At 37.5% G+C, this 144,179-nt stretch overlaps 4 protein-coding genes and 1 long non-coding RNA gene across 5 annotated transcripts; 1 reads left to right on the top strand and 4 right to left on the bottom strand.

Moving 5' to 3' along the window:
- Window positions 1–16,094: 16,094 nt before the first annotated feature.
- Window positions 16,095–17,738, bottom strand: LOC128866701 (uncharacterized). The gene is made up of 2 exons (XM_054107609.1): window positions 16,539–17,738; window positions 16,095–16,443 (listed from the first exon to the last, which is right to left on the bottom strand). Exon 1 carries the CDS (start codon window positions 17,544–17,546, stop codon window positions 16,860–16,862), a length of 687 nt encoding a protein of 228 aa, XP_053963584.1. The 5' UTR covers window positions 17,547–17,738; the 3' UTR covers window positions 16,095–16,443; window positions 16,539–16,859.
- A 39,539-nt stretch (window positions 17,739–57,277) lies between these two features.
- LOC128867267 (gem-associated protein 2-like) lies at window positions 57,278–76,979 on the bottom strand. Its single transcript, XM_054108377.1, has 2 exons — window positions 76,862–76,979; window positions 57,278–57,534 (listed from the first exon to the last, which is right to left on the bottom strand). Exons 1-2 carry the CDS (start codon window positions 76,977–76,979, stop codon window positions 57,278–57,280), a joined length of 375 nt encoding a protein of 124 aa, XP_053964352.1.
- A 2,963-nt stretch (window positions 76,980–79,942) lies between these two features.
- On the bottom strand, window positions 79,943–84,163 carry LOC128866529 (uncharacterized). Its single transcript, XR_008454942.1, has 3 exons — window positions 83,891–84,163; window positions 80,420–80,607; window positions 79,943–80,336 (listed from the first exon to the last, which is right to left on the bottom strand). It is a non-coding gene; the product is annotated as an uncharacterized LOC128866529 (long non-coding RNA).
- Window positions 84,164–85,628: 1,465 nt separating this feature from the next.
- LOC128866528 (toll-like receptor 7) lies at window positions 85,629–92,293 on the top strand. The gene has a single exon (XM_054107341.1). It carries the CDS (start codon window positions 86,596–86,598, stop codon window positions 90,976–90,978), a length of 4,383 nt encoding a protein of 1,460 aa, XP_053963316.1. The 5' UTR covers window positions 85,629–86,595; the 3' UTR covers window positions 90,979–92,293.
- Window positions 91,163–116,850, bottom strand: LOC128867268 (uncharacterized). Its single transcript, XM_054108379.1, has 3 exons — window positions 116,553–116,850; window positions 116,054–116,494; window positions 91,163–91,266 (listed from the first exon to the last, which is right to left on the bottom strand). The coding sequence occupies exons 1-3, from the start codon at window positions 116,572–116,574 to the stop codon at window positions 91,163–91,165; spliced, it is 567 nt and encodes a 188-aa protein (XP_053964354.1). The 5' UTR covers window positions 116,575–116,850.
- Window positions 116,851–144,179: the final 27,329 nt, after the last annotated feature.

A 144,179-nucleotide genomic window follows, 5' to 3' on the forward strand; every position in this document is an offset into this window, starting at 1 on the left:
AAACTTTTATAAGCCTGTACTAGTAAACGGAATATGGACGTTAAAGAAAAGAAAAAAATTAAAAAAATTATTTGCAAAATTTCATGTTGAGCCCAAGTTTCGCAATTTTCTTATTGATCTATAAAAGCAAAAGAAATACAGATATCGGGGAAAAGTATAGACTTCAAGTGAAAAAAATAATTTTCCAATTTTTGTTTTAGATCCAGATTCGAAAAGCTTGAAAATTAAAGAAAACCCCGAAATGAAAGGAAAGTATAAAAAACATAATTTTCAAAATTTCATCTTGGAACCAAAATTCGCAAAAAATGATTGTCTATACAAGTATAGAGATAGACTGACGTTAAATGAAAGATGATTTTCGAAATTTCATCTTGGGTCCAAAGAAGTTATATACATCTATACTAAAGGGTGATCAATTTAAAGTTATCGGATGTTAAATTGAAGTAAAACAACGAAAATTCGAATTGATTGGGCAATCTTTATTTTTTTGTATAAAACCACTCATGACATTTATTTATTAAAGATAATCTCTTTCAAAAGTTGGTCGCAACTGCGCCGTAATTCGGTCACCCGTAAACAACCATTTTGAAGGACTCGCTGGAGGACTACTGTCGGTACCTCGCGAATAACCTTAGTAATGTTGGCTGCTTCCAATGCCTCAATCGAAGCTGGTTTCTTCACAGAGCATTTAGACTTTACATACTACATCAAATAAAAGTCCAAAGCTGTGATATCACACGATCTTGGTGTTAAGTCCACTATTCCGAGATGAGCGATAAATAGCTCACCTAAATGACGACCCAGTAAATCCATTGTTTCACGGGCTGTATAGCAAGTAGCTCCTGTTGAAACGTTGGAACCAATTGTGGTGGAAATCTCGGGCTTCAATTTCCGGCACCAAAAAGTCGTTTATCATGACCCGAGCGTTTACCATTCACTGTTACATCGGCGCCAGCCTCGTCATTGAAGAAATACGAGCCGATGGTTCCTCCAGCTCGTAGGCCGCACCAAGCCGTTATTTTCAATGGATGTAATGGCTGTTCTTGAATGTTGCTCTGCAGCACAAATATGCTAATTTTGCTTATTCACGCAGCCATTAAGTCAAAAATGGACCTCATCGCTTAACACCATAAGTTGGCAAGAGCACGTGATGAGAGAGCGTCGATTTTCGTCACACATTTACACGATTTGTAAACGTTGTTGGGGCGTTAGTCTTCCCATGATGAAATGTGAATGAATACTGAAAAAAATGAGTTATTTAGTTTCACAGTATTCACGCTTGATCTGTCAAAAAACCCTTTTGTAAAAAGTACGTCGAATCTGATCACCCCTTAGTTTTCGAGAAATTTAGTTATCATTTGAGATTTTATTCATTTTCTATAAAATTATGAAAAAAAACATCAAACCTTAAAAAAAATTAAAAATAATACGCCTTTTCTTATACTCACACAATACCCGAGCATGATGAGGATTTCGTATACTCTGTTTTTGGTTCATTATAAGAGGACTTTACCTCATAATTCCCTACTCATTTAAAAGTAGTCATTTTTGGGTAAGGAGACTTCTCACCGTACTTCAGGACTGTTATCATTATTGGTGCCTCCAAGTAGACAAAATATAATTCCGTTATGCTGCTACAAATAATCGTTATGTAAACATTACTATTAATTAATATACATAAGTGTAGCATACCCCACTGTAGCCTTCCAAGTAAACTAACTGACCGACTAAAAGAATAGGAAGCAGCTGCGTTGACAGCTTCTACAGTTCACATATAAAAACATTCTCAGAATGCGTCAGCCATATCAAATTTAAGTTTAAACCGCAACTACACAGATTTAGATTTACACACGTGCGCCTAGTGGGGTACTGGGCTAAGCAAACTGGTTGCTGTTGCGTGCAACCTCTTTCGGCATTGACTTAACGTGGTTTTTTGTTCTTCATGCGGCCAAGATGGCCTTTTTTATTTCAAAAAATTTTCAATTTCGCCGCTTGCTGACCATTTGACCATCTGAAGGTGAAGCCAACAACTAAAGGACCGGCTGCGCGCTCACTCCGCTCCACTCCACTCCATTCCACTCGTCGGCTGCGTGCGGAGAGATGCTATCAAAAGTGTCAGACCTTGTGCAACACACCGATAATTGAGTGCGTGCACAGATGTAGCTTTTTCGCTGGCAAAAAGTACTTGACTAGAAAAAAGTGTAGAAAAAAAGAAAAACCAAAAAATCAGAAATCTTCATTGCGGTTGCTGGAGATGACGAAGGTACTTACTTCGCTTCATGCGTGTCTTTTCTATTCACTATTTGCTGCATGCGGATAGTACAAATACAAGATTTCCATTGTAGATCAGCTTCAGGTCGCTCGGCGTCCTTTTTGTAAACTTTTCCGCTTCTACTTTTATTTTAGAATTTTTTCCTGCGCCCATTTCTTCCATTTGAATGTGTTGTGCCTTTTTGCGGCACGCCTGCTGATGGCAGCACTTATTACTACACGCACAAAAAGTTCGACAGTTGTTTTGTGTCAAATGTGTCAACTGTTGTAATGGCTTTGGTGTTGTACGTGAATGTATGTACATATGTGTGCGTGCGCTTGTTTCGTATGTAAAGCGGTGCTGCGCGTTTTCAAGGACTATCTTCGCCACCAAAGTTGTTAACTAAGAAATGAATTGCGAACGACTTTTTTCTATTTGATTTATTTTGTCGTAAAAAAATTTTAATTTCATTTTAATGATTTTTTTTATTACTTCAAGTAAAGTATTTTATATTGAAGCAAATTATTTTGAGAAATATTTCATAGAAAAGCTTCGAAAATTAAAAAAAAAAAAATTCCATAACTATTTGGAATATCGCAATTCAACAATTATGCATCTATAGAATGGTGGCATGCGCTCTTTGCTAGAGAAATTTCGGTACAGACCTCAAACCTCTGGAATCCTGATTTTTTATCAAGCTTTTCCCATCTAGGTTTTTCTTATATTTCTGCATCCTGGAAATTTCATAAAAAAGTGTATTAGCAAACCAAAAGTAGTAATAAATAACATCTTTTTTCCGTAGGCCCGTAATATGAACTGCAGTGCGTTTAATAACCGTAGCATAGGTACTTATTGAACAGTTTTGACAATTCATTTGCTGCTAATTTAATTTTAGTAATTCGTATATCAAAACATAGCTAATTCTCCTCCAAAAATCATACAAAAAATGTTCCAAATTATGTAATAATTAAAAAAGAAATTCAATAAACTTTCGTAAACATTTAAAATTTTTCAATACGAGTTTTTAGAAAAATTTCCTTTATACAATTTTATAGCACATTGAATTTTGATGCAACGCAAAGTAAGTTTTCAGTGGCTCAAACCTTGCGCTGGTTTTTGACAACTTTTCTTTGCTGGCAGTCTAGTGCATTTTCTCCACTTAACGAATGTTCGAATTTTTTTTGTATACAAGATCATAGATCAGGAAGACATAGAAGCCAAAATTCAACTAAAATATCATTAATCTTTTAGGGATCCTGAAAACATGAAATGAATCCATTCAAATATCACAGAAGTATTGTAAAGGATATTTCAAAAGGCGTCGCTAGATGTTGTTTTTAAATAAAAAATGTAAAAAATTGCATCATTTAAATATCCACCTCAAGCACGCCCACAGTTAAAATGGTAAGATCCGCCAACCAGTCGATTTATAAATACCGAGAAAGTCGATATATTGATGTTAAAGCTGAGGAGGTTGTTCAGCAAAACTTTGCTCTACAGCAGCAATATTCTCAACAGAACGTACAATTGCCGGCTTGCTTCCTTTTTCTACACTCGACGTACCAGTTTCTTAAAATTTTTTCAACAACCTTTGACTCATTCGGATGATTATTTCAACCAAAAAAAAATCTCGCAAAAATTGTAAATTATGTTGTTCTTAAAGATCGACCATATTTTATAATGTTACAATAATTTTAACGCGTTGTTCTATGGTCTTAAATTATATAATAGGAATATGAATAAGTTCGTGCGGGGTTTTTTCGAAATTTGAAACTTTATTGACGTAAAATGGTTACAAATTTAATATTCAAAATATTGTCCATCGCTTACTACTACTTTTTCCCATCTTTCTGGCAATTCACGGATTCCCTTTGTGAAAAATTCGGTCGGTTTTGCCGCAATCCACGAATCGATCCATTTTTTGACTTCATCGTAATTACGGAAGTGCTGGTCAGCCAGGCCATGTTGCATCGATCGGAAGAGATAGTAATCGGATGGCGCAAGGTCTGGACTATACAGCGGGTGGGGTAGGACATCCCATTTGAGCGTTTCTAAGTATGTTTTGACCACTTGTGCAACATGTGGCCGAGCATTGTCATGTTGCAAAATAACTTTGTCGTGTCTATCGGCGTATTGCGGCCGTTTTTCTCGCAGTGCTCGGCTCAAACGCATCAATTGTCGTCGGTAGACATCCCCCGTAATCGTTTCATTCGGTTTTAGTAGCTCATAATACACAACACCCAGCTGGTCCCACCAGATACACAGCATAACCTTCAGGCCATGAATATTCTGCGCCGACGTCGATGTTGAAGCATGGCCAGGGTATCCATACGTTGCCCGACGTTTTGGATTGTCGTAATGGACCCACTTTTCATCGCCAGTCACAATTCGATGCAAAAAACCCTTTCTTTTGTGCCGTTGAAGCAGTTGTTCGCATGCCATAAAACGGCGTTCAACGTCTCTTGGCTTCAATTCATACGGCACCCAATGGCCTACCTTTCGGATCATTCCCATGGCTTTTAAACGTTTGGAAATGGTTGATTGATCAACTCCCAAAGTTTTTGCAACCTCTTCTTGCGTTTGAGCCGGATCTTGATCGAGCAATTCCTCCAATTCGGTATCCATGAACTTTGGCGGCGCACCCTCGCGTTCTTCGTCTTCCAAGCCAAAATCACCACTTTTAAAGCGTGCAAACCACTTCTGGCACGTTCGCTCAGATAGAGCATGCTCACCATAAACTTCCACCAAGATACGATGACTTTCGGCTGCTTTTTTCTTCATATTAAAATAATGAAGAAGAATTCCCCGCAAAAACACATTATTTGGCACGAAATTCGACATTTTCAAGTGTGGTAAAAATATTGTTGTTTACGCTTCAAATAAAAAACTTATACTGACGTTTGTGCCTTACGACAGTAGCTCTCCAATGAATGTTTGGAAATGTGGATCGATGGAATAATAATCAAGTTACGCCATCTGTTGTAAAACCGCACGAACTTATAAATAGACCTATTAACAGGTGGCGCTAAAGTAATCCTCCTATCAGAAAATGCTATAAATTTTGCGATTGGCCCCTAATGTCAGTTCTGTTTTGACATTTGTGTAGTAAACACATGCGAAATACACGTTAATAAACAACTATTTATTTGACCAATAATCGGTCGGTGACTTTGGCACAACGTGAATTTCGTCGCAGATTTCCTCGCCGTCCAACGCCTACTGGTGAAACACTGCGACGTTTAGCCGCTCGCCTCGAAGAGGCTGGCACAACACGAGATGCTGCCAGGCGTGGCAGACCCCAGAGTAGCCGTTCTGCAGAGAATATTGCTGCTGTAGCCGAGGATGTCATGGAAGCGCCGTCGACATCGACCAGACGACGTGCCACGCAAATGGGTATCAGTCGACGGTCTTTACAGGGAATTTATTTATTTATTTATTTATTGTCTTTGAATGGATACATTCTTACAGACTATATTAAGCTAATGTACAATAGTTTATTAGTTACTAAGAAAAGAACGATTTAAGATGATTGACTAAGATGCCATACGGCCATGTAAAATCAGCACCAGAAGAATTGAAAATTTTGGTACTAGATTTGAAGATGTTTCCGTACAAAGTCCAGACGGTGCATCAGCTGTTAGCTGCTGACCGCCAATCGCGTCTAACATACGCTCAAGCCATCCTTAATCACCACCAAGAGGAAGATGATTTTTCATTAAAAATAATCATGAGTGATGAGGCCCATTTTCATCTTAGCGGGTACGTAAATAAGCAAAAATAACGCTTCTGGGGCACTGAAAATCCGCGTGTAACCCACGGAGAGCCATTACACCCGCTCAAAGTCACTGTATGGTGTACTGTTTTCGCTGGAGGAGTCATCGGACCTTTTTTCTTCGAAGACGTCGCGGGCCAAACGGTTACTGTGAATGGCGAGCGCTACAGAGCAATGATCAACGAGTTCTTTTTGCCGCAACTTGATGAATTGGGATTGGAAAACATGTGGTTCCAACAGGACGGTGCAACGGCACACACTGCACGTGCCACAACCTATATGCTGAAGGATGCATTTCCCGGGCGCCTAATCTCCCGTTTTGGCGATTTGCACTGGTCGCCAAGATCGCCTGATTTGACCGCTCCAGACTTCTTTTTGTGGGGCTTTCTGAAGTCGCGGGCTTATGTCAACAAGCCTCAGACTCTGGCAGCTCTTAGAGACAATATCCGTCAAGAATGTGAGGACCTATCGCCGGAAGTTTTGGCCAAAGTGATGGAAAATGCCATAAAAAAGGCTCAAATGGCAATCAACTATGGCGGCGGCCATTTACATGACATCATATTCTCGACTTGATGTAAAAAAAATTAAAAGACCAAATAAAAATAATCCACGAGAAGAATGAAAGTTTTTCTTTTTTTTTTAAATTACAGCCAAAAAACATCGCAAGGTTACTTTTGCGCCACCTTGTAGCTGTCTACTTGGGAAATGTCAAAGATATCATTAAAAAAAGATACCGTCTAGGAATTATTCACCACTGACATCTAGGCGTCACTTTTGAATGGCCTTTTATTTTTAAAAATCCCTACCTATCTTAGTCACCTGTATATTCTGGAATTTACAAAACTTTTCAAACCTTTCTAACACATAAACACCTCTTTCATATTACTAAAGGTTTCCCAATTTTCAAAAAGAAAACCAAGTACATCATGTCGACTTTGATATTTTTCAGACGATTCAAATAAATTTTCTTTCCTTTTCTTCAGAACTTGCACAATATTTACATAAAATCATGTCCTGCACTGAGAGGCTGTAATTCAACTTCCACTGTATTGTTAATAATAACGTAGAAGTTAATTCAATATTTTTCAGTGCCTAATCATACAGGAGTTCCAAAAGTACACAAGGAATCCCTTAAAGACCTGAATATCTAATGAGACAAGGTCTATCGATTTTTATTGACACTGACTTGGCTGGCAACGTAACGCAGTAATTCTTGTGGTATGATAATTATATTATCGAAAGCAGTTTGATAGAAGAAAGCGCCTAGATGTCAGATTGCTAGTGTGGGATCCAGTATCAACTCTTTGAGCCACAAAGAATATTACTTGCGTGCAACTGAATTCTCCAAAGAATTATTCAATGTAAAAATGTATAATACTCTGTGATCATAAACATCATGTGAACACATCTCTCTTTCACAATGCTACTTTTCCTTAATTTTCGAGTGCTATGAGATTGATTTCCATTCATTCATTTTCCTCCAATTTTGAGTTGGTGTTGATTACTTCTTTCATACACCACTTAAATCCAGCAATGAAAAAGTGTTCACTACGCAGAAGAGTGAACTTGAAACCATCAAAGCGTGCGGCAATTTCCACACCAAAAATAGGCAGTTCTTCACAAATGCATGAGAGAGGAAAAATTCTGCATATTTGGAAGGTGATAAATTCTGACAGCTCGGCCATCAAAGGCGGCGCAAAAGACTTTCGAGTAAAGTATTTACGAAATAAAATACAATAAGATAGAAAAAAATAAGATGTAAAAACATAAGGAAATAAAATATAAAAATTAAAAAGCGGCACTAAAATTTATAAAAGTTGTTAAACAAACTATTTGTATATTATACGTGCATGTGCATCTTCAGAACTATATGAAGTCATAGAAAAGTTTGTATGCCAAATATTGTGGGGCACAAAACACTGATTTTTTTTTTGTTTTGGGAAAAATTGCAAGAAACACCAAAATTTTCACTACAAAGGTGGAGTAAAGAGTTAAGCTGGTTGCATGTATGTATGTATATTAGGGTGCTTCATAAAAAACAGGTTCGTTTATTCTATTGAATTTATAAAACGTATTATATTTTAAGACTCCCGCCAAAATGTTAAGATTCAAGTGAACTGAAGCGATTTTGTTTCAATTTTAAATAACATTTTTTATGAACTATCTTTTTCATTTACTTACTTTTATTTTATAAAAACTTTTACTTTTAAAAATATTTTTTTCAAAAAATTACCTCCGACGATAGACTAGTTTATGCTTACAAGATCGGCATAAGAATTTTTAAAAATTTTACCAGCGGAAGCAAAATCATGAGGTTTTTGGAAGTACTTTCTAATCGGTTCAGCTCACGTAAAACTTGATATTTTCCCGAAATATTTTGATTGTAGCCTTAAAATATAATACATTTTATAATTCCGATGGAAACACAGTACCGCTTTTTGTTTTGTTTTTTTGTGGGCTGCCGAGTGAGGCTCCCTAATGTATATGTAAAGCTGTATGTACTATAGGTATGCAAATGCGTAAGCACTCCCGGTTGAATTCGCAGAGTTCTAAGCGACCTCTATACACACCTGCATGCAGATAGCTACGGACTTTTAATAAAAGAACTTAAGTGACTTAAGCAAATTTTTCTTGGAAGGCAGAAATTGCTATTTTATGCCGAAAAATTTAGTATTTGAACGAACATTTCTTAGCATGGCAGCTTGGAGTAAGGCTAAAAATCCAAATGTTCTTTAAAGACAAAACTGTCGTGGCTCACAGGTAAAAAGCGATAAGTCAACTTAAGCGTTTTTCTCAAAAGTGCTCAAATAGGTACATATGCATGCCTTGTATGTAGTGCAACACATGTTTATCTGCATATGTCTGCGCCCAGTGGATCTGACAGCCAGCCTGTCTGCTGCTGAAGTGACTGCCACACAAAGTGTTGAAATGATGCAAGTATGTACTTGCTACACAAACTCATGAAACTGTAGAAGGGTGTGCGGAGGAAGCGGGTCAGGCGTCGATGGCAGCAATGAAGTGCTAGTGGCGAGTGATGCTATTTGACGTATGTCTATGCGTACTTGAAAGTTCTGTTGCATGCGTTGGCTCGCTTTGTAAGGGGCATGCTGCATGCAACAGCAATTGTCGCGCTGGTATAATTTCGGCAAAAGCTAAAACAACAAATATGCATAGCTTGCCTTGCTTTGGATTACAAAACATAAAAAAAAAAAATTCAGAAAAAAACGGTGCATTTGGCGTTTCATTTGAAATCAAACTAACAAACAACAGCTCGAGTGGTTTGTCAGCAATATTTCAAACAGAGCGACACATCACACCACAGTAAGGCGTCCGACAAAAAAAACAAAAAAAAAAAACACAACATTAGTCTAAAAACGAACGTGAACTTCATTGCTTTCCTAGGAATATGTAAAATCTGGCGTTGTATCGGTCAAAAGACAAAGCGAGTGGAAAATAGGCCGCTTGGAAGGAAAAAACTGAATTACAAAAAAAAAAACGAAAATAAAGTAACCGAAAAGCCACAACAAGCCACCCTGTCCCAGTCCCTATCACTGATATATAACAAGTACCCGGTGCTCACTACATAGGCAAAAGTGTTGCCGCAACTGCATGACAATTGTTGTTATTGTTGTACATTCTGCTCTTACCGCTCTCTAGCACTTTTCGCCTTGGCCTTTGTTTTTCATCTGAAATTGTAAATACTTTTCGTTAACTCATTATTAGACACTCACTTAATCATAAAGCCAACAAAAAGCGACAACAATTGTTGTTCGTGCTATGTATGCGTGTATTGTTGTTGCTGTTGTCGCTGTTGTTAGTTTGTAATGTCAGTTAAACTGACAACAAATTTCGTTTTGTAATAAATTGCGTTGGCCACTCACAACACTCCACTCCACACCACTTCACTGCACTTCCCCTCCTTCATAGCCCACCACCATTTTAACCCTTCACTCCACAACATTCGAAATGCTTGTGTATGTGTGAATCCACGCTGGACACTCAAGTATGTTGTTAAAGTAATTTGTTGCCGCCACCAACATACTTTGCAAAGTTGTTATTCACTTGTTGTTGTTGTTGCTGCTTTCGTTATTGTTATTTCAAATGTTTCAGTCTCAAATTTAGCTCCAAAAAATGATTTTCTTCCCAAAAATAGTCGAATGAATTTATTTGTAAGTAAGTAATTTAACATTGCATGCCCATGTAAGTGCGTGTGTGAGTGAGTGTAAGCGTGTGCGGTTGTCATCTTGAAAACTGTTGAATCTCTCACTTCTCATAACGCTGACGCATTTTGCTGTTATCATATCCTCCTCTTCTTTTTGTCGGCCTGAATTCATTCAACGTGTGGCATCAAGTGTTTCCAAGTGCTCAACTATGGATATGTAGCGATCTTGTACGAAGATACCACATACACGTATGTGTATACATTTTTGTGTGTATTTCACGTGTACAATTCCTGAGTTAACGATACAGTTACCATTTGTGCTAAATTTCATTTTACTCGTAACAGCAGCTCGAATATTCCTCGATCAAATTTCCAGTACTTTTATGGTTCGAAAGAGGTTCAGATCACTGTGGCTGAACCTGCTAGGCGCTCAGTATTTTAACATGAAAGCGGAGTCGATTTCGCATCCCAGCTTAAACGTTTCCTATCCATCACAGAAGAAAACTATTTTTCATATTTTAAGGCCCGTCTGTTGGTAATCAAAAGTCAGCCTGAAATAATTTTTCTATAGACAGACAATTCCAAACAGGTGTGTAGAGAAGAGCTCACTCTAAAACAGGCCGATTTCATTTAAAATCAAAGGCTTCTACCTGGAGTCTCAGGCATCATCTCATTTCTCGTTTGATAGTAACTAAATTGACGAGCGTTTTCCTTCACCTTGCAACCTATGAACGAAATTTCCACACGAAAAAACAATCTCACTAAACAGATCTACATAAGTGCTGGAAGACATCGGGCTCCAATAAGGAATATAACATGACAGCCAAGCGATCACCGTAGATGTGGCCACATACTGATTTCGTAGTATGTACAACCATACAACCAAATATGAAACTCCAAGCCAACAGAAAAAATTGATTCTAGTAGCGGACGCCCCTCGACAGGCAGGGGAAAACTTCCGAGTATATCTCTGCCTCATAAAAAATATCTGCCGTTCGGAGTGGCTTAAAACTGTTGTGGCACAACATCAAGACGCACGCCAAAATTAAGAAGAGGAGCTCGGCCAAATACCCAAAAAGGGTGTAAGTGCCAATTATATAAATTCATACGTATATATATTAATGATACTTTCTTTTTTCCACTAGGTTAGACATCGAGGATTCATGAAGCGTATACTTTTCATACACTGAAAGGGCTTAAGCCACTAATGGCACAGAGCTCTTCGATGTCTCGGGTGTGTGAAGTTTAACGAGATGAGAGGGTCGCAGTGGTGACATAAGATGAAGTAAGAAGAAGCTCAGTTTTCACCAAAGCACGAAATGCTTTATGTACTCTAATTTTAATTCTTATGTTCTGAGCGAACCGAACTCTTAATCTTAGGGTTATGTGATAGGCTAGATGCCCTTCTATTTGGGGTTAAAAATTGAAAAGGGAAATTTATGTACCTGCAGCAGCAGTAGATACAATTTCAGTGCAGATTTTGTGCCGTGCAGTGCATTTGAATGAAATACACACTCATTGGTACCAACTTATAGTCAGAAGAGATCCAAAGCCAAAGCCATTCAATTCGCAAAATCCAAAACGCCACCGAAGAGTGTCAGGGCAAAGATGGGCTAATGAATAAACGCGAGCAAGATCTTCAAATGCTGATGATAAAGTTTTATTTCTTACAGTGCAAGTTATTATTTTATGACTGGCCAGAACAGAGTACAATGCGAAGTTTATTTTAGTTAAGCTAATGAAGGAATTCGTCTAGCAACCTTAGTTTTATATACAGCCTTAATATCAATAGCGATAGTTACTGCTTTGGGAACATAGGAATGAAAAATTTGATGATGCGGCTGTAGCTAAACTGATAGAAATCGTGAGAATGGCATATTCCACACAGGGAGATAGGTTATAAGATTTGGTCACCCTAAGCAAAATTGTGAGAGTGATTTCAACTACATGCCTTCCTATACTTACGCTTTCCACTTAGTCATTGCCCAGACGATAACGCAGTAACATGGCCAATGGCTGCATTGATTTTTTCTAATATTACCAATACAATTTCAGTTTCGTCGTAAGCAAACCGTCGTCACATTACCTGCTTCGTCAGGAAATCAGCTGTATCCTTTAAACTCACTGATCGTTCTGATGCTGGCCACACTTTCTGAACTCTATTCACCGCGCATTAAAATAGATAAAAAATAGAATAAGCGCAAATTTCTCAACTGCCTGTTAATGTAAGAATCATAAAACGGTCAGTTAAATTTGTCGATGTAATGCAAAGAACTGATTGGGAATTAAAAGTCAGATTAAGGAATTTTACTTTTCAAAATTTATAATTTACCATTTCGTACTGATTTGAGTTGCAGCGCTCGTTCCTGCTCAGATTATGTGAGAAAGTGGATTTCACTAATTAAAATCTCTTAATGAACGCCTCGTGTACATATGTAGACTTCAAAACAGTCTACTCGACTCCGAAAAGAAGTCTTTGCTATATGCCGATCTGAGGTTACTTCAAATATGCAGACCTATTTGTAATAAACAATAAACCTATATAAAACAACAGACCACCAACGATAATAATTTGTACCTGTCCATCAGCTGGTTTATGTATATAAAAAAATAAAAGTTGAGAAAATTATCCTAAAGGTTATAGTCTGCTAATGCAACTTCAAACACTTCGAGTTGAGCCAGCGCCGGCGAGTGCAGCTAAGTTTTAAAGTGTAGTAAAGGCAGTAAGCGTAGAACTAGGGTGAACGCGGGTTTTACTACATAGCAGGACGGAAAAGACATTCAGTGACTTGTCTAATTCAGAGAGTATTAGTGATTTACAAGGACTGTATTGAGCAGTGTGCTCGGTGTCAAGCCAAACATAAAAACTTAGCACAGCTGACAGTAATTGGTGCAACGATGGTATCTTCAGGACGAAAAGGACCTGATTGCCAAATGCGACAGAAACTTTAGTAAAAAATTAGTAAAAGTTAGGCTTTTCATATTTTATTCAAAGGACGAATAACGAGGACGTTGAACCGCTATCAAAAGTGTGCAATAAAAACTGCCATGGCAAAAAAAGTACGAAGCAAAAATTCAAGGAGACTGGAAAAAAACAAGCAAGGCAGACAGACGTGGAACAATTGCGAAAAAAGGGATGCAAACTTTAAAAAAAAAAACGAAAATATATGCAGAGATGAATATTCATATGAAAAAGCAATTGGCAACACAATTGAACTGACTTTTCAATGCAAAGGTAAAGGAATAAAATCCAGTAAAAAAATGATATTTCAGTAAATATGCAAAGCTACGACACGACGAATGTTTGCGTTGAAGGACGTGATGCCACAACTACCAACGCCTGCAAAAGCAACAACGCCACCGATGGGGACGTCGACGGCGATGGAAACGACACACTTGGCGCATTTTAAACACGCCAATGACGCACTCTTTTAGCAGCAAACAAACCCAAGGTGCATACATACATACATACGTATGTAAATTTTTATGTATCAACAAATGCTCACATGCATAATTTTGCATACTAAAATTTGTACGAAAATATCTTTAGTGTTCATTTCTTTTTTTTCATTTTTTTTATTTGTTCGCCTCTTTTATCGCTTTTATTACACTCTGCTCAAGTGGCGGCTACGACCACTGAATGACTGCAAAGTATTTCAAAATAGCATTCCGCAGGAGGTACGAGTAAATATGTAGTAGTTGATGTGAAGAAAGCTGAAGCGAAAGTGACAAGGGGCTACGACTTTTGCCATAAAAATTGACATTATTCTTGCAATTAAATATAATGACTTTATTAACCCTTTGCAGAACGGCGCAGTCGAAGGCAAAGCATAACATTCTTGGCGTTAGTAAAAACAAAAAACAAATATATAGCAGTGCAGTGCAGTTCAGCGTTAGTCGACTTGAGTTGAGACAAATCAATACTTGGAATAGCAGTGAAATGCAAGTGCAAGGACGTGGCGAGAATTGGGAATTTTATTCGACTGTAAAAGTCTGCTTCAACAACAGCGTTATTGGCTTATTTTTTTATTTACCTGGCACACTTGCCTGACTTTTTTTAACAGCTTTATGAAATTATGTAGTGAAAGTGCATGAGGTTTTTTTGACTATTCTCATATAAACACACACGTGTTAATTTTGAGAAAGAACTTAATTCGGAAGCGTTTCTTTTAGGTTTTTCATATAAAAAAATATGTTTTAAATGCATTGCTTGGTCGATGAATGAAATCATCTGATTTATAGTTTCCCGCTTCTCCCTTTGATCATGGGCACAACTGCAGTGGAAGCTTATATATAATATTAGACATCTTCAATAGATATAAGTTCTGACAATTTCAAAGCTCTACATCACTCTAGTGGGAAATGAGACATCTTTCAATCGCACGACTCCAATTTACCACACAGCAGCTATAGCGCCCGAAATTTCAGCTTTGAAGTTCTGGTAACCTGAAACAGAAGTATATGAAGAGGTACCAACGCAACCCTCTGAGCTATCAGTATGAAAGATCGAAGCTTGGCGAACTGTGCAGTTTGGAAGAAAGTTATAAGTTAACATTGTATCTGAGTACCAAAAGATGTTCATTGGAGCCCTTTCTTTACTAGAAATAGTAGAAAGGATTTCAGAGGAACCATCGAAGCCTCGCTGGAAACTTCTTACTATTTTGGCTGGATCTCTACCTCTTTGTATGAAAAAAAATTTGGTAAATTACACTGTTATGATCCACCACATCCAAACATTTTCAACTGTACGAGTATATACCATTTGGGATACTAAAGAGGTACATTTAAATGATTCGCTGTACGTATTTGAATATATAACTTGAAAAGTTATGGGAAAATGAAATTTGCAAGGATCGCTGAGCAAAGTAGAAGCAATTATAAAAAAAAAATCGAAAGAAAGAAATCGGAAAGGGCGTATTTTTCAAATATGAGCAACAATTTTTTTCACAACTTTGAACAAAATTATTCAATATAATTTTTTTCTCAGACTTTATGTTTTGAGCTATTTGCTATTTTTCAAAAACTACCAAAGAAAAAAAAACAAAGAAAAAATTTTTAACGAAAATATTAAGTTTTTTCTCGAAACTATATTTATTTGTTTCAATATACATTTCGCCCAAAAACTTAAAACAAAAATTAAAAAAAAAACTGTTTTCTACCGCCAAAAATATACATTTTCACATATTTGGTATTTCTCTAAAAGTAACAAAAAAATTTTTTTCTTACTAAGATTTTAACAACAATATATAGGTAGTGTTTTTCCTAAGTCTTTTTTATATATATTTCATGCCCTAAATGTATATTTCGTCTTAAAAACTTACTAAATAAAATTAAAAATTGTTTAACAAAAATATATAAATTTTTCTTCTCAAATATATATTTTTCGAGATATTTGATGTTTTTTTTAAATTTTCGAAAATAATTTTTTCTTACAAAAATTTAAACAAGGAAATATAGTGTTTTTCTATTTTTTGATATAATTTTCTTGCTTGGAATGTATATTTTATCCAAAAAACTTACAAAAATATAGATTAAAAAAGTAATAATTCTTAAATATTCCCCGAAAAATTTTAACAAATACATTATTTATATAATTTTTTCCTCTCAAAAATATATTGTTCGAGATATGTGGTGTTTTTTTTTAAATTAGCAACAAAAACTTTTTTAACAAAATTTTTAACAAGAATATGTATCTTTTTTTCTCAAAAATATTTTTTTTGAATACATATTTTATTTTTCTGAATGTATATTTTACCTTCAAAATTTAAAGTAATGAAAATTAAAACCCAAAATTTCCCCCAAAGGTTTTAAAAAGTATATAAGTGTATATATATTATAGTTTTTTTTTTAAATATATTTTTTGAATGATTGGTATTTTAAAAAGTAACCAAAATAATTTTTTTTCACAAAAATTTTTAACAAAAATACATACATAGTTTCATAGGAATCTAAGGATTTGGTTTTTGAAATTTTTAAGCCATTTAAAAGTTTTTGTTGATTTGAAAATGAAAAACAGAGTTTCATATTACTACATAAATTCTACAGTTTCTCGTGTTTATGAAATTTTTCCTGTATAACAAAAAAAGTTGATTGTTGATTTTTGTAGCACAATGCAGGCTCTGATCTTGCTAGCCTCTCATGTAGTGAAAATTTTAGCAACCTGATTTATAGATGTATACCCGTAGATTTTAGAGCGCTAGACCTGTATCGAGTTTCGGTACCCGAGCATGCTGATGTCTGGAAATCTATTACTGTACTCTAAGAAGATAAGTAGGCAAACATCACTTCATTGTGGCTTCTTGATATTATCTATGTAATTTAGCATTTCCATTCTTTCGCGTATACATATTTACATAGCTTTTTGTGTTTGGAAATGATTTAGAAACCGGAGAGAATGGTTGAACTTGTTTTTTTGTTTTGTAATTTTAATGCAGTTTTTCATTTGCCTTTTTCGTCAACTCAATAATCTGCTTGAATAATTTCAGCTTTCAATGTCATGATCAGCTTCAAGCAAGTAACTGAAAGATGAAACTTTCAATGGAGTTGGGCAGTCCTCCAGATAAGAACTTTCGGTGCACACCCACATACGTAATATTAGCAATCCTAACAGTCGCTAAACACCAAGCATTCATCATGCAAAAATATGTTTCATATCTTTGATTGTTGCGCTAATTTCATGGACAAATTGGACCCACATATAGACAAGTACACTCGATCGGACGTATTAGTCTCGCCTTGGGTTTTTTGCATTCAGAAAACGATGGGTACGGCGTACAAATCTTGCGGCAGTTGGCTGGTGATCTAGTCACACTACATTTGGGTGGGTCACGTGCTCGTAGACAGCAAGGCAAACGAATTTTTATACAACGCTTATTCCCTTTTGCACAGGTTCTTGGATCCTCCTTGGTTATGTGTGCACAGGCTGTTTTCGGACAGTCAAGCTTCTTACGTTTCTCCATCGGTGGCAATTTAACTTTTTGAAAACAACAAATCTTTTTTGGCGCTATTTTGATATCCGGACATTCGTTCCAGGTCTGCGTATACTTACGCTTTGCTTTATCGGACGGTTTGTAGTAGAGATCATCGAAACGCGGCATTATGTCAGGACAGGGATCGAGACAACATTCTGGGTTTAGCCACATAGATGGACGCTTATTCGTTTCACATTCGCCTTTGTCCTTCTTTCCTTGAAGACTCTTTTCGCTACACCTGGGCTCGTCGGAAGCGCACTTAGAGCGATATCCCGGATGTTGGGACTTCGTGGTCAATGAACGTACCAGAGAACATGTCAGAGAATCTGAAACTGTTGCAGTTCTAATGGTTTGTAAGAGATTATTGCCAATCGTGCGGAAGAGCATCATTTTTAATACTTATTCAAGTAATTTCAAATATGAATGCCGGCTACTTAGTCAGTAGCTGGAGATGCGTTAAAATTTTGAATTTCGTGGTTTCAAAGCAATAATTTCGTTTTTTTATATTGTTTTTTGTTTTTTTTTTGTTTTTTATAAATGTGAAAGAAAACTTTAGATTTTAGAATAAATTTAGGATTTTAAAATTGAAGTTTTTTTGTTTTTGAACTAGCTACTGAGATAGCATTTCATTTTCCTTGATAATTTGAGCCGTCGAGCAAGTACGATCTGAGGGGTTATGAAGTAAAAGTCGAGAACATCCATGATTCAATTCAAGGCGCATTTATTAAAAGTGGTTTGGTACATAGAAATATCGCGACAAAAGGAAGTAGAAAAGAAAAGGACGAACTATGTTGCACAGCCGACATAAAGGAGGAGCTGGAAGCATACGACGAAGGTGCGAATGGAAGCGCTTTTCGTCAATTCACTTTATGCTGTCATCCGGAAGTACACGGCGAAAGAAAACTGACAAATCAGCTGGTCTGCCGATACCACCTTTAATAGATTCACCTTGATCCAATTAGTAATAGTTTATTCATTTATGGCATTTGAGTTTTGGTACCGCCTTACAAAAGGTTGCATTTAAGAAGGATAAAGAAAGTGGAAGAATTAGTTATGCTATGTATGCCAGAGTATATTCCTTACCGTGCTGGGCCTGGAAATACCGAGCAGGTTCTTGCTTATAAGCGAAGCTTTCTTGCTGAAAGCGAAATGTTCTTTTTACAAATTTTACTTTTCCTCCACTTTTACTCAACATTTCTAGAACACAGTGTCTTGCTAAGCGAGCCAATTTGTCAACAGGGAACGTGAAAGTTTCTTACTCAGCAAACCTCTTATTATTGGGTAATGAAAAATATCTACATATAAAAGAAGTATATTAATTTTATTGTAACTATTTTTATAGGTCCACAAAGTTAGCCAATAAATTGAAAAGCTTCGCTTTTTTCTACAAAAAAAATATTTGGCTGTATTTTCTTAGACAACATGGACGACATATGAAGTGGTTCTCAGACGTTACGATTAGTTGGGCAATTTGAGTAGATTGCGGCGCGTGAAGTTAAGTTGTGGTGTAACTTGTTGCATGAAAATTGAAAAAAGTCACGAAATGTGTGTATTTTTTTTTTTAGCGAATTGGCGTTTTGAATGTCAAAATCAGCTGATTACTTACCAGGAACTCCAATAATTCCAAGCACAGTTTAAACAAGCCAGATCATTTTTATAACTTCTCTATCTGAGACTATCTGGCGACTGCCGTATCCAAATAGGTTGGTGCGTGACTACCATTCGAAATTCACAGAGTGAACATAGGTTGGAATCTCGGCGAAACACCAAAATTAAGAAAACGCATTTTTCTAACGGCCGCCCCTCGGCAGACAATGACATGAAAAAGCTCCTCACAAAAATCTCTGCCATTCGTAGTCGGCTTGAAACTGTAGGTCCCTCCATTATCAATTTGATAAAGAAGGAATACGATTTTCTATAGCGACTTGTGTATGAATACTTTTAAATAATCATGCGACACTCCATATGGACTGTCCGCAAATCATTTTAAAGCTCGGCGCAAATAGAAGTCTACCCCGTTCAACAAAAAAAAAGTCGTCTTTTTCATTCATTGTTTTTTCTCATTATCTGTCCATACATTTTTCACTTTGCTTATAACAGATTTTGACTTATTGACATAAACAGTAAATTTGAATACTTTTCAAAAAACAAAATTTTTTTTCGCCTATAAACTTTTGCTGTTTTTATGCCTTCTTAGACGATTATTTCCTTTAAACATCATACCAGTGCTCGAGCGTCTTCAGAGCTCTGGTCTTTCTTTCAAATCTTCTCCACTCTACCACAGCATTTAAACGATTTCTGCTTAGAGATGATGCAGGCGAGTGTGGTCCTTCATTGGAGCAGCAGTTTCCGATCGTGGCAACTTTGCTTGTGATTTTTCGTACACTTCCAAATCTTCCGCACAGGTGCAATTCGGAAAGTCTATGTGGGTTTTGTTGAAGACACGTTTGTTACGGGTCATTTTGTAATAGAGATCGTCGAAGCGCAATACTGCAGCCTGTCGATTGCGCAACGTTTGCGCGTAGCGCTCCTCGCCATTGCGGTAATAGTAACCGTCGTCAAATTCGCTTAAACTTGATTTCTTGCCTGAATTTGTTCCGTAGTGCACCATGCGGCATGAACCCAAAAGCCTCAACATCGATTGATTGTTGCATACCGCCCGATTAATGATATTCAAATGAGACATCGTGCAAGTTAGCGTTTAAAGATTTCAATTTACTATCGCAACTTGGTTCTGGGGTTAACTCGGATTTCACATGTGTTTATCTGCCCAAGTCAATATTTTTTTTTTTACTTTTACAATTTGGCTAACAATAATTTTATTTTCATTAATTTTCTAATAATAAAATATTTGAAGTGAAGTTTGAAACGGCCTGGTGTACTGAGACGAGAAGTACAAGAAAGTTACAGAGTTTAATCGAATGACAGTAACTAAAGGAGGTATATGTTTTTGTTGTAGTATGAGCTTTATTTTTATAAAAGCAAAAAAAAACTGTGCTTACAATTTTGCAACGCTGTGTATATGAGTTCCAATTATAGGGGCACGAACTAGCAGTGGTTAGGGCAAGTCTAAAGGGCATGCGGTAAGGACTGCTAATAATTTCGTAGATTTAGTAGATTTCCGTTTCCGCAGAGGACTATAAATGCAAAAATCTCTTTCAAGCTATTTGACAACAAAAACTGTTAACCTTTGTTTTAATTATATTAGATTTGTAACTATGCCCACAAGCCAAAGTATATGGGGTCCTTCATCAACAGATTTGCAAAAGATATTTGCCGCATAGTTTCCTTTTAATTACATGCAGTTATTTGGTCATTTGGTTAATGTATGAAATATGGCGACACAAATGGCTCATAAATTATAAAGGATATGTGTTGACGACTGTGGAAAAGCGCAACAACATCTGTCACTCACACACATGCATGCGCACACAGCTTAGTCATGCGAAAACAAAAAGTATGAATAACTTTGCTAGGACGACTATGTAGTTGTGAACAGTTAGCCTGTATATTATTTGTTTATGCGAGCGTTAAAAAGTGGCACGAATAATGGACGCCTTTTAGCAGCTTGCTAACTGAAATGCTAATTTCAACGACTGACGCCGGCAACGACAGCGACGCCAAGTAACTCAAAAAAAAGCAAAAAAAAATCTAACTACGGCTAGCAATGACGTTGGCACGCAAGTGACTATTCTCCTTATGCCACGTGCCACAGGGAACTATTTATGCATATAACAACATATGAATATTGTAAATAAAGGGTCCTTTAACGGACGCGCCTAGATGTTGTTTTAAAATAAAAAATGTAAAAGTTTAGATTCTTTAAGGTTTCACAAGTTTGATTCAAAATACGGCTCTTAACAATTATTTATGAAAAACGGCATCATTTAAATGTCCACTATGAAACTCCGTTATAGGTAAACTCCGCCAAACAGTCGATTCGTGAATGCCATGAATTGTTGAGGACGTCGAGATATCAATGATGAAGGTTGATCAGCCCCACTTTGCGCTGTAGCAGGAATATTTTCAACAGCACATTTCGTTATTGGTCTGCCAGTCCATTTCCTCTACTCGACAGAATCAGCTGCTGAAACTTTTTCACCAACCTTTGCTTTGTCAGCTCATTCGGTCGATTATTTCCACCCAAAACGGCACGAATTTCGCGATATGTTGCTATTAAAGGTCGACAATTTTCGTAATAAGTTTCAATAATTTTAACAAGTTGTTCTATTGTGTCAAATTCTACATCTGCTTGGTGGGGAAATGTCAAAGATAGCATAAAAAAGGCTCCGTCTAAGAATTATTCCCTACTGGCAGCTAGGCGACACGCTTGCAAGTCCCTTTAGTAATGGGAAATATCAAGAAAAATATGTGTAGGAAAATGGACGCGCACTGTGATTAGGCGCCAGCCTTTAGTGTAGAGCGGGTGAAATGCTAAAATATGCAAAACAAGCGGAATTTTTCGATTTGCGCCTACTTAGGCTACACGAGAACTGCTTTAGGCGCGCAGCTTTTACTAAGTACAACAGCGCAAAATTTGCATGCGTTCGCGTAATATCAGCGCAAGTGCATTTGAATGTACTTAGGCCACTAAGCTAACTAAAAAATTGAAACAAAAAAATTGAAAAAAATCCATCCTCCTGAAAGTACGCCACGATACCAGAAGGCACTTTAGCGCTTTTAAGTAATTTTCCTTCGAGATAAGCTCAGCAACTTAGCGAGTTAACCCAATTATTTTTTTTTTATTTATTTATTTTTTTTCTTTTCCGTTTGCTATTATTTGCCAGCACGCGTGCAAATGGCCTTTCAGTGATTGGCATTCACTGTATGGAATCATTCTACCTTAATGCCCTCAAAGGCCTCCTGGTAGCGCGCGTCATCACGCCATCACGCCTCGACTTCCTTCCTATGTGTGTTTGTTTGTAATTTTACTGCTCATCATTTCCTTATTGCTTACTTCACTTCTTCAACACGCCGTATGGCTTTTAAAATTCGCTCATAATTTGCCGACTTTGTTGCTGCAATTAACTATGTATGTATGAATGCGCAAGTGGAGCGAAGCAGTAGCGAGTTGCTGCATGTTGCATGAACCGACCCGGTTGTATACTGGCATTTGCATTTGCTACTATTTTTGTGAATTGTGAATGCAATGCAGTTAAAAGCGTCCGAGCAGGTCCGGGAAGCATTAGAAACTCATTTTGAGTAATATTCATAAAAGCGAAGCGCAGAGTTGCCGCTGAGTGCTAGAAATTGTTTCGCACTTTGGCGTTTTTGACGGCTGCTTTTAAACGCTATGAATTATTAAGTATATTGCATTAAGGCTTGAATACTAGAGTTACTAAATGCCTCGCTTCACGGCCGGCGAGTTGAAAGAGCACGAACGCCACTGCCAACCGGCATCATAGCAGTTGTTAGCTTAGTAGAATAGCACATCGAAAGTTTTATAAGAGTATTAGCGCTAAGGTTTAAATACTAAGTTTTATAAAGATTCCATAACGAGATCACAAGAGAAGTTAGTCAGCCCAGAAAGTCGACGGATAGTATTAAGAGAAGTAAAAAGTGCTGAGTACTGAGTACTGAGTGCTTTTCGCAAGATATTTCCAGCGAGGCATATCAGACGATGTACAAATTGTGTCGGGGCATCCCATACGGCGACTTAGAGGTGGTATTACGTTGAAAGTTGTTCTACGGCTTTATATTTACCCAAGCCAGTTGTGCGTAACAACGTTTCGAAATGGAGGGGAAAAAGAAAACATTCAACTCGTTCTTTAGTACCGCTACATACTTCACGGAAAAGTCAAAGCAGCCTGCCAAATTTGTAGTGTTTATTGACCCATTACAGTATCGAATAAAAAAATAAAGCGGTGACTCCAAATATTCCAAGCTGGTAATATGAACATCCAAGAGGCTCTGATAACCTGGTATGTAATTATAATAAAGCAAACGGAAATGATGGAAGAGATTCTGGTATGTAGTTAAAATGATGAAAACTCTAGAGTGGTAAGCACTCGGCATGTTAGCAGGAGAGTCAGAAAACGAAAAGATTTAAAGAATCATTTACAAAATATAACTTCCAAATAACGTCTTACCCAATGTTCCTAAAAGTGAATTTCTCTGCTGAAATAAATAGTATCAGAATCCTTGTAGGTGAAATACTATGGTGCTTTAATAATTCCAGGTACAGTAACTTATACCTCTAATTTGGGCGCTACCGCGGATTAAATGACTATAATGCCTATTGAGTTTCCGACTAGAAAAGAACGATAGGCGGGTTTGCCAACAGAAAGAGGTACACACGGATAGCTTGTTGATGAAAGTAACAACAGAGCCAGTATATACTCGAGCTCTTACTCGAGCTCAGCCAGATAGCAGCAGTGTTTTCCAGATGAGGGTCTTTGATGCTATGAAGAAGGCACCTATCCATTTACAAGTCATATGGTTGTGGGTTTAAAATGTAAATCAAGATGAAAGCTAAACTGTACACAGAGCAATAAGAGTTAATGTAATGAACTCAGGACGAAACGATGGATGCCACTTTTTTTATATCACTGGATTGCTTTAGTGCCATACTCTGCTAGATTCCCGAACCTAGTAAATGAAAGGGTAAATGAGATGGCAACTCATAGTTCTGATAGTAAAATTGGCATGGTCCACTACGTTACTCTAACAGGACTCCCAACATAAACATAAAACATGGTTTCAAACCTCGCAGAGGGTATTTCCTACTATAAATGGTGCTTCGCTCAAATAGTAGAAGCTATCATGAACGTAACCTGAGCTGGTGTTATCGAAAACTCATTGGATGTATCAAAGGATGCAGCGCAAAGTGTTGCTGAGCAACCTTCGACGTCGATATCTCAAAGTTCTCAGCGATTACGAATTCATGAATCAACTGTTGAGTGGATTTTCCCTGTAGACGTGGTCTTATTTGCCATTGAAATGAAGCAATTTTTAATATGTAATTTTTAGGAGCCGTATTTTGAATATTTTTGAGATTTAGTGAATCTTGAAAGAATCTAAATTTTTACATGTTTTATTCTAAAACAGCATCTAAGCGCGTATTTTGAAAGTCCCTTTATTTGACTTTTCGATAGTAAGCTGCTAAACTTACACCAGCAGATTCAAGTTACTCCCAGCATCGATTACAATCATGCATATTTGATCCTGGACTGACAGTAAACTCTATGTTGGAGTGCGCGTACCGGGATAATCGACTCACTTCTCTCAAACCTCAACATTTCTTATGCATTGTTTGTGTGGGGCTACCTCGAGATATCCTTTCCAGTTGCCCTATATTTATGGGGGAAGAATAAGAATGTTCAAAATTTTTTTAAGTCGCTTTTTTTCAAGGCAGAATTACACTCGCAGTTTGCCTATTGAAAGATTATCACTTTTAGAAGAAAATAGTGCCATAATTTTTCTGCTTCATTCAGCATTCGTCCGCCATTTTTATTTGAAGATCAACTAACTTATTTATGTAATTCTGTTTGTTGAAATATTTCATTTAGGCAGAATTAACTATTGTACGCAATCCTGCAATTTCCTATTACAAAGGAAAGTGATCTGACATCTACGCGATTCTCTTACATTTCGTTTCTATTTCAAGCACATAAAGATCCTTGCCGGCAACTTTCAACTTTTAATAATGCTCCAGTAAATTTCCTTTTGAAAAATAATGTCACAAGAAATGTCAAACAAAAAGGAAGGACGTAGTTTAATGATTGGCAGTCGTTTAGAGCAGACGCTTATCGTTTGGGGATCTAAAGTGGCCGGTATAGAATTTCACGACCAGGACTCGAGGATAAAATCTATATTACCAAATGCGGATACAGCTTATTTGGAAGTCGGCTGCATATCAAGTAATGCACTGCATAAACATACACACACTCACTCATATGTATGCATTTACCTGGTGCAAGGCTCATTACATCTGCTCAATTGCCTGCATCAATTGATCGGGCTCCATCTTGCAGAAAAAGTCAATGTGGCGAAAAAAAGGAAAATTCATATCAAATTACCGAGAAGAGGAATGAGCGTAGATACAACGAGAACTAAAGAAGCGAGCGCGCAATCTGAGATGCATACATGCATACAAGCGCACATACATACACACAAATTACACGCGTAGCTGACTAAACTAACAGCAACCAACAACAAAGCGGGCGGAAAGGAAAACATACATATAAGTATGCAGCACAATGCAAACAACAACAAACAGCTGTAACGCTTCATTGCCCATAACTGCCCTTGTACATATGTACATACATATAAACAACAACAACGATTAAAATGAAAATGTATGACAGCTTGAATTGCTTTATTTAGAGCAATTGACACTCGAGCACACATCTATATACTCTTGCATGTGTATGTATGTATGTGTGCGCGCACAAATTTAAATATCTTTGATCTTGCTAGACGCTGTCGGCAGCCAAAGCAAATATAGCGATTTTCTGCATCATTAAAAGGCAGTCAGTCGCTGTATTAAGGTTGTCAAAAAAAAAAAAAAATATACAAACAAACAGTCTCGCAGATGTGCAGATGTTTGTGTGTTTAAGGAACCTGCAACCTGAGCGTGCCGGAAAATCTCAAGTGCAGCGATGATGTTGGTATTTTTATACATACATATTTATACTATTTCGTATTTGAAGCTAAGCAAGAAGAGTCCAGTCTGCTGGCGGCAGGATAACTACATACATTTCAACAGGATATTTGCTTAATATGTGAAATTTGCTGCAAACTAGGCGTAGCTATTAAGTAAATGTTTGCTGTTGTAAAGTGAGTGAGTAAATGGAAACAAATATATGCATATAAGTGAATGTATAACACATACACATGCACATACAGTGAGTCAAATAACTAGAGCACCAGGGCTTATTGACGAGTTTTGACAATTTATATTTTTCTTATTCTTTTTTTATGAAAATATCGTTCGTTCTTCTACAAAACCATATCATCATCATCATTTCCTGGGCTGCCTTGACACATACAATTTGAGGGCCGCCCGAAGTGGGCAGTATCTGTCTTGGAGCGAGCGACTGCAAGAGGCATTTTTTCTTCAGGCTAGTTGCGGCTTCATTCTATTGAGTCTCTGATCGTTTTACCCATGGAGCTCACCAGATCGTCCTTAAGCTTATAACTTATTAAATAAGACCTCATGGTCTTTTGTGCCCCTTACTCATTACAGTACCTCATCCACACATAGTTCCCTTATTAAACTCAAGATAGAGCTGGGTTTCATTGAGTATATGTGCCCCTCTACTGGCCGCAGTTAGCCGAGATATATCAACCTTCTCCGCGCTATAAGCCTGCATTCAAGAAGAAAGTGCATTGAAGTATCTAGGAGTCGCTCACAAAAATGAGAAGTATCAGAAGACCACATCTCGAGCATGTGCCGATGACTACGTTTGGTACCAGCTAACCTCCCTTAGTCTTAGCTCTTCACTCCTAGGCCTCTCCTTGATGGTGTTTTGTCCCTAAGCAAGGCAGGGCTTCGGTCATATTAATGGTGAGATCGCCGCCTCTCTCGCTATTGCGTTCGCTACTTCGTTCCAAGTTATACTTCTGTGTTCTGGTACCCAAATTAGCACGGTGCGATTGAATGTTGCTAGTAGATTCAGTTTCTCAATGCACTTAAAAACCAGTAAGGACTTAATCCCACAAGATGGCAAAGCCTTGAGTGCCACCTCACTGTCAGCCAGAATGGCGTTTCGCTCATTCCGGAAATTTTTGTCTAAGTTTATATCTGCACATAGCCAAATGGCATACTCGTATATCTTCGCTTGGAAGCTGCTTGGAAAACTATCCATCGTCACAGAACGCTTGGTTCTGGAGCCATCTATTCCAGCGCCAATGTCTTCTGGTGCCCTCGAGCCACCTGTATAGCAATGCAGGGTCCACTACAATTTAACTTATGGATGTACTCCATGTTTCTCGAGCTTCTGATATAAAAACTTGAATTTAACAGTGTGTCTCTAGTTTTTTAACGCACTGTATATAGCAATTTTATGTACATGCACTTTAGTCTACCCGGATATGCCACCAACTGCAGCCGAACGACATTTGGAAAAACGGCAACGCCGCCGCCAAACAAGTGCAGCTGCCCGCCACTCAGACGCTTAAGCAGCCGAGAAGTAATACGAAAAAGGCAAATAGGCGTCCATAAACAATAAAAAAGGAAATAAAAACATTTTTTTCTACAGCTAATGCTGACCCATAGCTAAAAGTGGATGCTGTCGATATCTCAAGCAAAGGAAAATATAAACTGAAATTAAGATATCACTAGCACCCTTTCGAAAACCGGCTAGTTTAGGTCCTGCTTTTCAAGTAGTGCACTTCAAGCACTACCACCAGCCACCAAATAATCCAAAAAGGTTGCTGCAGCATGCAGCGTTTGCCACACATTCACAAGAGTTATCTAATCGCGTCGAGAGCGACAATAGCACAGCGGCCGCCACGCAATGTCCGTTTTATGGTATTTTCGGACAGTAGAAAAATTGTCTATTACCACAAATGCAAACTATGCACGCACCTATACAGCAACACCTTTTCCAAGTAATCTAATGCTGCTCCAAATTTAGCCTTTTTATGGCTACATGCATACATAAATATGTATTTCACTCCACTTTTTTTCGCTTGCTTATCAAGGTTTTTGTTATATGGATAAAGTTTTTGTGTCCGCCGCCTTTTCATTCATGGTTTTTGAGCGGAGTATACGTGAAAAAAGAAAAAAATATATAATCACTCTGCAACCTGCAATTTCAGTGTATCCTTTAATGCCGCTATCATTCTTTTTGTGGTAGCAAATGTCCTTTTTATTATCTTTGTGGCTGCCGTTTTGGTCTACCACTTTCCGCTTGACGGTGCATGAAAGCGCAGCGTCGTGCTTCAATTTTCCTGCGCCTTACCAATCATTAGGAGCCTGGCCGTCCTTTAATGTAAGTACTTTGCTAGCCGTTAGCTACTGAATGGCTAGAAAATTTGTATTGGTAGTCAGCTGGGACAGACACACAAAATAGCTGAAAATGTAGAGGAAAAGAAATGAAGTACGAAGTCTACTAAAGTAGGGATAAAAGGATATATTTATGTTATTCATTTATAGTTCGTTTATTTACTTAAGAAACCTAAAAAGCAAAGAAACATTTCATGATTTTAAAATATATTCTTAAAATGTAATATATCCGTGTGTTCCTCTTCTGTTGCCATGTTGAGTGAAGTAAATAGGCAAAGTAAAAAGTTCTGGCCATTACTCGCTAGTTGCCTTTAGTGAACCATATCTCTTGGTGTACACATTCCATTGAGCGTACCTATATTATAATAAGTTTTATAGGTGATATTATGCCTCCAAAACAGGTCTTGGCTAGTTTGGGATACAATGAAGCCACTTCCGTATAACAGCGCTCAAAAATTTAGCTAAGAAATGGCAAAATTCGATATAATCTTCAGTATCTCTATGACCAAGATGAAAAGTTATAGCAGGCTGCCAAAAAAGGTGTGTTATTTTTGTACAAAATGCAGTTCAGAAGGCAATATCATCATATTTTTAGTTCAAACCTTTTATTTTGGGAATATGATCGTTCGCAATAAGGCCACTCAACGAAAATTCCGATAAAAACATGAAAATCGCGGAATCTTACCAGCAGGTGGGCTTTTACTCCAATAACCAAGTACTGAAGATTAGCCAGAAAACCATTTGGAACCATTTGCCTAAGGTTTGTCGCAAGAGGCAGCGCGATTTATGGATGCCGCACGAATTGACGCAAAAGAAAATTCTGGACCAAATTGGAAACTATGATTCTTAGCTGTAACGTAACGAAATCGACTCATTTGTGAGTTACTTGGTAACTGGCGTTTGAAAGTGTTTAACATATGAGAAGAATAGCAGCAAAAGATCTTAGTCAAATTACGGACCGATTAATCGCCTAGTTTAACTTAAGCGCCGAGAAGACTGTCATCAACTCACTAGGTTAAAACAGGCAATTGGCCAGCAGTGATCAGAATTGGCGATTAAAAAAAGGAAAACGTGATCAATTTAGAGGTATAGGATTTTAAATTCAAATAAAATACAAAAATTAGAGATTATCTCATTCAAAAGTTGGCTGCAACTGCGCCGTAATTCGGCCATCCATAACCCCCAATTTTGAATGACTCGCGGGGGGCTTCGACCGGTATCTCGTGAAAAACTTTAGTAAAGCTTAGTGATGCCTCAATCCAAGCAGGTTTCTTCACAGAGCATTTAGACTTTACATGCTACCACAAATAAAACTCCAAAGCTTGGTGGCCAATCTACTGGTCCGAGACGAGAGATAAACTGCTCATCAACGGCGCAGTAAATTATTGTTTCAAGGGCTTTATGGAAAGTATATATACATACATATATAATTGGCGCGTACACCCTTTTGCGTGTTTGGCCGAGTTCCTCCTCCTATTTGTGGTGTGCGTCTTGATGTTGTTCCACAAATGGAGGAACCTATAGTTTTAAGCCAACTCCGAACGGCAGACATTTTTATGAGGAGCTTTTTCAATTCCAATTTATTGGACTAAAGTCGAATGAATAAAATATAAGTTGCTACAAAATATCGTTGATTTTTGAGAATTTTTTTTTTTGCTGACGGTGTCGCGCATTTTCTTCCACACAAAGAACGCTTGAAAATTATTTTATATGAAAGAAAATGGCTGCCGTTTTTTATTTATTATTTAATTTTAATATTTTATTAATAAAAAATATAAGTTGATTATGTTACAAAAACCAAATAAATCCAGGTTTCAAATTTTATGCAAATTAAAAAAAAAATAAAAAAAATTTCATCAAAATTGCAAACTGTCGTATTGTATCTTAGTATAATAAAGCGAAAGTGTGAAGGGGTTCACAAATCGCGTTGATTTCTTGATATTAAAAAAAAATGTTTTTTTAGGCTTCTTATACATTTCCTTCATACAACGAATGCGCAAAGGCCGTTTCAAAGTGAGAAACAACTCATCGTAGCGGTAAGTAAAGCTACCCTATCGGTAAGGTGAGAAAATTGCTCTTAGCCTGCTTTTTTGTATATTTTATAGCAGCAACTAACTACTGGTGCTTTGATACATTTTGTTGATGTTCTTAACTTGACTGCCTTCTACTATACATCTGCCATATATTTATATGTACATATTCACTATTATTCTTTTTTTATACACATTAGGGGTTTTTTCTCCTGATAGTTCTTCATATGAGACCTTTGACCATTCGCTGCATTACACCTATTACCCCGTTCCCATTTTGATTTACCTCTTCTTTGATGCAATAAATTTACGCGCATCCTGTTCTAATTTCATTTGATTTTTTTTATTGTTTTTTGTATTATTGTTGTTTTTTTGAAAATTGTCACATGGTTTTATTCTTTGCTTATCAGTACGAGTTTTTCTTATTGCTGTTTCTTTGATGATTTTTTTCTGTGCGATGCCCAGCATCTTCTTATCTCTCCAACAAGCAGCTTTCTACTACTGTGACTTGTCAAATACTGCCCTGTTTTTAGTGTGAGCATGTTTGTATGCACATTTGTATGTATTTTCAGTGTTAAGAGTTCTTTTTTAGTTGGCTTCCTCATTTTGGTTGTTTGACAATAATTCGTTTTTTTTTATTTCCTTTAAGTTACGATGCCTTTCAAATAACTGAGCCAAATCTTTGACTTCTACGCTGGATTATCTCAAATATTTGTTTTTTACTTCTATTTATTTGATATTTTTTCCTTTTGTGGTCTGCTTTTGTGCTGTAACTACAAGTATTTGCTTTTGAAATGCATTCTATCCTATCACTTTTAATTTAATTACACTGTCGTTTACGATGGTTTTTTTTTGTTTTTGTTTTTGGTGGTGCTGGGTGTCAGCATTTTTAATCAAATTTAATGGGCTCTGGTGGTATTTTAATGTCTGCTATTAGCGCCTTTCATTGAAATCGGTGCCGCTTCAAAGGATTTAGCTCCAGTATCTCATGCATTGCATTTAAGTTTTTATTTAGTTTCTAGCGTGAGAAGTGAATCGCTTTGCTGTTGTTGCTTGAATGGTTTGACACCTGCACCCAAATGGAGTAACTTCAACAGAAATGAGGAAGAGAGCAATTTATTTTAAATTTTCTAGTGATTAATGAAATTTGTTCAACTAGGAATCTGTTGACAGAAATGGTTGGAACTGAGTTCAATTTGCTGGGTGAGCTTTCGACTCGACGTTGCCCAGTACAAGCTCGATATGATGCTTATACGACCTAACACAATTCAATACAATATTTACACGTCAGGTTGAGCTAAGATAAAAGAAAAAATTATAGTAAAAGAAGTTTCACCATTTTCAGCAAATATCAGGTCAGTCCATAAGTTCGAGCACTTTTGTACGATTTTTGCATACAAAAAATTATGCGCGGAATATAACGAAACTATTTATATTTTCTTTGATATATTACGCATTCAACAAGTGCTTTTAATCGCGGATAAAAGCACATGTTGTTAAAAAATAAAATGGAATCTTCGAACGCGTATAAGAGACATATTTTGTATTTTGTTTTTAAGTGGTAAAAATGCAACAACTGTTGCTGTAGAAATAAACACTGTCCACGGAGAGAATACCGTGAGTGTATGGACTTCGCAAAAGTGGTTTTCAAAATTCCGAAGTGGTAACAGCGACGTGGAGGATGCCCCGCGTGCTGGTCGATAGGATAGCTCAGAGGTTAAATTCATCGCATGGAACAGTTCACAGGCACCTGGTTCAGTTGGGAAAGGTTTCAAATCTGGGAGAATGGGTTCCGCATAGACTTTCCGTCGCCAACCTTCAGCAGAGAGTGCATGTGTGTTCTCAGCTGCTGCAACGACTTGAAAATTAAAGTTTTTTGAACCGTATCGTTACTGGTGACGAAAAGTGGGTCCTTTACAGTAATCCTGTTCGCAAACGCCAATGGTTAGATAACGATGACACACCAGAACCGACCCCTAAAGATGGCCTTCACCTCAAGAATATTATCCTGTCTATTTGGTGGGATATGACCGGTATTGTTTATTATGAACTTCTGAACCCAAACCAGACGATAACTGCTGATTAATATTTCCATCAGTTATCAAACCTGAATGAGGCACTTAACAAAAATCGACCGTGTTTAGTGAATAGACGCAAAGTGTTGTTTCACCACGGCAACGCAAGACCTCATACCGCAAGGCAAACATTAGGCAAGCTGAACGAGCTCGGATGGGAGCTAATGCCGCATCCCCCATGCTCTCCGGATATTGCACCTTGCGATTATCACCTTTTCCGTGGTTTCCAATCCCATATGAGTAACCAGAACACTCCCCAAAAGAAGCTATAAAAAGGGATATCGTAGCGTATTTTGGTTCCAAGGACAAAAAATTGTTTGCCTAAACGTTGGGAAGACATAATAAGTAATGAAGGAAAATATATTATTGATTAATAAATACTTTAAACATCTTTTTTAATGATTTTAAAACCAGCTTTAAAAAACGCACGAACTTATGGAGTGACCTGATATTTTTTTATCGCTATAAGCTTAGTCTTCACCTCTGAAGAAAACAGGCAAGAAAAACCTTCCACTATATCGTACCCCTTAAAATCTTTTTATCCAAATAGTAGAGCGTGCATTTATTTCTTTAATGACTTAAACAAGATAGCAGACAAATTTTTGTTTTTTTCTTGAGCCCTGTAAACTATCCAGGGCACATTGAACAAATAGTAGCAGTAGAGCAGCTGATTAATTTGTTACTAGATATTTACTATTTTTGGTCTCTGAAGTATTAAAATTTGTTAAAATTCCACTAAGCAGTCAATGCAGTGTGCTTTCTCCTACCGGATACCTCCCATAAGCGGACACTCTTTTCAACGCATCTCAATACACGCCTTAAGAATTTTTAAAATGTTTATAATCTTTTGCGGGCTACCCTCCCATAACACGTTAACTTTTTCTCAACATATTATTAACTATTTTATACTTCCTTTCCTTTCCTTTTCTTGTCAGAAGAGGATTACCCTTGACTTAATCCAGAGCAGTATGGCTTCTTTTCTCTTTTCGAATGATTGTATCGGTGCTTTTCGACCAAGGTACCAGGTTGACACCGTTTATACCAACTTCTCCAACATTGGTTTAATAAATAAATAATTAAATAAAAGAGTTTTGGACTAAAATTTCCTTATCAATCAAAGCACTGCACTATGGTATACCAAAATAACTTTTTTCTTTCTTTTTTTTTTTTGTCGGTACAACTAGCAAGTGCAGCACTTAGACATTAATTAAGTCCATTGTACTGCACTTGGATTCCCTTTTAATTTTCTTTAAATCTACCCGATCTCCGAAGAAATCTGAGTAGATCTTGTGGTGCCAAAGAGCCAAGGTGGTCGCTCCTTAACGCGTCAGTGCCAAAGACCTCAAACCTGATTCACCTGAAGGCGGGGCAGACGCACAGGAAGTGGCCCGCCGTCTCATCCTCCTCTTCACAAGCTGGGCAGAGTACACTGTCTGAGATGCCCAACCTTTCCATGTACTTCGCCCACCGAAAGTGGCCCGTCATCAGTCCAACCAGCCGTCTACACTCCCCTCTGCCTAATGACAGAAGGGTTTGCGACAGTCGATCGGACATGACAGGTAACATCAGTTTTGTCCATCTGCATCCTCTCTTAGCCTGCCAAGTTCGCTTGTGGATGGTAGTTACCCATTTGCTAACCGTGGCTTTGATGGTCGCAGAAGAGAGTGGCAAAACGTGCTCTGGGCCAAAGAAGTTGGCCTCAGAACTCATCTTAGCTAAGGAGTCAGAGGTCTCGTTACCCGCGATACCCACGTGTCCCGGGACCCATGCTAGCATCAGGCTATCATGTCTACCGACATAGTTTAGCCTCGATTTACAGGACTCGACTACCCCTGATGCAGTTGGGGGCTGTCTAAGGTCATAAGCGCAGCTTGGCTGTCGCTGCAGACACGTATAGATCTGCCTCTCCATCGGTTTTCCACAACAAAGTTCATCGATTCTTCAATTGCATACACCTCCGCTTGAAACACAGATGCATGCATTCCTAGAGCAAAGTGCAGTTTTGTCCCGCTGTATTCCACATAGACCCCAGAGCCGGAGCCATGCTCGGTCCTGGAGCCATCCGTAAAAATGCGAAAACAGTGTTTGCCGAACTCATTTTCTGAGTTTGACCCCAACTGAGCCTCTGGCAGCACTACACTGTATCTCTTTTCAAGTACGACTCTTGATGGCAAGGAGTCAAAGGGTATGGAGAGAATCGTTGGATCGACGTCCATACCTTCTCTTTTTTTCCAATGGCGGACAGGGGCCGTACCATTGTGTTTCAGCCTGCAGATGGCCTTCAAGGCCTCTCCTTGGATGAAAGCATCAAGTGGCAACAGATGGCCACAGTGCATTGTAAGGTCGAGAAGGTCCTCCTGACTTCCACGAGAGAGAGTCTACTCATCCAGACCACTGATGCATAGGTGATAATAGGTCTTATCAGAGCCGTGTAGATCCATAGGACCTTGCTAGGAAAAAGACCCCACGTTTTCCCAAAAACACCCTTGCACTGCCAGAAAGCTGTCAGTGCTTTGAATGTCTTTGTTTCAACGTGTGATTTCCAAAGGAGCTTACCATCGACGATTACTCCAAGATATTTAGTTTCCTGGGATAGCTGGATTGTGACTCCTTTTAGCTTCGGAGTAACGAGTCCATCAAGCTTCCTCCTTCTGCTGAAGAGGACAATACCAGTCTTGGTGGGATTTGCCTGAGCCCATTCGCACAGCACCTAAATAACTCAATGGAATCATCAGCAGCTACCATCATTCTACATGAGGACACATCAGAAAGGTAAAAAGGAAAGAGATAAGGAATGGAAGTTATTCTCATTTGAGAAGACGTTCCATCCTTTGGTGGTTGGTTGGCCAAGCTCCTCCTCCTATTTATGGTGTGAAAGAAGGAGGGTCCAAGCACATGATTTTTTTAGGGTCATTTTCATGGTAGAAATACAATCGGAGGTTTGCCGTTGCCTGCCGGGGGCGACCGCTATAAGAAAAAAATATTTTCTATAATTTTTTCATTTAGAATTCACGCACTTCCTGACGGTAGTCACGCATCAGCCCATTTGGCTACGGCGGCCGCTAAAACCTATACCCTGGAGATGTAGAACCATATTAAAGCGTGCTTCGATCATTTTGTGGCAAGAAACGAGAAAACAAATAACCATTTTAAGAATTCGCCATATGTCAGGCTTTGAGACAATTTCATGAATCTCTGATTCATCCTAAGAATTTGCTGTTTTCTTACGTTCAAAAAAAAAAAAACAAAAAAAAAAAAGAAATTACAAATACCCGCACTCCGTTGTTCGTTTCCCGTTCGAAATTTGTTTTTACGAGCTGCAGCTCATGACATTTTTGCACCTACAACTTTTGGCCACACAATTGTCGATGCCAGCCGCTTAACGCTACCTTCTCACGCTCTACTCATTCGCGCATTTACCTAAAAGAGTCATCACAAAGTTAATTCATTTTATTGCCACGCAGCAGCTACATTGTCAACGTTTACGCAGTGGGCAGTGTCAATTAACAAATTAGTTTATTGCAATGACATAACAAAAAAGAGAGGGGACGATGAGCAACGAAAAGCTTTGCTCTTGAACTTCCCCATAAGGATTGGCGGCATACGTTGCATTTTAGTTGTAGTTGCTAGTCGACGACAAAATCGGTGATTTCCTCGAAGGCTATAAAAGCTTTAAGCAGACTAAGAGCAACAACAAATAGCCGGCGGTGTATGCATTGCATATCAGCGTACATTTTTGCTGCTGCCGTGTATCGACAGCTCGTCATCGACTGATTTTGTAAGACTTTGCTGCGGTGCTGCAGCGATTTTTTACAACTTAATTAGCGTCGGCACGTTTTCGTCCAATTTTTTGTTGTTGTTGTTGTGGCTTATTTTTGTAGGGAATTTTTCGTTGGCGTTATTTTTGTGTTTTTTTTTGTTTTCGTTTCATTGCCTATCTGCCTTTTATTCGCTTGCGTTTGGGTGTGTGTGTGGGGACTCATAAATTGCAATTAATTTCGCTGACGCTGGCACTTTTTGTAGGTGTTTCATTTAACATTTTCAGCGCTGCATATTTTTAAGCGAATTGTTTTTCACATCTTCTCTGGCGTCGTACAAAATAAAACAAGTGCTTTATAAAAACTTTATTGGCCATCAGTTGGCCGGTGTGGTTCACGCTGTCAGCTGGCTATCCGGCCAGTTGTCCAAGTTTGTTGTTTTACAAAAGTCTTTTGTTTACATTTTTATTGTTTCCTTGAATTTGGCTGTGCTTTTGCGATGGCTACTAATTTTTTCGAGGCATTACCTGTTGCTCATTTTGTTATTTACTTTTTCGCCTCACTTTATCTACTACCTGCTGGACTGACTTTATGTGGATGTTTGTTGATTCGCTTGTAAAATGTTTACTTGCACCTTTTCACACTTTTGATTTCAGTTTCTGGATTTTTTCGTTTTTTCATATATTTGTAGCTTTTGCTTAATTTTTAACTGTTTTTTTTAATTTTTTTTACTGGTATTAATGGCTTCGCCAAAAATCGCTTAACATAGCGTTTCATTAATACCGTTTATCACTGTTTGAAATCTACGTCAAATATTTGACTATGAATAGTTAAAATGCTTCGTCATGACAATGAATTTACCGAGCCTTTTTGTTCAATTTCCATGAAACAATAAATATTATTACATTTTGTGAATTGTAAACAAAATTAATTGATGCTAGTTTCTCAAGCAACCTTTCATACGAATTGCATATTTTATGAAATGCCCCAAAAAGTAGTTAGCTGATTTTTTAAGTTCTCTATTCAAATTTTGAGCAAAAAGGTCAAAGCAAATAGTTGCAGGAAATTAGTTTCACACACAAAATATTACGGTAATAAAATGCAATCTAAGAAATCTTTACATCAAGGTCGTTGGTTGAATTTTTTGTTCATTTAATTAAATTTTTAAATTAAAATTCATATCAAAAAACACTCAGCATGCATGCACGCTTGATCTCAGTTCGCAGTTACCGCATTTGAAAAAGCGTTACCTCATCAATTTCTGAACAAAATTCGTGATCACTGCTCGCTGCACTTCTGCCTTATCAAACTGATGTGAGCAGCAGTTCACGGCGATTTTGCAGTGGCTTGCAAGGCTAATGAACCAACTGGGCAGCACACTGTCGAGGTGATTTCTTTGAACAAGGCGAGTGTCAGATTTCCTTTAACCTTTGATTAAATAATAACAAGTGTGTCATTTCCCCCTAGTCCACCTGCTGTTGGTAGTGGGTCCAAGTTAGTATGAGCCACTACTCAACTTTCAAGAATTCAAAGTGAATTCAACATTTCGACTTGATTCCTACGATAAGTAGCTGAGACATTCCTTTCGTAGCATTCTAGTCTGCTTCTTCATTTTTCAAGGCACAACTGCTTCCTGAGATCCAGTACAGATAGTAGGGATCTTGCACTTAATTCACACAGTTCTGTCTCAGATTCTTTCCTCGCTCACTCGTCTACTACTTCATTTTCCGAAACGCTTTCATCTTCTAAGATTCAATACAGATTACAGGAATCTTCAATAGCCGAAACTTTCATTGCTCGGGAAGTAATTTAAGAAGGATAAAAAACATCTAGAATTGTGAGATAAAATTTGTTCAACAATGCGTAAAAAATGGGAGCAAATACTAACCAATTTTGAATTCGTTTAACCCTACAATATGACATTCGGTACATGGACCCCAAATACATACACCTTTGCTCAAACGAGAAATGTACCCTTACGGGCATACCTGTGTGCTTGTGTGCTTAGAAGTTTCAGAGTGCACGGATTAGAAAAGTCAGAGCCAAACGCATGCATAGAGTAGGGCATCGTGCCCGAAAATGGTAGTACATCAACATTTTGATTTTTTTTCTGCAGATTTTTGAAAGCACAATATTTTTGTTAGCGAGTATAGCTCATTTTACGACAAAACCTATATAAATGAAATTTTTAGATTTTATGCAAAAATCCGAAAAAATCTAGAAAGTGTTCATCCCAATTCACTTGTTTCTAATTAGAATTTCTAAAAGGATTTTTAGTATGCGGTTTTCTATAAATATAATAAAGTGCAAGTTTGAAGTTTCTGAAAAATCTCGTTGAGCTTTTTTATAGTTTTTTTCCGTGATGTTCATCACATGGCAAGTTTAAGGCCATTCACTGAATTGATTCCTCAACCAGCAAATGTTGAAGCATTCAGTGCTTTACTTTTTTAAATTTGTTGCTATGTTTTGTGCACTTTATTAAACAAAAATTTTGAGAATTTTTTTTTTTTAATTTTCCTTACGCATGTTTTGTGACGCATTAAATTTAAATTTTTGTTTTATTTGTTTTCTTTTTTTTTTTGCTTGTTATGACTTTTTTGTGCATTTTGTTTAAAATTTTGTTTGAGATTTTTTATTTTTATTTTTCCGCATGTTTGGGAAATCAATTTTTGAATTTTTTTTGGTTACAATTTTTTGCGCGTTTTTTAACAAAGATTTTGACATATTTTTTGTTATGGAAACATCGTTTTAGATTTTTTTTACGCTTGTTTTGTGACACATTTTTGTGACGATTTGTTTTACGCTTTTTTGTTACGACTTTTTCCACATTTTACTTAAAATTTTTAGATTTTCTTTTTAATTTTTCTTACGTTTGTTTTGTTTTGCATTAAATGAAAAAAATTTATTTGAGAAATGAATTTTTGAATTTTTTTTGTTCCGACTTTGTGCGTAATTAAAAAACAGTTAACAGTTTTGAAATATTTGTTTTCTTGAAAAAAATTGTTTTGAAAAACGTTTTTTGTTACATTGGCATTTTGTTTGAGATAATTTTTTGTTTTTTTTTTTTGTGTCCAAAAAGAAAATATTTTTTTGACCTTTTTACGCTTGTTTTGTGACACATTTAGATTAACATAATTTTTTTTTTTGTTGATAAATTTTTTTTGTAAAAAAACTTTTTACGCCCGTTTTGGCCGCATTTTGCAGTTTAATACAAATTTTGCATATTTTTTTTGTTTTGAAATTTTTTTTCTTTGATATTATAAATTTTTTACGCCTGTTAAAATTAAAAAAAAATTTTTTAGACATTTGTTTTGTTTCGATTTGTCTGTGCAGTTTATTTAAAAAGTATTTTGAGATATTTATTTTCTTGGAACATTTTTTTTTTGAGAAGCCGTTTTTGTTTTGTTACATTTTTTGAGATAATTTCATTTTTCTTATTTTTTTTGAAAAAAAACATTTTTTGTCATTTTTTATGCCTGTTTTGTCACGCCTTTAGATTAAAAATATTTTTTTTGGAAAATTTTTTTTCGTGAAAAAAATTGTTTACGCCCTTTTAGGCCGCAGTTTGTAAACAAACGCTGTTTGAAAAAAAAAATGTTTACGTACAATTGGTTTTCAACACTGTTTAACAACTCTTGTAATTTAGTTAGTAATTTTTGCAGGTTTTTATTACCTCTGCCTACATTTGCTGTTTTTTGCTTTCGTTGTAAGTGTTGTTGTTTACGCAATCAGTGTGCCTATTAAATCTCTAGCAACTTTATTAGTAGCCGCGCGGCGATTTGCTGGCGCATTGTGTTCCGGCTGCGTGTTGTTGTTTTGTGTTTTTGGTTTTCCTTGGCAACTTTAGTTCTCATTCATTCTGCTTTGCTTTTCGCTATAAATTTGTTTTTATTTTCCCATTTCTTATTGCGCTATTCTACCACTCTATAACATCCCTACTTTATAACTATGTTTCTGCGATTTTTTCCAATTCATTCACCTCTGGGTTTGTTTGTTCTCTCGCCGTGGTGTCCACTTGGCGCCTGCGCCGTGTTGCCGTTCTTGTTTTTACAACTGTCAGTCGTTGCGCGCCTGGCTGCACGGTCATTTAGTGCACCAATTCAAGTTGGCCAATCACCTAACCAACTAGTTAACGGCTTAGCCCGTTAGCCACTCACTTAGCAGCTTCAATATCCCAACTTTCCAAAAGCTAAGCCCCTTTTACTCCTGCCATTTCTTGTTACTCGATTCACTCAGCGCCCCTTTCCGATTCGCTTCTTTCTATTTCCCTTTACTTGTTGTTTTTTTCTCGTCCGTTTTATTGTTTGCGGTTAAGGTTTAATTTCTTCGGCTTTTGCTCTCCTTCTGCCTGGCTTGCCTTACTGCGCTAAACTTTTATCGCTGCCAATGAGTGGTTGGATGGTGTGAATTTCTTGCTCGCATTCGCAAACTTTTTTCCTGATTTTTGTTTTTAATTTTTTTTTTTTGCACTTCCTTCTCGCACTCGCTGCTGCCGCTTCTGCTGCTTGTCGCTGGCTGGTGTTAACAATGCTGGTAATTGTGGTGATTGTTGTTGTTGCTGTTGTTGGTTTTGGTTTTCATTGATTAAGACAATATCGTAAAATGTCGTTTATTTTGCTTTCATGTGAAATGTGATCGTGTCGCAGCGAGGCAATCAACTTGCAGCGATCACCGACGTCGATCGATAGTTTCAGGTTGCGCACTCTACTGCTGCAACGCCGCCGCTTTGCACGTTCTGCTTAACTTGTTTTACCGCAAGACTAAGCGCTGGTAAGCGGTTTTATATATCGTTTATTTTTACTTATTTATTATTTGTATTGTTTTTTTGTTGTATGCGGCAATTGCATTTTTGTGTTAAATTAAGCAAAAATGAAGTTAAATGAGGAAAAGTGTTGCACCGTTGGTGGTTAATGTGTGGCATTAGTTGCGCCTGTGTTTGTTGTTGGTTTTGTGGTTGTACTTGCATAGTTTTGTTTTTTATTTTGGTAAACTCACCTGCCTTCGTTGCATTTTTTTAGTTGTGGTATTTGCAATTTGGTTTCAGTAATTTGTTTTTTTTTTTATTGGAGCTTTTTGATTTTTATACACTTCCGTGGTTTATCAATTTGTCAGTGATTAGTTTTTTTACATACCACAAATAAATATTTTTTACACTTTTCGTAGTTAATTATAAAATTTTTCCGGAATTTTTGGTTTTTGCTCCAAATTTCACAAACGAGTGCTTTTAAAAAGTTTAGCAAAACAAATTCATGAGAGTCTAAAGCTTACTCCGCATCACTCAATAAAAGGGGCTGAAATGGTTTGTAAAATATTTAAGGAGGTAAGAGTATGGAACAAAAGAAACAAAAATTCTGCGATAAGAAAATGCAAGTTTAAAGTGCCTCAAAATTCACGCTAATTTTTGATAATTTTTTTTCCTGCGCATTTTCATACAAAAACAATGCCGTCGTTTTACTACAAAATTTGTCGATTTTTTGTAAATTTTGTACAAAATTTGAAACTCCGCTCTACACTTCTGTGGAACCTGAATGTCAATAATTTTCTACAAGAACTTGAAAAAATGGGAGGTAAAATAATCTCATATGCCGAGGATATAGTAATAGCAATCCTAAACACCTTCCAACATTATGTGATCTCCAACAAAGATCTCTCAACAGATTATCACTTTGGTGTAAAAGTCGAAGACTAGAAGTAAATCCAGAAAAAACAGATCTAATACTGTTTAGTAGGAAACACAAAACACCTGCTCTTCAACAAATATTCCTAGAAGGGAAACCACTTAGAGTAATAGAAAGGGCAAAATATCTAGGACTTATACTAGATAGGAAGATAAATTGAGGGCTCACAGTCGCAGACAGAGCACGCAAAGCTATGACCGCAAAGTACTCCTGTGGAAGGCTTATTGGGAAGAAATGGGGATTGGAACCCAGAATGATACATTGGCTCTACACAGCAGTGGTTAAGCCAATTCTCTACTACGGTATTATAATATGGTGGGATGCCCTTCAGAAGGGTGTGAACATCAAAAAGCTTGACAAGGTTCAAAGACTAGCATCTGTTCTGATAACCGGCACCATATCAACCACACCATTATATGCGACACTAAACTTCCTTCCGGTAGATCTGCAGGCAATATATAACGCATGCAGCGCGGCAATAAGGCTCAACACTCTAAATATAAGTGGATTATAGTCACGGTCCTGGCTGGCACTTTGGGGCTTCCCGGACTGGTGGACTATGCACTCCCGCCTATACTTGCCGTTACATCGTTTACGGCCCTCCTATCCTCAAGGGAAGAGTGGGAACGGGACGATGTGAGACAGGGCGAGTCCATCCATGTATACACAGATGGCTCAAAGCTGGAGGTGTATATTCCGAACATCTGGGGATCTCCTTCAGTCTTCGGCTCCCCGACTACTGTAGTGTCTTTCAGGCTGAACTGATGCCAATAATAAAAAACGCGACACTGATACAGTGTGATGCGATATCCGGAAATGATATCTACATTTTCACTGATAGCCAAGCGGCGATAAAATCCCTCACAAAATAGTCGACAACCTCCAAGGTAGCCATGAAATGCCGCACATCTCTTAACGAGATGGTAATATGGGTTCCTGGCCATCGCGACATTCAGGGTACTTGTAGAGCCGATGAACCAGCGAGACTTGGCACTAAATTGACTGAAGAGTACATAGATAACACATGACATAGGGATGCCCTTACAAACATGTAAGTTACTCATCCCTGAAGAAATTGTAAAGAAAGCAAACGAAATATGGCACAATGAAGTCAACTGCAAAATCGCCCGTCAACTGTGGCCGATTCTAAATGCTAAACGCACAGTCTTAGCACATTGATCTCATTCATAACGGGGCACTGCCTAATAGGTAGACACGTCCAAAGGATGGGTGTGCAAACACATGACTTCTGCAGAAGTTGTCTAGATGAGGACGAGGAAGAGACAATCTCGCACCTACTGTGCCACTGTCCTGCTCTATCCAGACGCAGGTTTACTATTCTGGGTGAACAATTTTTTGATGAGTTGGAAGATCTCAGTTTTACATAAATCAGAGATATTTTAAAATTTTTGAAAAGCACACACTGGTTTTAGGACAGATAGGGACAAGCTCCCCACGCGGCATCACAATGGGCTATAATATCTGTTTAATATAACTTTCAGCACACAGCTTTAGACCTGCTTATGCTCAGAAAAATTTGTATGGCTGCTGTATTATAAATAGTCAAGTGCTGGCAGTTTGTGCTTCTTGATCCGCGATAAAATATTACAGATGTGATGAGAATTTCTACCAGATGTTTTCCACTTCGTACTAGGAAGCGCCTACAAAAATTACTGTTTTTTATTTTATTTCAAAGTTGCAAATTAAATAAAGAAAATGTTGTTTAATATTATTTTATTACATATTTGAAAAAATGTATGTTTGCGTATTATGTGCCGTAAAAAGGATTACCGAATGTTAATTATTACAAACAAGCAGTGCATATTGCCATGCGGTTTTCATTCATAAGCAGAGCGTACCTGTTTTTCAAGTCAAGGCCAGCTCATGATTGGGAGGAGTTTCACCCGGTAAAGTATTCAGCCCGTAATTTTGCCACTGTAGATCGCGGCAACTGAAGCACTTCGTTTGCAAATGATGCTGATTGACTTCCGATTACGGCGTTCGTGGTACGAGAGTTGGTAAAAGTGACGATAGTCCCTCTATGAATATCATTTGTGGACTGTCAATATGCCATCAGACTCATAACTGTCAATATGCCATCATACTCATAAGCAATCGGATGGATTTCTAGATTTCGTCAGTGCATTCAAGGAGGCACCTTTTGACTGTCTGATATCTACTGAGGATATTTCTACGATAGAGTCACATCAGCGACTCATTGCGTTTTGCTTCTTAAAACTTACGTGGCTCACTATGTGATACTCTGCTGACCTCAGAAGACATCAGATTGCTACGCTGTGTGAAGTAGTTTGACAACTCAGGGCTTCAACCACTGTGCCCTACTTGTCCTCTACTAGTACCCCACCTACTTAGGTAGTGCTATATACATAGCTTGAGAGAGGTTGGTACGTTGTTGTTGTTGTAACAGCATAAGCTTTTTTTGCATAAAAACTTCTCCATATATTTTTGGAAAAGCACTGAAATAAAAGTGCTTGGACCTGTCTGTAGATATAAATAGGAGTCTTTCATTAACGTTCTTAGAATCGACTGTAACGTGAATGATTCTGTGCTCGGGGTAATGTTCGCATAAAAAGAGAACAAACTACCGATAGTTACATAAAGTAACTTAAGATTATGTTCGGAATGTATTGACCGCCCTGCTTGAATACAAATATTAAGCTCAAAGTTGACCTCTCTTGTCCATGTGGTAATAAAAGTTGGCTCTTAGTTTAATAAGAGAGATCCTAATATTTCTTGCATTGAACTTTGCTTTTGAATACTAGTCTTCAGTGTACATATTTAGCGGATGCCAATATCAAAAAGTGATCAACCCATAAACTCAGTGAAATCGCGCTCAAGTGGAGCTCTGGTGCCGAATAAAGTCTGTTATTGCCAGTTAAGTTGGTTCTTAATGCATTATGAAAATCTAGAGTCAATTTCCTGCAGTAGAAAAGTTTGCACACTCAAACAAATTCAGTCAGCTTTAGTCAATGACCTTCTCTTGTGCAAAAATGGTATTAGTACAAAGGCGGGGGTTGCACAAAGTGGGGCAAAGCTAATCGTCCTATAGGGAGATTTATAATTTTTGCAAATAATCATATTTGACTATTGTGAACTAGATAGCTGCTGTATACAAATAGAGAAACAATGAAGAGCGCCATGGTCAAGATAAAAATTTCCATTACTTAAAATGATTTCAGTAAAAAAGTTATTAAAAAAAAAATTTTATGATTAATTTTGCGCTACATTTTTGAAATCTTGGCTAAGTAGATACGACGATGTAGAGCATGCCTCTCTTGATCTACCGCCGCGGTAAAAGATAGTATGATACATCAATATTTTGACTATTTTCCTTTTTTCATGCACGTCATATTTTTTTTATGTGGCGAAAATGCGCAACACCGCAAAGAAAAAAATTAAAAAAAAAAAATCAGCGAGATTTTTAGCAACTTGAAACTGGCTTTTTCTTGTACTAGAATTTAAAAAGTTCTAAAGCAGCATGTCCAAAAATCCTTCCAGAATTTCTAATTAAAAACTGCGGAATTGTGATGAAATGTTTACGGAATTTTTGTAATTTTTGAAATATGAAAATTGGATTTATATGGCCCTTTTATAAAATGAACTACTCTTAAAAAAAAAAAATTATGGAAATTAAAAACAAAACTTGCCAAAAATAGTCACAATATCATTTTGTCGGGTGTATCTTAGATAGACACTATAGGGTGTTTTTTTTTGCTGCATGAAAACTATCGATATCGATAACTATGGTTTGGCAGCTTTCTGACATCTGACATTTCTGTTCAGTAAGGGTTGACAAGTCATCACGAACGGCTTAACGCCTAGACAACGCTCCCAAATTGTGTAAATTTTCTTTGAAAAAAATAAATAAATAAATCTGTTTGCGAAGCTCATAGAGCGAAGCGTTGAATAAGACGCACACGACAGTCGGTTCTACGTTACAACAACAACAATGCAAAAATATAGATTTCGGTCGCTTTCAATGGTCTATTTACGTGTTACGATCACGATCTTGGCTTAAAATACAGCTCGCTCAAGAATTGACGCCAAATGACCAACGTTTGCGTCGCATTTTTGCTGATTGGACTCATTTAAATTTATTATTTAGATTTATAGCAAAAAGTAGTCAAAAATTGGACTGATCGAATGGTTTATTCATGGTCTATAACTCCAAGCCACGGCGGATATATGCCAGATATGATATTCAAAAAATAAATGCCATGAAATTATCTACTAGATTATAATAAAAGAAATTCATTTCTTTAATATTTCTGTTTTGTAATATCATTTTAGGTTCCCAAGCTCTTAAAAAACACCAGATACTTTACTTTTACCAACTCTTACTCCCATAAGTGAGCGCAGCTTTCCTCAGATAGTCAGTTTTCTGCAAGACACTTGTTCCACAAATTTATTAAAAAAATAATAATTTTCCAAGATCTCATTTACTGTCAAAAAAGCAAAAAAAAATATTTAAGCAAATTCCACTTAAGTAAATTATTTAGTATTATTTGCCTCCATTTTCAACCTTTATCAATAAATTCTGAATTAAATATTCTTCTAACCAACAAAACTTCACGCAAATTCCCGCACGCAAACGCGCCTGCCAGCGCCATCTATTATTCTCCCGTCTGCGCATCATAGCGCAAACCACAAATCGTTGACGCAGCATTTTTTCCTTTTTACCTCGAAATGACAAAAATGCAGTTCAACCGCAACAAATAACAAGAACAAGATAACTTTACGCCATCAGATGCACAATCCAATAGTTATAATACAAGGAGAGACAAATAGCTCGGGCAGCGCAGCGACCGAGGCAGCGGAAATTGTACGCTGTCCAAGTGTGAAATACTTTAATAGAGATCACTAATTTACCGCTGAGAGCTGCAGAGCGCCGCACTTGAAGCGCAAACTTACAAAAGTGTGCGTGCACGAGAGTACAATCAATGAAAAATGAGATGGAAGCACAAGAAAGAATTGATAGGCCGGGTAGTGCGAGCGAGTCAGCGCTAGTTGACGGCAGTGTAGGCGAGCGAAATTTGTCAATGTGTGCGTGCAATTGGAACGCGCTTGTGTTTGTGCGCTGGCTTAGTATGTGTGAGACATTTCCCCTCCAAATAGAGAGCGAGCACAATCGGTAAAGCGAGGGTTTCAGAGAGAAAGAGAAATCAAGGGATAGAGAGAGCTCGTGCGCTCAGCTCGGCGTTCCATCTACCTGCTGCATATTACTAAATCTAATAGCTGCCTAAATGTTGTCGGAGCTCATGATCTTGTCATAACATACAATCAGACAGGCGAACAGCCAACCAGACACAGCACAACACATACAGGCGCAAACAGATTAGGTCGTTTTCAGTAGTAGCAATACAAAAGCAAAACCAGCATTGCGGCCGAAACAATACAAAAGTAGAATGAAGCAAATCTGAATAGCAAAGACTGTGGGTTTGCTGCAGTTGCTGGTGGGCTTAAGACGGGGCTTAACGACGCTATTAAATGTTTATAAAAATAACATTTTCAGTTTTTCTTTTGCCCCTATTTTGATTTCTTTCAAAATATCTACTTACATGCGGGTAAAAGAGCAGCGAAGAAATACTCGTGCGTAGTGCCGGAATTTCAGCTGTCAACTTGTTTTCTTTGCGCTGCTTCGTGTCCTATCGCACTTGTTTTGCGCCGGGATTCCGGAGACAGGATTTCATTTGCAGCAGCATTTTCTTTCGCAGGAATATAAACAAAAATTTGTGCTGAGTGATGTTTTTACAGCAGTGCCGTGTGTAGTGGAATAGAAAGAAAAGATAGAAATTTTAAGTTTGTTATTTTTACAGGCCGTAATTGAAATGTTTGCTAATGCATATGAAAATACATTTTGGAATTACTAGAATACCAAAATTATCGTGAATCTACGACAAAAAGTTCACTTTAAAAAGTTACAGATACCTCCTCAAGGACTTCCTGGAAGGTTTAAAATCTCCAAATTGCTACAGGTTCAGAAATATGCCGCCACCCTTAGCCGATAATCTTTGCTGTCCTTAGCTGGGGATCTTATGAATCTCTAATACTTTAAGTAGGTAGTTGTTGATTAACTCTTACTATCTCGCATAAGTGATCACAGTGATCCTCTAAAGGGCATGCATTTTTCTGCACGACCATCGTGATTGTAGGAAATTCCAATTTAGGTTGCCTAGTTGGCAAATGTCAATTCAGGTTGAGCTACAACAAGATTGAGTAAAGAAACAAAAATTTGTATATTGTCCGTGATGCGGAAAATCACTTAAAGATCAGATAATGTTTTAAACCAATAAATTTTTAACCAGGCTAAAGTACAATAATAATTCATAGAAGTGCCTTATTCGGTATTACAGAGGACCCTCGTTGTAATATCTTTTCATCAAAAGTAATGCTGATCTCCTTTTTCATCTTCAGAAAATATTAGATTCATAGAATTTATTATTTAAAGCAACTATTACAAGATAAACTTAGAAGATCGCATAATTCACAGAATGTGATACGGTAACTGTGTGGAGTTGCCCGTCTCCCATCGATCGCGTCCCCAGATGGTGAATATGCAAGGTTGGTTGGTTAGAGTGGTGATTCATCCAGAATCCAATTAGCGCTTCCGCACCATTTTGTTGCCACATCCTCGTTACCAACTTGTTTAACGGTTATTTACAGCATGACTATATCCAGTCTGTGCGGTTTAAGAACCTTATTAGGTTGTTAACACCTAAGCCAGATAGTTGTTCGAGACCCTCGAGCAACGGTTTACCCAAGGTTAACATTCTGTCCTTCCATAGGGCAGGGCATTCACAGAGGAAGTGGAAGATTGTTTCCTTTTTCTCCGATTGTTTACAACTGTGACAGTATGTGTTGTGAGGGAAGCCCATTTCGGCTGCTTGTTCTACGGCAAACCAAAAGCCAGTTAGCCTATAGGCGTCCCGTCGCTTCATGTTTAACAATATTGATGATTGTTTGAGGTTGTAGGTGGGCCATAACGTTCTGCTAATTTTGCATCTCGTCTGGTCTTTCCATCTACAATTCGCGATTCGGGGGCATTTTTGGAAAATTGTGCTCTTGACTGGACCTAATTGTGTAAATACCGGCCCCCTCTTGCCAGTTCATCTGCTTTTTCCTTCTTACCTTCAATGTTCCGACGTCGCGGGACCCAGATTAATGCCCGAATTCTGTAAGCAGTCTCAAGTCACTATTTGAGACTTTTCGTGGTGAAATTTGATTTTGAGACTAGTTGCAATTCAGTACGCAATCTCACGTTATTAGTCTCAAAAAAGGCACTAATTAGTGATCTACTTCTGAGCAGCTTACAAAACGAAAAATATGGAAGAGGAATTAATTATTTTATATATATTGCAAAAAAAGCGCGAAAATGAAGCGAAGTAATATGTTTTGGGTAAAAATTTCACGAATAATTGTGTATTTATTGACGTTTTAGAAATATGCGTAGACCAAGTTTACGCAGCACGGAAGACCCATTCCTTCTGGAAGAAGATGTTTTCAGGAGGTTTTTTAGATTCCCGAAATCCTTCTGCTGGGAACAATTCAACATTTATCGATTATTAATATTGTTTGTCTCAATTGAATTGTTGATAAACCGATTCAGGTAAAAGGTTTATAAAACAGAAATTTAAAACGTTATTTTGTATGAGCTTAGTAATATTCATATTCTTTATGTTTTTGATGAAGAATTTCGCTTGATAAATTAATTTAAAAAATTCCGTTACATATGGAATCGATAAGTGAATTTTCGCTCAACTTTTTGACTATCTCTAGCCGATTCGTGCCATCAGCTGACTGTCTCTATTTATTTTCACCATGATATTTGGTGAAATTCTTGTGACTTTCCCTTACTGAATAGCAAAATTTATAATCTCAATTTTAGTGACTTGAGATGAGATTCGCTTACAGAATTAGCGCATAAGGTAACATTATGGCTTTCACTCAAGGTGGAAAGGCTATGCAGGGTAGGTGGGAAAGAAAATACCACTCGCGGATTAAAACAGACCACATCTGCTTGGTGGTGTAGGTAGTTTTCATCTATTGTATTAACAAGCTATATTAAGATAGAGGAGCCAGCAATATACTTCTTTGAATTTGCTAACTTATCATTAAATTCACAGCCAAGGATTAATAAAAAAATCTCTACTCCGTTTGCACTTAGGCTTGGGGTTGGCTTTTGAAACGTCGTTTTTTTTGCTTTTATAAATTTCTTACTAAAGCCATTCAGAAGCTGAGTAAAACTCAACTGATAATTTCCTAACTGTATTTGTTTTTCCACCGAATTGCTTGCCTATAAAAAATTATAACAGAACAAGCAATTTTGCTATATGAAATAAAATTAAATCATGAATGCGATAGAGATCTTCCATTATTTTTAAACAATCATCAATCACAGACTTCAGCTATCTAGGCAGATGAAGGCAAGTTCAAAGGCAAATCTTCCTATTCAAATTTAACATGAATTCTGGTTATTAATTATTGAGTCATTTATTATTAAGAGTATAAAATTTAATGTGGCATTTGGATGTAAGATTTTAATAACTGATAAGGCAATTCAAGTGAGGTTCAAGACGATCGCTGCACAGTCAGTGAACACTCAGCTAATACGCTAGCAAATATTATATTGTAGAAATCTATTTTACGTAAATTATTTGCAAACTAAATAACTGATAAGACTTAATGCATGTCGTGCAAGGCGTTTTTCTTTTTATTTTCGCATTGCAAATGCAGCTTTTGTTGATAAGAACCCGGAAATATAAAATACAAATGAAATTTATATAACTCAAATTCCATATTGGCTTAGGGCTCATGATTATGGCAACTCTCGTGGTCAAGTCGGCTTGTGAATGATTAGCATTCGGTTGGTCTTGCATTCGATATTTGCCCACAATGGGAATGAAAGATGAACTAAAAAAACAAACTTTCCTCATAATGATTTGCTGATCGGCAGGCAATGTCAAGTCTTCTCATGAGAAACCAACCACAGGCGACTGTGGGGTCTCCCATTTGTAGGACACCAGAAGTTGGAGAAGTAGCGAAGTGCCAAGCAAAGGATTTATGTATGTATCCGCCTTCGTTGTTTCGCAAGGGAATTTAGATTTTGTTTGCGTTGTATGCAAGGTGTGATGACAGCTCAGTACGATTCTCCTTTGAGGGACTAGAATGCAAAAGGAATAGAAAAGAACGGATTAAAATTGTTAGACTTTTCTTCAATTTGACATTATTATTCCTAACCCGATCACTGCCAAATTCAATCATACTTTTAAAATATATGTATGTATTTTGGTTGTATTATAAAGGCAATTGAATATTCCGATAGAAGATTCATACGTTTCTACAGATTTCCGCAAATTGAACGGAAACTCTCACGTAATATTTTTCAAATATTTTCAAACTTATCATTTTTGGAAATATTCCAAATCTAGCATCACTTTTTTGATCATGACATTTCTATTTCAGATATGTCATGAAATGTTCTGAAAGAAAAGGAAATTAATAGGACAGATGACCTATCAATTCAATGCATTGACTGCCCAAAAACTCTTATGTGTGATCCGATGTGTGATAACTCGCATTGTCTTGGCGAAGGATGATTTCTCTTCGGCGGTTGGTTTTCCTTAAACTTCTGGCAAGTAACTGGTTATGTGCCAGTCGAAATGGACTGTTTGAATTTTCTCTAGTGGTACAGTTGCGACATGACCAGATTTCCCGACCATTTGCTTTGAGGTGCTTTATATGCGCATAACTTTTGTTGCGTTTAGCTCGCCTTGGAACACCCATACAATCGATTATTGTTTCGTTTCTGGTTGATGTGCATAGATCAAAGATTCATTAAGTCATAGATGTGCTTCTAAATACCGCGGCTTAATTTCTTCAACATTTCTTTACATGAATCGGCACGAGTCCTTTTTAGGGCAATTGCCAAATTATACGGTTATCCACCGAGAACATATCTTCTGGACGACCAAATGCTCATGAATTTTTATTTTAATTTTTATGCTGGTCCCGCCAATATCCAAGGATGTCTTGTCTTGTGCCACATGATGATCTTGTGTTATCAATTGACGCACAACATCGATTGTTTCTAGCAAAACAAATGTTTTCAGACGGCCTTCAAGAAAATCAACATGCAAGGATCGACGGCCATGTTGAAACTCGTTGTACCAGCGTTTTACAGTAGCTAATTATAGTGCTTCAACACGTACAGTCGAAGTAAATTGATCTCAATGCACTTCTGCCACGATACTCCACGTTGAAAATCGTAATAAATCATTGCCGAAAATTTTCATGAGGCGAGAAGAATTTTTCGACTCACTGAAAAGAGAATAAAAAGAGAGCTCGTAAGTGAATACGTAATATGTAAAAGTACGCCAAAAATAGCAAACTTTTCAATAAAAATATTGAGTTACAGCTCACCACACTTAGTGTTGCAAAGGTGAAAAATATGAAAGGCAACCAGGGCCGTAGAGAGCATATCTGGGCCCCGGGGGAAAATTGCAAAGGCGGGCGCTTTCCAATTATGTCTAAAAAAAAATAAATAATTGGCGCGTAGACTTCTGTTAGGTGTTTGGCCGAGCTCCTACCCCAATTTGTGGTGTGCGTCTTGATGTCGATCCACAAATGGAGGGACCTACAGTTTCAAGCCGACTCCGAATGGCAGATATTTTTATGAGGAGCTTTTTCATGGCAGAAATACACTCGGAGGTTTGCCATTGCCTGCCGAGGGGCAACCGCTATTAGAAAAATGTTTTTATTAATTTTGCTTTCACCGAGATTCGAACCAACGACCTCTCTGTGAATTCCGAATGGTAATCACGCACCAACCCATTCGGCTACGGCGGCCGCCTTTCCAATTATGTCTAGTTCATATAAATACGTATAATCTCGAGGCCGGGCCCCTCTGAGAACTCCGGGCCCGGGGTAAAGAGTCCTCGATACCGCCCCCTCTCGTCGGGCCTGAAAGAAACCCTCGTACTAAAAAATATTTCTCACAAAATCTATGTAGGCCGGTTACTTCTTTTTGCTACAAACTCGTTTTTTGTTTTTTTTTTGTTTTTTTTTTTTTTGTTTTTTTTTTTGTTTTTGTTTTTTGTGTTTTGGAATGCCTACCATAATCATTTGTAATTTTTTCTTATTCACTGTAACAGTTTTCATTTTTTTATCTTTTCGCTTGAAACTCTTCAACCAATCGATTGTCACATTGTCGCGTTGTCATCCCTACCAAGGCTGCAAATATTTCTACTTACAGCTCTGAAATACAGCTTGAAAATGTTGGTGTTTTCTTTGGCATCAAAAGAAAACAGCAAACCTTAAATGCTCGGCAAAAGCAGCAAAACGAAACGGATTTCTGGCAATTAACGTCGTGCGTGAGTTTATTTTTATTTTTCTATGGGATTAAATATTTGGCTGGCTGTGCTTGCAAGCGAAACCCAGGCGATTGCAATCCAAACAGCAGCCAAGCCAGCCAACCATTAGTGGTAATGCGTCTCTATCATCTCTAAAGATTGTTTTGAAAGCTGTTGGCCATTGTTTTGTCATTGAAGATGGCTTGCAATTAGTTGATAGCTCAGCGGCTCTTTATTTATTTATTTGTTTTATGCATTATTGATGTTTTATTTATTCAGTAGTAACTATATCGAAAAAAGGCCTATTTTTCAATAGAAAAAAATTATTGCAATTACTTCGAAAACACTTGCTGCCGCTCTGCTTCTGCTATGCCGCTGCTACCGATAAGCGGCACTCACAGCCGCGTAATTTGGCAGCTTCTAAAATATTTTTGCTATTTGTCAGCATGATTTTAAACAGTTCGCTCATGCACATACATACATACATTTGCCCCGTATAAATGAAGATTTGCAGCCGCCACTGGAAGCTGTAAAAATAAAATTATAGAGCAATTTATGTGCATGACGCGGCTGAAAGCAATGCCTCATTTCGGCCACTCTTTGTACCGGCTCGCGTAGTTGAATGGGCAGGGCTTAAGGTAGGCTGTGTAAAAATACGTATGTATGTATGTCTGTAAGCGCGATCGGTAGCTATTGGTAATTCAGGGTTTTATACTGATGAGCAAATTTACCAAAATGGTTATTAAGAAAAATACTTTTGATTATTTTTTGTTTTCATTTTTATTTTTATTTTAATTTTTTTGTTGTTGGCAAAATGGCATGTGAATTATTTTACGTTGGAGCAGTAATGATTCAATGACTTGCAAAATAGTATCGGATGCTCGTATAGGTTGGAAATTATTTGAAACCATTAATCTTAATATCGGAGGATAATTTAAAATTGGAGTTTAGTATTAATGAATGTGCTGCGATTTTCCAAATGATTGTGGCTCACATGCATTTGTTTAGATGTGTGTATGTATGTATGTATATCGATACACTATTAACTAATTTTAAAGAAAAAGAGTTAATTAATATTTAAGTCATTTCGGGCATGCCTAGTAGTTCTATTGGGAATTTTCAAATATTTTATGGCTTTAGAAGTAGCAATAACAACAAAAAGAACCTAGAACTTTAAAAGAACGAATTTTAGTTAAAGCTCAAAGTTTTCAAAAGGCTTCTTTCAGAAATACAGTGCGTTAAAAAACTATAGCACTAGGATTTATTGACCATTGTTACAATTTATTAATTTCTTAAGGGTCTCCTTGCCGCGGGGATGAGGCTTAAGTGGTGGTTTGACCCCCATATCATGGGAGCCAACCCAAACTGTCAATCCTAAGCCCCCATCATCCCATCATCTCCTCTCCTCATCGTCACTTCTATTTGCTTTGAAAAGTAGTCGACTTCATTAAATTTCAGCAAAGGATAGGTATCAATTCTGCTCGAATGGTCTTTCGTTTCAATTCATGTGGTAGTCATACTTAGAGCTTCTTCCCGAGACCAGCTTTCCTCATTGACCGGATGGACCCTCAAAGCAAGCTAAATCTGGGCCTAGTACTGAAAAATAAATTCTTCGTGCCTGCTCTGGCCTTACTTATTTTGATTTATGATTTTATATGCCATTTTTTGCAGCTAAATGTTCTCTATTGAATGACACAGAAAACTTTCTCACCGAGTAAATAAATATAAAGTTACGGCTATGTAATGCTTTTACCTACTAACCGTCCGTTGTGTGAAAGTTTTATATTCTTTCGTTGTTTAAAATGGCCTGGTCAGGCCACCTATGAGAATACGTGCTTTATTTATAGGCTGGTACGAAAATTATGTCTGTAATCAACTTAAGTGTAATACCGATTAATAAAAAAACAGATTGATTAGTGTTAAAAGAAATTTATTTATCAAGGTTCATCCTTCTTACTGTTTTTTTTTTTTAATTATTTGAAAACTTCAATTTATAAATAAATAAATAAAAATATAAAATTTTAAAAGTTGCTTATGAAGTTGACGTAGTTACTGCAGCTAGACATATGCTGCAAGTGTAGGTTTTGGTTTCTGAACCGTGAGTTAAGCACATTGCATCTTTGCAAATGTGGCAAGTAAATCGGGTTTTTCTTTTAAACTTATCCAGTTTGGTATATAGCTTGCACAATGGCCGGTACTGTGAGCTTACCGGCTTTGATGCAGTTTTTTGTGCTGGGGCCGTCGAAGTTGATGGTGGATCCTGTGAGAGATACATTATTTAAATTAATTATATATTTCAGTACGAATTCGGATGTTTGTATAAATACCTACATAAAATACATTGAACTTTTGCATTGCTATTTTAATTCCTGGTCTACCATATACCCTGGGATTTGCTGCACGTGTTTCCATAGGGGGGATTGTCACTTGTTCAGCCAATTCTAATATAAAATCCCTTCGTTGGTCTGACTCCTTGCTTGGTCGCAAATGCTTGTATATAATATAAGAAGCCAAGTCAGTAATGTCAAGCATATTAAAAAAAATGGCCAATGGCCACCGGTTTGTTGCGCGTTTGCAACTGTAGCCAGAAAGCATTTTGTCCATTGTATCAACCCCAGACTTATTTTCATTGTAGTCTAAGACAGCTGCAGGTTTATATTTGTTTGAAGTTTCTGTGGCTTGCGTGTAATGTTGTGTCGACAATACTAGCACATACAGGGTGGCTGATGAAAGCCGCTACCAAAAAAAATTGAATAACTTTTTTTCTTTTTAAGTTATCTGTTCCATTTTTGTTTTAATTTGCAGATTGATCTTTAAAATTTATTAAAATGGATAACTGGGACACGCAAATAAGAATTTGGATAGTCCGCCGCGATCACGCACTGGAGTCCGTAGTTTTGGTACAGAGAGAGTACAGGCGGATGTTTGGCGGCGATCCCTCGAGCAGATGGACCATAATGAGACTGGTGAATAATTTTGCTGAGCAAGGAACAGTCGCAAGAAGGCCTTATCATCGAAACCCACCAGTTCGGACGGAGGAAACGATCGCTGCTGTAGCTGCAGCTATACAAAGCAATCCAAGGGTTTCAACAAGTAGCTTATCTGCTCAACTTGGTGTCAGCCGACAGTCTTTGCAAACAATAATGCACAAAGATTTAGACTTATTTCCCTACAAAATTCACATGGTTAACAAACTGAATGCAGCAGACTTGCCGATTCGCTTGGAATTTTGCCAGAAGATCCTGCAAATGGTGGAAGAAGACCAAAACATGTTAAACTGCCTTTTCATGTCTGATGAGGCCCATTTCGATTTAAACGGCAATGTGAACAAACAAAATTGTCGAATATGGAGTACTTCTAACCCACAGATACTCCACGAGACGGAATTTCATCCTCTTCGCGTGACAGTGTGGTGTGCGGTTTCTTCACGCTGTATTGTCGGGCCTTATTTTTTTGAAGAAAATGGTCACACCGTTACGGTTACTGGAGACCGTTAGTTGAAAATGCTGAAAGAATTTTTCTATCCAGAACTACGCCACTACGGGCAACGTCTCACATAGCCCAGACTGTTATGACAGAGTTGCGACGAAAATTTCCCAATAAACTGATTTCAAGAAACTCCGAATTTCGTTGGCCCCCCAGGTCGCCTGACCTTACTGCACCTGACTTTTTCTTGTGGGGTTTATGTAAACAAGAAGTTTATAAAACAAAGCCAACAAATTTGGATGAACTAAAACAATCCATTCGGGCAACAATTGCGGTTATTCCTGTCGCAACTCTCAAAGCAGCAATGAACAACTTTTTACTAAGATGCCGCACTTGTATCAACGAGCACGGGGGACATTTAAATTCAATTATTTTTAAAACTAGTTAAGCTACATTTAATATTATTTAATGACCTTCAACTTGAAAAAAAATAAATGAATTCCATACACTAAAAAAAAAGTTATTTGAGTTTCTTAATGTAGCAAAATTCATCAGCCACCCTGTATTTGTCTACTTGTGTGCAGAATACATACACGAAAAATAGACACTGGATTTGGCAGAAATCGATGAGCAGGTCCCACTGGTCTGGTGCTGGTACTGGTAAATCGGTTCCAATGGCGTGCTCTAGGTGCTGGCGGTTCCTTTTTCCAAAACATACCTATTGTCAGTCTTGCACTCGTAACATTGCTCTTTTTCACCTAGTAATCGATTAACTCCACTAGCAAGATTTGAGATACTAGGCTCTGGTTCGATTACTTCATCCCATTCAACTTCCTAAATTTCTTCGTTTTCAGGCAATTCTTCTTCAACCTCAAGCTCATTCTCAATATCAGACACCTCTCCGTCATCAACAGGAACATAATCCTCATCATTATCGTCGTCGGTGACAAACGAATCATCTTCCTCATCCTTCGCTGCAATAAATTTGCTCAACACTTCCTCGTGATGGCGCATTTGCTCACTGGATAGACGATTACTTCTTCTACCGATAGCTAATAGAGCCCTAACTACTTCGTTTGAAAGTGACTTTTCTGTTCCGGCACAAAACACTTTATGAATAATACAGATCACTATTTCAATTGTTAATAAATACTTACTTTTCTCCACTCAAACAAAAATGATTGCAAAAAGCAAAATCAATCATACACAATAAAATGTGCACATGTAATAAATAGAACCAAATTCAATTCTAACGGCATATATCTGGCGCCTGTTCTCGTGTTTTTTATTTACTAAAACTATATTAGTAAAACTGTCGAAAATGCGGTGAGAGCGACTAAAGTTTCAACTTCTGAGTGAGAGAGAACCGTATTCACTCTTTCTTGTACTCTAATTAGTCAGAAGACCAAGTACGGTGCATGACTATACTAAAATTGCAGTGGTGGCCTGTGCAGGCCATTTACCCTGACATATGAAGTTTTTGTGTAAAATGTATTTTTTTTCATAATCACTTCGCTGGTAATGGTTATAAAATTTTCAGAAGATTCATCTAACAGACCTGTATGGTATATTTTCGTCGTTGTTTGAAAACTTAACGAAACAAAAAGATATACCCCTCTAAAATTCGGAATGGCCTGCGTAGGCCACATCACACAACGGACGGTTAAAAATCTGTTTTTTGAATTCCAGAATCTGTGGATCAATTCAAAATTCAGAGTACTTAGGTTTTTTTTCTACTTGACTAAAGCTGCAGTTTGATGTATGCCCCGAGAAAATTATATTTTCAGTGTCACACAGTTCATTCTACCTGAACGGTGTCAGTTTTCCATTTGTTTCTAAAAAAAATCGCAACTGGAACAGGATCCACCAATTTTAATCTATTAGCTGTTATAATGGCGAGGAGCAGCTTCATGCAAATCTATCTACATATAATTACTATGGAAATACGCTTATCCAACCGTGTCTATGCTACTTTGAATTCAACCACTTCTTGGATGAACTCGCAGAGGACAAACGTGGCAAAAATGAATGCGGTTGTGTGCCACTTATGAAAAGATGCACATACACATATGTAAATACGTAAGTTAAGACTGGCGCCGATGTGAGAAGGGGACTAAGGGCGCCAATTTTAATTTTTCATCACTTTACTTGGATTATCGAAAATGTGTTTTTGAGAAGACTTTAAAATATGCCTTTTTTGACATATCTTAATATACTCGTATTTGAAAATACATTGTGAATAAGTATACTCGTATTAATATGTAGAACGAATTCCTCTCAGAGGAACAATAGAGCTACCCTAGAAGAAGAACTAATTTTTTGAAATTCTTACAATTATGCAACCTTAAAATAAAACAGATTAAGACACTTGCAAAACCTTTTTCTAAAGAATCATTACCCGATGTAATTTTAGATAAAAAAATTTATATTTTTTAAGAATTTTATGACGCTTGCAGCTTTGACCGGTTTATACTGAGTTTCCCTTCCAACATTGAGATTGAGTCTTGATTATTTTCTAACACCAGGAGTCTCTAATTTATACACTGCCAACCCAAATGTTATGCCCAAGTTTGAAAGGTCGCATCAGCGAAATTTCCAAATATGCATGCAGAGGTACTCCGCAAGGTGGGGTACTATCACCGCCATTATGGTTACTTGTAGCAAATGAAATGCTCAAGAAACTTGACGGAGGGGCACCAAAACTAGTGGCATATGCAGATGACATAGCTATAGTAGTTACGGTAAAGTACCTGGGCACCAACAGTAATGTGATGAACAACACGCTTAAAACGGTACACCAATGGACATCTCGCGCAGGGCTAGGTATAAAAGCGGAAAAAACGGACATGGTATTTTTTACCAGGAAGTACAATATCCCGACGTGGAACCTTCCAAAGCTAGGCAACAACGAACTACTTCTCAAAGATCATGCGAGGTACCTCGGAGTAATAGTAGACAGTAAATTGCTGTGGAAGCACAATATTGAGGAAGGGGTGAAAAAGGCCAGTAATGCGTTGTACGCATGCAAAAGAATGGTGGGCATTACTTGGGGTCTATCACCCTCTCTTATGCATTGGTGTTACACGTCAGTAGTTAGACCGATATTGCTGTATGGGGCCTTAGTATGGTGGATTGCGACAAGAAAACTGACATACTTAATGCCACTAGAAAGGATTCAACGACTCGCTGCTCTCTGCGTAACAGGAGCGATGAAAACCACTCCAATGGCGGCGCTGGAAATCATACTCAGTATGCCACCTATTGACCTTATGGCGGAAAACCTGGCAACGAAATCGGCGAGGAGGCTAGTGGCTGCGGGCGTATTTACCTGCAGAACCTTCGGTCAGAGCTCAATAGGAAAGTGGAGCTCAGTTTGCACAGACCACATGACTCCGTACTTTAATTGGGAGAGAAAGTTTCGTACTAAAATTGAAGAGGAGGGATGGCACAAAGGCATGAAGCCTGGCCATAGAACTTTTCATATCTATACTGACGGCTCTAAAACTTTAGATGGAGTGGGAGCGGGTATTTACTATTCAAAACTAGGAACAAGACAGCCTATCAAGCTGCCAGACCGCAGCAGTATTTGCCTAGCGGAAGTTTTTGCTGTGGGGAGAGCCGCGGAGCTAACCTACACTAGAACAAGAAAGAACTCAACAATTAATATATACGTGGACAGTCAAGCAGCAATAAAAGCGATAAGCTCATATTGTGTTAAGTCTAAAAATGTTCGACGGAGCAGGGAGGCCATAAAAAGGCTAGCCGCAAACAGTAGGCTGCATATCTACTGGGTACCTGGTCACAAAGGCATTATGGGGAACGAAATAGTAGATGATATAGCAAAAAGTGCTGTTAGACTACCATTTGAACAAGAGAACGACATACCAAAACCGCTTAACACAATATGCAATGAAATGGACGACCGCATGAAAAGGCGAGTGGAAGCTAGGTGGACTAATCTGACCACATGCAAAACAGCAAAAGTCATGTGTTGAACTAACGACAAAAAACTGACTCAATTCGTACTTACGCTCTCGCGAAAGGACTGCAGAACTATCATTGGTATGCTAACAGGTCATAAGCTATTGGCTGCACATGCGTACAAGATAGGGATTGCTAACACGGACAAATGCAGGAAATGCAGAGAGGATGTTGGGGAAACTTTAGAACACCTTCTGTGCGTCTGCCCGGCATTATTAAAAACGCTTTTCAAATGCCTGGGAGACCCATTGCTTGAGGGTCTGGTATCGCTAGGGACCAAAAGGTCTATGCGTGGCTAACCAGGCTAACCTAACCTAAGCTTTCATAAAAGTGCCTCTAATTAGCCAATAAAATACAAAATACTTACTATTTTTTCGAATTTAATATATCACCTGCAATATAAGTAATAGTAAACTTAGTAGCAATCCAAGCAGCATACATTGCCGAATTCGTCTTCATGCATTCCATATGCCCCTTTTATATTAGAACCTGTCTCTCATATAGTGATACGCCACTGTCTGCGCTTAGTAATATCTACATATGTATGTGTGCACGTATACTTATATGCATGCATACAAATATGTTCCAATATCATTTGAGGAAAATTCAAATTTCAGAGACAATTTTCTATTCAATTGCATTTTAATTTCTAAGCCAAGAGGAGTTAAAAAATATACACTCCTTTTCGTAGCTTGAGCCAGAACGCGAGATGATGGCCATAAAAAAGCTATTAAAAGCTAGCGCGGCACAGCTGATATACATGCATGAGTATGTTAGTGAGTATAGTTCGATAATAATATGAAAAATATGCAAACGTGTCAGTAGTACAAAAATTGCATGCCACATATATACATACTTTTGTGTACAGGGTGGCGCAAGTTGCATGTATTATTTTTAGCATGAAATTAAAACGAAAAATCGATTTTTTTTTTTTGTTTAATATGGCATTATTTGAAAATAGAAATATTTACTTTAGGGTGGTTCACAATTAAGTGCAATTGATGGAATTTAGAAATTACTAGACAGCAGCTGAACATCGACTGTTAAGGTCAACCCTATTTGGCTGAAGCCGAACGGAAACTGAACTCACTAGACACACTCTCAGGATAATTTTTTCCAACTAAAACTGTGGGCTTTGGTGCCAGCAAACAAAAAATATTATACAAAATGAAATTAAAAAAAATTGCTTAACAAAAAAAAAGAATATTCAGTAGCCGAACCGAAATCGAAATGAACTTTTGTGGCCGAACATAGTCGGAGCCGAAATTCGCTTAGGTTAGATTAAGTTAAGTTGGAATGGTTACCCAAGGAATGGGCACACTTGGTCGAAAATAAATGGATTCGTTCTTTGTGATCCGAAATTCGCTTACTGTGAAGCCAATTTTCCAACACTCTTGAGTAGTTCAGTATTGTTTTTGGATTGCTAGCCCATCACTGATCTTTAACTTTACCCTACAAAAAAGTAGCTAAGGGTGTCAAATTGCGGTTCCAAAGCAGTTTATTGAAAACGTGAAGCCAACCGTCGTAGCTGCATAAACCAATCGATTGCTTGACGGAATGACTGACATTGCAAACCAACCTTCCGAAATCAATAATCATTAAAACTCATATAATCAATTTTAGTCTACAAAAGGTCAGTAATCATGGCTCTATAGAGGTCGTCGAGGACTCCAATGGCATTTTTAGCAGCATTTTGGAAAAGAATTAAACAAATGAAGCGAAATGCTAGGAGAGCTCTTATTTTAACACCCATTGGAGGAAAAACAGAGGGCGCCCATGAAAGAGATGGGTAGATGATGTCGAATCAGATCTTAAGAAAATGAACGTACACAACAACTTGAGATGAAGCCATGGATAGAAAAAAGTGGAATGAAACTGTTGATGAAGCAATGGTCCACGACGGAGTGTGAATCTAAGAAGAAGAAGAAGGCGTCAAATTGTTACTGCCTGCGGCGTCGCTTAAGATAAATAGGTGTGAAAATTTTGTTTCTCCACATAACCATCGTGCTGTAAATGCGCCTCGTTCAAAACTTTCTTTCAATCAACGCACATTTTTGAAAATACGTTTTCCTTTTAACCTCAAGATCTTCAGTACGAATTACGCTTGAAATGCCCCTATTAGTGCGATCACTTCGAGAGCTCTAGTAGATTTCGAATTCTAGTTTTCTTGATTTTTTTAGCCTACGAATTTATTTTCTAAATTATTGAATATATTTTCTAGTTGTTATATTTTAGTCTTTTTTGCACTTCTAAGTTATCGTTTAGTCAGTAAGGACCTTTGTAGTTAAATGACTTTTTTGAAATAAATAAATAATATTTTCTGAACATTTCTCAAGCGTTAAGCGTCTAATTTCCTGAATGTCTGCTCCTCGGAACCGAAGGGAACGCAGTTCAGATTTTAAGCAACGAAAAAACTATGAGTTTATACTCACTAATGATTCAAAAAGATACCTACGCTTGGAGCACTCTGTATTTGCACAAATGCTGGCACAAAAATAATCCAACGGCAGCAACAGCTTTGGCGGAGTGTCCAAAATCCTATGAAAATTTCGTCCTAAAAATCGCGATTTATGAAAAAAGAGAAAAGCAGCGCGTGGAGAAAAAACAGCAGCGATCGTTAACTGCTTTTAAAGGCTGAGATTATTAGACAAAGTCAAAGCGATTGGGGCAGTAGCAGCAGCTTGTGGGTAGGCTGGCAATATGAGGCAAGGACAGCCGACGATGCGCTCAGCAAAGGCGACTTTGGCTGTGGCTGCTGTTGCGGCTGTGGCAGCAACATGTGCGCTTGACCCATTGCCATTTTCTAATTCAATTAAGCGCTAGTAGTTGCAACAACAACAACAACTTCAACTCAATGAAGCTGCTACTGTTGTTGGCCGACTCTTTATGTGCCACATTTGAATGCGATTTTTGTCGGTTGCTTGCAACAAGAGTTCATTTTTTATTCCACAACCAATAAAAAGTGGCCAAAGTGGGCTCATAAAAAAATTTTACTTGCTGGTAAATTCAATGAGGCTGAGCGAAGGCTTGGCTAGAGTGCGGCGGGGTTTGTGAAGCTGTGCTGCTTTACAAGCCGCTGTTGAATGGTTGACGAGCCGGACAAAGCGCGGTCAACAATATTAACTAAGCGTGTCGAGTTTGGATGAAACAAAAACATGGACATAAAAAAATGCAACTACACACAAGTAAAGCAATAATTTCACTGAAATCTCTGTGTGAAAAGTTGTGTGCAAGTGTGTATGTGTGTGTGTGTTGCGTGTATATTTGAGCGCCGACCGCTGCTAGTCGAACTTGCCACACAGTTGAGTGCATTTTGTTGAGCTTAATTTGATTGCATATGCTTGACATAGCTATGCAGTAGACATGTTGCACACACACACACACACACACAGATATATATGTAGATGTTTGCACACATGCCACACATAGCTAACTGTCTTTGCTCGCCACAAATATGCTTGTATTTGTTGATTTGTGTTGGCTAAAGTGCCCACAATGGGAAACCCAGCTGAACTGAGCTAAGCTGAGCTGAAAAGCAACTCGGTTTGGTTACAAAAATGTTTATGCAAAAATTTTGCTAACCACTCATTTGGAAATTTATGCAACAAAAAACCGCAAAGTTCCACAGCTGAGAATGAGAAAGAATGCGAAGAGTTGGGAAATAAAAGGCGGCTGAGCAAAAATTTTGATTGATAAAAGTTATGCAAATGTCTCCATTTAGGCGTACGTGGATTAGGGTTTATCGTGCAAAGAAAGTACAGACTATGGCTTAATATAAAGCACTAAAGAAATTTGGATAGCAAAATCAAGAAAATTAAAAGAAATTTAAAATAAAAAGATGTTTTTCCCATTGAGTCTTCTGATGCAGTTTGTACCGCTTCTCACTGCTGTTATTTTCATATCGACTTAATTGGACAGTTCGCAATTAACCCGTATACAGCCACGGTGGCCAAACGAGCCCACTTATCGAAGTACAGTACTATCTCGATAATCCGGACACCCTTAATGTTAGGGGTCGTCCGGATTATGGGGGTGCCCGGATTATAGATGATTTTTGTTTTTCAACTAAACGTTGTTTTTTTGAAATGAACATAACGCAATTCAGATATATGTATGTAATTACATAAATAGTTTTATTAAATTTTTCTCAATATTTTTTAATATCATACTTACATAATAATATGTACATCTGTACATAATCAAACATTTGTTTTATTTAGTATGTACTATTTCATTTCACATTTAGTCGCGAATTTTCTAATGGCATCACGTTTCATTTTTATGTCAAAAACAGTAGATTTGTTGACACCAAATTCTGTTTCAAACCATCTTAATGATTTTCCTTTATCAAGGAGATCTAAAATTTCACATTTTTTCTGAAGAGTAAGGGTTTTATGAGCCCTTTTATTAAATTTTCCACTGCTCATAATAGTAATGTCCACTCAATTCAGTTTGTCACTAAAGAATAAACACAACGCGTGATTTATGCTGTTGCATTTCGTATACATATATTGTTGTTAAAGTACCGCTATTTTACGAAAAACTCACAAAGCAAACTAAAAATTAAAATACATATGTATGTACATATTGCGAAGCAAATTTGAAAAATGTCCGGATTATAGAGTAAAAAATGTTAAACTGTCCGAATTATGCAGTTGTCCGGATTATAGATGTGACCGGACTACCGCGTGTCCGGATTATCGAGATAGTACTGTAATCATAATGTTTTGTCATACTGTATGAAGATCTGGGAACGAGTCCTCAATGCACGTATTAGAAGCATTGTGAAGAACCCATACAATCAGTTCAGCTTTGTGAGTGGCAAATCGACTATAATAGAAAAACACCGGCTTAACCGGCTGGACCGCGAAAAAGCGTGCGACCCAGAGATCTCGCTTGGTAGGCATTAAGAAACCCTTTGATTCCGGAAACCATCACAAAACATGTCATCGAAACCCAGGTAAAATATACGAGCGATCGAACCAAAAGTATCAATGTAAATGTAGGAGTACATCAGGGTTCAGCTTTAAGCCCTCTTCTAACATATTTAATCTGGTGATGGACTTCATTACGCGTGAAATCCAGTGCAATCTCCTCTGGACACAGCTGTACACCGACGCTGTAGCCCTTCTCGTACATGACAAAGCCATTCTGCAAGAAAGGCTTAACCTGTGGGTGTACGCCCTAGAATCTAGCGGGCTACTATTCGTAGCCGCACGAAAACCGAAGCTATAAAGTGAAGTCTTGTAGCAGTGAACTTCGAGTTGGCAGCTCTCACCATCAATAATATCTCTATCAAAATGGTGAATAGCTACATAGCGAAGATTTTACTTTCGAGTGAGAAATTACACAGTGAATACAATGCGGATGGCAAAGCTGGAAAGCAACTTCTGGTTGTTCCCAACAGAGCCGGTTCTACGTTATCGAACTTATACCCGGCCAAAGACTGTCACACCAGCAGGATTACGTTTATGGTACTACAAAGACAACAACAACAGCAGCTTCTGCTCTCCTGTGCGACAAGAAAATACCACAAAAGCTAAAAGGTAAAATTTACAGTCTGATCAGGCTGACCAATAATAGCATACGCTTCCTAGTGCTGGGCTCTACCCCGCAAATCAGAACAGAAAGAAACACTACAAAAATGCGGATGCTGAACAAGATATAAAATAACTTTATTCCTCGTAGCAGCAACGTCGCTCCAATTAGCGCAAAGCCTGAAGAAACTCACCTTCGCACGTACGGCTATGTTTTGGGAAGTCCAGAGGGCCACTCAGTGAGGCAAGTGTTGCAGATGGAGGAGTTGAAAAGAGATCTAGACAGACCTCTAAAAACATGGAAAAATACTATAAAAAAGGCGTGTGAGGCAGAAGCGTGCGTGAGGATAATAAATTAAGGTTATGCAAAAGAAGATATTTATTTCAACCCTGTTACAAAAAATAAAATTTTGGAGTATACAAAGCTCATTGTAAATGATATAAATCCAATTTTTAATTACTTAACATTTTTTTTTTTTTCCAATCAAAATTTTACTTTTTTTCCAGAAAGTTTCGAGTATACAGTTTTATATATACATATATTTATATATATAATTGGCGCGTACACCCTTTCTGGGTGTTTGGCTGAGCTACTCCTCCTATTTGTGGTGTGCGTCTTGATGTTGTTCCACAAATGGAGGGACCTACAGTTTCAAGCCGACTCCGAACGGCAGATATTTTAATGAGGAGCTTTTTTATGGCAGAAATACACTCGGAGGTTTGCAATTGCCTGCCGAGGGGCGACGGTTATTAGAAAAATTTTTGAAAAATGCAGTTTTATAGCCCTTTGAATTTTGGTATAATAAAGTAAAGATTTTAAGTGGCTTAAAAGTTGCATTGATTTTTGACAATTTTTTTGTTGACATTGCCGAGTGTTTTCTTCCATACAAAAAAATTCGAGCATTCGATGCAATGCCATGTTGCGATGTATGCAACGTAAGCTCCGTTTCTCTGAAGGCATCTAGCGGAAAGCAGGTGAAACTTTGTATTTCATCTAATATATTTATGCGTCCGCATGCGAAATAATTTTGCTCGCGGTCACCAACAACATCATAAGGGATTTTGGACCGGAATTATAAAAGCGTATGCAATTTTTTCTTTCCCGAAGAGACTCGCCCCTTTGTGTGAAGCAAAATCAAGACGTATAAAAGAAGAAGTTTGGCCTACAGTTTTTTAAGGTTGTATGCGCCACAAATTTGCTTGTAAGTTATTTGTATTCTGCACTATCTATACATCACAGAAGAATTATAGCTTCCGAAAAGAAAATTTCCCTTTCGAAAAAACAGGGTTTTTTCCAGAACTCCACACATTGCGCTCCGAAAATATTTATGTCGACTATTTTACGGTATCTGTCATCGATAGTGTTTTTGCGCTGCAAGCGACAGCAATTTTCGCTATGTTGCAAGTACCAAACAGTGGCACAAGAAAGTAATGCGTGCCGCCCAACCACACTCACACGCACACATGCACACATACCAATGCAATGCGATTGGCATATTGCATTATATTCGTTGTATACTTAGAAATTGCAATAAATCGTTCAACAACAGTAGCAGCACCAGCAACAGCCAGAACAACAACAACAAGGTGAGTTTATTGTAAATGCAAAATATGCCACTTGACAATGCCAACGACAACGAGAACGACAAAGCTCCACAACAATGCAAAAACAATAAGTACCAACTAAGTAAATAGCTAAGAACCCAAAGGTTGTATATGCAACAACACAACAACAGCACTAAGTGTAACAATGCTGAAACATCCACTGCCAGCAGTCAAGTGTATGCGTGCATATTATTGTATTTAGAAGTGTTTAAGCGTGCATGTGTGTGCGCGTGTGTGTGTGTTTGTGTATGTGACGTGACGATAAAAAGCTGCAGAATCGTAGCAGCTCACCGCAAATGCTGTAGTTGCAGGAAAATTTGCATTCTCCACAGTTTATGCCACTTGCCAATTGCACTGTATTGCATGCGCTGCCCTGGAATGAATGGCTATAAATGCATTTGAGCAGCTGAGCTGAGTTGCGAGCTGTCGAAGAGTGAGGGCGCGCGAAAGCGGGGCGCTCATAGTTACTTGAATATTGGCCACTGAAGTAGCTGAGAGCTTGGGCAAGTACAATAAGTGAGGCGACAAAGCATTTTATGGGCATGTGGCTTTTTATGGTGGCTTTTGAATATTTTTCCATAGCTCCTTTTTGTTGAATGCTTATTTCGTTGTTGTTTTTGTTTATTTTTTTATAATTTATATTTTACAATTTTTTTTTGTTTTTTGTGTGTGCAATATATTTTATTTTTCTTTTCAATTTATTTATTGTGTGCAAGTTGCATGCGGGTTCAGTCACACGACTGCCACTCAAGTACTCACGTACTTAATACGCAACACATAGAGCATTGCTGCAACAACAATACACCCAAAGTAGGCAGCATTACTTATGTATTGAATGGCGACATTTATGGGCAACCCTTTTGCTGTTGTTCAGCCGAAGGCGCAAATAGACCGCTTTGATACTTTAAATATCGAGCTACGGTGGCTGCATAAGATTTAGTGTAACATTCTAGTGCGCTGAGTAACTTGTAGAAGTAGCAAATATACATACATATATGGATATTAGGGATGCCCATATTAGTGGAAAATTTGGTCCCGAATTTTCGAGATTTTTAATACGTAATTTCGGGATCCCTAAATTTGACGAATTTGTAAATTCAATAACTGAAAGCAGATTTTGGAGTAAATGTGGGCCAATCCAACTTATTAATACATACATACATATATGCAAGGTGGCACAAAATTGATCACCCCATTGGAAAAATATATAATTTTCTCAAGTGGCGTCATAAATAAAATAAATAATAATAAACATTGGCGCATACACTTCTGTTAGGCGTTTGGCCGAGCTCCGCCTCCTATTTGTGGCATGCGTCTTGAAATTGTTCCACAAATGGAGGGCAATAGCTTTTATGGGGAGTTTTATAATGGGATGAGGGGTAGTCAGAATTCTCAAAAATATAATTTTTTGCGTTTTCTTAAAATACAATATCCTAAAATTATTGTGTGAAAATTTGAAGTGAATCCGACAAATACTTTTCGGGTTATTCAACAATTAACAAAGGGCGCTGGTGCGTTCGCTAGCAAAATTTCAAGTGCGTTTTTCTCATAACTATGTTTTTTGAACTGCTGATCACTGTAACTTAAAAACCGCTTGGTAGATTTCAATAAAATTTATACTGCTTTTGAAAAGCATAAAAAACTCGTGCTTGATCTAAGAATTTTTTTTCAAAAATTTCGATTTTTTTTTAATTAATTGTCAGTTTTTTTCTCGAACATCAGAAAAATATTTCCTGAGAATGCCATATTCTTAATTTTGAAAAAAAAGCTGCGATCAGGCACAATATTATCTATTAACAAAACTAATTTCTCTTGACCGATTGATTGCAGATGAATCTTGTGATGATCACCACGAGGGACTTCTGGAGAAACAGGCTCCACTCAAACAGCGATAACTTTTACAATTATAATTTTTTTTTTTTTAATTTTACTGAAGTCAAGTCGAAATCTCTTATATTACTGCTATTTTCTTATTTTTGTGAAGTAAAGCAATTGACTAGCAAAAAAACTATTGAAAATCGTAATTTTTTTTAGGGGTAGTAACCCTTTATGGCAAGTTTGACATTGCCTGTCGAGCGGTGATCGATTGAAATGAACTTTTTATGTCATTTTGCTTTTTGATACAAGGAGAAGTGGCGTCATACGATAGAGCAACAAGCAATGGGGTGCGTAAAGTTCAAAATTAAGATTCCTATCACTCCAAATAATGTTTTTTATTTAGTAAAAAAAACATTCAAAAACAAAATTTAATGCTTAATTTTGTGCCACCTTATATTATTATATATGTGCATATATGTGCGATTAAACCTACAGTCCATAGATGTCGCTAGGAGTATTTTTAAACCTTCCCAAATGTCTTGTTTTTTTGTCTGTCATCTGTCAACAATATTCAGTTCATTGTTTGTTACGTTTCATACGACAATGCACTTTTGTCGCTCTTAAAAATGTCGAATTTCGTGCCTTCAAACTACGATTTGCGGACATCGTTGATTTTCTGTTATCAATTGAAGAAAAACGCTTCTCAAGCTCATCAAATGCTTATAGAAGCTTATGGTGGACATGCTCTAAGTAGAGCACAGTGCTTCAGGTGGTTTGAGGACCGTGGCCGGCCACCGAAAAAGTTTGAGGACGCCGAATTGCAAGCATTGTTGGATGAAGATGATGGTCAAACGCAAGAAATGATGACATAGAAGTTGGCAGTGACCCAAAAAACCATTCCCAAACTTTTGAAAGACATGGGCATGATTTTAAAGGTCGGAAGATGGGTGCCGCATGAACTGACAATGTGACAATGCACCGCCACATCGAACAAGAGCGACGGAATTGGTGGAAACGTACGATTGGGAACCGCTGGGGCATGCGGCTAACTCACCAGACTTGGCGCCTTCCGATTATCATTTGTTTGCATCGAAGGGCCACGCACTTTCCGAGCAGCGCTTCAATTCTCACGAAGAAGCCCAAAAATGGCTCGTTGATTGGTTTGCGGCCAAAGACGGGCAATTTTTTTGGCACGGCATCCACAAATTGCCCGAGAGATGGGAAAAATGTGTCGCTAGCGATGGCTTTAATTTTGAAGATTAAATTAGTAACCATTTTTTGTTAATAAACGTTTGAAATTGAAAAAAAGTATCATTTCATAGGTATATATATGGTAAATAGTAAATATGTTTTTAGCTTGATTTTCAAAAATTTGTTAAGAAGAAAAAACTACTCAGTTCGGCTCAAATCGAATTTACTAAAAGTGACCACTGTAGACCAGTTAATTTTTTTCTTTCAATTTGAATATAAGGACATCACAGCACAGAATGAAGTGACGTACTCGTATTTTTGCTACTCATCTGGTCAGCCACCTCAAAGTGAATAAAATGTTTGTGTATCGCACTATAAAACGTTACAATGATACAGGCAGCTTTGCAAAACGCTATGGAGGTGGACCAAAAAAAACCGCAACAACGCCAGAAATAGTTAGTTAGAAAAAACTGAAAATATCGCAAGACAGTATTCGACCATATTGAAAAATGAGCTCAAGGTCAAGGCTTACAAGTTCCAAAACGCATACGACCTGTCACCCCAGCAAAAAAAGTTCGGTGCGAAAGAGCGAAGGAGTTGTTGAGCTTGCACGAACGTGGCGAATTTCATAACGTTGTGTTTTCTGACGAAACCAATTTCCGAACTGAGCAGTTCATAAACACTCAAAACGATCGTGTTTACTTGACCAAACGCTCATACGAGAATTTGAGCCTACGAGTGGTTCCTCGAAGCAATTTCCCATCGCAAGTAAGGGTTTGGGCCGCAGTGACCCTTGATGGACGCTCTCCAATCGTTTTTATCGAGCCTGGTGTCAAAGTGAATGCGACTTATTATCGGGAAAATGTTTTAGAAGCTACTTCAGAGCCGTGGACACGCAAACATTTCGGTTGTAGACCATCGACGTTCCAACAGGACTCGGCACCGTCTCATTAATCGAGTGAACCAAGAATGGTTAGAAAATCATGTTTCACACTTCATTTCGTCCACACAATGGCTTTCGAATGCACCAGACGCAAATCCGATGAACTATTCCATCTGGTCCATTTTGGAAAGTAAGGTGAGGGCTAAAAAATATGCCAGGATGGATGCGCTGAAAAAAGCGATTATACGAGAGTGGGCCCAAATACCTCAAGATCACATTCGTGCAGCACTCAACTCATTTTTTGTCCGTTTGAAGGCTATAGTCAAGGCAAAAGCTAGTCATATCGAGCGAAAGTGAGTATGTGTTAAAATTGTAATCATTTTTGAACAATTTTGTCTTTGAAATCAATAAAAACTAATTTCACACAAAAAAGTTATGGTGTTTTGAAAAGATAACACTTCATATCGTTCACCCTGTACTGACATCGTGGCCTTAGGATAACGCAGTTGTCAAAAAATATGTCAAAAGGCTCGAAAAATATACCAACCTTGAGGCTCGGCGACTTTCCAGCCCAGATAAGCAATGCCGGAGACTTGAACGGAAAATATCTCATGATAGAAATTTTCTACAAATTTTGATTTTCATTAAAATTATTTAAAATGAAGAAGTCAGTATATTTTTTTCAAAATTGGCATACAGTTTATTTATACATTAAAATAATACAATTTTTTTTATTTTAATCATTTAAAATGGCGGATGCACACTCAATTCTTCCAGGAAAGTCGCAGCGAGGCTTCTCAATCGGCGGGCATTGTAGCATCGGCGTCAGTGACCAGAATACAAAAAAGCAAAATTTTTTTGTTTATTAATGTCATAATTTCGATATGAATTAAAAAAAAATAAAAAAAAAATTTGCGTAATAAAATTCTTCAAAAAAAAATGAATTTTGGGGCGAATTTTCCAACTATTTTTGGAGACAAAATTTTTTAGAGACAAAAATTATTTTTTCGAACAATTTTCGAAAACTTGAGAAAAACGCAACTAAAGTTTGAATACGTAACTATGCCTCTCCCAGAGCTGGAAAGCAAAGAATAGAGTCGCCACGGTTGACGATCTATAATATAAGAAATACTTAAATACGTTCTAAAAATTTTTCGACATATTATTATATTAACATTTTATAAAAAAAAATTTTTTTTTCGAAATTTTACTGGTATCTGTCCCCTTAATGCGTGGCCAGGAGATGTAAATTTTTGTCAGCTGTCTTCCAGTATATTTATATAGTTTTTTAAATTTTATATTTGTATTATATATTATTATAACATTGGAACACTAAATTGGCCACTTAATGACAACAAAATCCAACAACACCAACCATAACTGCGCTTATGAAGATCCATAAAGATGATACACGCTTAAGTGCGTCTTTAAGATATTTATTTTATCGCAACTGCACGTAAATTTCACACAACGCAAGTGCGCTTGAATGTATGCAACAATTTTTTTATGCATGCATGCAAATTCCATCTAATGTCTATCCCTTTTACTGCTATGTATTCCCATATGTGCACACTACCACACAACTCTAGCTGACAAATAAAAGCTTCTCCTGCATATTCTAAGTATGATTTGCACAAGCACACACACGCACGCCTGCCTCTTTTCCTAGGCTACTTGCCTATTGTCTTCGGCCGAGCACAAATTCAATTCGAACACTGCCATTAACGGGATATGCAATATGCGAGATTTCTGCTTACACAGACACAGCCTCTCACAAGAATTCTGTTCAAGTATTGTTTTACCAAATTGAGGTTAATTACTTTATAAAGTTTTCACTTGTGTATTTAGGCATTGCTCGGTGATATTGCAGTAAAATTGATAGAAAAGCACTAAATTATTAAAATATGTGCACGTATATGTGCATGCAAGTAAACATATGACCATACGTGAGGATATTAAAGTTTGCCTGATTATAAAGGTGTTTACTTACAGACATGTAAATAAATGTTTCGGAACTGATCTGTAGAAACTGCCGTTGTTATACGATATTTTACACACACGTCGCTCAGTGGGGAAATATTTAAGCTGCTTCCAGCCAAGAATGTGATAAGATTCAAGATATTCGAGCCACAAATCGACCACTGCGAAGTATTTTCAATATTCTGTGCATTCAAAGAAATTGCATATCACCCACAAACGTCTGTGCATTAAGTACAATAACAACAAACAACAGCCAACAGACAAAAACAAAACAATTTTATTAGAGACAACTTTATTAAGTTTTACAATATAAATATTTTCTGACTTATTTAAATAAATGACTGAATTTAATTATAATTCACAAATTGATATATTTCCATCAGATACGTGGATGCATAAGTAACTGTGTGAGTGCGTTTTTAGAGCGCCAGCTTTTTGGAAATAATTTCAATTTTGTGTCGTTTCCTTTCATTTGTTATTTATTGACTTTTATTTTCTTTGTGAAAACTCCAGAAAATGGACACCCCGACTTTATTTACAAACAACTGATTCAGAAATATTGCTTTCCAGTTATTTCTTTAGGTATTTTTTTTTTACAAATAAGTTGTATTCCGTATGATAAACAAATCGATTACCAGCTACACAATGTTTAATGTTTAATGGTAATAAAGGGTTAAGGTATGGGCCTTTCACACTGCGACCATATTGATCTATTGTGCGCGCTATGCTGTCTATTGACTGTTAAGTATGCTTATGAATTGTACCAGCTCCTTCTGAGGGAGTGATTGAAGGTCTTCATCTATAAGTATGAACTTGTTTAAAAACTTTTCCCTTCTATGCGTCAACCCCGGACATTCGATGATGAGATGTTCTATAGACTCCTCATCTTCGCAGCAAAATCTGCAGGTGCTGGTGTTAGTTATGCTTAATTTATGTAAGTGTTTGTTGCAGGTGAAGTGAAACGTGAGGGCGCCTGTGAGAGTGCGAATGCTCTTTTCGTTTAACGTGAGGGCCATGTTAGTTCTTTTAGCATTGAAACTTAAGAACTTTTTGGAGTGTCTAAAACCCTCTACGCTGTTCCATTGCTGATTTATTAGAGTTTTGGCCCAGTATTTTACTTTTTCTTTTAGGCTGTTTTTGTTAAATCCAAACATGGGACTAGGTCCGATGAAATTTACATCTGCCCCTTTTTTGGCTTGAAAGTATACCTTTTCGTTGCCGACATATCCCTTATGTCCTGGTACCCAAATTAGTGAGCCATTGTTTTTGGATGCCAGGTTACATGTAGGTACAGCTTTCTAAAGCTTTCAGAACTGATTGGCTGTCCGAGAGTATTCTAATCTTTACTATCTTGTGATTTCTACGTTGCGTGGTTGCATTATTGCGGATAATTCCGCTTGGAAGATGGTGGTGTCCCTGGTGAGAGTGAATGATTTGTGGGTTCTGGGCCCCACTACTCCTGCTCCTACACCATAAGGTGTTTTTGATCCATCAGCGTACCATTTTTGTGAATCATCATTCATCCATTTTGGGTTCGTTTTCCACAGGAAAGGTAACTGTGTATCCTTTTGTGAAACAGAGGGTTGGGTCAATGTGGTCTGAAACTTGAACCATGCTTATGGCGTGTTTGACTTTGTTTAGGATACTTAGGTGACCGGTGAGGTTGCCTAATTTGAAATTTTGTTTCATGTGTAGCATGAGTGCTTGCGTAGCTGCTTCCTCTCGGATTGCTATATGAAGTGGTGGGAGCTTAAGGAGTGCTTCCATGCCAGCTGTTGGGATGGTTCTCATAGCCCCTGTGATGCATAGGCAAGCAATCCTTTGTACTTTTCCCAGTTTGGTTACCGCTGTTTTTTGAATAGATTTGCTCCACCATACTAGTGCCCCATACAGTATGAATGGTCTCACCATTTGGGTGTAACAGAGGGCCATACTAGGGCAGAGGCCCCAGGATCTCCCTAGTAATTGTTTGGCTGTCCACAAGGATTTCGTGGCTTTTTTTGTTGTATTATTTATATGTGATTCCCAAGTGAGTTTTTTATCTAAGGTTAAACCTAAATACTTGACCTCTTCCTTTAATTCTATCACTGTTTCATTTATTTTCAATATAGGAAATTCCAACTTTCTTTTTCTTGTCACGGGGATAAATGTGGTTTTGTTAGGGTTGATCGACAGCCCCTCCTTTTTACACCATTCCCATGTTGCGTTCAGGGCATTTTGCATTAAGTCTGTTAGTGTCCTTTCATGGTTGCATTTTATTATAACAGACATGTCCACCAATGATTATAAATCCCTTATTGTTTAGGTGCTGCACCAAGTCATCAACTAGTAGGGACCATGGCAGTGGAGAACTCTTTCTTGCGGGCATCCCTCTAGAATATTTTCCTGATAATATTTAGCATTTACTTTGGCGCCAGGCTCGATGAAAATGATTGCAGAGCGCCCATTTGCGGTTACAACGGCCCAATCCATTAGCTGTGGCGCGTGCTGCCTCCTGGTGGCCAATCGATGACTCAAATTCTCGTATGAACGGTCGGTCAAATAAATTCTATCGTTTTGCAGCTGAACCTTACTGCGGACTTTAAAGATCATAATAACATAATTATTATATTTTTTTGTGGTAATAGTACCTCTTTGGAAGACGGTGCAAATATCCCAAAATGTCCGGATGTGTTCACTTGTTGAACGACATCGAAATATTGAAAAGTAAACTCAATCGAAAAATCTCTGGAGAACTCATAATTTTTTTTCTGCGCAAATTAAGCAGCTTTTAAGTGTATCTGAAGAATTGTTTCAGTTTGAAGGCCAAGCGAAGTGATTTGAAAGATTTTTGCATAGCCCAACCAGATAATTTATGCAGATAAACAGGCATACGAATTTTTCGGAATGAGCTCATTATTTTTTCCTATTTTATTTTATAATATTTTCCATTTTATACTATATATCTTAGATTATATAACAAGCGTTACTTTTTATAAATCGTTACAGCAATTCAAAGTACAACTCTTGCACCTCTAAACCCAATTTTATACGTAAAAAATCTTTCTTTTACTCATCGATATTCTCTATTTTGAATACGGATAAAAATTTAAATCTCGCCATCGCTAAAAACGATATAAAATACTCATGCATGTAAACGCCTCTTATCAAGGTAGAGGGGCTCTTGTGGAGAGTGTTGGTAAAACAGCAGAGCAGCCAACACATAGGCGCAATATATGCAAGTATTAGTCTAACGACAGTAACATGTGTGGAATTAACATAAACAATAAGTCTCATATTAACAGCGAAGGGGAACAGGTAGGAGGTGACAGTAAAAATAATAACAGCGACTATAAAAACAAAAAGGCTGAGCTGAAAAAGCATTATTCCAACGCCAATTCTGCTAGCTGTGGGTAATAGTACGTACACAGCTCTACGTATTACTGCTACTACTTAAAATGCTTATCTTGATGTAGTTGTTATTGTCATCGGTTTGGCTGCTGCTGCTACTGATGTTGTTGCTGTTATTGTCGTTGTCTTTATTAAGTTCACGTACTTGCATATTGGTAAAGTTTTCAAGCGCCAATTTAGTTACAACTAACAAACTTAGGCACAAGTACACTCAAAAATAGTATTGTTGTTGTTGCTGCTGCATGTGTAAATACATATGGTAGGTGTAAATGCTGTTGTTGGCCGCTTACTTATGAAGTTAATATACTTTCTCCACTTTGCTCATCAGCAGCCTCAAGTTATTTGCTCATTTTCACTGCTATTATCAGTGTCAGCATTTGTTGCAAGCTCCTGCTGCAGCATCTATTTGTTGTCAGTACTTTCTTCTTGCCGCTTTTATATTTCTTGCTGCCCTGTCTTGCTGTGCACATCTTTCACTCTTCACCGGATGACATTATTATGGCATTTTACCGTTGGTAAAAGGGCATCAACAAGCTGTTGCATGCGTACATGTTGCTGCTGTCAATGTGCGTATTTTTGTTGTTAAAAACTTTCTTGCTTTAGCTGAAAATGAAGAAATTTTGCGTTAATGTGTTTGGTATTGTTGTTGTTACAGCAGCAGCGGCTGGCACCTTTTGCTAAAGAGTCTGGTACATTCCTTGCAGCAACAACTACTTTCTCGCCTACTTCCCCACCAGGCATTTGTTTTACTAAAATTGAATTGCTCTCGGTAATTATTGCCTCTCACTACTCCTTTACTTGCCGTCTAGGTTTTTCTTTTCATAGTTGTTGCTTAATTTGCTGTTGCTCACCAAAGTCATTGTCGTTGCACTAATTTTAGTTGTAGTGCGCCTTTGTAGCGCCACCTCTCCTTTCGTAGTTTCATTAGCTGTGCATATTCTTATGTTATACATATATTTGTATGTATGTATGTAGGTGTGTATATATGTACGGCTTTGTAGTTACTGGCATGTATTTGCGGACACAACAACAACAACCACCATTCATCTGCAGTCTAGTTATCTTGTTAATTTTTTGCTGAGTATGATTTTTGTTGCTGTCGCTGTTAACATTTGTTATTGCTACTGTTTGCTGTGCTGCTGTGGTCGCTTGCCGTTCTGTTGTTTTGCACTTCTGTTGTTATGGTTGTTTTACTACTTTACCATATTCGTCAGCAGCTTTTCCGCTGCGCATAGCTACTTAATTTCTGTGGAAAGCTTTCGCTATTTCTTGCACGGTATTGCGGTTTTTTGTGGAAACGTTGTTTTTAGTTCTGTCTTTTTTATTATTGGTTTTTCACGCTTTAATATATTTTATTAATGTTAATTCGTACAAAAGTGCCAACCCCTTACAGACCTCACAGTGCTTGTACGACAGCCTCCTTCACACTATGGCATTCTATCAAAAGTCCCGAAGTCAATCCCGAAATGTATGAGTTTTGCAATAACGAAGTATCATTATTTTAAATTTTATTTTTTAAAATATTGTGAAAATTTCGGAACTTAAAAATAACAGTCCTTATGTACGAAAAATAAAAATAAATTTTTATTTATAAAGGAAGGAATTTCGGAATTTGAAAATAACGGTACTTACATATCAAAATTATCAGTTTTCTATTCAAAATGTTTAAAAAATTCTGAATTCTAAAATAACAACGAAATTATTCGTATAATTTTTCAGCTTCATTTATACCACCCGCCCATATTCGGCTTTCAGCTACATGCTACTGAAGAAAATTCAAAAATAAGCTCAAAAATATTGTAATTTAGAACCCATTTCCTCTTTGATAAATGAGTGCCTTAGTCCCAATAATATTATATGAACCAGGATTTTGGCCCTGAAGTTTCAATAAAAAAGAGGTTGTCTGTAAAGTCGGTTTACTGACGATAGTTTAACGTGACAACGTCATAAGAAAATATTGATGGAATGGTTGCAATTTTCAAAACAAAATTTTAATTTTATTTGTTTGATAGATATTTTGTATGGATATAGAGGAGGAGGTAAATGGAATTGCAATGGAATTGGTCAAGTTACATTTACACAAACGCGGAAAATGACGAAACATTTATCAAATTCATGAAAGATATCTTCAATTTCGATTGTGCATCAGACGTTAATAAGTCAACAACACTAAGAGGCACCATCATCGATTTGCCTTTCTCGAGACACTTTACACTCGAAACACTCCCCTTCATTTCCTACTTTTTCTATCATCGTCCTATTCTCAACAGAGAAATGGTTCATTACCATGCACACAGCAAGAAGGCATACGCAAATACAAGTATGTGAATTTATATACAAATGCGCATATACATACATATATATGCTCACTCAAGTAGGACAGAGCCAGATGTCGAACGTTGCCGATCGCGGGGGCCGATTGTGCTCTTTGTCGTTCGTTCCGCGCTTTCGCTTGCAGTTCAAGCACATTAGCTTACATTTGCTTGCGTACGGAATAGATTCGTATATTTGTCTGTATGTCCATATGACTTGTATGCATCTTTACATATAGATTTGCTCTTTTTGAAAATTGCGCGAAATTGTATATGTATATGCATGTTTATATACATATATTAGTATACAACATATCTTATAAGGTACATGGTAAATATTACCATACATTTTTTCCTTCATATATAATAAAAAAATTAATAATAATAACATTAAAACAACAGGTATTATTAACAAACTTGGTTTTATTTTAAATTCTTCAAGTAAATCAAATTAATAATAATCAATAAGAAGGCATATGCAAATACAAATACGTGAATTTATATATGCACATATGCGCATATACATATATATATACGCTCACTTAAGTAGGAGAGAGCAAGATGTCGAACGTTGCCGTTCGTTTGCGTTGTTCGTTCCGCGCTTTCGCTTGCAGTTCATTCAAGGTAACGGCAATGAGCAAGGTAACGACAAATGAGCAAGGTAACGACAAATGAGCAAGGTAACACTAATGAGCAAGGTAACGACACATTTTTTCGTGCGTGCAGTCGGCTAAATCGAATTATAAGACGTTATCACGTCAAAAAAAATTTCCAAATGTTAATGCATACTTTTGTGCCGCTACTTTTTAATATAATTATATTTACATATTTTTGTCCTTTTTTTTAAATATTTTTTTTAATACAGTTTTTGTGATCCCAAAGCCTTAGGGTCTATGCTGTAAGCAATAAAGCATTGAATATCATAATTCGGGACTCCTGGTGCCTTTATTATGCGCCATGGCTCTCATTCTTGCGACCGTTTTTTCCAGTTAGTTGCTAACTTCCAAATAATTCTCCCTTCCCGTTACTCAACGAATGTTTGCAAGAAGGGATGAGTTGCTGACGCTCATTTGCTTCCCCTTGTCTTTTCTGTTGTTTCAATACCGCCTCTCTAATTACTGTTGCTGACTAGTTAAAATTGCATTATAAAAGAGGAGTTTTCTTTTCTTGTTTTTTTACCATTGTGTGCATAAGTTCTGTTGGCGAGTTTGACATAGATATTTAATTGCATAACTTTTATTAAGAAAATTTAAGAAAATTTAGTATCAAAATCATATACATTAATAAATAAATTAAATACTGCATCGCGGATTAGATTAGATTTAAGGAGAATAAAGTAGCTCCCCCTTCTAGTATGATACAGACCAAAAATCTCTTCGGCTGATCTGCTTTCTACTTCACTTATGTTACCGTTCACTTATTATCTGTCTCCAATTCTTGGGATTTGTTCTGCATTCCGAGATGATACTGAAACGAAGAAAGAGAAAATGAGTGTTTAGCAACCAGGACTTTAACTAGTTTGGAACTTGGTAATAAATATCTGATTAATAAGAGCGCATGAGATTTTTAGCGAGTGACACTCTTACTCTTATCGTCACTTATTATTCTGTTGCATTCTGAGGAACAGGACAACTCCTTAAAAAATTTCAAATAACTTTAAAATTCGAGGGAGTTGTGTTGTACTAATCTCTTCTACATTTCACAAAAATAGGCCTGATGCTTGCCCAAAACCAGATCGTTAATTTACAGCTTGGATATTTTCAATTCGCTATGCTTTCCTAATTAAATGTAAAAACATTTTTTCGCCATTTAGGGCGTTACTGCTAAGTGATACCGGCATACATTTTTTACACAGCGTAAAAGAAGAGCTTGTGGTCACTTCGGCATACTTTTTACATTTTACTTTTTTTTACTTACAAAAAATGTTTTTCTTTTATTATGAGTGTTACTGAAGTAAATGTACATACATATGTATAAAAACGTTAACAGAAATGAAAAGAAATATAATTTTCCGCCAAACAATTTAACATTAACAGCTTATTTTAATTACATTTCCTGTGACGACAAATAACAGAGCATCACATCACAGTCCAACACAATAGCAGCAGCAGCAACGAACACAGGCATATGCGTTAAAAGCACTAACAGCGCTAAATAGCAACAAAAAGAATCACCTAAATCAAAGAAAATGCACAGCTAGGACATAACATATTCCAGCTCACTTTACATTCCCCATGAAACTCAGTGCACAGCCTACAAAAGCAAAGCCTATTCGTGTACTGCTTTACCTCAACACTTTCTTCCTCCCACATTGGTGGTGCTATGCCACGCACACGTGTTGCTGCTGCTGCTGCTATGTACTACTGCTGTTGTTGGCCCTAAATCTCATTTGGCGAGCATGTGTTTTCGCATTGCTCTCTCTCGCTCTGCACAACACATGTTTAGTACTCTGTAACATACGTGTAATAACAGCAAACTTCTTTTGAATGCACGCATGACTCTCAACTTCCGCTGACTTCGCAACTGTTGCTATTATATGTATTTTATCTAGTGAGGTATTTTGTTACGAACGAATTTGAACGAGTTTGCATTTTGGCGTAACGCACATACACAGATAGGTAGATAATTACATACATACATATGTACCATGTACTTAAGCTGCTGTCGTGGTGAGTGTCTTTCATGACTCGTTGATGGAGTCGCAGGAAATCGCAGCGGAAAAGAGCACGGAAATCGCCTGTTGCCATCAGCACAACGTGCGCCAATGTTGGCACTGTTGGACTAGAGCTGCGTTGCGCTGCTGTTTACAGTCGTTGCCAACTTTAACCATAAAAATGTTTTGCTCTTATTCCTACAGTTATTTGTTATTATTGCATTTGGTGTTATTGTTGTGACTCAATTACAGTAGTTGGCTGCTGCTTACGTTGTTGCTGTGCCCCTGCTGCTACTAGCACTATTTTACGATTTTCTATGCTTGCTAGTGTAACAATTGTTGTCGCATCGACGCTGCCTGTATGTGCAGCACCACGAATAGCAGCAGTAGTAAAAGGCTCATTGCACTTACATCCATTGCGAATTTATTTATTGCGCCCTGTTATTGCTGTTGGCCGCTATTCGTTCGATGTCATGCAGCTGCTGACCGTTTAATTGCAATTGCAGTCGTTTAGTCAAGTTTCATTATTAGATATATTAAAAAAATATTAAAATTAAGAAAGTGGAGGAGCACATGGTTATGTCCATTGGAAAATGGAAATTCGAGGAAATGCTAGTGTACAAAGTCTCCATAAAGTCAAAGCATATCGTAATTGAGTTCAAGAATTTTAATTAGTATGCCATTTAGTGTGCAACAACTTAAGTAAAGACATAAGTATATAAGACTAGCCATAAAAATGGAATTAGAGCTAAAACTCGGTTGACGCAAATTATGTGGCTATAAAGAAAACTTTGTTCCAAATCAGAGAAGAAGTTATAGTTCATGCAGTTCTAGGCAGTTGAGTAAATATTCAAATATCTTTTGAACATTTTTTTACCCCTAATACGAAGGCAAAAGAAAAGGAGGAAAGAAGAGGGGTCCAAAAAGTGTCAAAAATCTATGGCTTTGTAATCAAAACAGTTAAACCAAAATATTTAGAATTTTGGACTTTATGAATTTCCAAAAAATCTCACGAAAACCCACCAAAGGCGCAGTAGAGAAATAAGCTTTTTTACTTCAAGTTCTATAATTCCCTCAGTTGTTCTCTGATTTGCTTCAAACTGTGACACAGAATTAAAAGAGGATTAAGCTTTAAAAAAATGCAAAAAAAAAAAACAAAAATCGGTTTTTGAAAAAAAAAATTCTGTCAAAAGAGCCTAAAGTTTCACCAGTTCCAAATTGTACTTACAAAATTCTTTCAGTAAAACTTTTATATCTCTGCCAGTTTTCCTCTGATTTGCTTGGAATTTTGACACAAAATTAAGGAAGCGTTAAACTTTAGGAAAATGCAAAAAAAAATTGGTTTTTGAAAAAAAAATTCTGTCAAAAGAGCGTAAAGTTTCACCAGTTCCAAATTGCACTTACAAAATTCTTTCAGTAAAACTTTTATATCTCTGCCAGTTTTCCTCTGATTTGCTTGGAATTTTGACACAAAATTAAGGAAGCGTTAAACTTTAGAAAAATGCAAAAAAACCAAAAATCGGTTGTCGAAAAAAATTCTGTCAAATGATCCTAAAGTTTCACTAGTTCCAAGTCACCCTTACTAAATTCTTTCAGTTAACTTCACAAATTTGCTAACCAAAAACTGATTTTACATTTTTACCTAAAAAGTAACCCTAAAATTTCATTAAAAAATCTTGTGTTCGTCAAATCAAAATCAAATAGTGATTTATAATGTCTTTTGAGCAGACTTAAACTTAGATCAGACATATTTATTGAATAAATTGATAACTCCATAAAAAATAAGATTGACAATGAAATTAATTCATAGTGAAAAAATAAATCGATAGTGAAAATTGATAAATATTTTTTTTTTTAATCCATGAAAAATAAGTTAAAAAAGTAGTTTTTGTCACTTCACAAGGGACAAATTGATTTCCGCTGGATTTTTTATTTACTTATTTTTTGATTAATTGATTTTTGATACAAAAAAAATTCTCCCGTGCCTATAATAATACAATTTAAAAAAACTTTGATCTAAAATATTATTATTGTGCCATTGTATTGATGCATGCAAATTTAAACGAAAACGTGAACTTAAATATTTTCAGCACTCACACAAAGTGATTTGCTTGCTTTTATATCCTTTTTTAATTTTTGTTAAATTAATTTATGCCATTAATATTATTTTTCAATTATTGATTTAATTCCTGAAACCACTAACCGCGCATAAATTAAATATTTTCCAAAATTATTTATGCATTTAAAATGAGAGAAATTCGTAAAATCCTTCTTCCATTTTCCACTTGCCCGAAAACGCGTAAATGTTTATGGCCTCACTGTAAAGTATCTTTCGAAGAACGTACGCAATTGGCAAGCAAAGTCAGTGCATTCATGCACTCGTATGTGCGACTGGCTTAGTGCGACAACACAGCCGGCCGGTTTATTTTTTGCTCTGCACAGTCAAGCAATGAGAGCGCACAAGTGAGTGCGAGAGTCGTCGAGAAAATGTTGTTGACAAACGCATGGAATGTGATATGAATTTTTATGACTACAAGCATGCGAGTGCCACAGATGTTGCATATGCATACATATTTCCAAATGCAATTTGACTAGTGCTCTGCATTTCCCCTACTTTGTACGCACGGTTGTGTGCGTGGCTACGTCGTATATGTATATGCGCCATCAACGTATCCATATATGCTTTACCATGTATTGGTGTTGATATACTCGTATGTACATACGAGAGTGAGTACGAATGAGTAAGTGTGCGTGTGAATTTGTTTACATGCATGCAATTCCTGTTGCACTTCAAAAAATTCAGTTTTTGTTGTACGTTTCATAAAATCGAGCTGAGTTCAGTATGTGAGAGCACAGTGGCAGTGCAGTCGACGTGGGCAGCATGATGTCGGAGAAATAGCGGAGGGCAGCATTTTGTTGTTGTTATTATTGATGTGCTTGTTCTAGTCGCTTTTATATGCTTACTATACCCTGCACTTATTGCTGCATTTTCGTAAAACATGTGCTTAGGGATGTGTGTATGTGTGTTACACAGTACTCATATCTATCTGCAGTCATTTTTGTACATGACTTCAACTTTTATCGCCTTAAACCAGTTACTATAGTTACAACTACTCGAACAAGAACAACAACAACAAATACTAGTGAGCATAACATGTCTGCATATTAGCTTTTAAATGCATTGCACTCTGCATTCACTCTCCACACATGCATGTATGCTCTTCGAGGAGCGCCAGCGCAGCTCTCTAACGAAACAGCGCAAACAGCTCAAAGTATTAGCACAATTACATGTTTTTGTTATTATATATTTTACAAAACAATACTTTTTTTTGTTAGTTAGCACAATGGCCTTACTATTATTTTTGGCCTCACTATTCTCCCACACTCAACACACTCGCACTCATACACAGCACTGTGTTACTCTACTCTACTCAGCCATGTCTTGCTTTGTTAGTGCCGCGTTGGAGTGCTTGGTTTCGTTCTCCCCGTAGCTAACATTTCTATATTGCCATTCGCTCCCTCGTGTGCGAGTTGTTGTGTGCATTCAGTAGAGGCTCACGTTGTTGGTGTGTGTGTGCTTGCTTGCCTGCTTGGCTGCTCCTTGTTTGTTCGTCACCATAGACGTCGTCTCCTCAGTCTACTCATCGTGGTCGTTTGCAGACCCCCATACACAAACAAATACACACTCACGAGCACTCCGTGTTGTGTGTTGTGTGTTGTGTGCTGTATAGCAGCATTGGTAGCAGTAATATTGTAGTAGCAGCAGCAAGGCAGCACTAGCGCACGCTGGTAAAATTTTCAACGAGCCAACGGACTCGCAACGAGCAACATTTGTAATCAGTTCTCTTTGAAACGTTAAGCGGTAAACATGGTTTTCTGAAATAGCAGCGCTTCCGTGAAAGTTTCTTGTTTTTAAGTAAAAGTTGTTACTGAATTCCATTCCTCGCCTCGTCGCGCACCAACAAAAAAGTCGACGTACGAACACAACACGTTTTTGTATCGAAGTTGGACTTCTGGCCTGTTGGCGACGAAGTAGTTGACGAGTGTTTCTTTCGGAATATTGCGCGCTGCTGCTGCTTACCACAAATAAGGCCGTTTAAATTATAAGTCTCAAAGTTTCAAAAATAAAAAATATGTAAAACAGAAAATTTCAAAATTGAAGACGTAAAAGAGGTAAAGGAAAGAATGTAGTTGCAAAAACCAAAATAAATATAAAATAACGAATTTAATTCATGTAATCACCAATTATAAAAGCAATATTGAGCACACGGAAAAAGCAAAACAGCAAATCAGTGCATTTCAAGCAAATCTAAATTCTACAAAGTAATAAAAAATAATAAAAAGTGCGCCTCAGTATATTCTGAAAGTGCAAAATAATCGCTTCGCTCGCCTTAGCCACCAAGGATTACGGTTTGCGCGTTTGACTTAAGCGATTACATTAAACAAATAAGAAAAACCAAACAGTTGAATAGTTGAATCTGCCTGTGACTTTAGAGAAAATATTTTTCAAGCATAGAAAAAGTATGTTTTTCAAAAGATAATACATCACACAAAGATAGTCGTGTGCCATGTTGCAAATATGCCATGTGCAGTTACCAAGTGTTTGCCACAAAATGTGTTAAGTGCAAAAAACGCAAATAATTAAAATCAAATATAAATCACAAATCAAACTAATAAAATCACAATCCAGTATTTAACGAAACAGCAGCTGTACGAGTGGCTACTCAGTCCTCAAAGCATCAGCCAGCACAGCTACAAATTGTTCTTCACACTTGCAACAAATCAACTTATACATTACCACAATGCGTTCCTCCAGCACATCCGCATCAGTTGCGGCGGCGACAGGCATACGCCGCTCACTCTGCCGCCAGCTCCTGTTCCTGTTCGTCATCATCAACAGTCTCACCAGCAGCTACACGCACGCCCAGCAATGCTCCTGGGAGTTCGTGCGCACCACGCTCGACATCAAGTGTAATTTGCGCGCTATCGAGCCGCTGGCTCCGCTCGATCTACAAGTCGCCGAAACTGCCAATAGGCTAGAAATCCAATGCTCCGCCGATCTACTTTACGCCAGCGAACTGCCGGCGAATGCCTTTGCGCGTCTGCAAAAGCTTGCCGAATTGCAAGTGGATGCGTGTAAAATGCAACGCATCGCTGCCAATGCTTTTGATGGGCTCATGTCGTTGAAGCGTCTCACGGTACAGACACATAATTCTGTCTGGGGACCAGGCAAATCGCTTGAAATATTGTCTGGCTCGTTTGCCGGTCTGCGCGAGTTGAACGAGCTGAATTTGAGCGACAACAATATACGCCAACTGCCCGAGGGTGTTTGGTGCACCATGCAGAATTTGCAAGTGTTAAATTTGACGGCAAATCGTATACGTTCGGCCGAGAATTTGGGCTTTTCGGAGAAGATGTGCACGCTGAATGGCGCCAGTGGTGGCGCCGAATTGCAAGTCTTGGATGTATCGCACAATGAGTTGCGTGCCCTGCCCGATGTGTGGGGTGCGTCGCGTTTACGCCGCCTGCAGCAATTGAATTTGCAACATAACAACATTAGCACGTTCGCACCGAATGCGTTGGCCGGTCTGAGTTCATTGCGCATACTGAATTTGTCGTACAACCATTTGGAGACTTTGCCCGCCGATGCGTTCGCCGGCAATAAGGAGTTGCGCGAGATACATCTGCAAGGGAATGAATTGTATGATTTGCCCAAGGGCTTGCTGCATCGGCTGGAGCAACTGCTTGTGCTGGACTTGAGTGCCAATCAGTTAACAAGCCATCACATTGACAACAACACATTCGCTGGACTTATACGCTTGGTCGTGCTGAATCTATCCAATAATGCGCTGACACGCGTGGGCGCTAAGACATTCAAGGAGCTGTATTTCTTGCAAATACTTGACATGCGCAATAACTCCATTGGAATCATTGAAGAGGGTGCCTTCCTGCCGCTGTACAACTTGCACACGCTGAATCTCGCTGAAAATCGCTTACATACCTTGGATAATAAAATCTTCAATGGACTGTTTGTGCTGACAAAGCTGACACTTAACAATAATCTGGTTAGCATTGTCGAGACACAAGCATTCCGCAACTGCTCCGATCTGAAAGAACTGGATCTCAGCTCAAATCAGCTGGTCGAAGTGCCAGAGGCTGTGCAAGACTTAACGATGCTAAAAACACTAGATTTGGGCGAAAATCAAATATCTGACTTCAAAAATGGCACATTTAAGAATTTAAGCCAACTGACTGGCCTGCGTTTAATTGATAATCGCATTGGCAACATCACCCAAGGCATGTTCACCGATCTGCCGCGCTTGACCGTACTAAATCTGGCTAAGAATCGCATTCAAACCATCGAGCGCGGATCCTTCGACAAGAACAATGAAATCGAAGCTATTCGTCTCGACAAGAACTTTCTTACCGACATCAACGGCATCTTCGCCACACTTGCCTCTTTGTTGTGGCTGAATCTTTCGGAAAATCATCTGGTGTGGTTCGATTATGCCTTCATACCGTCAAATCTCAAATGGCTCGACATTCACGGCAACTACATTGAAGCGCTAGGCAACTATTATAAACTGCAAGAAGAAATTCGCGTTACTACACTCGATGCCAGCCATAATCGCATCACCGAAATTGGCGCCATGTCAGTGCCGAATTCGATTGAGCTACTCTTCATTAACAACAATATTATCAACCAGATACAAGCCAACACATTCGTGGACAAGACACGCTTAGCACGCGTGGATCTCTATGCTAACGTGCTTTCGAAGATCACACTGAATTCGTTACGCGTCGCTCCAGTGTCCATCGATAAGCCAGTGCCTGAGTTCTACCTGGGCGGCAATCCCTTCGAGTGCGACTGCTCAATGGAATGGCTGCAGCGCATTAACAACCTTACCACCCGCCAGCATCCACGCATTGTCGATCTGGGCAACATTGAATGTTTGATGCCGCACAGTCGGAATGCGCCCATACGTCAACTGTCGGCGTTGAGCAGCAGCGACTTTGTCTGCAAATACGACTCCCACTGTCCGGCGACGTGCCACTGCTGTGATTTCGAACAATGTGACTGCGAAATGGTTTGCCCTGACAATTGTACCTGTTTCCGTGACGCTACCTGGTCGACAAACATTGTGGACTGTGGGAAACAAAATCGCATTAATCTACCCGCGCGCATACCTTTCGACGTCACCGACCTCTACTTGGATGGCAACAACTTGCCAGTGCTGGACGCTCAGGTGTTTGCCGGCAAACGGAATTTACGTGCGCTCTACCTGAATGCCTCAAATGTAATGTCCGTGCAGAATGGCACCTTCGATGAGCTGAACATGGTGCGCACACTACATTTGGAGAATAACAAATTGCAAGCGCTTGAGGGATACGAGTTCCGTCAACTGTCACTGTTGCGCGAGCTGTATTTGCACAACAATCTCTTGACCCACATCTCGAATAGCACATTCGCGCCGCTAGTGTCGCTAAAGGTGTTGCGCCTCGATAATAATCGCATGACGGCCATGCCAATTGCGCAGCTGGCTAATTTGCAATACCGTAACAACTTGCAGGGTCTGACAATTGGACGCAATGCGTGGTCATGTCGTTGCCAATTTTTGCAGGAGTTGGCGCAATTCGTGTCGGACAATGCGATAGTGATACGTGACGTACAGGATATTTACTGTGTGGATGCGGGTGTAAAGCGCGAACTCGATTTGCTCACTTCGGGTGGCGTTGATTGCAGTGAGCTGCTGGAAAGTGCCAGTAATATGGCTTCACAAGACATCTCAGGCGGCTACGTGCCGCTACTCGCTGCTGTGCTGGTGCTGATCTTTCTGATTGTCGTGCTGATCATTGTTTTCGTCTTCCGTGAGTCTGTGCGCGTCTGGCTTTTTGCGCACTATGGCGTACGCGTATGTGAACCACGTTTCGAGGACGCCGGCAAACTGTATGATGCGATTATTTTGCATTCCGCCAAAGATTATGAATTTGTTTGTCGCAACATCGCCGCTGAATTGGAGCACGGACGACCGCCATTCCGGCTTTGCATACAACAACGCGATCTGCCACCAGAAGCAAGCCACCTGCAAATCGTCGAAGCTGCGCGCGCTTCACGCAAAATCATATTGGTGCTCACACGTAATCTGCTATCGACCGAATGGAATCGCCTTGAATTCCGCAATGCATTCCATGAGGCACTGCGTGGACTCGCACAAAAGCTAGTGATCATCGAGGAGACAAATGTGTCTACCGAGGCCGAAGAGGTGCCCGAGTTGGCACCGTACCTCAAATCAGTTCCATCGAATCGGCTGCTCACCTGTGATCGCTACTTCTGGGAGAAACTACGCTATGCCATACCAATTGAGCTTTCACCACGCGGTAACAACTACACATTGGATCATCACGAACGTTTCAAGCAACCCGTTTCGCCAGGTGTAATCTTCCGTCAAGCGCCACCGCCACCCGCCTATTACCAAGAAGATATGGAAGCTAACTATTCATCGGCCACCACGGCCACACCTTCGCCACGCCCCAGCCGCCATGGTGCGCGCATTGTCGATGCGATTCCCATGCGTCCGCCATCCGAACACATCTACCATAGCATTGAGTCCGAGTACAGCGCTTATGATCCGCAGGAAGCGCTCTCCATGATACCAAATGGCGGCAGTGCGGCCACATTCATGCAACACCATCCCCATCAGCCACATCATCCCTTGCAACACGGGCAACAACAACAACTGCTCGCACCCAATAGCTACCGCGTGCACCACCATTCGCAGAACAACCCTCGCGCCAGTGCGGCCAGCCATCATGCGATGGTCATGCAACTACAACAGCAACAACAGTGGCGGCCATCGATGGGTGTGACGCAAGCTCCGCCAGTGAATTTATTGTCCGGCGCGACGACGACCAATCAACAACAAGTCGCAACAGCCCCAGTACATTTGCGCACAGGCAGCAATTTGAGTCAGGCGAGCACGAGCACACAATCAACATCCGCGGCTGCGCAAACGCCCCAACCGCAAGCATCGACTTCCGCTGCGGCTGCGGCGGCGGCAGCTGCAGCTGCCAAGGCGGACAATGGCGGCGGCTCAGGTGCGACAATTGCAACGGAGGGCAATACCAATATGGCAGGGAGCTCAAGCGCGGCGAATAAGAACAATGGACAGGCGTTTTTGGTATAATGAAAGCCACAAAAGCAACAGCAACAGCAAAAGCAAAAGCAGCAACACAACAAACAACAGGAACTGCGTATGTCGCAACAACAGCAATTGCAAAGCTCGAGCAGAAGGGGCAACAAAGTTGATGAGCTAGTTGTTGTTGTTGAACGTTTAACGTGAGTTGAATGCGCTTGCCGCAGTTGAAGTGCTATTGTCGCTGCTGTTGTTGCTGCACGCTTTGTTTGCCTGCCACCACACTGCCACAGTCACAGCCACAGCCACCGTCGTCAACCACCACTTCCATTTGCCACACTACGAAGCACAAGTACGTACTTGTTGTATGTACCTATGTACAGAGTCTTGACTGAGGCAGCTTTGAAAGCCATGCGCGACGACGACGCCATCTTTAGCGGACCAACGCGAAAGCGAACAAGAACTAAGCAACTTTTATTGCAATATACAAAAAGATATGTTTATGCAGTAGAAAACATGTTCATCGACACGCGAACAAGCACACACACACACACACACACACACACATACATACAGATATACAAAGGCTCATGCAGCGTGAAACATGCATGAATTAGCCATGCCATCGCACACTGCCCCATCCACAAACACACTCGAATAGGAAACAGAAAAAGCGCGCACAAAGCGAAGCAGGAGAAGCAGAAGAGGAAAAGGTTTTCGACGTGAGAAGCAAAAGACTTTCCATAGGAGTTAAAAATAAAATTTATATAAAAAGTTATGCTATTATACGTAAATCTATCGACTTGTACGAGCATGTAGATATGCATGCAACAGTGTGTCACAGGCGTCCCGCAACTGCCGATCAGCTGAAGCAGGCGAATTATAAGCGCATATGTATGTATGCATGTAGCTGGGAGCAGTGCAGCGCGCGAAGCGGGCGTTTTGGGTACGCGTTGTTTGTTGAAACACTTTTTCAAATTCAATGTGATATTAAATGAATAATTTAAAAAAAATATATATAATATTAAAAATATTGTACTATACCCTGAAAGTAGTTATAAACAATTGTGTATGTACTAAATTGTAATTTGTATGTATGTATAGCGAGTAATATTTAATTTGTAAACTATTTCTTCGAATAATCACTTAATTTAACTTTATTATTGTTTATATGATATAAGAGGAAGAAGAAGAACTTTTTTTGTTAAATGTGAAGCGAGAAATTTAAGTGCATTTCTGCAACGTAACACACACTACCACTACAAGCATAGAAAAGAAAACAAAACCACTAAAAAATCTACTACAAAGCAGTCTAAACTTAGTTACTTAGCGAATAAACGACGAATTAGTATTTGCAGCCGAAAAGTTATGAAAAAAACAACAATTGTACGAAATACAGATATACATGAACGTAGATATATACATAAGTAAATAAAATAGTAGTATTATTAAAAACAATCCAATGAACGCAAAAGATAGTATATATAGATTATATATAAATATATATTAAACTAATTTTTAGTTGTATTTAAAATTTGTACATAAACGAAAGTAATGCGATAATATAGCCATCAAACGTAACTACAATATAAAAACAAAAGCAATGTGTACTATATTTCCTGGAAGCGATCTGCGATCGGAAGGCGATTTGAGTTGGCTGAAATGGGTAGTATTGGGTGTTCTTTTAAGAGCTTTAGAACTTAAAATGATAGTACAAAACAGAAATAAAAGGTGGTTAAGTTTCAAGGACCGGTGTTGATTTTGCACAAAATATATTTTTTTTAGGAAATTATTGTCATTTCTCCTCATTATGATAATAATGGTATGGCTCAATTACGTACGGGATAAAATATCGGCCAAATGGCCGCCGCGACCTCGGCGGCACACCTCCATCCGATGGTCCAAATTTTCGATGACGCTGAGGCATAATTGAGGTTCTATGCCGTTAATGAGCCGAATTATCTCACTTTTAGCTCTTGATTTGTTGCTGGCTTATTGACGTACACCTTTTCTTTCAAATAACCCCAAAGAAAGAAGTCCAATGGTGTCAAATCACATGATCTTAGCGGCCAATTGACATCGCCGCGACGTGAGGCACCATCCTGTTGAAACTACATATCTTCCACATCCATATCCTCTAATTCGGGCCATAAAAAGTTCGTTATCATCTCACGATAGCGAACACTATTCACAGTATTTGCCTGACCGGCCTCATTTGGGGAAAAATACGGCCCAATGATGCCGCCGGCCCATAAACTGCGCCAAACAGTCACTCTTTGTGGGTGCATTGGTTTTCGGCAATAACTCTTGGTTTATCATTCGCCCAAATGCGACAATTCGCTTATTGACGAATCCACTGAGGTGAAAATGTGCCTCATCAATGAAGAAGATTTTCTTCACGAAGTGCGCGATGTGCATTTTGATTTGAACGCCCGTTTTCATAATAAGCCTGAATAACTTTAACGCGTTGCTCGATTGTGTATCGTTCCACTGTTTAAATTGAATTATTCTGAAATTGAAAAATGTCGAATGAAATGCAGAAAAAAACTTGACGTTTAGGTGTGGTTCACAGTCAATATCGGGCCTGGAAATTGAACCACCCTTTATATTTGGAATGCATTTTTTTATTACATTCTGCCAAAAAAAATATTGGGAATCGTTCATTTAAAAAGCGCGCGTTACATACATGACTAAATTTTTTTCTGCTGGAATATTGATAGTAGTTGATGAGTTTGAGCGTGATCTGGCAAGTAGCTTATTTTTGGCATTCAATTATATCAGTCAAGCGCAGGTGTGCTCTGTGATTTTCACTATGTATAAAAATATCGAACAAAGAATTTGTCTTAAATTTTGTGTTTTTACCGGGACTTCGTGTGCTGAATCATTGAAAATGTTGCAGAAAGCCTATGGCGATTGGCTTTAACAAAACACGGGTGTACGAGTGGTGAAAGGCTTTTGCAGAGGGTCGAGAAGTCGTGGCAGATTTGCCTGGTCTGGTCGCCCATCAACGTCTGCAATTCGCCACATTTTACACGATCGATTGGGCATGGGACGCTTGGCTACTCGACTTGTACCAAGAGAGTTGAATTTCCTTAAAAAAATCAGCGAAAGAAGGTGGCTGCAGACATGCTTTAGCAAATGAATTTGGACCCAATGTTTATCCAGCGGTAGGTAGGCTTGGTTGGTCCAGAGGGAGAGGGATGTTAGATGAGTTGGTTCTAGAGGGCATGTGAAAAGGTGGTTAGTGTCGTGCAGGGTATCTTGACATGCCGGACATATGTTTAGTATGTCGGGGTCAATTCTGGATAATTAGGAGTTTAACCTGCTACAGTATCTAGAACGTAGTTGTGCCACTGTTACGCTTGTCTCACGGAGAAGCTGGAGCTCTTCATCTGCAATAGGTGGTTGTTGGTCTCCGATTACGGCATTCACAGGGCGGGAACTTAAGGAGGTGATGACGGTCTCCCGGTGAATGTCGTTTATTGACTGTCTAAATACTGTCTGGTCCAGTAGATTTCTGTCAGTTTTGTCCTGTATCTCGTCGGCATAGTTTAAAAAGTGTCTCCTGACGTGCAAGGATGAAACCTACGGTAGCACACTAGCAGGAACTGATTTTTTCCTTTTCCCAAAACTACTACAATTAGCTACTCCGCGGACACCGCTTTGAGTCGATAAAGGCCATTAAGGAGAATTCGCTGAAGGAGGTGAAGAAGATCTCTTCAAAAGCGTTTAAAAGGTGCTTTCTTGACTGGCCTAATCCTTGGCATATGTGTATTGCTTCAAATGGAGCCTATTTTGAAGGCGTCAAAATAAATTTTCATGTTTAAATAATTATTTTGTGTTTTATTGAACAATTCCCGGTACTTATTTTACAAAATGTATAATCTGGTACCACATGGGCTGAAAAGCTCCGTGCCTAACACATAAATGTCACTAGTCTTATTTCATTACCTATTTTTCTGCTAGTACTAACCTTAAAAAGACGACTGTTAAAATTTGATGGAATTCCATTCATTAGTTCCTGAGTTATTGTGCTAAGAGCGACGCTACTTTTGTTATTTTCAAAACTGTGGGCCAAGAAGAATTTCGTGCTATAATTTTACACTGCTTCTGAATGGGAAAAGGGGGAAAAATGCCGCTCAAGCGAAGCAATGGCTCGAAAGGTGTTAGGGGGACTCCGCTCCATCGGAAAAAACAATAAAACGATGATTTTCTGACTTCAATCGTGGTCGTAGAGACACCGATGATGCACAACGCAGTGAACGTCCAAATGAGGCAGTGACACCAGAAAACATCAAAGAAATCCACAAGTTCGTTTCGTGATTGCGTTGTTCTTGATGGATATTACGTTGATAAACAAAAAAAGGTGTTTTCTTTGGGACTTTTCAGCCCATAAGATAATTTTATGGCATTTATTTTTTGAATATGATGACTGGCATTTGTCTGCCGCGGCTATGAGTTACATAAACCATTCGATTAGCCCAATATTTGACTAGTTTTTCCAAAAAATCTGGCCGTATGGCCCTAATGGTGGCTTGAATTTTGCAATAAATCGATTGTTAAGCGCGCTGTATGGCAAGTTATTGGATCCAAATGCTGTCGATGTTCAGATGCTTAACGCTCTTGCAGCATTCGACGGAATAATTCGCAATCAACAGCGGAGTAGTGCGAGCGAACAAAAACTCTCTTTTATCACCAAGAGCGGAATAGTCCGCAATAAATTATTTTTTTGTTTGTTAAAGTTTGAGGAAAATAAATATTTTTGATAATCCTGCAATGCTCTTTTTCATTAGAACAAACAGTAAAAGTCTTGCCGGCTCAAGATATTGAGGTCGCAAGGCATTTTGAGTACATCGCGCATTTTGAGCAGAAGGGTTAATTTTTGGAAACAAAAATTCATTCAGCATTGTTCGTTAACGCTCACCATCCACCGTAACGGCAGCTCTTTACTCATTTCCAAAGATATATGATGCCGCCAGTGCTCCATGAACTTCGTGAAGAGATTAATTTTTTCGAAAGTAAATTCCCACAACTTGGTGGCTTTTTTCTAGCGTTAAAAGTTCAGGAAGACTTGACAAATCTTTTTTCCCCCTGATTAGTCTTTTGAGGAACATGGGATTTCTACAAAGCGCAGTTAGATACTACCGTCTTATAATTGTGCCAGCTTGTGTTTATGAAGGAAAAGTCTTGCAGGATGGATGTTGTTGTGGTAGCAGCATAAGCATTCCCCGTAGATATATATGGAAAATGTTACTGAAGTTACAGTCCTTGATCGGATATAAATCCGGATCGTTCCAGAGCGTGGCCAATCCAACTTCATTTTTTGCATGTTAACCGGCGTAAAATGGGCTCCTCTTCCGTTCGCCCATTATATTTCACTTGCCAAGCTTTACTGAACCGTTGCTTGAAATGCATTTTGCAGATCTCTATTGAATTCAAGCTTACTTCGTTAAGTGCTTAGGCCATTGCAGAATTTCTAAAGAATCACTTTTTTTCTTGCTTAAAAGAAAAACACTCATCTTTGAAGGATTACATAAACTGGGCTACCCGAAATGTCGCCTTAGATACTTTAAGTTTTATTATTTAAGAGTCATTAATAGTTTTTAAAATAATTTGCAGAATAGTTTCCACACAAAACTTTTTTAATGGTTAAGTAAGATTGACTTAGTGAAGCACCAATTTTTTGTTTTTTATAAAAATTCAGCTCATACTTCATCAAAAACCATGTAACGCACAGTTTCAAATTTTGTAGAAGGTTTTACGAAACTTCAACTTTTTAACCAGAATTTTTAGAAATTTTCTAGGTATGCAGTTTTGTAGCCTATTGAATTTTAGATCGAGAAAGTGCAAGTTTAAGTAGCTACCAAATACCTTTGACTTTTGGGAGAGAAAAGGCCGATTCATACCGCAAAATTAATGTTCCAATTTTTTTTTTAATAACTTTTTTCTTCTTCTTGCTTGACGCGATAACCGCTAATGCGATTTTGGCCGATAACTTTTTTAATATAGTTCTTCTCTGAGTTTTGGTTGGCTTTATGCGCGCCATTGCTTATCTGTTTGTATACTGTCTGTTCAGAAGCCTCTAATACGATTAATGCACGACGCCATTTTTATATAAATTATTATAAATTTTCCGTTAAGGTGATTAAATTTGCGCCACCTAGTATGAGCTCATTTTTCTCGAAACTACATACTGTGAGTCGAACGTCTTCATAATTCATAGAAATCTCTACTTACTGACTTGAATTTGAATTCTATATTCACATTTACATTTTGTATGGAAGTGAGGACAGATTTTTTTCGAGCAAACGAAACAGGGTGCGTCGAGGAAAAGCTGTGCCACTTTCTTTTATATTACATTGAAAGAAAAATAATAATAATTTACAAGAAAAAGAGTATTTTTCAGTAACTTTTCAGCAAAGCAAAAAAACTGATTCCTGCTTCAGAGTATTTCTGGTACTGCGAGCACGTAGCTTCTAAACCAGAAATGATATAAAAAACAGAAAAAAACACCAAAAACACAACAAATAGTGTTCACAAAATATGCCATAAAAAACATCTATCTAAATCACATAAACGTTTTTGTTATCGCAGCGCTGATATGATTTTTGACATGCACAACAAAAGATAAAATAAAGACATTCGGTTCTCAACTTAGGTCAGGTTAGATTAAAAAGGTTGCCCCAAGAGTAAGCACACTTGGGCGAAGAAATCAAATTCATCCTTTGTGATAAACTTAGCTGAAAATTTTAAATTTATAAATTTAGTTTTTATGTAAATTGATTGAACCAAGCTAGGATATACATTTTTTGCTTTTTTTGTATTAAAATTCTTCGAAGGTTTGATGCAAAAACGATTTTTCGTGCAAATGTTAAACCCATTGCAACGCGTCAGAGTGAGCTGTCGAAAGTAAGGACAAATTTAGACGCGAAAAGTTAATACCACTGGTACAATCATGACAACGTGCTGAGTAGCTATCTCCACGAGACTTTTCTCTAGTTTCCACGACAACTAAGTTAAGTCAAAGCGGTGGCTAATAGCTTTTAAGCCGAGATTAATTTGTGTATATTACATTTGTTTAAGGGTTCTTTTTGTATGGCTTCTTGCAAAGAGAGTTGTAAAAGAATATAATATAATCAGATATTGAGTAGCACAAGAACGGCAGTGACTTAGAATTTCTGTTTACCATTATTTCGGCCCTAACTTCAAATACCGAAACTTCTGCAGACACTTTAAAAATAGGTTAAAAATTACATAGACGCTGCATTACTAACAGTCATGAAATCAGCTTTATATTTTGAAAAGGATATTAATCTAGATTGATGAGGGCTGAGTATTCGTCAAATATGTGTTGCCCTTCTATCTTGGTCGGTTTTTCTTGCCTTAGTAAGCATATCGATTCACGACAGTTGCACCAATGAAGTAAGTTGTGAGGTAGCCTCTGAGGTAACCATTGAAATTACTAGTGAAATGACTAGTGAAATAACCTATCAGTTCACAATTTATGCCTTAGTAGGTAATCTTCTAGGTGAGGTAATCTGTCAGATGCCCTGTGCGGTGCCCAATGAACTAGCCATTGAATTGTTTAGTTAAATTACTACTTAAATTACATTTGAGGCCACCAATGATGTATCCAATGAGATGACAAGTGAGATAACCAATGAGGTGCTACCTGTGAGGAAACTGTGAAGTAACACATATGTGAGGGTTAGGTTTCTATGAGATGACTTGTGAGATTTCCTTTAAGGTCACCAAAGTTATATCCAGTGAGACAACAAGTAAGGTAATCAGTATGATGAGCTGTGTGGTAATCATATAAGTAATCAGTGAGGTAACCAGTGAGGTGAGCAGTAAGATAAGCAGTGACGTAGCCGGATGAGTGCAGTGAGGTATCTATTGAAGTAACCAGTGAGATGAGCGATGAGGTAGCCTATGAGAAACTAGTGAAGAATTTTTTTTGTATACAGTATTTAAAAATGGGCAACTTTTAATTTTCTTAAATTTCTTTATATTCTCGACGCAGGCCTAAATAAGAAATAATAAATTTATTCATAAAAAAACCTATCAAATTATGAATTATTTATTGTAACTATTAGTTAAATGGTAATTTTAATGATGTTTTATATTGCAAAGAAAAAGTAAATACTTTGGAAAAACCATTTACAAATTACTATATTTCTTACGCTGAATTCACAAATTTGATTAACATTTTTGCTAATTTAATTTATACACATTTCAGCATTTATTTGTTTTAAAAATCTATCTATACTCGTACATATGTAGATAAGTAATTAATTTAAAATGCATACAGTGGCGTGGAATAAAAAAAGTTCAAGCAAAGTGATAGTGAAAAAATTACAATAATGACCCGAACAAAGAAAACAATCGCGCATTTTGTCAGATGACATTTTTCATGCATTAATTTATGAAAGAGAAAATCTTGTTTTTATTTTTTAATGACTTGCTTATACAATTTTTCGAATGATGCGCTTAATAATTTAATTATATATTATTTTATAAAAAAAAACTATGTGCAAAGTAAAGCAGTTTACATTCACTTTTAAAAACAGTAGCAATCATTCATTTCATTTGCATTTTTTTTTGTTTTTGATGTATTTATTCATTTTTGCCCTAAACTACATAGTAATTACGTGTGTGAGTACATAGTCAATTATATTACGAAGTTTATCAATGCTTGTCACCCTATTTATACCCATTCACATCAACAGCATTTATAATTTAATTCTGAGCAAAAGGTATCAAAAAACATAAAGTAACTCGTTTGCTGATTTTTTTGACGCACTGTATAAATGCGTTAGTGCAGTCATATAGACAGTCACACATACATAATTGTTATAATTATTGGCATATGCGCGCTGTGTAAGGAAAACCAACATGAATTTATTAAATTTATTTAATGCAAATTAATAACTTCTAGCAAAAAAAAAAAAAAAAAAACAGAAAGCAAATAGAAACGTAGCGGAGCGAAAATGTTATTAAATTAACTAAAATTATACAAAAAAGTAAGTGCTGAAAGCAAAACTAAAAAAAGGCACTACACACGCGAAATTTGTTTATAAAAACACCAGCAAAATAAAGTGATTTTCACAATTCAATACTACAAATTTATATTTCTCGTTTTCATGGAACAAATGGAGCAAATAAATATATGGGCGGGTGGCTCAGTTGGAAAACATAAAGGGTGGTTAAATTTCCAGGCCCGATATTGAATATGAACCACTCCTAAACGTTGAGCTTTTTCTGCATTTCATTTGACATTTTTAAATTCCAGACCAATTTAATTTGAACAATGGAAAGATACACAATCGAGCAACGCGATAAAGTCATTCAGGCTTATTATGAAAACGGGCGTTCAAATCAAAACGCATATCGCGCACTTCGTGATTTTTTCGGTCAATTTAATCGTCCAAATGTGCGTACAATCGGAAAAATTGTGCAAAATTTGGAGCAAACCGGGTCTGTAGCAGATGTGAAAACACCAGTGCATGCTCGTACAGCTCCTACTGCAGAAAATATTGCTGCTGTTCGCGATAGTGTGGTTGAAGAGCCGTCCACCTCAACTCGTCGTCGTGCCCAACAATTGCACCTCTCACGCTTGTCGTTGATGAACATTATGCATAAAGACTTGCATTTACACGCTCTCAAGGTGCAATTGACTCAAGAACTAAAGCCTCTTGACCTTTTCAAGCGTCGTCAATGGTCAGAATGGTGGCAGGAAATGGCCACAGTGAATGACCAATTTTGGAAGAAAATCATCTTCAGTGATGAGGCACATTTTCACCTCAGTGGATTCGTCAATAAGCAGAATTGCCGCATTTGGGGGAACCGAATAATCCAAGACTTATTGCCGAAAAACCAATGCACCCACTAAGAGTGACTGTTTGGTGCGGCGGGCCGTATTTTTTCCAAAATGAGGACGGTCAGGCAGTTACTGTGAATAGTGTTCGCTATCGTGAGATGATAAGGAAGTTTTTATGACCCGAATCGGAAGATATGGATGTTGACGATATGTGGTTTCAACAGACCGGTGCCACTTGTCACACAGCTAACGAAACAATGGCTCTTTTGCGCGACAAATTTGATGGCCGAATAATCTCACGTCGCGGCAATGATCACCGTTGACTTCTTTATTTTGGGTTATTTGAAAGAAAAGGTGTACGTCGATAAGCCAGCTAAAATTCAAGAGCTAAAGGGTGAGATAATTCGGCACATTAACGGCATAAAACCTCAATTATGCCTCATCGAAAATTTGGACCATCGGATGGAAGTCGCGGCGGCCATTTGGCCAATGTTTTGTTCTATATGTAATTGAGCTATACCAGTATTATCATAATAAAGAAAAATGACAATAATTTCCTAAAAAAATTTTATTTTATTCAAAATCAACACCGGCCTTTAAAACTTAACCACACTTTATTTGTAAATATTTACGTATGCGGCAGAAGGGAAAGATGACTGAAGTCGATGCATTTAAAAATAATTCGAATTGACAAAATATGCGGAAAAGCTGGTTAAATGCAGGGTGATCCAGCTAGCGGCTAGCTGGCTATAAAAAATATACGATGCTTTTCAATGAACTATAATTTGTAGAATTTATTTTAAAGAGTAAACCTTGCCCAGTCAAACATGGAATGCAATTTGCTTCAGAGGACTTCCATGGCTGGCCCAGTTGTCCCTACTTTTAACCCATCCAATTTCTCAGTACATTTTCGCGATCTTCGGCACGTAACTCAACAAAGAGAACCTCTGTGCTATACAACAACTCTCGAATAGTCTTCAGTTTATTGAAATTGCTTCCTATTTTGTAAATATCTAATCAAACCCAATTTTGTGACACATCACAGATGTGATTTTAGCTGTTAAAGCCAAAAAATGTCGAATATCAGCTTGAAGGCGGCCAATTTGCAGCACCATTTCGGTGGGTTATTCGATTTTCGATGTTCGATTTTATATTTGCCAACTTTATTCAAGCGAAAAGCGACCAAATTTTTAATCATACCTTATAAATTATGATTGCAGCTGTTGGTGTAATAAAATTGATAATTCAAATTTCAAAAGCCAGATTAACAACCCTGTATTTAACCCGGTTTTCCGCATATTTGGTTCAATTTGAATTATTTTTAAATACATTGAACTCTTCCATCTCTATTTGTATGCCAAAGTTGTATGTACTTGCATTAAAAATTTATTAGAGCAAAGGTTGCGCAATTTTTAAATTCCCATGAGCTGTGTGTGAAATCAGAGCGAAGCCAAATTGTTTAGGGGACCAAAGGGAAGCTTATTTTTAGAAAAAAACAAAAATACTAATAATAAACAAAATTAACATCTCTTTAATCTCAGATGCAAAATCAGTATAATGAGAGGAGCAAGTGCTTAATCGATAAACGAGGGCGGAATCAAAAGTTTCCAGACTGATGCCGTGATATGTTTTTTTCTAAATGAAGCGCAGTGCAAAAGAGTGTAGCCACCAGCGAATCTTTACATATCGAGAATGGAACATTCTACTTACCTATATATATTTACATATACTAGGTTGTTCAATAAGTTTTATGGTTCAACAAAAAAAAACACAATTGTATGGTTTGAAATAGACTTTATTACTTAGCATAGTCTCCCTGAACATCAATACTCTTGTTCCAACGAGATTTCAGTTTAGGAATTCCATCCCTGAAGTCAGAATCTGGAAGCTCTGCAAAATACGCTTCCAAAGCTGTTATGGCCTCATCATTTGATGAAAAACGCTTTCCACGCATGCTTTTTCTTTAGGTCTAAAAACAGATGGACGTCGCTCGGGTCTGGTGAATACGGTGGATGCTCCAACATTTCAAACTTTAATTCATGGACTTTAGCCATTGTCAAAATGCTCTTGTCAGAAGGTGCATTGTTCTGATGAAAAATATTTTTTTTTTGCAAGCTGGATTTTTTTCACGAGTTTTTTCCTTCAGCTGGCTTACAAGAATATTTAGATTTTATTGTTTTACCATATTGCAAGTAATCCACAAACAAAATTCCTTTCGCATACCGAACAACTGATCCTAACAGCTTCTTGACCGATTTCTGGACACGAACTCGTTTCGGACCCGAAGAACCAAGCTCACACATCTCTTTAGCTTCTTATTTTGATGGAGGATCAAGCTGATAGACCAAAATCGCATCCATAGTGATGAATCGACGCACCAAATCCATTTTATCCTTTCGAAAATACTTTAAATGTTGCTGAGCAAGTCGCATTCGAATGAGTTTTTGTTCCATTGTTAGCGAATGCGGCACCCATTGCACACACAGTTGTCTGAAATCTAAAACTTTAGTCAAAATATTGCTTAACTGTCAAATGAGACGCCTAAGGCTTCTACTAATTCTCTTTCAGTCACCCAACGATTTTCCAAAACGATGTCTTATATTTTTCCGACGATTTCTGGTTTTTAGACCAGTTCAAAAGTCTCGAGTATGATTGGCGTACGTCACCATTCGCAAAAATTATACATCTTCCAATGGCTGACTAAATTTGCGCCCCCTTATATTTACAGCAGCGAGAGATACTGCATCGTAAAAAAAACTGCTTCACGCTTAACAGCTGACGGTCGCTGGCTTTTGGCGCATGCGTGCTTTTCCAACACAGCGTCAGTCTCGTCACAAGTACTTTAAAGCCACACCTCGTATGTGTTTTTAGCAACGCGCTTTTATTTACCATTTATTACCCAACTTCTTAGACTCTCCACACCTTTCGCTTCATGAAGTGGTAATGTAAAATGTCACACGTCCCATATGTACGCTGCCCCATCCACTGCCCGGTTTAGGTGCATTTATTTTATACTAATAAGCAACTATTCCACGTAATCCGAAGTTAATAACACATTTCTATTGCGCAGCTTAGGCTTCAGAAAGCAAATTTTACTTTTGTTTAGCGCATACTCTTTTTTGTATTTTCATTCCCAATAATCCATTCTTTGCTTCAACTGTATTCTTTTGCAATTTTTTAATAGCTGTATTTTAAAGCAGCATAAGTGTAATTATTTCAATTTGCATAAATGCATAAATGCCATTTCAATACACTTTACGATTGCGTATTAGCCACCAATGCGCACACAAACCCACACACACACACATGTATACGTATGACACTTGGCTGAGGCTATGCTGCATGCACGAGTGTGTTTGTTTGCATGTTTTAAATATTGCAGCAGAAAAATGGGGTTGAAGGATACTCGTGGGTATTTTTAAATACAGAATTGAAGTATAAATGTTCCTTTGCGCACCTGGGTGCTTGTGTGTGTGTGTATGTGTATGTGAGTGGTGTGTTTATGTGTGGCTGATATGCAAAAAGGTTTTTTAGTGCATTAACTGACACATTTGCTGCATATTTTTTTGTTGTATATTTTTTTTTTTTTGTTGTTGCATTTTTTAGTACCTATTCTATTTTAACGAAAAATGCCACACACAAAAGGCAAAAGGCAAAAAGGTAGATAAAAGGAGATACTAAACCGGTTATGCCAGCTGGCATAAATATTAAAATACTACAAAGCGACGACCATGCAAATGCATGCCACATATTCACATTTACATATGCATACATGCATACATATATATGTTATAAGACATACTTACACGTGCAGTGGTGTGCAAATGTGTTCGTATGAGTGTAAATATGCTACAAAATTTGCTACCCGATTGCTTACATATAAATACTTGCATGCACGAAAAGTTTATGCCAAGTATGTACATACTTGTAAATATGTGTCAAAGCTCGATATGTGTCCAATGCAGCTATTGATCCACATATCTGTGTTTCTGTGTGTGTTTGGCATTGCATATGCCCGGAGTGTTTAGCATTTCTTGCATCAACAACACATAATAACATTCTAGAAGTGCATATGTATGTATGTATGTGGATACGTAAATGTAAGTTCATGTTATTGATTTTCTATTAGTTTGGCTCACTTTTTATTCATGTTCCATTTCTTCGCTTTTTAGTATCTGCTTTTTTCGATTTTTTTTCCCAAGTATCTGTTGCTGAAATGACACGGCTGACGTGAAACACATAGACGCAGACGTATTAATGTGCTTTAGGGTGAGCGGCCACATGAAAACAATTCTTGAATTGCACTGGCGCGAACTCCTTATCGTAGTATTATTTCAAAAAAAGTCTCAGCTTTGACCATATGGAACAATTTTAAAAATTATCGAAATGGCTGTTTCCTTTTCCTACCGACAGAAATGCCAGAGCTCAACATTTCCTATGTGCGCCAATTCGGAAGGATCTCGCAATAACTGTTTTCTTTTCCCATGAAAACACACAGAAACAAAGAGAGAATTAATGTTGTTCTCAGTGTTAGTATTCTCAACAACTGTTTGAAAAATGTATTGGAAAATACATCGATAAAAATTATTAATCGAAAATCGATAACACGAAATTTGAATTTAGAAAAAGTCGATCCAAGGACCACCAAGAGATTTGGTGGCTCCTACAACACTCAGGCTAAAAACCCCATTGTATTTAGAGCTTTGGTAAGATGATAGATAGTCAAGGAGGAAAGGAGAAAGTCTCAGATAAAGAGACAAGTAAGAAAAGAGGTGGTTAGTCCTGTGAGAATCTTCCAGATTCTTTGGCAATTCTGTAAATATCCTCCAGTCTTAGAGAACGAATATTACGCATTCTCACGACATCGGAACCCAAAACTCATAGTCTTGCTCTGGCAACGGCAGGACACTCACAGATAAAGTTTCCTGTGCTATCCGCCTCCTCCAAGCAAGGCGTTGCACATTGGGTCCTCAATGATTCTAATGGTAGTCAAATACTGACCCCATGGGATGTGTCCTGTAATAATACCGACCATAAACCGAACGTCTTTCCTTTCAAGTTTTAGTAGAAAGTTTAACAGTTTTCTGTTTGAGCTTGTCACAAAATACTTTACAGTTCTGCTGGGTTGTAGAACGGACCATCGCTCTTTATGTAAATTACTGTGGAACTGATTCCGATTATTGGCTCTGGCCCTTGTGGGGGAACCGCTGATCTACGGTTGGCCAATTCATCGGCAATTTCCGACTTCGCTTTCCTTGAACACCGGAGTATCCTGGAATCCATATAAGTACAAGCCTGTTCTGTCTTGCGACAGAATTAAGCTTCTTCTTACATTCTTAAACAATCTTTGAGGTTTGCTTCGCGTTCTGAATGGCCTTCAGTGCAGCTTGACTGTGACTGAAAATTCCAATCTGTTCCCGCTCTATCTTCTCTCGATTATCCATTCCGCTACTTTCAGGATGGCAAAAATTTCCGTTTGAAAAACAGTTGTCATTTCCCCCATGGCATAGTGATACTTATTATATACTAACATTTAAGTACCATCCGCCTCCAGACCATATAATCGATTTAAGTATCTTTGTGGAAATGCATTAAGAAAAAGGGTTAATGTATAATCGGTTTAAATATTATTGAGAAAAGCCATTGAGAAACACTGTTAACAGATTAGAAAGTTGCTAAGAAAAATTAACGATACACTAAAAGCGATGTATCGATATCATTGTGATGAAAATCAATAAGACAATGAAAGAATCGACAAGCTTTTTTACTTAATTAGAAATCCATCTAAAGAAATATCGATAAAAAAATCGATAACCATGAATAATCGGCAAAACATCGCTCGAAAACGCAGGGATAAAACGGCTAATCGACAAAAAATAATCGATAGTAAATATTATAAATCGATAAATGTGAGTAAAGTTGGTAAAGTTTCATACATGTTTACACAAACAAGTTTCTATGAAAAAAGAATCGATTCGACGATCGTAATTTAATGCTTCTAAACAGCATTTTCTGCTTAGCTCTAATGAAAAAGGGCCCAAATAAAGCAACTTTCATTGAAAAAATCATACGATACTTTTTAGAAATTTACCATAAAAAAGTAGTACGTATATGTACCATTCGCTAGTTCGAAAAATTTAAAAAAAAAAAGATGGTAAAAATGGTTATTCATAATATTTAATAATAAATTTGAAAATTGTTTCGCAATGCTCTATATTATTTTAAAATACAGAAATACCAAAGAAATTATCTGGAAAAAATTGTAAGTCATGCTTCATAATTTACCGTGCAATACTTCTAAATGGCATTGACTAACGGTAATGATAAAGGGCCCCAAAAAACAACATTTTTTTAATAAAACTTTTCAGATGAAAATACCGCGGGTATTTTTTGATTGTAAAATTTGAATGCTGAGCTAATTTCGCTATGCATTTTATGTAAGCAGATCAAAAGCAAACAGCCAATGTTAAACCCCCTAGAATAAGTCTACGTAGCCGATGTTAAGCGTTGCTGCTACGGATCGACAATTCAGCATTTCAGGAGGCAGGTCGTCAGGCCGCCAGGCGTTTTTCCAGCCGATCACCCTAATGTAGTTGTAAATGTGCATACATATATTTATATTTTAGCACTATATGTTGTTGTTATTGTATCTCATGCAATATTCAATTTTATCAATTCTCACCATGCTGCGATAGAGCACACACCCACACACATACCCGCCTACTAACGCCCATTAAAATGCATTATACATACATAACTACTATGCATGCGAGTATGTGTATGTATGTTTGTATGTACTTTAACTGAATCATATTTTCATTGTGATTGATATGCCGTGAAAAATACTATAAGGATAAAAATTAATGTTGCTTATACTTAAAGCAATGTAAAGGGCTCACATACAAAAGGCAGTGACATAAAAAAACCGGAAAGTGCATTTCGAGAATATTTTTTAGAAGGGCGTTAAAATTTTGAAGATATAATAAATACATAAATATTTAAAAATATATAACAAATTTTGTTATTAAATTTTTAATAACATTTTGTAAGAGAATTATTACTTAAGTTTTCAGATACACAATTAAAAAAAGTATTCAAAATCGAAAGTGGCAATATAGTTTTTCCAAATATTATTCCAGAAGATCAATACATTTTTAAATCAATTTTCGAATCACTTTCTCCACTCCAATTGATGTAGCTCTAAAACCCACGATTTGAGCTCCTCAAAAGTATGTATCTTAAGGCGTCAATGACCTAGTACGTTCTTTTTGTTGTTTTGGAATAAAAAGAAATCTTTGGGTGCCAAATCAGGACAGTACGGCGGATGATTCACCGATTCGATGCTTTATATGCTGAAATTACGCTTGTTTGTGCTAATGTGTGAGAGGTTACTAGGTTGTTCAATAGGTATTGCATACACCCTTCGTATGAACGTAAGAGAAGTTTCATTTCAATCTGTCAATTCATTATTTCTATAGTGACCATCACAAAGAACTTTTATGTAATATCTACTTGCAATAATCACACTGCGTCCTCATGTATTGCAAAATTTTCCATCATTAGCAGCAACTTCTTCAGCTGGGAATTTTTCGTATGCAGGGCTTAAAACTAAATATTGAAAAATAAAACCTACAACAAAAATTTTAAGTCGATAACAAAAAGTATAAATCGATAGCAAAAAGTTATCGATAACAAAAATTATATTTCGATAAATCTGTATAACCGATTGAACAATGATTACATAATTTTACAAGCTTTTTCAAAAAAAAAATTCTGAGAAAAAAATTATCGGTGGATGTAACTTAAAATTTTCCGTGCAGTGTTCCTGAATAACATTGGTTAACTCTCAGGAAAAAATCCAAGAAATAAACGAGAATTTTACTTGAGAAACTATACAAAAATGATGAAAAAGAAAGTGTGCAACAACAATTAGAAATCGATATCGAAAAAGAAACGATAATAAAAAAACGATAAAAATATATAATTTTTATAAAATAATTGTATACACTTTTACAAAGAAAAATCACATTTCTAAGAAAAAACTTATCGGTGCATATATGTAACTTAACATTTTCCGTTTAGTGTTCCTGAATAACATTGGTTAACTCTCAGGAAAAAATGCCAAAAAACTAACAAAAATTTAAAATTGGCAAACCATAAGAAAATAATGAAAAAGAAAGTATGCAACAAAAATTAGAAGCCGATATCGAAAAATAATCGATAATAACAGATCGATACAAATATATTTCGACAATTTTTTTAAATAATTTAATACACTTTTACAAAAAAAGCGCATTCCTAATAAAAAATTATCGGTGCATATAACTTAAAATTTTCCGTGCAGTGTTTCTGAATAACATTGGTTAAAACTAAGGAGAAAGTTCAACAAATATACAAACGTTTGACCCCAAAAATAATGAAGAGAAGAAACTCTATAACAAAATATATAAATCGATAACGAAAAATAATCGATAAAAATATATTTCGATAAACGTATATAACCGAAATCATTTCATAATTTTATACACTCAAACAAAAATTCTGGGAATAAAATTATTGGTATATAACTAAAGGAAAAAAGCCAAAAATATTAGCAAAATTTATTTGAAAACTCTTATGACGCAATTTTTGGTAGGAGCGTGAACCAAATATTATAATATTTCGAAATTATTCGTATGCTCAAATAATAAATCAATAATCGACAAAAATTGACAAAATGTTGAAAGTAGCTACAATAAAAACTTAATTTAATTATTTAAAATATGCTTATACAAAAATTCCAAAAAAAATGTATTCCATGGTCGTAGCTTACTGTACAGTGGAATGCTCCGAAACTGCATTGGTTTTCTGTAAATACAAAAATGCAACAAAAAACACAAGAGCTTTCAATGAAAAATCCCACTATGATTTTATATTTTGTTGTATTTGAAAAAGTAATCGTTTTAAAGCGCTACCAGCAAAGAGATGCCCTTAATTACATAATATTCAAATTCCACTTACATATGCGCACTAAGCCTTGGCGTGGTGAATCACAACCAATCCGCTTAAAATGTTTTGTTGCCCGAATATGTTCCATTTGCTTATGCTATTCTATGCTTTTCATTTCCGATACACATTTTTGTTTTATTTTTCACTTTTATTTAAAAATTTTTAATTTTTGTTTGTTTAATTATTTTTTTGCTTAAATTCGCTATATTGCATTTGTATTTATTTATATGATTTCGCACATCACTTGACCAAACCATCTCTTGATATCAAATAACAGTTCAACGATTGCTATCACACCGAGCACAAACACCAAAAAAAAAATACTTTTCAGCAAATCTCAACAGCTTTTTAAGCGCGAAGCCCCATTGCCAAAAGTTACACTAACGATCAAATTTAATAAATATTTTATGCAAATAACTACACACACACACCCACGCAAAAAACAGGAAGCGTGCAAAAATCACAAATATTTATTGATAAACAGCGCAAAAGGCTTGTAAACATAATCCTCAGCTTGCAATGGCGTTGTTGCTGCCTTTGAAGAGGCAAAAAAAATTACCAACTTCATGTTTAATATCAGGCAAACGGGCAATGTGAAAAACCAAGCAACAACGAATTCGTACCGAACATTTTTCGACTGCACATCCATATGTACATAAATACTTTGGGCAGATGAGTCGATCGATAAATAAATAATGATAATAACAGCATTGAAAATTTCTTAAATTGCACACATATGCACGTATATATGTATATATGTGTGTGTGTGTCGTTGTGCGAACTAAATTATTTTAATAACAAAAGCAAACACTCCAAATAAACTGCACTGCACTAAATAAAGTAAATAGTAATACTCATAACTAAAACCTCTCGTTGGATGTGTGTAGTTGTGTGTGTGCCTTAAATGTAAACGTTTTAATTATTTGCATATTTCAGCACAGCCTTGCAATGCAGCTCGAAATTTTTTGGTTCGTTTAAATTTACTCACACGCATAAATGGATACGCCTATACAAACGTATGTATGCACGTACGATATCCTCGTTTTTTTGCAGGTGTAAGTGAAGGCAGTCAATAGTTTTGTAACAATTTGAACTGCTCATAGTTTAGTTTTGTTTGCTAAGTCAACAAGCAGTTTAACAGAAATTTAATTGCATATTTCCCTGCATACGCAAAGGTTATACATTTTTGAAAGTTCTTGTTTAAAACCAAACCGCCTACGGTATGCAGAAGTTAGGAATTGTGTGCGGTAAAATTTTAATTGTAGCATAAATCTAGGCGCTTAAGGATGAAAACTATAGGAGGAAGGGCGATTGTTGAGACAAGTGACTAGCAATAATATTGCTAATAATATTTCTGTGTTGCAAGCAACTGGAAAAGTATGTACACTAGAGAGCTGAATTCTATAGGAAAATATTGTAATGGCGCTTTATGCTGGGTTTGCTAATACCATCCGCGACAAAAGGCAGCAAATAAATATGGTGACCAGTTTTAAGTACTTTCCTTTATATTTTTTGAATACTAGCTATTTTTTTTTTGAAAATACTAGCTGTACCCGGCGCGCGTTGCTACTCTGCAGCGCCACCTGGTGGCGAGTGACATCAATGAGCATATTCTACAAACCTTCTCCGTGGAAACATACATATATATACCAATTTCTATAATAATCGGTCCAGTAGTATTTGAGTTCATCGATGACATTCAGACAAACATTCATTTTTATATATATGACCTATCATTGCCTAATAAAAATCATGAAAATCCCTCTTTCAAACTCTATCAAAACATGGGAAAAATTCCCCAAACTGTTCATCACAGTTTCGCGCTTTTAATTAATTTTTAATTTTTCACTAAAATATAGCTCATTAAATAACAAAAATCATAACAACCCCAGTTTCCTAAACTTAAAAAAAAATTACAAAAAATTCCTCAAATCGTTCATCACAATTTCACGGCTTTTAATTAGAGTTTGTAGGAAAAATGTTGATATGCAGTTTAATGGCTGATTACATTTGGGCGCAATAACTTTTTTATGGTAGTTCGTATTTTCTCTAAAAAGGGTCTTTAAAATGAATTATTAGTCCCACTACATAATATTCTTTTGCTAGGGATAGGGCCTCCGTTCTTTGGCAATATTCGTGGAAGACAAGACTGCAAGCTCGATGCCTTCTACACAGCGTGTGTTTTAAAGTTTAAACGGCTCTCAATTATATCCTCTAAGTAACTACTTAATAACAGGTTTTGAATTGATAGTTACAATCCCATTGCCTTCATAAGTTCTACTGGCTTCCTCCTACTTATTACAACCATATCAGTTTTGAGCTCAGCTAATTCCAGAGGCATGGACTTCAATTAAGCCTTGATCCTGTCTACTGATTCGCTGGCGAACCTCTCAATAACTTGGATGTGTTTTGCGATTAATAACCCCACGAATCCAATGACTTTGGTTCTAGTAGGCATATTCAGTCTTAGAACCCCAGTCATTCATAAGATTCCATAGTAGTGGGCCAAAAACTGACATTTCGACCAAAAGCAGAGCTTGAGCAGGGGGAAGTGAGGGACAACTACCGCTGTCCTCCGACTAGTCTAGCAATTTGCACAGATAATTTTGAGCTTGCTTTAGGCTTACGGGGTGGTAACTTCTCGTAAATGTCATCCTTGAAACTTTCTTTTATTTTACCCGATTATTTTCAATTTTTTCGGGCTAAATTATCCGCCATCATAGAAGCAAAAGCTTAGAAAGTATTCAATGGGGTGCTAGTTTCTGCATAAGCGGGGTACTAAAGACTACGCCCACGGCAGCGATGTCTGTCATGCTGCACTTATTACTGATTGAGGGCTACGGCAAACAGCTGGCGGCGAAATCGGCACTTAGGTTAAGAGAATCTTCTAACTTAGCCACTAACAGAAGAGGTCACGCAACAATACTAGACGAATACCCCTTCCTACATCAATCGACAGACTTTTGTAGCTCAGTAGAGTTGCATTTAAACACATCCTTTACCGCAACTTTCCCAACGAGAGAAGATTTGGACAATGGGTTAATGGACAGTAGAAGCGGAATCAGCATCTTACTGATGGTTCCAAGCTAAATGATCAAGTAGGCGGAGGCCTTGATTCTGAAGGAATGAATGCCAACATCTCATTTCGGTACCGGATCACTGCAGTGTATTTCAAGCTGAAATTTTAGCTATCAGGGAAGTGTCCTCCCCACAAGAGATATAAACATATATTCAGATAGCCAATCGGCCCTGAAAGGTTCAAAATCGCCTAATATTAACTCGAAGACAGTAAAAGAATGTATCGACGTTTTGAGAGAACTATCACAGTAATAAATCTGCTCTGGGTGCCGGGTCATAGAGACATAGAAGGCAACTGCAAAGCAGATGAACTAGCGAGATTGGGTACCACATTACCGATCCAGCCAGACAAAGCGAACATACCTATACCTTTAGCAACTTGTAAGATGCTTATAGGTAAACACACTATCAGTGGTGCCAACAGGCTATGGTCTCAGTCCCTGACCTGTGCAACTAGTAGAATGACGTGGCCGGAATGGAACATGGGCCGCACAAACCGACTGTTGAAACTAAACAGGAAAAACATAAGAAATCTTCTTGGGCTCCTAACAGAGCATTATCTGATTGGCAGGCATGCCAGTAGACTGGGAGCTCCCTATAATGACTATTGCAGAAGCTGTAACGACATTGAAGAAGAAGAGACTATAGGATACTTTCTCTGCCGCTGCATGGCTCTGGACAGAAGAAGGTTCAGTATTTTAGTTCCTGGCAGAAGCAGCCAATATAAAAGTAACAAGTCTTGTTAGATATATTAAAGCCAAAGGTTGGTTCAATGAGAACAATGTAGAGTGAGGAGAGCGGACAGCCCTGGTGGTATCACAATAGGCCTACAGCAGGTCTAGATGTGTCAATCGACAATCACTATACCTACCTACCTACCTAGAAGCAATGAAGTGAAAGAGCTGTCTGCAGATTTAGTGGCAACCAGCCAGCAATCAGAGCACTGATTTCTTTCACACCAAACACTTAACTTGCGCAAGAGTCTCATCGTTCTCTGCAGGAGATGAGTAAGTAGAAAAACACAATCTCACTTGGGTCCTAGGCCAAATGATTGTAGAAGTAAACTGCATGGCAGATAATCTATTAAAGCAAGATGCCACCCAACAGAATCTTTCTGAAGAAAAACGCTCTGATATGCCGCATGCAATAGAATTCACTTCTAGGCATATTGGTGGAAGATGGTACCAAAACAGAGCTTGCTGAATTTCAGATGAAATTTGACTCGAAAGCAGTACGGAATATGCCCGAAGTGAAGATGGAAACAACTATGGAACCACTATTAACAACTACTCTATTCATTGGAAATATTTCCACACATGATATGCCGACAACTTGCCACAGACCAAATTTGTATTCATCAGCATCTTATTGTTTTATTTGTGTGTATTGTATGTGCGCTGATGTATATATATGTATGTATACATACATATATTGGCATATAATCTTAGCTTGCAAAAATTTCAAATTCATAGAAATTTACATTTCCATGCTTGTGGCAACGAGTTTTGTGTTTTTCATAAAGCATTAAAAATTCATTATTGTAGTTTATTGTTGTTTACTTTTCAAATCATTGGATTGTCACGAACTATTGCAGATGCCCAAAAACAATCATAAGCTCCATGTTCATAGATAGGCCAATTCAACAAAGTAATTTTATTTGGATAGCGTAAATAAAGCCTTGGACAATTAATTAAAAAAAATAAGAAATACCACTCGGCAAAAATATTTTTTTTTTCATATTTTGTTTGCTGCATTCTGCATAAAAGGCAAATTACGGCACCACATTTCAAAGCTTGTAGCAGTTTTTTCTTTTATTTTTTATTAAGACAATTTCTAACTTATACTTGATTACTCCAATCCCAGCTCACTTCATTACTTAATTAGACATGCCGGAAAGTCTCACACATACACTGTTGAGTATTCATGCCTAACGACTCCCTATGTGGGTCTAGAGGTTGTCCCAAAAATGGAGACAAAGGGCAAAATTTTTGAGTCGCCTTCAAATTCATAATGGGAGGCTTTTTCTTGCCAAGAAATGCACTGGAATGCTTGAAATTGTCTACAGAGGGACGAAAGTTAAAGGACGCAACCGAAAGCTGTTGGCGATTAATATCAGTGACGGTAATCCGTAATATCCTGCATTAGGCTACTGCCATTTTTAATGTTGTTGATGCAGCCTTTCTACCTTCTGTCTAGGCCAGTATTCCATTAAGTCTCTCCAACGAAGTAATTCAATGGCAGTCACAACAGAGGCAGGGGCCAAGTCTGGAGAATAGGGGGGATGTGAAACAAGTTGGAACCTTATTTCCATTAACTTTGCGACCACAACTGCTGAGACGTAAGCTGGTGGTCGCGATGATCGCGAAAAATCACTCGACTTCCCCGATTTAAACAAATACCAAAACAAACAATAAACCGATCTGGTTACTAACTAAACACAACCACGATACGCGCCTGTAATGTCATCTATTCGACTTTGAACGGACTTTTCAAACGACCCTTGTCCTTATTGGATATGTAGAAATCTAATATGCTACAAATATAGTATCCAGAAAGTATTTATGACAGTCTGAGGAGTAAAGTCTAACTCTTTGCCTCCAATGGACTTTGTAGAGCTGCGATTCAAGTATCAATGCGGCGAAAGTTGATAAACTTCGTGTTGTACCACTGAGAGGTGGGTTCTGATGTAGAAAGGGGACGGCCCAACAGCCAATAGATGCCCTCGGAGGTGGTCTATGTGATAAAAATTGAATCAAAGCCGTTTTCAGAACATTGTATTGTACATATTATGCATGACATAGAGTAACTGCGGGTATTGTGGTATACCCATTTTATTTTCGTCTATAAAATCGTTAAATTTTATTTGATTTGAATGAAAATTTATCAATAATATGCTACTGTTATTAAGTTCAAATAAACCTAGCTTCAAAAGCCTTAGAGCCGCGAGTTTCAGAAATATTTAAGAAAGTACTGCAAAAGACGGAAACAAGCCCTTGAAGAAATTGGCGGGTAATGTAGTATACCTTATTCTGGTAATGTGGTATAGTATACCACATTACCCGCATATGATGCCTTTAATAATAAGTCAGTTACTTTTGATTGATAACTAAAATTTTATTGCGAACCATTTAAAAAAGGAATATGAACTGAATTAAAACGTATTGAACAAAAATATTTTAAGCTTCAAATGACAAAAAACGCAACAATAAAATTCATAGCACTTGTAAGAGTATCACTTACAAGAATCGCAAAGAAAAATAGCACTTCGATTGGGAATACACTTTTCGTGGGCCCAAATTTGTTCGCATTGCAGACAAGAGGTCCAAGGCTTCATTATTATATCCTGCCCATAAATTTTGCCACAGTAGTTGGTTTTGTTGGCAGCAGATTCTTTTGTTGGTGGAACATCTGGAAACTCCTCTTCACTGTCACTTGAATGCGAGTCAACAAACGATTTGGTAGAAATATTTTTTTTATTAGAGGGTTTTGGGGATGGATTAACCGGAGCATTGCGTTTCCTGTTAATGCTTTCAATGCTCTGTAACAAATTACACTTATAAGGCGAAGTTGTTAAAACAGTTGCCTTTGTTTTCCGGCCTTTCCGATTAGGTGGAGGATCTCGTAGCTTTGGTGGTGGAGATATTTCCCAGGGAGTAACGAGTCCTCGGCTTGTGCTTGCTTCTATAAACAAATTAAATAGCGTTCCTAAAATTTCCATAGATTTTATTGCGAAACTTACGAATTTCAGGCTCAATTTCCATGGCTGATGCGCTTGGGGTTTCTTCTGTCGTTGAATTTATGGTTTCAACTGGATCCTCTGAGAAGACAATATATCTAGCAAGATTTTTTATATTTAAAACTGAATTGTACCTGATGATGATGAGTTCCCAGCTATAAAATCTGAATCTGTGAAAATATGTTTGTCAAACGGATAAATCCCCGTGGCTTTAAAACCATTTATTGCAATTTCTCCAGTTTGAACCCTCAAATAAGCCTTAGTAAATAGTCCAGCGATATCAAAATGTGTAACTTTTCTGCCCTGTTCACTCATAAATCGTCTTATTTCGTCATTATAGTACTTCTTAAAAGGTCTTATAAAAGCCTTATCCAACGGTTGAAGTTTGTGTGTTGAATGGGGTGGCAAAGAAAGTATTGTCACATTGTGTTCGCGGGCTAGATCAATAACTTCTATATTGCGTGTGTGGCTATAATGCCCATCTAATATAAGAAGCAGAGGTTCAGACGGAGATGGTGTCGTTACGCTTAAAAAATTCCTGAACCATTTCGTGAAGATGGGAATCTGAACCCATCCAGACAAATGGCACGCCGAGTTTGAGCCAGAGGGAGCGTCTTTCATTAGAAGAGGGTTATGGTTTTTTCGTGGAAAGATGAAAAATGGTGGTACGAAACCACCTCCTGCGCTCATGCAAGTGATGACTGTAACAAGCGATCCTCGCTCAGCTGAAGTCATTGTTCCAATCTGTTTTTTTCCTTTCCGAGCGATTATTTGTGCCTGCTGCGAAGGAACTACTGATATTCCGGTTTCGTCAACGTTCCAGATTCGAGTAGGCGGAAAATTATGTTTTGCGTTTTCTTCTTCCAGCAATTTGAAAAATATATCAACATTTTCTCGAGAAAAACCACGTGCACGGTCGACGCTTGTTCCAGTTGGCTTTCGAAAACTCAGAACATTTCGGTGTCGGTTACAGAAGCCTTTTAGCCAATCCTTGCCAGCGCACTCTTTAATAACGGAGAACTTATTGGGAATGTTGTTTTTTGTGGCAATTTGATAACACAATGACCGCACGTCTGCGCGTGTTAGTCCCCAGTACCTTGACTCCATTTCTAGTAAATATTTAACTAAGTCATTTTCAATTTCCGCTGTTAAAATCGGAGTCCGCCCAAGTTTAGTTGTCAACAGCTCCTCGATGGATTTCTCGCTTCTTGACATGCGCTGCAGAGTGGTATGGGGGACACTAAATGTCTTGGAAGCCAAGAGAATACCCATTTCACCTTTTCTAACCGCTTGGATAGCTTTTTTCATATCCTCTGCTTTCCATTTTCGTATTTCACCTTTCTTCGGCATTTTTTTGATCGAGAGGGTAATATGGTACACTATACCACTTTAGCCGCCTTTACCTATACCACAATAGCCGCATTAGAGTTTGAACCAATTAATTTTGAATAATTAAATAACGATCAAATATACAAAAATATTGCTTATATGCTTCACTAGTATTAAACTCACTTTTTACTTCCCGATGAATAAATGCAGCTTAAAGCACAAGATTTTAATTTGCCAGAAATTTTCCACTGAGCACAAAAAAATGCCAACCACCCGACCACGCGATTTTTTTACAACTGACTCACTGTATGCCTTTCAAAACACAAATCAAATCACGCGTTCTTAAGATTCTGAGAATGCCGAAATATCTAACTTGGTCCCGTTATTTCCACGACTTTAGTTTTCGAATAAAGCTGCTATACCACATTACCCGCCTATACCACAATACCCGCAGTTACCCTATACCTAACCTTCAATTGTTCATTAGTCTGGTAAAACTGTGAGCAGCGTACGCCTTTGTGCAACAAATGACTTTCTCAACAAATTCCGAAAATGTTGAGGTCTTTTCCGGTAGAATATGCAGAAAAACTAGTGGAAAGCATGCCCCGATGGTGCCAGGCATCATATCAGGCATGTCATTCGCAAACGAACTGACGGCTTTTGCTCAATTAAAATGGCATGTGCATTTAACTTGTTGTAAAAGAGTTAATTGAGTACTACCTTGCCATGACTTCCATATGAACTTTCACGGCAATGCCCTTCGTATGGATTTTGACAATCATTTCACGTGAAATACGAGAGATAGCTTCTTTTAGAATTTTGGCTCTCGAAATTCGCTTTAGACGTGTGCTTTAATGTACCCTTTTTCTTATAATTTTATATGGAATCCGAATTTGCTAGTCACGATGTCGAGAAAAATTGGACTGCCCTAATATACATACATATATTTGCAAGCATATGTAAGTGATTACGTATTCGACGTGATAAAATAAATTTACGAAATCAAGACAGTGGGTTTCGAATAGGTAGGTAGGTAAATGGCAAGAGTGCCACAGGCACACTTCCAGTAGTACTTACATATGTGCCGTTTTGATACCATAATGTGGACCATTACCTGTGCAAAGAAAAATTATTCGGAAGAGAAAACCTCCTACAGTCATCCAGTGCTGCTGATGTAGTGGAGGAGAGAAAAAGGATCTTCTTCTTCTTCTTAATTGGCGCGATAACCGCTTACGCGATTTTGGCCGAGCTTAACAAAGCGCGCCAGTCGTTTCTTTCTCGTGCTAACCGGCGCCAATTGGACACACCAAGTGAAGCCAAGTCCTTCTCCACCTGATCTTTCCAACGCAGAGGAGGCCTTCCTCTTCCTCTGCTACCACCAGCTGGTACAGCATCGAATACTTTCAAAGCCGGAGCGTTTGTATCCATTCGGACGACATGACCCAGCCAACGAAGCCGCTGGATCTTTATTCGCTGCGCTATGTCTATGTCGTCGAAAAGCTCATACAGCTCATCGTTCCATCGTCTGCGATATTCGCCGTTGCCAACGTGCAAAGGTCCAAAAATCTTACGCAGAATCTTTCTCTCAAACACTCCAAGCGTCGCTTCATCGGATGTTGTATCGTCCAAGCTTCTGCGCCATAAGTCAGGACGGGCATGATGAGAGTCTTGTAGAGTGTTAGAGTGTTTGTTCGTCGAGAGAGGACTTTACTGCTCAGTTGCCTACTTAGTCCAAAGTAGCACTTGTTGGCAAGAGAGATTCTACGTTGGATTTCAAGGCTAACATTGTTATCGGTGTTAATGTTGGTTCCTAACTAAACGAAGTCTTTTACAACCTCGAAGTTATAACTGTCTACAGTGACGTGGGTGCCGATACGCGAGTGCGCCGACTGTTTGTTTGAAGACAGGAGGTACTTCGTTTTGTCCTCGTTCACCACCAAACCCATTCGCTTTGCCTCTTTATCCAGTTTGGAGGAGGCAGAACTAACAGCGCGGTTGTTAAGGCCGATGATATCGACATAGCGGCATACAGGTAACTCCTTTCCGTACTGTCGAATGCAGCTTTGAAGTCGACGAAAAGATGGTGTGTGTCGATTCTCCTTTCATGGGTCTTTTCCAAGATTTGGCGTATTGTGAATATTTGGTCGATGGTAGACTTTCCAGGTCTGAAGCCACACTGATAAGGTCCAATCAGTTGGTTGACGGTGGGCTTCAGCCTTTCACACAATACGCTCGCTAGAACCTTATAGGCGATATTTAGAAGACTAATCCCGCGGTAATTGGCACAATTTGCAGGATCGCCCTTCTTATGGATTGGGCAGAGCACACTTAAATTCCAATCGGCAGGCATGCTTTCATCCGACCATATTTTGCATAGGAGCTGATGCATGCATCTTACCAGCTCCTCGCCGCCATGTTTGAATAGCTCAGCCGGCAGTCCGTCGGCGCCCGCGGCTTTGTTGTTCTTTAGCCGTGATATTGCTATTCTCACCTCGTCATGGTCGGGTAACGGAACGACAATTCCGTCGTCAACGATTGGGGTATCGGGATCTTCACATTCTCTATGACATGCGCAGCTGTCACTGTTTACCAGGTTCTAGAAGTGTTCCCTCCATAATTTAAGATTGCTCTGTACGTCAGTCACCAGATCGCCGTCTTTGTTCTTACAGGAAAACGCCCCGGTCTTAAAACCTTCTGTAAGCCGCCGAACTTTCTGATAGAATATTCGGGCGTTGTTCCTATTGGCCAGCATCTCAAGATCCTCGCACTCACGTATTTCGGCCTCTCGTTTCTTCTGTCGGATAATACGTCTCTCTTCCTTTTTCAGCTCTCTTTAGCGATCCCACATGGCTCGCGTTGCGCCCGATCGCAGCGTGGCTCTATAGGCGGCATCCTTTCTTTCTGCGGAAGCATGACATTCCTCGTCGTACCAATTGTTTTTTCGGGCTCGCCGGAATCCGATTTCTTCTTCGACGGCGGTACGTAAGGAACGAGAAATGTTGCTCCATTGCTACGCGTGCCAGTTTATGGGGCAGTGCTCTCCGAGAGCAGGAGTGAGAGTCGAGTGGCGAATCTTTTGGCTGTCTGTTGTGACTGAAGCTTTTCGATGTCGAACATTCTTTGCGTAGGTAGATGTATGTTTTTTGCTGCACAGAGGCGGGTGCGCAGTTTGGCTGCAACAAGGTAATGATCCGAGTCGTTGTTGGGTCCTCGGATCGTACGTACATCAAATACACTAGAAGCGTGTCTTCCATCTAACACAACATGATCGATCTGGTTTCGCCTTTTTGCGATCAGGAGACAGCCAGGTAGCTTGGTGTATCTTTTTATGCTGGAATCTGGTGCTGCAGACTACCATGTTTCGGGCCCCGGCGAAGTCGATCAGCCTCTGTCCGTTACCGGATGTTTCGTTGTGCAGGCTGAATTTTCCGACTGTGGGACCAAAAATTCCTTCCTTGCCCACCCTGGCGTTGAAGTCGCCAAGCACGATTTTAATGTCGTGGTGGGGGCAGCGCTCATAGGAACGTCCCAAGCGCTCGTAGAAGGAATCTTTGGTCGCATCGTCCTTCTCTTCCGTCGGGGCGTGGGCGCAAATTAGCGAGATGTTAAAAAATCGCACTTTGATGCGGATTATTGCGAGACGCTCGTCCACCGGAGTGAACGACAGTACTTGGCGACGAAGTCTCTCTCCCACAACAAATCCGACACCGAATTTGCGTTCCTTTACATGGCAGCTGTAGTAGACGTCGGAAGGTCCTATGTTTTTCTTACCTTGCCCCGTCCATCGCATCTCTTGGATGGCAGTGATGTCAGCCTTTACTTTCACGAGGACATCAACCAGCCAGGCAGAGACACCTTCCCCATTAAGGGACCGGACATTCCAGGTCCATGCCCTCAAATCATAGTCCTTAGTTCGTTGCAGGGTCGTCATCAGTAAAGGCAGTTCTCATCCGAGGCTCTTTTAATCTTTTCATTGGGGGGGATTTTTAAGTGGCGGGTCCCAAGCCCAGCGTACAACCAGCTATCCTGGGATGCTTCGCCTTCTCACGTTAGCTCACTCCCGAACGGGTGTTCGGAAGCTAACCAGAGGATACGTGGGCTAATCCCGGACGTTGTGAGCTGCTTGAACCATATGTAGAAGAATCGTCCTGGCCACTCCCAAGTGAATGGCGATGAGTAACTTTCCCCACTTGCGTGGACTTCTACACATGGAACCATCCAAGGATCTAGGCTGGAGAATTTCTTCAAGTCATTCCCAAAGGGCACGCTAAGGAATCTCAAGTGCCTAGCCGCCAGAGCCGGACATTTTCAGAGAAAGTGTTCCACAGTCTCTTTCTTTGCAGGATCCCCACAGCTTCTGCAATAGGGGTTGTACGGAATTCCAAGCTTTTCCGCATGAGTACCGATCACCCTGTGACCAGTGAACACGGCAATGAGTTTGGAAATTGAATGGCGGGGGATTCCCACCACCCTAAGCGTTCTGTTTCAATCATATTGGGGCCATAGTGTTTTCGACAGACCTCCATCTGTCTTGTGCTTTTCTTAGAAAGAAACTGTGTAGTTTCCTTTAACAACGGACAAAGGGACACCGATGACTTCGAGGGGCACAGCTGAAACAGGTTAAGTCGACCCATTCCTGGCAAGCTCGTCGGCAATTTCATTTTTCTCGATCGAGATGTTTGAGTTCCTCCTTACAGGAGTTCACCAGAAGAGAGCTGCAATACGGCGATGACAGGGCCTTGATCGCAGCTTGACTATCGGAAAAAATAATAATGTCTCCCTCCCAACAGCGATCTTCGATATTGAAGCATTTTGCATGCCTGCAGGAACGCGAAGACCTCTGCTTGAAAAACACTGCTCGTTTCCCGCAGTTTAAAGGAGACCGAACTGCTGGCTGATTTAGAGAAAACCCCCGCTCCCACTCCAGAGTCCATTTTGGATCCGTCAGTGAAAACAGAGGTACCTATATCCGGGCCGACTCTTGGGTTTCAAATAATGCCTTGTGAAAAAATTTCAAAAAAATGCAAAATTAAGTGGCAACACCAGCTAGAAATATTTTTTTTAAGCTTGTTTAAGTACACCACATGTGATTCCTTATCTTAATATTCACGTGAAGTTTGTGATAAGTTACTATAATTGAAATAAAATTGAGGTTGCAACGCTATTAAAAAAAATTTGTTTTCTTGTAAAAGTTTTTTCTTTGAATGCTGAAATATTTATGCTTACTTTTAAATAAATAATTTTTTAATACAAAAAAGTGGTCACACCCTGATAAAATGACACCCAGAAAATGACTACACGATCAACAGCCCACCACAGTGGGTTCCACGTTACCGGAGCGGCACGGATTTATGCAAGAACTGTCACTCCAGCACTATTCCTCAAACGTGTAAGGAAATTTTTATGCTGCTACAGCAACAAAAAGCCTATAGACTTTCCAAAGGTATGATACAAACAATTTTTAAATTGGCATCGTAGTGTTTGAGAGATGGTGTTTCAAAGAAATTTTCTATGTTTGTATTCTATATATGCGCAGTGTATCCTCTCCTAATGGACACTTCTACTAACCGCACAACTCCCTTGAGCGGAATTTTTTTTCTATATGTCTTCTATGTTTCGGAAGAAGTTACCCTCTTTTGAGTGGACACCTCGTTTGGATGAAAGAAAGCTGACTGACGGTGAGTGTCCGTATATCGCTGTACTTATATATATTTAGGTGTATTTGCATCTGTATATGTAGAGATGCATGTTTCACAAACTAATATTTTTAGCCTAGGCATAGTTTCCGTGACTTCAACTGATAATCGAGTTAGCGAGTTTTGCACTTGCCGCACCGCTCGATGCACTACACAACAACTTTCTTACAATTTTTTGCCCTTCTTTCTTTGTACTGAGGCTGTTCTTTATATTATGATATTAATTTCCCAATGGACTCTTGGCCAATAATAACGCCGCCGATGACAAAAGTCAGACAACGAAGCAGGTAATTTAATTGAGATTGAAAAAATATATTAAAATGCAAATGCGCGCTCATAGCAAATACATATAAATATATAAAAGGAAATATAAAATGCACAGAATGGGTTGAAAATGAGAAAATAAAAAAAATGCAATAAAGGCAACAGCAAATAGATGCAAAAGATATGAATGAATTCATAAAATAAGTGAAAAATAGCAAGAACAAATAAATAAATGCTTTTCACATGTAAATATGGTGCATATTGCAGCGTGGGTGATTGTTGCTGTTGTTGCAAGAATTTGCAAAAAACAAAAAAAAACTTATGTAGCTACTGTGCTGTTTAATGAAGCAACAATTGTTGTACGGCTTTTATTTTTGCTCAAATAGCTGGCCATAAGTTAAAGTCGCGCTTTTGCCCTTTTGGTGGTTGTTATTATTGTATTTATCCATTGCGTCGCTCGGTTGCGGGATTTGCAACAGTTGTGTTCCCTATTTAGATATTTGCCTTACTTTCTGCCACTTGCTGGTATTATTACTGTTTTTTCTGCTATGCTGTTGCTCTTGCACTTTATTAATGCTTTTGTTGTTATTGTCTATTTTGTAGTTGTGGCCATGTTTGCACATCGACTTTGTCGAAGCCGACGCCGCCGACGCCGACGCCGCTGCCACCACTACCACCCACTTTTGCATGACAACGCAACGCTGAATGTGCTTCTATTGTCGCGTATGTGTGCGTGTGTGTGTGTATGTGTTTGTTAGCACTGTCATCTGGCTGGTGTAAATGTGGCATTAGCTGTGCATAGCTGCACTATGGCATTTCTAGAGCAACAACAGCCAGCAAAAATAAAAAACAGAAAAAAAGCGCGCATTGTAATTGCCACCATTCTTGGCGCAAACTTGTTGCTGCTGCTGTTTGTTGTCATTGCGCTATTGTTGTTGTTATAGTTTTGTTGATTTCGCATATGTTGAGCAGAAATGCAAATAAGCTGCCATTTTGCGTAATCGAACCGGCGGCGGTGCCCACAGACAACAACTGGCATTTACGCTGTTGTTGTTTTTGTTTAGCCTTATATGCAAGCGCCTGCATATGTGTGTGTGTATGTATGTATGTATGTCGTCATTGCTTTATTTTGTTTATGTTGCCAACGGCAAAGCAAATGTAATCTAGTTTATTTAATTTGAATACGAATGTGCCTTCTACACATATGCATACATATGTACACGTACATACATAGCTGCACACGTACAGGGTGGGCCATATAGCGTTTGCTTTTTGAGCCACCTATTTTTTTGAGAATGGTAACACAAGTGACATGTCAAATGTGTTCATAATTTACTTAAAGATTTGACATTTACGAAATGGGACGCTATACGCTTGAACAAAATTGGAAAATATTGAAAACCTATTTCCAAAGTGGTGAGTATTCATCTTCTTTTCTGATTTTCACATCGGTGGCTACGGCAATAAGCAAAATTGTCGGATTTGGGGCTCAGAAAATCCACACGTTACTGTAGGGAAGCAAATGCATCCACAACGAGTCACTGTTTGGTTCGGTTTTTGGTCTGGCGGCATTTTCTCGGGTCTCGGGCCATTTTCTTTTTCGAAAATGAGCGAGGAGCCGCAGTTACAGTAAATGGCGAGCGTTACCGTGACATGCTCAAGGAGTTGTTTCCAAAAATTGAAGAGGATGACATGGACGACATTTGGTTTCAACAGGACGGTGCAACTTGCCACTGCCAAAGTTACACTCGAACTTTTGGCTACCGTTTTTGACTCCATCAATTGGCTGCCTCGGAGCCTCGGATTTAAGCCCGTTGGACTATTTTTTGTGGGGAGCCGTTAAGGACAAACGCTATGCGAACCATCCAGAGACGATTGATGCTTTAAAACACGAAATCGAAGTTGCCATTCATGAAATTGGAGCCCAAACAATCGAAAATGTGCTTGAAAATTGGGTTGATCGAATGGCCTATTGTAGAGCCAGTCGTGGCAGTCATTTGAACGATATTAGTTTTCATTCATATATGACAATGTTCAATCTTCAAAATAAAAAAAAAATTTGAAAAAATATTGATAAGTTTGTTTTTTATAGCCGATTCAAAAAGCAAATTTTACATGGCTCACCCTATATATAGTATTTTTACACTCAGCTGATAGTTTTTTAGTTGCTATTGTTGCTCTACTTGTTATAGCCATTTATCACATGCCATTTTCACATTCATTTGATGGAAAAAAAGTCGTTGAAACACGCACAATTTCGCGATTTTTTTACTCATGTGCGATAATTTTTTCGAATATGTGTAGTTGAACATTAGGGATGCCCATATTTTACACTTTCGAGTTTCAGGAGCAAATGCCTCGGTTTTTTCTGTAGATCTTAACAGTGTCAATTTCATAACAAATTCACTTTCTGGCTGTAGTAGTAGTAGTAAGTAGTAGTAATTCTTCTTTATTTATTTATAAATATTTCATCTTACATTACAATAATTTTTACAATAATTCGTTTAAATATACATATAAATACATAAAGAAAGAAATAATAAATTTGTGGCAATAACAATGTTGTCTGTCACAACTCAAAAATTAATCAAAAATTGAACTCTGCAATAAGAAAATGTCTATAGCGTAAGGCTGAGTATATAAAGCAAGTTAGTATTTTCCAATTGTGGCCATTAAGTATATCTATTACTTCTGCTTCATTTAGCTTCGCTGCGTTTAGGTATTTTATTCTGATCTCCTTCAATACCGGACATCTTCCTAAGAAGTGCTGCATATTTTCTTCCTCGTTTAAATTGCAGAGGGTGCATTTTTTCTGAGCATTTCCATACGTAGTTGCATTTAGCTTCAGTAAACCACATCTTGCTTTGAAAATTGTCGTAATATCAGCTAGCCGCATATCTTCTTTAATATATGATTCCCCTTTTGAGTAGTCTAAATGTTTATAAATTCGCTTCGCGCTTGACTGTGCTTTTTGCCTTGCCATGTTGATATCTTTTACTTTCATTTCGGTAAGAAGTTGCACACAGCGATCTTGCCAGTCTATAGAGGTGATGTTTTCTTCAAACTTCAGTCCGAACTCCATTCCCATGTCGTTCAGATGCTTAAGCCAAAACACATTTTTATTTAAGATGGCTTGTGTTAGTTTGTGTGGGAGTCTGTTACAATTATATTTATAAATAGTTTTCCAGATATACTTCATGTGTAACTCTAAAGAATACATGTGGCTATTTTCTATATTAGTTTCTAATGTTATTGCATAATTTGGAGTGAACTCGGGTAGTTTGAGGACTCTTTTAATAAAGTAACGCTGAAGTTTATTTACCTCATCGAATAAGGTATATCCCCAAACTTGCGCTGCGTAGGTTTGGATCGCTCTGCATACCGCTTGGAACAGCTTCCATTTTGATTTTAATGAAATGAATGGCTTCGCTAAAAAATCGTTCCATGTGCAATTAATACTAGCTTTTGCTGAAGTATTTCTGGCTTCTAAGTGCTTGCCGAATGCCATTTTGGGTGTGAGAATGACACCAAGATATTTATATTCGGCCACCAATTTAATTTCTTTACCTTGGTACCACCATTTTTCAGCCTGGGAAAGTCGTCCACCTCTTCTAAAGACCATCATCTCCGATTTATTTGGGTTTACTTCCATATTCCATTCAGCGCAGTATTTCTCCATTTTTCATGAAACTTTAGATGTACAATAGACGCAAGATTATAAATGTTATCTACAGTTGAATAGTTTCTTCTAAAGCCGGCTTGGAATTCTGTGAGCACGTTGTTTTTTTCTACCCAATTTGCAAGTCTTGCGTTTATCAATCCCATTAACACCTTTGCGATAGAATTCATAAACGATATTCCCCGAAACGTGACTATAAAACTCAGCCTTCTTCGGTTATTCCGGCAATACCAAAAGCGACCACCAAACGACTGCCAGACATTTCTGAACGAGAAAAACTAAAACCTACCTGTTGTCCCGGCAATTGGCGGCCCGCAAATAAAACAATATTTAAGTCCTGGTAGTTGTGGCTGAAATCTTTATTTAATACAATTATTTCAAGTTTAATTTTCATATGTATAAAACTTACATTATGTTTGCTTGCGGCGCCTGTGCGCTCGAACAATCCAGAAATCAAAAGGGATGAATTTGACAGGAGGAAGGAATGAGGAAATGACAATAGAAGAGTGCGATGGGTTGGCATCGCACTTTTCGCAACAAGCGTGAATGTAAAAAATTATAAATGAATCAATAATCGCAACACTACCCATATTTCATCACATGAACTTCATAGACCCAGTAACAGATCGACTGGCGTTGGCTCCAATTTTGAGATTCTCTTCTCCTGTGCTGACGGTACTCAACTGCACTCCATCGACGGCTCGATGACTCGAGGGAACTAAAGGTTCCATGTGTGAAATATCTACAAAAACGTGAAAAATTTCATGCATATAAGAACATCCCTAATACATATGAATCCATATTTCAATATTCTACATCTCACTTGCGGCTCGCAAATGTACCTTTGCACATTTTTCAACTCAACGCATATTTACCTGAACTTACATGATAATGTTGCATGCTACACGCATGACATAATACGCCAAAATATGCAGCAAAACAATAAAGCCGATAAATGCGACGTTGGTTAAAATGTCAACAGCATAAACAAATAATTTCAAACAGCCCCCGCTGCTTACATAAAGTCGTTGAAAGCAAATTGAATACATAAATGCGCCTTAAAGCAGACTACGGTAGTGAGCAGAACTGATAATTACTACCGGTTTAATGAATTAAAATAAGACTTACTTCCCATAAGGGATTTGAAATTGATGGGCAAAATTCGGTTCATAAAAATAAGGATAGTGGAATAAAGATATCTAACTATTTAAATACATATTTATTTTTCTTTCCTCCATTTTTGTAGTTTCTTATATACTGTTGGCACATTAAAAAATTTCTGAGCACTAGTCTTATACCAAACTCAGAAATAAAGCAACTTGGTTATTAAAAAAGAGAATTTAAAATACTGGCAAATATATACTTATCTAAATAAAAATCAATTAGAACCAAATTCGAGATCTTATTTATTTACTCATTCATTTATTCATTTAGTAAATCCAGAAATACAAAGTTTCTTACAGACTACGTAGAACGAACAGTAACAATTATACGTACATGTTTCGCAACTATTTAAGAACTTCATTGAGTGATAATTTGAACTTATATTTAGATACCGATAAATCAAAAGCCAAGGAAGCAGAAATCTGATTAAACTCATTAAATGTACTAATCAAAGGTGCCCTCGGGGTGTAAACAGTTCTAACCCGCTCTAGGGAAAATAAATCATTACTTCGAAGTTTTTTCGTTCGATGTGATCATAAAGTGTACTTGGAGTTTATTTATTAAAAATTTCGTGCTGCTTAGTAGTTAAAAGAGTGGCTCAGCTATGCCAGCCCAGAATGGTGATAGTTCCCATATGAAACCCTAACAAGCCTCACGGGTTCTTCATATTGCCTCACGTTGTCTAATTTAAGCTATTCTACTTCTCTGAATGCCTTTATAAATCTAAATCTTTTTAAAGAGCTCCGAAGCCCATTAACGTCGAATTGATTAAGTTTAAAAAAAAAAAAATCGCCAGTTCCATTTGACAATTTTAAAATTTAATTTTTTCCTCTAAGGTCGAATTGATAGAGCTTTTAAAAATGCAAAACTATATCTTCGGTTCTTTTTGCCAATTCAAAAATATAATTAATGCTTTATAAAAAAATATTAAAATTTTTTTTTAAATAACATTTTTTTTTAATGTTTGGGGAAAAATTTTTGTTTGCCATTTTTTGAAAAACAATCCACTCAGATTTTTTGTTTTAGTTTCTCTTATCAATAAAAATTAAAATTTTTTTTAAATGTTGGGAAAACCTAATTTTGTTTATAATTTTTGAAAAACCACGGATTTGTTTTTTTTTTTAATGGCAGAAAAATGTGTTCACAAATTTTTTCCAATACATTTTTTTAGTACATATATTTTTTAAGAAAATAAAAAAACACAATGTTTTTTGCTAAAAATTTTTGAGAAACAATTTTTTTGTCAAATTCGAAAAACATTATCCCTTAATTTTATTCCTACTCTTTTTCATATATAATAAATAATATATTTTTTGTTACAAATTTTTTGGGAAAAAAATGTTGTTTTCATATTAAAAAACCAACCTGCCCTAGATTTTTCTTCCACAAATGGCGAAAAAAATTTCTCCCAAAAATTGTTTTCCTATACATTTTTCAAAGTTTTTATTTTACAATAGTTAAAATTTTAAATTTTTTGCTGGAAATTTTTGAGGAAAGAATTTTGTTCGCAATTTCTGAAAAAATATTCCGCTCAAATTTTTTTCTTGTTTTATTGTTTCATCAATAAAAATTATTTTTTTTTTTCAAATGTTGGAGGGAAAAAAAATTAGTTGCCCATTTTAAAAAAACATCGCCCTCAAATTTGTTTCTTATTTTATTTTTTCATAGGCAAAGGCCCTGGCCGCCAGCGATCCTTATTAGGTGTAAAAATATTTTTTTTTAAATAAATACATTTTTTCATCAAAAAATTTTATTTTTTTGTCAAATGTTGGGGAAAAATTTGTTTAGCCATTTTCGAAAAATGTCCGAAAAAATTGTACCAAGTTTTTTCCAATACATTTGTTTTCAGGTGTTTATTTTATTTAATGTTAAAAATTAAAAAAAAAATATTTAAAAACGAATTGCTTAAACCACTCTACCAAAATGTTCGAAACTGACCAAATTTCAAAATTAGTAAAATTTTCTCAAAATGAAAAAAAAAATATTCAAAATAAAAACATGTGTCCCAAATTGTTTTCCCAATACATTTTTTTAAAGGCGTTATTTTATTTAAAAAAAATCAGAAAAGAAAATGTAAAATTTTTGTTAAAAATGTTTGGGAAAATTTTTTTTTTGTAATTTTTGAACGCATTTTGAGAAAAATTTAATAATTTTGAGTGTCATAAATTTTAATAGAAAGCCCCCTCAGATGTTTATATTGCTTTTTTTCACTACTGAAAATTTGATTTTGTTGCTAAAATTTTTGAGGAAAAAAATTTTGTCTGTAATTTTTGAAAAATGCGAAAAAATTGTCCCAAAAGTTTTTTCTAATACGTTTTTTTTAAGTGCTTACTTCATTTAAGAGGGTATTCTAGTCTAGAGGCCCGAACTTCGAGAATTTTTTGACGGTGAATAAAAAAAACGAAAGATATTTTTACTATCCATTTTTTTATCATTTATTTATTTATATATTAAGAGCACACAAAATGAATTAAAAAAAAAAATAAATACATTTTCATGGAATTATGCATCCTTGAAGTGGAAGGGGAAAACAAAAGGCAGTGTCCTCGTTGTCACGATTTCTACCCTTGTGGTCATCTGAAAAAAAAATGATGACAAATTCTTATTTAATATGAATGTCATCATCGTATGACCTACAAATAACCAATTTTCAAAAAAAATTACGACAATATCCTTGGATGATTTGACATGGAATCGCTCGGCGATAGGATTTGTTAGCACGACCTAAGAGAAGCGCAGCATCTACATTTTTCTTTAATTACTCGTGCAAATTTATCTCGTCACTAGTTCCAGGCTGCTTCTTTTCTAATCACCGCTTCTCAAACAAAATTTATCAGCCCTGTTCTTGTTTAAATAATTCCTGTGACACACTTTTGGCATCTCTTCTCGTGGCTAAATGCCCACATTTATCCCAATGGACGGCCTTAACCTTTTGAACTTTCACATACAAACTCGGTTAAATGCATTCATTCATTTTTTTCTCCAAGCGAATTTCAAGCGATTTTTATGCTTCCTCCATGAAAATTAAAAAGCGAAAGTATTGCACTTTGCCAAAATCCAGTGAAAGCAAAAGCACTTGAAGCGTATTATTTCGTACGTGAATAAGTATTTTCATACGAGAGTAAACATAAAATTAAGTAATTGCTGCATGGAATTAAACAGCATGTCGCTTGGCATAGAAAAGATAGCAATCCTCAGAGCGGGAAGGCACACTAGAAAATGAAGTAGAACACTGCCCATATGCATAAATATATCCATGTACGTATGTATATACAAATGTTTGTATGGGACCGCGCACTTTGAAAATTTACAACATGCAAAAAGTGCACTGACAATGGCGCCTAATCTTCGCATTTCATAATTTTTACGCGGCATTCGCGCTACCAGGCTTCGCACCACTCAAGCAGCAAAAATGGAGGAGCACTTGTCAGGCAGCAGGCCGACGAAGGGCAAACAGCGGCAAGACGGGGCAACGGTAAAAGCAAAACCAAAGGCAACAGCGTGCAACGAATGCAACAAATGAATAGAAAAACATTTGTTGCATGCATAAAAAGTGGAATAGCAATGCAGCAACGTTGCGAAAAAATTGCAAGGGAGCAGCACTGGTTGAGGATACAAGCGGCGAGGGAAGAGGGCTAGAGAGGAGAGGGTTTTTAAAATGTGTATAAAAGAAAAATTTTGCGCGCTAAATAAAAATATATTAATTTACATACATACAAATGTAGGCAAGCGCATGCATGTGTGTGTGTGTGTGTGTGCAAGTGAAAAAATTGAATTGCGCTGCAAATGCAATGAAACGAAATGAAACGAAGTAAAATACAAGGCAAACGACGTGCATTCACTAACACACACACGCACGCATAGCACACGCATATAAACACGTTGAATTGGTCGCTCTGAATATAAAATGAAATTAAGAAATGCCGTTGCCAGCTGAGCAAGCGGTTGACTTGTGTGCAGCGGCGTTGGCGGGAATTATGTATATGTAGAAAAGGCCATTCTGTGGCACTTCGTTGCATAAATGTACGAGTATTTAAAGTGGCAACAGTGGCTGGTGAGGGCGGCGAATCGACGCATATCAACCAACTGAATGTTTTTGTATTCGCATGCATGGTGTGTGTGTGTGTGTGTGCGAGTGTGTTTGTTAAGTCAACGCTGCCATTGTAATGGAAATGTTGAAAAGAATTTTGCGAAAAAAGCGCGTAGTACATGAAGTATGTTACTATCCACCAACTGCAACAACAATAAAAACAATAAGCGTAACAAAATTAACAGTGGCAGAAGCTGAAAAAAACAAACACACCAACACCAGCACCAACAACAACTACGGACTTTACATAAATATGATAGTCCAATAACCAAACGCTTAAACCGGCGACGTAGCGCACATAATTCAGCCTGAGTTATGGTTAAGATACTACAGCCGCCGTGACGCGTCGTTGAGGTAGTTGGAGCGGCGGCGGCACAGTGTACAGAATTGGCTCGACTCATATATTTTTAGTTTAGTGGAGGAGGACTCTGGCTTCTTGAGTGTACAAGTTAAACTGATACAGATGTTTTGATCTAAGGCATATTATGCTGATGAGCACCGCTATGCACATCGATAACGTGACATTGAAGTCGTATGGAAGTCCGCCGAGTGCAAGGAGACGCGTGATAGTCCGTTAAAGAATACTTGATCCAGGAAGATACGAGTGTGAAGTGATGTACTGGTATATAAAAGAATCGGTGGGCGGTATATACCCACCAGATGCACTTCGACAACCTAATCAGCCTGAATACAAAATGCGGGTAATTCAGGCTTACGTACAGTTACTTATGGCAAATAGGTGACTTTTGGCCGAACAGGTACCCAGATTTTGCTCCCAGATAGAAGCAATACTATGAAAACCTGCCCAAAAACATATAAATGCGACAACAGAAGCAGAGTTCTATGAAGCTGGCATCAAACTTTTCCTGCCAGTGGGCGAATGGCGCCTCGTATTTTAAGTCGAGTTGCTCGAAATTTTTACTAGCGTCAGTACAGATATGGGTAAAGGTTTGCAGAGCGCATTTACATCTACAGATGCCCAAGTAGTGACAGGTGCCTTTGTAATAAAATTATTACTTCAAAGAGTGCTATAAATATGTCGTTTCGGCCTACATTTTTTTTTCAATATGGAACTGGTTTCCTTTTCTTTTTTTGTAGTTGTTCTTATATGAGAGTGGTTGCCGATGTATATACGACACGGGTATAAAAGCATTCGTCACCCAAAATCACTAAAATTAAAGCCTACGCCCTATACTATAAAAACCATTTACTCCAAAAACAAAACAAAAAAAAAAAAAAGAGATTTCAATAAAATGCAGCTAAACTTTCAGGGCTTACAATAGAAATGCAAATTATTACGATTTGAGTTCATAAAAACTATTACTCGGTGGATTTTGGCATCTGATGACAATTTTTCAAAATTCAAAGTCAGTATGGCGGAATCTAAATCAAAACATTGAGCTGAGGTCTGCAAACTCAACAAGCTGAGATTTTTGGAAAACTCGAAAAAGATTGTATATATTTCTACCCCCAAATTCTTAAAACCTTGACACAATACGCATTTTTTGGAGCCCAGAATCGCCCCAAAAACCGGAAGTCCCCTATGAAAAGGAATTTTGTTGACTTGAATTATAAACAGTAAAAAATCCAGCTATGAGGTATCTTAGCTAGCAAGGAGGCCACCAGAAATGTGGCGAACGGGAGATCAATCAATGCTTTCAGAACCATACCAATTAAATAGATTACAAGCCTCTGCGCTCAGATTGACTACCTTAGCAAGTTTTTCCCTCTGAAAATTTGAGGGAAAGGTTGGCAACTCCCTTATGAGTAAATCATTTCGAGTGCATAAATTTCATATATTTTTATATCTAAAACCGGGCACGCACGCAGGAAATAGTGTCATGCAAAGCAGTCAGGAATAACATAGCTGCCTCATCACCAGAGTTCCTAGAACGTTGCTGCTATCGCAAAAGCTTCGTCAAGTATTTTATTAACCTTTTGTTATAAACACGACTAAATTTTGAGTTAAATGAAAAAATTTAGTTAAGTTTGAAAAAATGTATTTTTGTATTGAAAAAGTAATAATTATTATAAATAAATATTCCACTTATAAGAGAAAAAAAAAGATCCATCACTCGCTGTTGCGGCCTTCGACTAATTTTAACAATTACTTTTCTTTAAATATCAGCTTCAACCAAGCCCACTGTACGCCTCACTGTTGGAGTGTCTCCACTCCACTCCATGTTGTGCTCTCAACTAAGCCGCTGCGAGCTGTACTCGTATCTGCGTCAGTGATTTTGCTCAATGCACTGCAGAAAGCCGTGGGAAATGTGAGCGAATTTGCGCAGCTAGCACCAGTAAATTGTCTCAAATTAATACACACACAAGCACACTCATACACACACACACTAGCTAACTCACAAGCCAACCTACCGCCATGCGCAGGCAAATACTTGGAGGCCAACTGCTGCTGCGAAGAGCAAACGTGTGATGGACTGCGGCTGAATCGTTACAACGCCGGAAGACTGCGCAGCACAGTGGTTATGAATAATTATGAATGCATTGGATGGCATATGAATGCATAAAATAATTATGAAATTGAAGCAATTCACTAACTGCTGACTGGCTGAGAGCTGGCAAAAAATGTAAATATCAATAAAAGTAGTAAGAAAGATATGAAAGGGTGCTGCAGAAGTGGTTGTCGAGGGTTGGGAGGGGGCAAACTGGAGTAAAGGGAGTTTAATTTTAATGACGCATACTTGCAACTGAGTATGTATGTTTATGTGCACATATTCACAACTACTACTCTCAACTAAAGTGAGTGACAAAAAATATTTTATAGGAAACCCGACTTGTAGCAGCAATTCGCCACTTTGGCGCATTAAAAAAAGTTAGAAATGATTTTAACCTCTGCTGAACTTGACAATGGCATAACTCCAGCGAGGGCAATTTATTATTTTAGAACCAAATCAGAAGCCAACAGAAGCTTGCACGAGCCGTAAACTCACTTGACACCCAATTAATTTGAGCTATTCAAATTTCAAAACAAAACAAAAGCAATATTTCATAAATCTCATAAAGCGCCAAACTTAATGCCAAAAATCCAAAATGTACAATTCAAAACATTAAAAAAAAAAGCAAAAGAATTATCAAAAACTTGCTGATTGGTTTCCAATAACAGTCGCCCATATATTTGCAATAAATCATTAAGGTTCAATAAATAACTCGTCAAAAGACTAATTAGTAAATATTTATGTATGTTTATTAATCAAAAAATATGTATGAAAACATTGACAACAATACAAAGCAAAATTTTCGCTGACAGCTGGAAATCGAAGAAGTTATTAAATGTGTAAATATGCAAAGGAACTGATGAGCGTAGCGAAACGGGCAAAAAGAAAAAAGTAAATAAACTCTAAGTGAATATAAGAAAGAGTGAATAAACAAATAAATACTTGAATATAAATTATGCTAATGAAATGGGCAAAAATTGAATAAAACAAAAACGAAAAAAAAGTGAAGATGCTTTCTTGAATTGGTGGCTGTACTGCAAAAAAAAAGAGGAGCCTCAAAACACTTTTTTTGTATTTAATAATAATGAAATTAATTAATAATTTAATAAAAATATAATTATATCAAAATAATTCTGATTCGTTAAAAATGCACAAATGGAATAAAAAAACGACAAAAATGGAAATGCAATGGTCATACCCTCGCAAAGACGAAAAATGGAGTGGAGTACACTTGCGAATGCCGATCGCAAGCCTGCTAGATTAAGGGAACTTGGAGGCGAACAGTCGACAGGGAAGCTAGAAGCATCGGGATGAGCTGGGGAAAATTAAAGTACAGGCGTGGCTGATGCCCTATGCCGGGGGATTAAAAGCTGGAAAAAGAAGAACTTCAAAAACAAATTACTTATAAAACTAAATTTTTTTTCGTCAAAAATTTGCATTTTTTAATATTTAAGGCAAAAGTTTTACTTTCTGTTAAAGCAAAATTAATAAAACTGGAACTTAAAAAAATTATTAATTTTGAATACAATATTTTTACAATATAAACCTCCATTTCTGTAAAAAAAGTTGTTTAACAGTTTTTCGTTCTGTTTTTGTGGGTTTCATATTTAATAAAATATGCAAAACAAAATAATTTTTTATTATTTAAAAAAAAAAATATTATATGATATTTAATTTGTTTGGGATAGTGATAAAAAAATAAATGTAAGTATAAAAGCATGTATGACTATGAAGTCTTATAAGAATTTGAAAAAAAAATATGGAAAAATTAATTAAAAAATAATTATCTTAAAAAATAAAATAAAAAACATTATACCAAAAATATGGACTTGAAACGGAAGAAAATTCTCAACGTCGTATACAAAAAACAAATAAAAATAGTAAAGAATCAGCGCGTTTTTGATTAACTACAAACTCAAATTGAATGGAAGAATCACATTAATTAATTAAAAATTCGGAAGAAAAAGTTTAAAGTTTCTATGACAATCTTTTCTCTTCTATGGAAAGATCAGGCGTGTGGCTAGCCAACAAATCCAATACGACTAGCTAAAAAATATCCAATCATCATTGAATGAAATATATATCCATTTATCCGGGCCAAATAAATTGTAATCAGCTATAAGTTATTTTTTTTTTATCAGTACATCGAATAGATGTAAAATCCCCACAAGGCAAAAATTGCTGCCTCTGACACTGTATGGTATTCTGAGTGCTTTTATTTACATCAGTACATCCTTTCGATGCATGTATTCAAAAATGTGTGTGGACGAATTTTCGATAGTTTCATCGAGTGATTGTAAACCTGCGCCATAAAACTTTGAACACTTTCTAGCTTAGCAACTATATAGTACTCTTTGTTTGTAGTTATGTGTGTAAACATTTTTGCTATACAGGATGTCGCAAAATGAATCACCCAATTGGGTTTTTGAATAAATTTTTTACTAAATAAAAAAATTATTTTGAGTCACGGAAATATTTATTTTGACCTTTATGCTTCTCTGTTTGTATACTGCAGCTAACTAGTCCATAAGTGTCAAATATGATGGACGTACGATGCCATTTGCAAAAATTACAACACATTCCGATAGGGTGATTAATTTTGCGCCACCTTATGTCTAATAAATTACAAATGGTATTTTTTTTATCTGCCGTTTACCAAAAAAGTGCACGATAGGATGAATAAATTTGCGCCACCCTGTATGTAATAAGTAGTAATAGTAATATTTTTAATCTGCTTCTTCACAAAAAAAGTGTACAAAACCAACGTATTTCATAGAATTATTTTTGTAAAACAAAATAATTTGTTAAAAAAATTTAATTATAAAAATTTTTTACTTTTTTCATCATAAATCGATTCGACGAAAAATTAAATTACCACAAAATACAGCCTCTAAATATTTTAAACATATAGCTAAGCAAAGTGTGGTGTTTGAGAGAGTTCAATTCATACATCCCTTCGATGTATGTATCCAAAATTAACTCACACACACGTTAATGCCCAAAGAAAAAATATTTCATACATTTTATAAAGCTAAACAGAGTTTTACTTTTCATAAATTGTTTTTTTTTTTAATAAAATACAATTTTATTTTTTTTTTTTTTTGCCTTAATTTTTTTTTATTGCCTTAAAAATAAAATCACATTCAATTGAGGAAAAATCGTAAAGATACCACCAATTCAATGCGCATATATGTAGCTAAAACGACTTCTTTTTTAGCTAATTAAAAAAAGCTATATACATCAAATTTAATGCGTACATCCAATCGATGAAAAATCAAAAAAAAAACTTCGCACATGATATACACATTCGTAAAAGTTATTTTAAAATAATTAATGAATTTTTCATAAAAATTTAAAAAAAAATGTAATTTATTTCTTTACTTTTTTCTTTGTCTCCCATCCATGAATGCTTATTTTCTATATCAGGAAACTCAGTTTGCGTACGCATATCTATAATCCCGCCTACTGTCCAATCCCTCAAAGTCATAGCCTAAACCATGCGCGCATTTCTTAAATCAGTGGGATCAAGCCATCTCCGTGAGAATAAAAGGCTCAGTGTTTATATTAATTGCATTTAATACTAATATTAAAATAACAATAACAAAAAGAATTCAAAAAAAGTATTGCTGAGCTGGGCCTTAATACTCGTAATTATCGATACTGCAGAAACTTGAAATATGATGAGCTCTGAGAAGAAATACGCAGCATAAAAGAAACACTTAAAGACTGAATTTTGTAGCAGTAGACTTGTGTGATTCAGCAAGCGCGCTGACATGCAAATGCCGTTGATGGCAAGAATTCTTCTGATAATTTAAAAATTATTTCTTTTCATATTTTCCTATATTTCTGATCACTTATTTTGTTTTGTTTATTCAATGTTTTTCTTTTGTCTTTGCTCTTGCCTAGTTTTTTCTAATATTTGACTCCACTCACAACCGGAGTTGTCTTCATTTAAGGTTGCCTGGCGTGGAGTGAGAATATTAAAGCACGTTTTCTTTGGAAGAATATTAGCATATTACAAATAAATTAATGCAGGTATGTGTGTGTGTGTATGTAGCCAATGTATGTTAGTCTAAAAAGAACTCCTCAACAACTGCTTGGCAAGCTGCTATCTCGATTCTGTCATATTCATCAACTTAATTATAATATTTTGATTTTTGTCTCTATGGACACATGCGAGTGTGTTCATATCTATGTATGTGTGAGGTACGAGTATGATGCAGAGAGACAGACATGTTTGCTTACCTTTAAACAAACTTATAAATAATACACGCACATACATACATACAAGTGCGCTACGAATTGACATATGCATAATTTTCCTACAGTTTCCCAAGTGGCAGCAACAGTAGCAATTGTGGTAAAAATTCTTGCGCCCTTACACTTGCACATAGGAGCCCATTAAGCAAAGTGTAGACCAACGTCCGTGTATATGTACTTAGGTAGGAATTCATTAAGTTACTCACTGCTAGGCGCTTTCCACTTTCGAGTGGCACTTCAATAGCTTATTTGCATATCTGTAGTGTACTTGGAGGCGCTTCGGCTGGTAGTGGTAATTGAATTGCAATGCACAGCACCGTCGCCATCTACACATTTATGTATGTAGTTCCCTAAGTTATGCTGTTTGCTAACTAAAAAGCAATAACAAAAACAAAAGCAAAGTATTGTGTATTGAGCGCGAAAATGAGGTTACCACAGTTGTGTGTCTTTTCTGGATTGACAAGTTGTTGCTTTTTTCGTTTTTTGTGACTTCCACACTTGCCATCGCTACTGCTTACCCCCTTCATTTAAATGTTTTTCTTATTGATGATTTTGATGAGTTTCATGATGCACACTTGCTGCTCCCGCTGATTAGTAAATATCATTGAAGTTTTTGAGAATTTCATCGGGCGTTGTGTTGCTGCTCTGGGGTAGACAAGTGAAGTTGCTCTTCATTGGCGAAGGAAGTGGTACAAAAGTGATTACTATTCAGGTAAATTTAAAATTTGCTTTAAATATTTCTGTGAACTTGGAAGATCTGCTTCTGAAGACCTAATGATTCATAAAAACTGTTCGGAAATTATAAATTAGCTTGAGAGCTCTCTCTCTCGCCCAACGTTTTCTTGAGTTGGAATAAAGCCAAACATTTTCAATTTCATGGAATATATTTACAAAGTAATTATAAAACAAGCCAACCAATTAAAAAGAAAATTTCGATTATCGGGCAACATCTATAATTAATATTTATTTTCGAAAAGCCAACAGAGTCTAAATAAATTAAAAAAGCAGAAAGAGCAACCCTGGTAAGTATAGGAGAGCATTTCAATTAGTGCAATTAAAACGACTCAAGATAAAATAGGTGGTTCTGCCAAAGCAGCCCGATGTTTTGCGATGGCTTTACAAAATTGCTACGGAAAGTTTTCTCATCAATTTAATAAGAATTGAGAACATTCACTTCCTCTAAGATTGGCACGGTAAGCACCTAAATGGTTTGAGCGAGCTCGACAAAGCGCTTCGGTGGTGTCACCTCGCCCTAAGTGGTGTCAATTAGTACACCAATTGAGTCCAAGCTCCTTTACGTTTCCAACGCAACGCACGCTTTCCTTTTCCTTCGCTACTCAACCAGGTACTTTGTGAAGCTTACGGAGCTCACCATCGTATCTGATAGTCTTGCACTGAATCTTTCGCTTGTACATCAGAACCTTCTGCGGACTTACCAAAGCCTACATAATGGAAATTACTAGTCACACTGGACACTGGATCGAAAGTCTAGGACAGAAGCAGGCGAACCAATTTATCCTTTCTTCTAAAGGAGCGTAAAGTAGGAACATAAATCTGGATAGAGAGACATTACGAACTGGATATTTTACGGACATCATAGTATCCGTTATCATTCTAGGAAACTAGAATTAGTTGAATCAAGCACTTGTCGTTTTTGCGAGCTGGGTGATGTTACATCAGAGCACATTCGCTGAGAGTGTCCAACTATCGCAAGACGAAAACTCACTCACCGAGGTGGGCTGACTCTGAATCCATTGGTAATATGAAGTAAAGCAGCTCAAGGAAGTGTTTAAAGCTTTTAAGCTTTGAATAGACCACATCAGAGGTTAGAGTGCTTTATGGTCTCATGAAATTACCTACAACTCTAAGGGTGCCCTTCTCGTCTTCCACGTATATCAGCATGACTTATGAAATGTGGTAACTGTTCGTCGAGAGTAGGCTTTACTACCCATTTGTCTACTTAGTGGGGAGTAGTAGTTCTTAGCAAGAAGGCTTCCTCATTGCATTTCTAAGCAGAGATTGTTACCGGTATCAGCACTGGTTCCCAAGTTATTATAACTTCAACAGCACCTACAGCCGGGATAAAAGTGTTCTTCTATTTTATTTGATGACTGCAGGTTCTTTGTATTCTCCTCATTCGCTGTCAACAGCAATTTCTTCGCTTTATTATTCAGTTTAAAAAAGGCAGTACTGATGGCGCGCTTGTTGAGGCCTATCATTTCAATATCGTCGGAAACGCCAGTAATTGCATGGTCTTATCAAAAATGAAGCTTGAACAACTTGGTTTTACAGCTTGTATAATCTTTTCCAGTATCAGATGTTATAAGAGATACAATAGGGGATCACCCCGTTGGGACCAAGGAACTCGAGTAGGTCCGTCTCAATATGAATACACCTGCTGGTATATTATTAATATTACTATTTTCATCAGGGAATTTAGTATTACGACTTGAAAGATATATTGTGCTCCCTTCATGGAATCAGAATATGTCTGGTACATTGCTCAACGTCTTTAGTTTTGAGTGCATACGACATTTAGCTAGCCTGAATAGATATATAGGAAACTAGTTGCCTTACGAAAGCGTCTTTAAAATGGGCGAAGTGGTTGTGAGCGTCGTTTCTTTTTTCATTTGTACTTTTACAGCATCGGGTTAAAGAAGCCGCACGGTAGGGAGCCATCTTACTTAATCCGTCTTTGGAGAAGCTTATTTAAATGCAAGAGCCATGTTTGAGAAGTTTTTACTTGAGATAAAAGTCATATCCTTCTTCACAACTGACGGTTAACAGAGCTTTTTCCTACCCATAGTGGAGTTCGACTGCGAAGCTTTCTGTTAGAAGTTATACTCATACACAAACGTGAAAACGTTTTTGCCAAATTATTTCATGCAAAGTCTGATTTTTTATTGTGCGGCACCTTTTCATTTACCCCATGCAGCCCTGCTGCCTAAACGGACATGGTCGGAAATGACGTTATTTTGGGAAAGTAGTGTAGTTTTATTGCAGCTGTTACGTTTCAACTTTTGTGGGCAATAATTGAAAACAGTTCTTAAAAATTGATTTCCATTTCGTTTGTAATCTATTCCCGTGGATTGAGCCAAAGGCGAATTTCCTTTGGTAGGAACTTAATATATTTATTTTCCGAGTGTATTTCTGGCATTAAAAAACTTCTTATTAGCAATCATCAGAGGCGCACACCACAAGCAGGAGGAGGAGCTCGGTCAGGCATCCTAACAAAGGGTTATACATATACAAGGATATATATATATATAATTGACGCGTACAACCTTTTTGGATGTTTGGCCGAGCTCCTCCTCCTATTTGTGGTGTGCGTCTTGATGTTGTTCCACAAATGGAGGGACCTACAGTTTCAAACCGACTCCGAACGGCAGATATTTTTATGAGAAGCTTTTTCATGGCAGAAATACACTCGGAGGTTTGCCATTGCCTGCCGAGGGGCGACCGCTATTAGGAAAATGTTTTTCTTAATTTAAGTGTTTCACCGAGATTCGAACCGACGTTCTCTACAAGTATATATGTACATATATGTATATATTATTTCAATTCCATGCGTACATAACACATCGTTCAGTTATTGGAATCAAATTATAAATACACCGTACATAAATGCATCTATGTGGCTCCATATGTGCCAAAGGTAGGAAGCAAAAATTAAGGAAAATGAAAAATTCTGGAAAATTCTCATGAACGCCAGAATACCTACAAGTAAGAACTCACTAACCAACAAATGCTGGCATTGCCAAATTGGGAAAACTTAAAAAGAAATAAGTACAACATATAGCAATAGCAACAACAAAAGCAACAATAGCACGATGATGCTTATGATGACATTGAGTCTTTGATGAGACAACGTACCGAGTTAATGTAAATAAAAGAATGAATTCTAATTAGACAGAAAAGTACTTGAAAGCAGCCAAAGTACGCAAGTGGGGTAAGTGAAGCATGCGAGACAACAGTGAAGGCAAAGGTGATGAAAGGAGTGAAGCGAAACAGACGGGTGTGCTAGAGATTGGGGGCGCACGATGGAATACATATGAAGGTAAGTATGTGAGACCGTTGAGGCAAAAGGGCGCTACCGGCAGTGACGATAAAAAGGATATATTTGGAGGCTGTTGAAAGCAGGGCATGCCAAGGGGCAAGCCACAATTATGCGGCACTGAAAAATGCCAAGGTACGCTGAGTACTCTTTGATGGATGCAAAAATAGCTATTACGCTTTTTGATGCTCACTTTTCGATGCTATCTTAGAGTACCTACTAATAAATGAATTTTTAAAATATTTATGTGTGGATGCATGTATGTATGTATGTATGCATCTATGCATGTACTTCTTACTGATTTTAGATATTTATGAGCTAAGGGGTTTGAGTTGTTCTTACCTCATTGCCACTTGCCTTTTATAATTATGAATTATATGGCAGCAGCGCAGAGGAGTTTTTTTTTGGTTTTGTAACAGTAAAAGTGCTAAATACAACAAAATGATGTCAATATTGAATCGAATGGCAAAAATACATAAATTGGAAATTCTAAACGAAAGGCAAAATTTTTAATAACAACGAAGAAAAAGACAGCTGACGGACAGCATAAATATTTGACAAACATAAAAATTAACAGCAATCCAAAATGAAGACAATGCGCCAGCAAAAAAAAGAAAAACCAAAAAAAAATTAAAAAAAAA

Source organism: Anastrepha ludens, chromosome 6 (genome assembly GCF_028408465.1).
Source record: "Anastrepha ludens isolate Willacy chromosome 6, idAnaLude1.1, whole genome shotgun sequence".
In the NCBI taxonomy this organism is placed as follows: Eukaryota; Metazoa; Arthropoda; class Insecta; order Diptera; family Tephritidae; genus Anastrepha; species Anastrepha ludens.

What these genes read in the sequence shown, in the direction of transcription:
- LOC128866701 (XM_054107609.1), bottom strand. Translation starts at nt 17,546, where the DNA reads ATGATGCTCTTCCGCACGATTGGCAATAATCTCTTACAAACCATTAGA.
- LOC128866528 (XM_054107341.1), top strand. Translation starts at nt 86,596, where the DNA reads ATGCGTTCCTCCAGCACATCCGCATCAGTTGCGGCGGCGACAGGCATA.
- LOC128867267 (XM_054108377.1), bottom strand. Translation starts at nt 76,979, where the DNA reads ATGCAAGTACGTGAACTTAATAAAGACAACGACAATAACAGCAACAAC. An exon ending in AAGCATTTTAAGTAGTAGCA is followed by an intron (nt 57,535 to 76,861) that starts GTAATACGTAGA and finishes GTGCCGGAACAG; the next exon opens with AAAAGTCACTTTCAAACGAA.
- LOC128867268 (XM_054108379.1), bottom strand. Translation starts at nt 116,574, where the DNA reads ATGGAAATTGAGCCTGAAATTC. An exon ending in GGAAATTGAGCCTGAAATTC is followed by an intron (nt 116,495 to 116,552) that starts GTAAGTTTCGCA and finishes ATTTGTTTATAG; the next exon opens with AAGCAAGCACAAGCCGAGGA. An exon ending in TATTTTTCTTTGCGATTCTT is followed by an intron (nt 91,267 to 116,053) that starts GTAAGTGATACT and finishes TGTGCTTCGTAG; the next exon opens with TGTGGCAAATGGAAGTGGTG.